This window comes from Mugil cephalus, chromosome 16, assembly GCF_022458985.1.
Source record: "Mugil cephalus isolate CIBA_MC_2020 chromosome 16, CIBA_Mcephalus_1.1, whole genome shotgun sequence".
Lineage (NCBI taxonomy): Eukaryota > Metazoa > Chordata > Actinopteri > Mugiliformes > Mugilidae > Mugil > Mugil cephalus.
This window is the reverse complement of record NC_061785.1, coordinates 12,008,517-12,129,458: the sequence shown is the minus strand read 5'-3', so window position 1 is coordinate 12,129,458 and position 120,942 is coordinate 12,008,517. Positions and strand designations below refer to the sequence as shown.

At 41.5% G+C, this 120,942-nt stretch overlaps 10 protein-coding genes across 17 annotated transcripts; 5 read left to right on the top strand and 5 right to left on the bottom strand.

Annotated features, from left to right (window-relative positions):
• The first annotated feature begins 6,282 nt into the window (after positions 1-6,282).
• Positions 6,283-35,665, top strand: skap1 (src kinase associated phosphoprotein 1). Of its 5 annotated transcripts, none has more exons than XM_047610048.1 (15): positions 6,283-6,368; positions 6,566-6,610; positions 7,427-7,511; positions 7,640-7,747; positions 9,935-10,040; positions 10,557-10,582; positions 10,677-10,784; positions 22,182-22,262; positions 22,388-22,471; positions 22,554-22,678; positions 23,536-23,599; positions 24,864-25,109; positions 27,189-27,242; positions 27,320-27,429; positions 34,785-35,665. In XM_047610048.1, the coding sequence occupies exons 3-15, from the start codon at positions 7,463-7,465 to the stop codon at positions 34,875-34,877; spliced, it is 1,254 nt and encodes a 417-aa protein (XP_047466004.1). In that variant the 5' UTR covers positions 6,283-6,368; positions 6,566-6,610; positions 7,427-7,462; the 3' UTR covers positions 34,878-35,665. The 5 variants fall into 5 exon arrangements, with proteins under 5 accessions (XP_047466004.1, XP_047466005.1, XP_047466003.1 ...); XM_047610049.1 differs by lacking the exon at positions 6,283-6,368 and having other exon boundaries at positions 6,433-6,610; positions 34,785-34,887; positions 34,973-35,665; XM_047610047.1 differs by lacking the exon at positions 6,283-6,368 and having other exon boundaries at positions 6,434-6,610; positions 34,785-34,887; positions 35,219-35,665.
• A 769-nt stretch (positions 35,666-36,434) lies between these two features.
• On the bottom strand, positions 36,435-44,202 carry snx11 (sorting nexin 11). The gene is made up of 7 exons (XM_047609609.1): positions 44,029-44,202; positions 42,980-43,019; positions 42,587-42,673; positions 40,985-41,085; positions 40,334-40,429; positions 40,012-40,236; positions 36,435-39,494 (listed from the first exon to the last, which is right to left on the bottom strand). Exons 2-7 carry the CDS (start codon positions 43,001-43,003, stop codon positions 38,240-38,242), a joined length of 1,788 nt encoding a protein of 595 aa, XP_047465565.1. The 5' UTR covers positions 43,004-43,019; positions 44,029-44,202; the 3' UTR covers positions 36,435-38,239.
• Positions 44,203-46,752: 2,550 nt separating this feature from the next.
• cbx1b (chromobox homolog 1b (HP1 beta homolog Drosophila)) lies at positions 46,753-50,126 on the top strand. Of its 2 annotated transcripts, XM_047608747.1 has the most exons (6): positions 46,753-47,149; positions 47,976-48,057; positions 48,323-48,479; positions 48,564-48,717; positions 49,222-49,316; positions 49,403-50,126. In XM_047608747.1, the coding sequence occupies exons 2-6, from the start codon at positions 48,003-48,005 to the stop codon at positions 49,542-49,544; spliced, it is 603 nt and encodes a 200-aa protein (XP_047464703.1). In that variant the 5' UTR covers positions 46,753-47,149; positions 47,976-48,002; the 3' UTR covers positions 49,545-50,126. The 2 variants fall into 2 exon arrangements, with proteins under 2 accessions (XP_047464703.1, XP_047464704.1); XM_047608748.1 differs by lacking the exon at positions 47,976-48,057 and having other exon boundaries at positions 46,754-47,149.
• A 905-nt stretch (positions 50,127-51,031) lies between these two features.
• nfe2l1b (nfe2 like bZIP transcription factor 1b) lies at positions 51,032-60,460 on the bottom strand. 2 transcript variants are annotated; one of them, XM_047608745.1, is made up of 6 exons: positions 60,269-60,460; positions 58,399-59,214; positions 57,034-57,255; positions 54,956-55,045; positions 54,712-54,870; positions 51,032-54,476 (listed from the first exon to the last, which is right to left on the bottom strand). In XM_047608745.1, the coding sequence occupies exons 2-6, from the start codon at positions 58,954-58,956 to the stop codon at positions 53,100-53,102; spliced, it is 2,406 nt and encodes an 801-aa protein (XP_047464701.1). In that variant the 5' UTR covers positions 58,957-59,214; positions 60,269-60,460; the 3' UTR covers positions 51,032-53,099. The 2 variants fall into 2 exon arrangements, with proteins under 2 accessions (XP_047464701.1, XP_047464702.1); XM_047608746.1 differs by lacking the exon at positions 60,269-60,460 and adding an exon at positions 59,317-60,249.
• A 552-nt stretch (positions 60,461-61,012) lies between these two features.
• Positions 61,013-67,669, bottom strand: cdk5rap3 (CDK5 regulatory subunit associated protein 3). Its single transcript, XM_047608129.1, has 14 exons — positions 67,527-67,669; positions 67,211-67,256; positions 66,906-67,037; positions 66,184-66,284; positions 66,007-66,055; positions 65,634-65,812; positions 65,385-65,521; positions 65,137-65,281; positions 64,705-64,812; positions 63,626-63,707; positions 63,424-63,512; positions 62,504-62,709; positions 61,319-61,490; positions 61,013-61,137 (listed from the first exon to the last, which is right to left on the bottom strand). The coding sequence occupies exons 1-14, from the start codon at positions 67,530-67,532 to the stop codon at positions 61,072-61,074; spliced, it is 1,518 nt and encodes a 505-aa protein (XP_047464085.1). The 5' UTR covers positions 67,533-67,669; the 3' UTR covers positions 61,013-61,071.
• A 1,778-nt stretch (positions 67,670-69,447) lies between these two features.
• Positions 69,448-75,551, top strand: prr15lb (proline rich 15 like b). The gene is made up of 2 exons (XM_047609657.1): positions 69,448-69,647; positions 74,382-75,551. Exon 2 carries the CDS (start codon positions 74,406-74,408, stop codon positions 74,739-74,741), a length of 336 nt encoding a protein of 111 aa, XP_047465613.1. The 5' UTR covers positions 69,448-69,647; positions 74,382-74,405; the 3' UTR covers positions 74,742-75,551.
• A 404-nt stretch (positions 75,552-75,955) lies between these two features.
• pnpo (pyridoxamine 5'-phosphate oxidase) lies at positions 75,956-80,257 on the bottom strand. The gene is made up of 7 exons (XM_047609656.1): positions 79,946-80,257; positions 79,365-79,489; positions 79,194-79,293; positions 78,438-78,491; positions 78,201-78,329; positions 78,055-78,125; positions 75,956-77,370 (listed from the first exon to the last, which is right to left on the bottom strand). The coding sequence occupies exons 1-7, from the start codon at positions 80,135-80,137 to the stop codon at positions 77,205-77,207; spliced, it is 837 nt and encodes a 278-aa protein (XP_047465612.1). The 5' UTR covers positions 80,138-80,257; the 3' UTR covers positions 75,956-77,204.
• A 517-nt stretch (positions 80,258-80,774) lies between these two features.
• mrpl10 (mitochondrial ribosomal protein L10) lies at positions 80,775-83,716 on the top strand. The gene is made up of 5 exons (XM_047610116.1): positions 80,775-80,859; positions 81,069-81,238; positions 81,444-81,608; positions 82,007-82,151; positions 83,182-83,716. The coding sequence occupies exons 1-5, from the start codon at positions 80,820-80,822 to the stop codon at positions 83,424-83,426; spliced, it is 765 nt and encodes a 254-aa protein (XP_047466072.1). The 5' UTR covers positions 80,775-80,819; the 3' UTR covers positions 83,427-83,716.
• A 560-nt stretch (positions 83,717-84,276) lies between these two features.
• Positions 84,277-101,245, top strand: osbpl7 (oxysterol binding protein-like 7). Of its 2 annotated transcripts, XM_047609454.1 has the most exons (23): positions 84,277-84,709; positions 88,735-88,950; positions 89,736-89,879; positions 89,971-90,024; positions 91,142-91,255; positions 91,329-91,481; positions 91,579-91,702; positions 92,453-92,571; positions 92,668-92,757; positions 92,905-92,928; positions 93,968-94,118; positions 94,360-94,466; positions 94,568-94,736; positions 95,038-95,184; positions 95,275-95,411; positions 96,118-96,255; positions 96,786-96,849; positions 96,944-97,022; positions 97,619-97,763; positions 97,856-98,006; positions 98,204-98,330; positions 98,675-98,797; positions 99,488-101,245. In XM_047609454.1, the coding sequence occupies exons 2-23, from the start codon at positions 88,819-88,821 to the stop codon at positions 99,594-99,596; spliced, it is 2,601 nt and encodes an 866-aa protein (XP_047465410.1). In that variant the 5' UTR covers positions 84,277-84,709; positions 88,735-88,818; the 3' UTR covers positions 99,597-101,245. The 2 variants fall into 2 exon arrangements, with proteins under 2 accessions (XP_047465410.1, XP_047465411.1); XM_047609455.1 differs by lacking the exon at positions 92,905-92,928.
• On the bottom strand, positions 101,124-120,379 carry tbx21 (T-box transcription factor 21). The gene is made up of 6 exons (XM_047609456.1): positions 119,531-120,379; positions 108,941-109,095; positions 106,489-106,610; positions 106,181-106,339; positions 105,305-105,366; positions 101,124-104,970 (listed from the first exon to the last, which is right to left on the bottom strand). Exons 1-6 carry the CDS (start codon positions 120,076-120,078, stop codon positions 104,151-104,153), a joined length of 1,866 nt encoding a protein of 621 aa, XP_047465412.1. The 5' UTR covers positions 120,079-120,379; the 3' UTR covers positions 101,124-104,150.
• Positions 120,380-120,942: the final 563 nt, after the last annotated feature.

The window sequence follows — 120,942 nt, the reverse complement described above, 5'->3', positions numbered from 1 at the left end:
TTTTGTGTTGGAGCACTGATGTCACTCAGTGTCATTGTTTGCACTATTTATTTACAGGGTATTTTCCGACAATTGTTGAGATGATTTAGCTTAATAAAGTTTATAAAACGAGAAATGTGCGTTGAGTTTGCTCCCTATGTAAAAAGGAAAAGTTGATAGTCAAACTTTTCATTTGGAGATTTGCAGATTTTCTTCTATCTGTGCAAAAAAAAAAAAATGAAAAAAAAAATGACAATCTATAAAAAAAAGTTTTCTATAAACACGCTTACCTCCCAAGTCCCCTTGCATAATGTGACAAGAGGAATCTTTCACAACACATGGGGTGGCTCCTGGCGACCTCTTCACCTCGAAATACCTCCAGGGGCTCTAAACATGACAACAAACTCCAGGGAGCCAGGTCTCACCCTCGGTTTGTTACCCAAATTCTGCTGGGGTACAGCCGACAGGTTGCCGCGGGACTTGTGTTTTTACACAACACGATTTCCTTTAAAAAATAAATAAATAAATAAATCGCCTCTCCACTTATTCTGGCCTCAACTTTAGCCAAACGCTGGCTGGAACCTGACCACCTAGTTTCCTCTCACGGTAAAAGGGGGGCAGCAGATTCAATATTTGCACTGGGTGTTAGGTTTGCACACACAGTTTCTGCCCCAACAGCACTGGCCTGTTGGTGCCCTTTTCCCCAAAGCTGAGGTTCACACAGAGTTCAGGCACAAATGAATGCGGAGTCAATCTGTCAAGACAGCAGAGTGGCTCGGAGAAGTAAACTCCAGCGCTCTTGTGCTTTTGATTTTTCTTTTCTTTTTTTTTTTTTTTTGCAGGTATTGCTTCTCATATTGAGACTAACGCGGTGGTGGGGCGTTCAGGCCGCGCTCTGGACTCCACGAGCATTAATCCATTACGAAAAACATGTTTTTAGGAAATGGAAATCAGCCGTTATTTGAAATATATCTGCATGAGTACGCGGTCCACTCACAACTATATTAAAAATTAATATTGCTCCGCGAACAGAAGTTACAGTTGAAATACCACACAGCCCATTACTGTAAATTAGAAACGCTCCGAGAGGTTTTTTTGTTGTCGCGCATTTCTTTAGCGGCCAAGAGCTTGAGACTCGGATGAGTCACAAGGCCAAGGACTGGGAAGGCGGCAATCGATATGGTGAATAGTGACAGATTCAACAACAACAAAAAAAAAAAAAAAAAGAGGGGGAGATGGGGGGGTGATGCGGAAAACTAGTGTGGGACTTCATTCCAGAGGTGTGATCCCTGCCATCTCTGTGGGTAATATCTCAGCGCTCCCAGCGGGCTCTCCATCTGGAGGTGTCAGAGTCGGCGCTGCAGCCAACACCATGGAGACAGATGTTCAGCTGGGGGAGAGGAAGAGGATGTTTTTCACCTTTGGATCGGCGTAGCCCTTCTCTGCCTTCTGCTGGGGGAATGTAGGGCAAGGAGAGGAGAGCGGCGCGGGATGGTTAATGTGTTGGAACGGGAGAGAGAGAGAGAGAGAGAGAGACGATCCCATCAAAATCGCACAAACACGAGCATCTCTTAATACGCCCGGCGCAGCCAAAAACTCTTTCCCCTCAGATGTCTCGCGCATCTTTTCGCCGGCCGGCCGGCCCGCCCCGCTCCGCACTCCGTTTGAGGTCAGCCCAGTGCTGTTTGTACCCCATGCGGCTCGCAGTTGTTGCAGGCTCTTTTACAAGTCTATTGCCGGGCTCACTTCCTTGGTTTTCTACCAGTTCCTCTGTCGCATGTCACTCCGCGGGGTCCCGGGGCTTCAAAGGAAAACCAGATACAGTATTCATGGCATAACGGGGGGTTGGTCATCTAAGAGATACCACGGAGGAGTCATTTTTATTGGCAGATGTCAAACACAGCTTTGTAGGTTAACGCCGTTTTTTCTCCGGCAGCAGCGTGTTGGCGAGATGCGGCGGCTCGTGGAGCTGAAGCGCGAGAAAGAGCAGCGTTTCATTTTTGGTTTGTGGACGACGTGATGTATATTTTTAAATGTTACAAATCACGGTTGAGCCACTGTCTTTGATTTTTATGTTCCACCGAGCTTTATTAAGATGGGGGCATTCATTTTCTGTGTGATCAAATAAATATAAGGCCCTAAAAATAGGCAAATTGAAAGAGAGGGGAGGAAAAAAAGGAGCTGCGGCAATTAATTGATCTGCAGGAATTCAATCAGCAATGATTCTGCAGAATGAATAAAATAAAGAGTAATTTTTACAGCAACAACTTCATGCCTGTCTTTGGGTTTCGGGGGCTGCTGGTGCAGACAAAATGCTTTTTGACATTTTCTTTTAGATTAATTGATAATTTCGCAATTTAGGAAATAATCTAACTGATCGTGAACACAAAATAAATGTTTATGATGAGACCTACAAGGCAGAAAGAATACCCAGAATGCCCAGAGGTCAGTGGATTTAAAGCACTAAGATGTCTACTAATATTTTATAATAATGGAAACTTTTAGGACTTGTGAACAAGATGACAACGTGTTTAAAGAAAAGCCACATGTGTGATATTTATATTAATTTAATTTCTCTCTTTCTTTTTTTTCTTCCTGTTATTGTTCACTGAAGCTTTGTGGAGAATCGCTGCCAGGGTATGAATGGCACACTCTGCCTCCTTTGTTGTGGCACTGAGGCTCTTTATAGCCCAGCCTTGGAGATTCTTGACAACCATCCCCCATCCGAGTCAAGCTCTATTGGATCTGGAATCGCCGGCCGACCTGAAGCTCCTGTCTCCTGAGTCCCTCCCCGTGACTGCATCCTTTCCCCACTCCATCAGCATAGTAACTGGGAGAGACAAGTGACTTGGCCAGGGTTAACGTCTTAATACTCCCCGGGATTGCCTCCAGGATCCAAATCGCTACCTCTAATAGTTTTCCTCCTCCGTGTGCCTGTCAGACCGCCATGACTATGTGCCGTAAGAAAAACAAGACTAGCTGAGAGGCGGCGTAACGAAGCAGCGCGATGAAATAATGAGGGGCGGTGAGAGAGAATGCAGCGCCCGCGAAAAGGTCTGTGTGTAAAGATTCAGGCCTGAAGTGACGCTCGCCGCCCGGACTGTGGGGTGCCAGTCGCGCCGCACTTTGCATGGAGAGCCCGCAGCCTTGAAATTAAACCGACTCCTTCCTTTTAGAGGCCGGGGAGGGAAAACCCAGAACTCAATCAGTGTCACGTCACATGGTTCAAAGCGGCCAATTCGATGCTGCCAGGAGGTTGAGAAATGCAAGGTGACAGTTCATTTTACCAGTGACAGTGTGTCGGTCTCGCTTGCTGGTTCCCCAGTCAATTCCCAGCGAGCAGTGAAGGTTGAGTGTTGCTGGAGACAGACAGCAGCTAACCCTCCTCCTCCTCCTCCTCCTCCTTCTTCTTCCTCCTCGCCGCCACCACCGCCGCTCTCTCATCGACCCTGCTCTGCTTTGTATTCCAATTAACTGGACAGAGGGAGAGGCAGCAGTGTGCAGGATCACAAGCGAAGGCAGACACATTCTTCTGGCTTCCTTCCAGTCTCTCAATCCCACTATTATCAATACCGCCGTGCCTCTCCTCTCCCTTCCTTTCCCCTCTCCTCACGGCTTATGACAAGGGCCAGTTGTTCCAGGGGGATAATTCACAGATTCTTCTTTAACAACTGCCTCTAGGGACAATGTCTTAGTAATGAAAAATAGGTCCCTCTCACACATTCATATATCACATGTAATAGAGGCACCCAATCAGTCAGTCGAGTCGACACACCGCTCGCTGTAACTCCTATCCTTAACAGACACCTCAAATAATGCTGAATTAATATTTTGAAATGGCTCATATATCCTAACATAATACAATTTGAATGATTTTCTATTCACTGCTCTCAGGGCTAACATTGATCTGAGCGCATGGCGAGGTAACGCTCCGGGTCCGTCAATGTGAAGCTGACTGAAGGTTGTAGATTTAACACGTTTGCTCTTCAGTCTTTTGTGTCCCCAATCTATCATCGCTTTTTTTTTTTTTTTTTTTTTGTAACTTCACCGCCACCAAGGAACCCCCTACGCTGACATATGTTTGAGCAATGGGTGGGTAGGGAACACAATGAATTCCGAGGAAATCCGAAAAGTAAACTACCTCTTTTTATCTCCTTGAGCAACACAAACATTTACAGCTGACCCTTAAGAATCAGGCCTTTTCTTAATTTGTATCAAGGGCTTCGATGAGCTGTGGCACATCGGTATTAGCGCCACGTTTGAGCACCGACTTTGGATATTTTTCTATTGCAAAAGGTGATTTATTATTTCTTTTGAAGATTATCGACGAAACTTTGCAGCTAAACGTCTCACTTTTGGCCTAAAAATTCACTCCTCAACCAAAGCACTTCCTTTTCTAACATAAAGACAAACAGAGCTTGAAAGACAGGCGCGGGTGCTTCACTATTTACCCTAGTCCCTGCCTATCTGGAGAATGCAATGCGGTGTGTGTGTGTGTGTGCGTTCGCAAGGACAGGATACACACACACACACTAAAAAACACCCTTCATGCCCCGAGGATCCTCCTGACTCTCTCTTCTGGCTCTATCAGATCAGAGAGACCCGCTGTCCCTCCCCACACCGCAATGCAAATGAAAAGGAATGCGCTGATAAAAGGCCAGATCCTAGAGATGAGAGGGCAGAAGGAGGACAGAGGCAGCAAATGCTAAAGGGAGAGGGGGGGGGGGGGAGCCTCTTGGGGAGATGAAGAGGTGGCGGAGGAGTCAGTGTTGGTAGTAGCAGGAGATCATAGCCTTGCTCCCCCTCAGCGCCGTTTGATACAGAGCTTTTGTCGCTCTTTCAGCGGCGCATTGTTGGGTGGTGTAATCCCCGTCGGATTACAAAGGGCTTCCCTTTTCATATGGGACCGGCCCAGCAGGCAGGTGGCTGGGGCTCTGTGGAGCTGTCAAGGGGAGGGAACCTCTTTTCCAGGGGAGGGGACCCCAGTTCCTCTTACCTTCACAGGGGCTTTTTGCTGGGAGGCCAGTCAGGCGCAGGTCAACGTGGGGACAATCCTGACATGGGATTCAACTCACCCTGACCCCTCGGCTTCATGTAGAGATGTGACAGAGGAGAGAGACACCATCAATGGACAGCATTCAAATACTGGAAAAGTTATTAAATGAATAAAATATGATGGTTTATTTGCAGTGTGGAAAATATTTTCTGTCCAGTGTGCACAAATTATCCACTTTTATTTCATAACATTAAAGCCAAAATACTGCATCAAGACATATTTCTGTTAATATTGTGTGTGTGTGTGTGTGTGTGTGCAATGTTGCCCAAGACTTGAAATAATCACCTCCTGATCTCAAACACACATTCCATATTTTAAGAGGCAAGAAAATTCATAACGTCAGTCCGACAACACTTGACTGATTTCCGCTATTATCTGTCGATGTGAGCGGTGTCTGATTGGGCTTAGGTTATTTGATGGCTTTCCCTGTACTGTTTCAGTAATACGGGATCAATAAGACGATAGCGAGACCCACCACTATTTCTATTAGTAATCCTGCTGCTCCCACCACCACCTCCACCACACCGGTTCAGCCCATCCCTGTTCACCCTCTACCGCTAATCTAAACCATTCATCCATGAGCTGTCAGATATAGTGAAGGACTAATTCTGTGACGCTGCATTAATATGTGTTGTCTGAAATATCCTAATTACTTTTTCAGCCTAAAACAAGGACCCATGAAAGTGATTAAAACAGTGAGTGTGAGAATTTATGATTGAATCTATTGAAAATCTGATTTGGTAATGTCAGCTGCATTCCCTAAAACCTTACTAATTAACACAGATTCGCTTGATTTTCATTTCAGAGGAGCATTACACATCCGTATATGTAATATTTTTCTGAGAAACAGACTGCTATAAAGCAATACAACTGGGATTTACAATTACATAACTTCCAAACTAGAGCGTACGTGAAGGCAGCATGTGCACGAACAAATCAAAATATGCAACACTAAAATAAAAATAACACGTAAAATAACACTTAAATCTGCTGCAATTGTCAAGTTAAACGATTTATTATTTCAAGCATATACAAATAACTATAACATAACACAACCATCTCTGATTTACGATTTTACAATTCATTTTGACACGACGAATAATAAGAGCACTTCAACGCAACGCTCGCGCAAAAGTAGGTAAACTTATCTAGAGTGCAAATAACGCAACTTTTAAACTGATTAACGCCTTTATGGTAATTTACGGTGCTAAATATAAAAACGTATGAGGAGAAATGTTATTGAGGTGACACTTTCAGAGCCTCCGAGGCCTCTTAGCTAACCTTAAACAAGAAAACGTTAGTTAGCTAATTAACGTCTCCAACCGCGTGACAGGTAAGTTAGCATAACGTCAAGCTCGCTAAGTTAACGTTAGCCTGATATCAAACTACAAACTTTTGCGTCTCGTCTGAATGTTAAACTAAACTAAAATGGTGAATTACTACTAGCAACTTGGAGGAAACCTACGCTGTTAGCTACGCGGTGTGTGTCATAGCTCCATTGTCATTTCCAACTCACCATGTTGTTTGTAGCTTCACCCTGAAATGAGCGTGGATGACAACACAACAAAAGAGACGGTAAGATATGACCTCGGACATCTAATTACTCAACAAAGTTATTAACTTTCAATAAAAAATACGTTTAAAGGATGAAATAAATACAACAGATTTAACCCTTAGACTTCTTTATTTATTTCTTTTTTTTAAATTTATTTTTATTTTTTTATTTATTTATTTATTTTTTATTTTTTTTTGGGTGGGGGGGTCATGGTGAAAATCAAGATTAATGAATTTACCTCATATGGTCCTTTGCCCTAACGTGGTAAAAAAATAAAATAAATGTAAACATGTATTTAGGCTATTAAACCAAATGCTGATTCAGGCACAACATTAGGACACTTGGTACATAATAAAGCGGTTGCAGTGTCCATGCAGAGGTGGACCTTACAGACCACATTTGACCCTCATTTGACCTGAGATTGTTTCCTTTATCTTCTCTGATTGGCTCTTTAAAATATGTGCTGAAGTGACCATATGTGTTTCCTTGCCTTATAAAGAATTAAGAGCATTTTAGGGTTTGTTCTTGGGGAATAGTGATGCAAAGTATTACTTTGACTACTTTTGAGTCTAGCAAACAAGTTAAAGTTGTAGCTATAAGAATTTTATTTATTTATTTTATTTCTTGAAACCCCTTAAAATAAATCCCTTAATTATCCCTATTATCTTAAAATTTTCAAATAGCTACAAATGCATCAACTAGACCATTTTAGAGACGGAACAATTCACTAAGTATTTGTTTCGGGTGTCTTCTTTGTCGAGTAGCTTTAACCATCAGACACTTGGCATTTTGTAAAATTATATAAATATATATTATATATTATTTGTCTTTCCCAGTAGCTGGACGCATTTCATTTTGGTCCGAGGCTTTTCATGGACACTATGCACTACTGTGGCCCTCGCACGCAGCCATGCCCTGAAGGTATGAATAGCTCTGTTGAACTGAAGAAGCTTCCAAAGGGGAATCCCATTTTGCTGACTAGCTCCTTTTTTTCATAATGTGGTACTTTATTGATCCCCGTGGTGAAATTGTCTGTTTGCTCTGTGCAGTGAGGTCAGGCAGCAGCGAAAAAGATCAGAGACATGGCAGTATATCGGGGAACCAGTGGGGATTCACAGTTTTATTCAACAGTCTGGAGGCGTGCGGCGCATTTAGATGTGAGTTTGAACAGACAGACACACAGACATTACTCACTGAGTGTTTTGAGTTACTAAATTTGCCTGTTTTGGTCGCTCACATGTTCGTCAGCCAACGTACATGAGCGTAGTTTCTGCTCAGGGTGGCTTTGCAGCAGCTTAAATGAAACTGGGAGTTTTTTCCCCCTTGTCACGAACCCTTTATCGGCTTCAAATGAGAAACCAGAGTGCAGAGGAAGTTGTCATCTGTGCACCTGCTCCACCCCATTTTGTGCAAATCTAGATGCATGCACGGAAGTTGGGTGTCAGTTCAAAAGGACACAGGTGGTTGGATGTCGTGCCAGTTGATCTGCGAGTGTGTTTGTGTGGGTGACTGGCAGATATAACAGTATGAAATAAGCTGCATTGTGGAGTCAAAGCCAGATTGTGAAGGGACAGAAAGAAACCGATAATTCAACAAACCAAAGTGTGTCGTGTTGGACAGGTGAAAACCAGGGATGGGGACAGTCCCAGTCGACATCAGGAGACTACTGGATGGTAACATCTTTAACTTTTGTTGTGTATAAATCTTGTTTTGAAACATGCTGTTTTATTTTAAATCCTGTTGATGAAAAATAGCACGACTATGTAAATATAGCGTAAGCCGACAAGCGTATCACACCAAAATATCATTGAAAATGTTTTGTTTTGCGACTGTCGTGGCTGTGACCTGGAAATGACAACCTAAAAATTTCCTTAGTGCCACATTAACACGCGCAAACGTTAATAAAAGAAAAGGTATCGTGTTTCTCAATTGTTGTCATATACTGTAAACCGCTTCCTTTTTTAACATGGTATCACCACGACATTCGCCACATTTGCATGTACTTCCAGTCGGCAAACACTGCCTTTAAAATAGCATTTGCATATGTCAGTACATTTGTGTAATATGGGAGCGAGGACATAAAGCAAATGAATCAGATAAGTGATCTCGACCAACCAGTTTTGCCGTCATCATAAAGTCCTGTTGTAATGTTACTACGACATGAAATCAGGTTTACTGTTCAGTTGTTTATGATGGTAAAAGAAAATATAGATTGTACCTTTCTATAGATTTAAAAAATATAATGTCCATGGATTTCTCTTTCAGAGGCCAAGCTTCTTAAAGACCATCTGTATATTTTCTCAGGAGCACTGTTTAGTGCTTAATATGAACCGATGAGCCACATACAACTGACAATCAACAAATGTCTGATGGTTAAAGCAACACTCAGTTGGTCGGTGATTGGAAGATTTTCCCTCAAAGTTGTTAGAACCAGAAAAAAATGGAGAAGAAAGGATTTAAGCAAATTTGACAAGCTAGATTGTGATGTTTAGATGTCTTCTGTGGTGTTCCCCATCCACAGTGGGCAGTACCTATCAAAAGTGGTGCAAAGAAGGAGAAGACATGAACTGGAGACAGGGTCATGGACGGTCATTGTATGTGGGGAGCGAAGTCTGCCCCGTGTGGTCCGATCTAACAGACGAGATATTGTTGCTTCTCAAACTGCTGAAAACATGAATGCTGACACTAATAGAAAGGAGTCAGAACACACAGTTGATCAGAGTTTGTTTTGTATGTGACTGTCTAGGTCAGTCGAGGTGCCCACTCTGACCCTTGTCCACTGTAGAAAGCTCCTACAATGGACACGTTAGGATCAGATCTAGACCTGGTCTGATGAATTACGTTTCCCTTTACATGTCTTTGGTGGCTGTGTGCATAACTTAGCTAGGAAACACATGCCACCAGCAGGAAGGTTGTCGCCATGGGGTTGAACTTGGTCCGTAGTAATGTACATTTGGTGGTTCGTGTCATAGTCGTGTCAACATAAATGTCACTTACGTCGTAATGAGATCGTCAGTGTTATTCACTTCATCGTTGGGTGGTTTTAATGTTGTAGCTGATCGGTGTGAAACGGAAGGAGAAGCCTTGACCTGTGGCCTGTAAATGACGAACCAGGATCAAGACCAAGATGTTATTAGATGTGCCCCACGTACATAAACACACTGTTGAAATAATCATGGCTGTAGTGTGTGAATACAGTGGAGTGTCACCGTGTTGTGGCACAAACACTTTATCATTATTTGAATTTGTAAAACACTTTATTTATATGCCATGAACTGCAATGTGCTTCAAAATCGTGACTCGTTTAGCTCTATGAATTTACGTCTAGTTTTTATTCCCCTCAGACTGCGAACTGTTCGTGGCGGAGATCCTTCTCGATGAGAACTTAAGTGAAAATGCAGAAGAGACGCGGCAAGTCCTGCTGAATAACTTCAGGGTCGTCCACGCAAGGTAGGATTTTTTCCTTTTTGTTTTAACCTTCATAAGCAGCATTAAATCATGTGCTTTACTGCTGATGTGTCTCAATGTAACTTCACGACACTTATCTAACGCCACACAAAACCCCTAATTGTTGCCGTAATGGCTTTAAAGACAGTTTGCTGAATCACATCTGAATTAACTCATTTACTCTTATTGTGTCACCTTCAGGGCTTCATTCTTGCTCTCATTTATTATTATGAAAAATCTCACAGAATAATCTGCTTTTGACTGGGATACATTCGTTTTAATGTGATTTGACTTCTTAGCAACAGTCCATGACCCTAAAAAGTGAAACTCTTGAAGCGTGATAGTTTACTCCGGAAGCCGGTGTTGTCTGCAGTGCATGATATGAGACATGTCCTTATGCAGAAAACTTGTGGTTTTGTGGTCTCCTCTGCAGGAAACAATTACTGAATAGTACAAGCGGCACAGAGCTGAAAAATAAGGGCATGAGTGAAAAAGAATTTGTGTTTATGTTTTTTACAGAAATCCACAGGAATTCCCCTTAAGAGGTAAGTAAATCACATTGAAAAACACAGAGGAATCCAAGTCTTCTCTTACTTGACACTCATTGACGTTACCTTTATTTATTTTACACAATCTCAGCGGATTTTAGGGACGAAGAAGGCTCAGATGATAACCGCAGTTCCAGTCTTGGTCGTTCAGACGATGCCTCCGTAGCCTCTGACTACCAGGATGATGGAGTTCCTGAGTGTAAGTCAACAATAGTCCCGATTCTGGTGCCCTCTGTGTGAGGGTAATGCAGCGATTAAGTCTCGAAAGGACCTCATTAAAAAAGCACGACGCGATGAATCTAATGGCTTATTACTCACAACAACAACTGAGAAAAAAATAGTAATTAGAGCAGACGATCTATTTTTGTCCACCACAGTGGGTTGAATCTTCGACTGTAGTTAGGTCACGTCTGTGTTATCATTATCAGAACGTGTTTCTGCTGAAAGGCTACAGCGTGCGTCAACAAAGGGTTTAAAAGATTCAGTGTCACAGAAGACGTTGTCTCTGAGAAAACACAATACAGTTTAACTATCCACTGATACACATATACCTCGCTACAGGAAACGCAGGCGGACGTTTTTCCACCGTGTTTTGCTACTCGCCCTCTAAATTTGACAAAAACAGACCACCTCTCTGAAGTTTCCCTCCCCGCTGGCCTCCTACCTTTCTGCCCAGCTCCTGTGACGTCAGTCCTCCCTCTAACCTCCCTCCCAGCCCATGTGCAGGTAGTCTCTCCTGATACTGGTGCTTCGCCGAGACCTGAACGGTGACCTAGAGCTCCCTCCAGTGGCCGATCCTCCATCGGTCTCTGATCCCTGAAGTCTGTGGGAGGCGTGGAGGTGGCCCACACAGAGAGGAGACTCTGTAGCTGCAGGCTAATGCAGTGATTGATTGACCTCGAGCTCCGCTATTCTCTCACAACCGGGTTTGAAATACAACACTGTACCTGAGGGGCCATGTGTGTTCCATCCCTCTCTCCCTTTATCAATCTTTCTTTCTATCTTCCTTTCTCGGACTTTCCTCCCTCCCATTCAGACTTTTTGTATTTCTGACTCTGTATGCCAGCTAATAACCCTTGACGTGACATGCCGCAGGTGGGCATTATCGAGTCTGCTGCCTTAGGTCCCCGTCTCTGCAGTTTTTTTTTTATATATATATATATATTTTTATCTACTTTCATGTGATAAAGCTGGATCCATGCAGAATTTCCCAATAAAAACAAGAAATATTTCCATTGTATCGTAATGCCGGTAGTTAATACCAGCTGGGTGAAATCTGCCACAATCCCCTTATTTGAAAAAGGCTTAATGATCTCTTCTGCCCACGGAGGAGTAACGACCGCCTCTCTCTGCAACTTTGGAAAAACAGAGAAAACAGATCACGGCAGATGGTGAGAAGATGGTCCACGATAAGATGATGAGAATACATTCTTTAAAATTGTTCATTTCAAAATAAATAAGAGGAGCTTTTTTCTTTGGGGGGAAAAAAAAGCTAAATCACAAAACTATAAAAATGCTTAAAAAATTCCCTCCAGGCTATAATGACATGCACAGCTACAAACTGCGGCGTCTGTTACTGTGGAAAGCAATAGTTGTTAACGGCGTGCATTGTCTGCGCTAAATATGAGCCGATTATGCAGCACTACCAGAATCTTTTTTATCCTTGTGTTTGCATTTTGTTTTGAATATCGAGAACTAAATTACTACACTTGGAATAACACGCTTTACTGCAGCGCTGGGTCTTTTATTGCTGGAGGTCTGTGACCATGTTAGCATAGTGAATGGCCTGTGTCCTCACTGAGAGGGCATGCGGAGTTCAGAGTTCATTCTCTGTTCACTGCCAGCTGAAAGATACGGCTCGCACTTCATTGCTCGGCAGTCTGTTTCAAGGGAAAAAGGGAGTGTTTGCAGAAAATAACAACCGCCTAATGAAATCACTGCCATTTTAGGAGGAACACTTGACAATTTGGGGTTTATTTAAATTTTCCTTCATCGCTTTTAATGCAGAAATCAGCAGGATATCTTTTGTTTTGAAAAGAATTTGTGATTTAGAGACTCAACGAGAAGTAAGGAAATGCATTAACGGCATCATTTTATTTGAGCCTACTGTACACAATGGAGACTTTGTGACTCGGAGGATGTATTATCTGTAGTAATCAACCGCCTGCCTTCGCTGCTCTGTGTTCCCTAACCAGAGAGTGAGTGAGTGTGAAGTCGATGGCTGCTTTTACACGCAAGAGGAGCCTGTGCCGTTTGATTAGATGCGGTGGCCTGTTGTCTTCAGCGGACTGGGTGACACCAGATTTGTAATGGCTGACAGGAACAGATGGAGCCTCCATTGTTAGCCCGGGTGTCTGCATGGTAATGTGAACTGAGTTTCACCCGCCGACCGCACCGGTGACCTGACTGCGCCTGCTTTCGTCTGCCGCTTTTAGCGCCCTCCACCACTCTCTACATATCTCCCCCATTGGTACTATTTGGGTCTCACTCACATTTTCGGGATATTTTTCTTTCCACTCCCACCATCACACACTCCTGCCTTGACGATACATTATGCATATGTAAACAAATATAGCGGCAAAATTTCTCCCTCTGGCAAAATCTCCTCGCTCAATCTCACACACATGCCCTCACACACAAACGCAGACCCCAGGAGACAGCTGGAGATGAGGGGTATTTAGCCCTGTCACGCTGTTTGCAGGTCAAGTTTACGAAGTAGAGGCGGCCGGTTTGTTTTTCTGTGATTGGGGGCACTGCTGGGTGCTCGAGGATGTTTGCTGGGAAGCAGCAGCAATGACCGAGCGCTGTGGAAAGAGCTTTGTCTCAAGAAAAGATGGCGCGTTCGATATGACTCCCTGTGCTTCTTTGTGATTGTAATGATTCTATTATGATGTGCCATATAGACTGTATTTACTCAGGTGTGACTCGTGGAAATTTAGATTCAGAGTGTGTGCTACCGTCTGCCTATTAGGATTAATGTTTGTTATGATCTAACGTACATTACATTTAGTTATCTACACCTCCAGGGTTTGTAAGAAGTATCTGTTTACTGCACATTTCTATGGAAATGTCTAGATTTTTTATTCAAAGCAACACATTTGAATAATTGTAGATTAATTTTTTTGGAATCAACAAATTTATTAACCGACTAATGTTTGAGCTCTGAAGGCAGGTGTGTCCTAAAGTGAAGGCAAGTGGGGGAAAAAAAAATGCAGGATCACTGTGGCCCAATTTCCTAAACCAATTACTAGCACTAGAATGCAGTAGGATAACCAGCGTGAAGTTATGTGTTGCTGTCGGCTCTTTCTCATTTTAATACGAGAAGCTAGTGCAGAGTAACAACATTATTACACAGTGCCTGTAAATAGAATATTAAATCTAAATTGTCATTTTGGCTGAAGCTTGAGAAAGCTGTGTAAGTAAAGTGTTTTGTTTTTTGGGGTGCATGCCCAGGTCTCTTGGCAAGCCGAGCAACTGATGCTTCATTAGGGGGTTAATCAGCAATGTTTAATGTGCCAACTGCTCATTGTCTGTGTTTCAAGTCACGGAGAATGAGGAAGAGAAGAAATTACAGACAAATGTTGAAATATAGCTAAATAAATTGCTCCTGAATTCTCCACCTGGACAGTATTTCGCTCGGAGGTTCGTTGACCCGTGGTCGCACTGTCTGCCCACTAACTGAACTTTTGACCCTTGACCTCTTGCTTGGCCAACCTGCGACCTGTCTGCAGTCAGTCCAGAGTCGTGTAACTGACCGGCCTCGCTGTCACAGAACACGCGATCACTCACAAAGTTTCTTTTTGACTTCCTGATGGCCATCTACTGTATGTGTTCGTCAGAATATCTGCCTGGAGATTCATTTTTCACCGCGTTCATCGGTGTATGGATTTTGTGACATTTGGATAGCGGCCGCTCGTTTGCAAGGAAACGAGGAATATGTTAATGACCTCCACTCTTCCTCGCTCTCCTTCACTCTCCTGAGTCGCTCTCCGTCTGTGTGCTTTTCCAGAAACGCATACACACACACACACATTACGAGCCGGGAGAAGGGCTCTGTGCATTGCAGCGACTGCTCGCCATCAGGGTTCAAAAGTTCACACTATTCCCCTAGGGCTACTGTGCTGCTGCAGATGCTGATAGTCTTTTCTTTCTCCCTCTCTCCTGGCCGCCTTTCTTCCCCTCTCTCTCCCTCGCTGTTTACACTATTAATCTTGTACACTCTCTCTCACACACTCACTCACGCTGCCTGGCAAGAGAGCGGCTTGAAGGGGGGATTTGGACGTATTTAACCGAAGGGCATCCATCACTCTCATCTCCGGCTTCACCCCCACCAAAAAGCCACGCCGCGTAGTTTTTGCATCCTCGTGGTTTGTAAGCCCTCTGACGCAGCCTTCCCCTCATTTGCTTTGTTTTATTGTTGCGCCGCATATAATTACACCCCTCCGCTGCCTCTGGTGTAGCTCCATGTTAAAACCCAGGGAAAACAGGCGAAGGTAAATGTGCAGCAGTCCATCTGTAAAGAGGCACATAGGCAGAATGCAAAGTGGGAAACTGGGGCAGGGTGGCTCCTAATCTCCCCCAGAGCTGTCAATGTCACAGACAAATAGTAAAACTATCAGATGCGGCGGGTTCACCCAGAGGTTAGCGTTCCCAGGTACCTCCTGCATTCACTCCCTCTCTTTCTCCCCCTGCCTTGCAAATGAGAATTTGATTTTGCCCTCCACTGGAATCCATTTCTGGAGATGAATGAAGTTTCAATGCCAAGCCCAGGTGGCCCTGCTGATTTCTTAGGGAAATAAATGGAGATGGGAGAGATGTGTTGGCCTGTACACAGACAGTGACACGGCGGCTCCCGATGCCTTTGGGATCCCTCTGTTTAATTGTTGCTGTAATGTAGCACTTTAAGGTCATTAACATGCCCTTGTGGAGTTATTCGAGGATGTTGAGGATGCATCCCTCTTTACACCGGGATCTCCGCACCGTTGAGAGAAGGCACCGCTCTGTGTGTGTGCTGCTGTGGGCTTGTATGCTGTTGGAAGATTTCTTATCTACAATGGTAATTTCTTTTACCATTGATTTATAGCGGCCCAGGCTATAAATTAGCTTGTCTCAAAGAAATCAGTAGCACACACTTCATCGTTAAGGAACTTTGTCCTCTTTGTCATGAAAAATTGTTTTATTTTAAACGAATCTTTTACATGACGAACTTATAAATTCTTCACAGCACTAATTCATTCAATTTGAGTGTCAGCAATTTATTAAATATCAGACTTAGACAAACATTTCAAATGTTGTACCTTTTTTAATGCTTCAATGCTGTAAAACAAATAAAAAATCTTTAGAACATAATTTTAAAATAATATTAAGAAAGCCATTAGTTAATTAAATGATTATTCTCACAAATTAATAATTTTCTTTTACTGCTGTTTTGTCAAAATAATCGTCTTTAAATGACTTCTGCAGCACTTTCTGTCGTAGAGGTTGATTTACCGTTTCCCTCCGAATGCTGCTCCTAAAAACTGACAGTTTTTTTCCCCTCTGGTTTAATTACTAATATTTTTTAAACTAATACAAAAATGAGACAAAGAAAAAAGTTTTAAAAAGTTTGCAAATTATTACAAAAAGTTTAAGCCTTACAATTATTTTCCAATTTGAAAAGCTTATGTTTTTCATTCGTTATATGAAAATAATAATACTGCAGCGTGATCGTAAACCTTTATTACGTTAAATACTTGAATATCACTTACATTATTTATTGCAACAATTTGGAAATAAAGCATATTTTCTCCACCAAAATGGGGAATACATGTTCTTAATTATATTTAAATGTTTTCTTTAATCTTGACTCTGTCTTTTTTACGAAGGACTATATTAAAGATATATTAATATGCCATAAAATAAGAAGAAAATACTGCAGTTATTATTTGCTGGTCTTCTGCAAAGTTTGAGGGTAAAGTAAAATTTAATGGGGGAAAATTCGCCCAAATTAATAATCCTAATTTCATTAATAATTTATGGGTGCAGTTATTTTGATTTATGTGAATGCAATTAACCACAAAACCCTGTAATTTGCTCCTCTGAATTGGTACAAATAAAAATATATTATTTTAAAACACATTTTCCTGTGAGAATTTAGAATTTAGTCCTATTTTCCTCACTCGGGCGTCAGAATATTTTTTTTTTTTTGGTAACACCTGTTGGTCATGGACCTGCTGGTGATTTATGAAACATGTAAAAGAACAATAGTGTTTTATAATTATTTACTGGCATAACATACAACTATAAAATAGGAGAGATTTGTATAGGATGGTAACAGGTGTGAGGTATTTCTCTTAAAGCATACTGCGGCCCCTTTCTAAAATTATACTTCCAGTGTATAAGTGGAAATAACAGAAGCAGTTTTTGTGAGTGTTTTTCCCTCCGGGCTCTAGGATATAACTGTGTTATATCCTATTTTTATCGCAGATATGCAGGCTCCTCTGCGGGCCCAAACTCCTCCATTGTTGGTATTTATATTCTTACTAGTTTTTTTTTTCTTGTCTCTGTCAGTGAAGCAGCTGAAAACCATCCCCAGCGATTAGAGGATCATTGTATCTGCAGTTAAGCATTTGAATAGTGGTAGTAAATCTAGAAAAGGGAAATTCAGGGTCGCTGTAGACACTGCTTATGACTGCCCAGGGGGAAGCCGATGTCACATAGTAAATTTAGCCCCTTAGTGTCTTTACAGTGGACGGTGTGTGATGTTTGAATGTAAGAATTGAGCAGAAGCTAGAATTACTTCATCTGTTCTTGTGTAAAGCCACAGAAATGTATTTATTTTTTTGTATTTATATAAAAGACAAAGTCACATGCTTGAAAAGTGAAACACTTTTTATCTGTGTGTGGTGTTATAGATCCAGTCTATAATTGAAATAAGTGAATATTGAGTATGAGAAAATTTTTAGCAGCTCATTTCAAGTTTTCCTTCTCTTCCATTAAAGGCTTCACTCAGTCGCTTTTATCTCAAGTCGGATTTGTTTGTTTAACCTGATTGACATGCCTGATCAAAAAAAAAAAAAAAAAAAAAAACCTAATCACTTTTGCATAAATTCCCGCTCCCATTAACCATTATTAGACGGTGATACAGGCATCATGCAGCCTGATATAATGCATTGCATGTTTTCTTTGGTTCAAACACATGCATTAGGACGTTCTAAACATGGTTTATGTATCGATGACTGAAGTCCTAATCAAATCAGGGGGAGGGAAGGAGGGCAGAGAAGACATTCTGCCCTTAACCTCAGTGCCTCTCAGTCTCTCTCCTCCTTTCTGACCGCCGCCTCACTGGAGGGACGCTCAGCAAAGGCCTCCTACTGTAATGAGGAAAAATGCATCAATTTAGCCTGGCCTGTGCGCAGATTGAGCGCCGGGTGGGTGAAGGTGCACTGAGTGAATCCTTTTTCCTAATCAAGGACAGTATCGAAGAGGATTGCGGTCTCGTTCGCTCCGTCTGTAGAATCAGCAGCATTCCTCCCCGCAGCCCCCTCAGGGCCGGGGAGCCTCTTTCTGCCTTCTGTTTCACCTCATCAGCAGAGTTCACTCGGGGGTCAGGTCCTGCCCCCTGATGCTGCATTCAATGCAATACCTCTCGCATCGAAAGGCACTGTGAAAGCCCCCGTGCTCAAGGACTAAGCAGAGGAGAAAGAAAACATATGATAACTTTCTGATCTCAATTTCTACCTGTTCTTTGAGGGTGTCACCTCTTAATCCCATTAACAGTGTTGAGAGGTGTTTTACCTCACGGTAACGGATGCATTTTGTGATTTATTAGTAGTATAATGTTTTCCCCTAGCTCTGGATTGAAAAGTTACATAATTATATTTTAATATAAGAGATATCATCAATTGAATAATTTAAATTCTACCAAAAGTAAAATTTTTATTCTTTGTTTGCAGGGAGGTGGATGTTTAAGATGAACACAAGTCCATTCATTGATTGTCAGTTTCAAAGCGAACATGCCATTTGCTCTTCCTTCTATAACAGAATCTATAAAAGCACAGTCGATTATCTTTGTGCTTTGGATCGAACAAAATGAGCAGCTTGTCATTTTCCATCAATTCATGACATTTAGTACAAAGCATTAATCTAAAATCATGAAATAACAGAGGATAATTAAGAATAATTGTAAGTCACAGCCCTAAAGACAACAAATAAAATACACTAGAAATTAAAGGAATCTCAGAAAAATACTGTTTAAGGAAACACGCACGGAAAATATGTGAAAATTAAAACTAAAAATGTATTTAGAATTATTCATATTATTTTATTTTAACTGTTCTACAAATAATTTTGCACATATTTCCATATGAGAGGAAGAAGACACCTTATCCACGTCTCCTGTCTATGTCCAATATGTTACATCACGAACACAGAATTTAAATTTTCCTCACACTCAACTCACACTGATTCTCTCCGCGTACAGAACCAATTTAAGTGTTTTTAGCTGTGGATGCAGGAGCGGTTCAGACAGCACATGTTTCCCTGCAGGGACCCAACCCTGCCAACGCTGTCGCTTCTCTCCACAAAAAAAAAAAAAAGATGCTGAGGGGAGCGCTCATTTTGCTTCGGCGTTTCCATCTTCTGTGGCACCATCAACATCTTTGGTGCATTTTTGTGTTTTCATAACATCTTTGCTGTGTTATGGCCACCGTTAAATCTAATGTAACATATTAGTCCTCCCACCAAACCATTTCCCTTCATTTTGATTCACTCTCTATCCAGCCTTTGATTGACTTTCAGCCTAACTAAAGTGGATTTTAATGAGAGAATACATTAACTCCCTCTGGTCATGCTAACATAAATCAGCCTTTTCTTGCGGGATCAACTGCTGAGCTCATAACACCATGCTGAGAGAGTGTGAATAACCAAATGAGAGATTGCGGCAGTGGCAAACCGCTGGCAGCTCAGATGCATTGTTGTGTATCCCCTCCAAGTTTAACACAAGTTCGCGAAGGCGACAGAGTGGAGCACTTATCAGCACGCAGGTCGGCTCGCTTACGAAAATGTTCCTTTTTGCCAGAATCAATTAAACACATATATCTGTTCAATTTCTATTGATTATTTCCCTCCATTTGGAGACGGGGCGGCTCAGATCTTTTCTCGCTGATGACCACTCACGGCCGTTAGATTCAGTTAGCGCGTAGCGGCTCCTCACCTTGATTTACGAAACACTGGATGAGACTCCAGCATCGCATCTGTCTGCTTCTCTTTGTTGGTAATTGCACTCAGCTAAATAGGTTATGCTGAAATATCAATAAATTGCCATCAAATTAATGTCAATACCAAAGCTGTGGATGGTGCTAATTAAAACGCAAAAGGGATGAAAATGAAGTCATGGCATTGCCCTGAATAATTGATAACGCAATTTATGATTTTTATGAAAGAGTGCCGTCTGTCTGCGATTTTTGATGAGGCCTTAATTAGATGCATTAATGTGTCTCTCTGTGCCTGTGCTCAAACTCAAAACTCAAACACCATGATGGTTTTGGGGTTTTTTAACGCTCTAAATTACACATTTTCAAATAACATTACCCCTGAATATCCACTTAAAATTGGTCCCAAAGAGGTGTTAGTGTGTAATTTCCATTAAAGGAAGCATTGTTAAGTCAGGACCAATCAGATCCTGCTTTTGTTTAGGGTGGGATCAAGGACTTGTGCAAGCAGCACTAAACCAGCGTGGTGCTTTTAGGTTGTGCTGCTACCCTGTGGAAGCATCTAGAACTATTACACCACTTCTGTGTCCGTGTGTATCCGAGATTCGTACAAAAGACAGTTAAGTGAGGTCAAGTCACCTGGCGTTAAAGTGTTAAGAGCGCATGAATGTGTAATGTTTATTGACTCTTGCAGATCAGAGTGATCCTGTGTTGATTTTGCACCTCCTCATCTATTAGCCAGACTCGACCTTTGAGATAAATGAAGAGCGAGGGAAGTAGACAGATGAGGGGATTAGAAGTGGGCCGCAACAGGGAAGCAGGCCCAGAAAAAAAATAGACAGACTGCTGGCGGATAAATGAGGTGGAGGAGCATAATGACCGCTGTTTGTTATGATGTACTGAATCAGGTTCTCTTTGACAAAACAGTCCTTAGCACCTCTGTATTTATAGTGTCACTGGTCAGTCCATCCACAAAGGCAGGCTGATGATATGTGAGCGTGTTAGTGCCGTGAGGTGTCTAGGGCTTTGCTGTGGAATGACCTGCTCATCTGTCACGACCACGGGGCCGAAGCGTTGTGGGGTTATCGGATCTACGCGGTGGTTTGTTCAAGTTACTGGAATATTAGCCAGTAAAAAAACAACAGCTTTATTTTGTAGATCAAACTTACTCACAGATAAGCTTCAAGAGAGCTTCACACTTTGAGTATTCAGCTGAAATCAAGGGTTACTCAGTTTTCTTCTTGCCTCTGTTTTCTATGAATGAGACAGAGGTTCAATGTTGGGGGATGTTTTGTTTAAACCAGAGGAGCCAGTTGTGGGATGACATGTTTGGGTTTTCTCAGCAGTTAAACAGGCCCTTTTTCTGAAAGGGATGGACTCCGGGAATCCCCTCCTCGTCTGAATGGAAGACCAATGCTTGCTGACTATTCAGAGGAAGCAGAGTTTTGTTTTTGACACAAAGAAAAGACAGGTACTCCTGTGGAAACGCATGGCGGAAGATGGCCCTTAAGGCAAACCTGGCTTCGAGTTCCACCTCCATTTTATAAATACTAGAGTGGAGAGTAGGACAGCTAGATTACAGCCGTCCTGTAACAACAACAAAGCCAAGCAAAGACCTTAAACTAGTTCTCTCCCACACAAATAACACAGTAGGACAAATAAGTGAAGCGCATTGTTGATTAGGCCTGTGAAGGTCCTGGTATATTTAACAATGCAAAGCTGAGACAAAACAGATTGAATTGTTTGCTTTCTTCAAGAGGTTTCATCCAAGTAGCTTCTTTAGTCCACTCATGCATATTACTAACAAAAGCCTAAGCCAAAGCTCTTCAAGAAAACACAACAATTCAAGCTGCTCTTGTTTAACTTTAGTATTTTTTTGGATATTGTGCATTAGCTAACATTAATCAACCTAAAGCTCTCAAATTGTGCCACCGTCTTCTCATGTTGAAAAGTTTGACTTTGCAAATTGAAGAGTTGTTGCATCCCCGCAGGAAGGTTGTTCTCATTAAATCGCAATGTGAGCAGATGAATGGACTGCAGCGCTCAGCAGCACTGTAGAAGTATTGATCCCGGTTTCTAAAGCCTAGCGGGGATGTATTTGATCCACGAGGTTGGAGGCTATTCTGATGTGTGTTGGAGTGTGTGTGCATGTGTTTCTTCGGTAACGAGGAAAGTTTGAGTCTCGTTGATTAGGACTAAGTGCTGAAACAGTCAACTGATTAATCAATTAGCTGCTTGTCAGAACATATCTGGCAAAATCCTGGCAAAATAAGTCATTTAGTAAGTAATTTAGTTAGTAATTCTGATTTGAGTTAAGCATCTTAAATGATTTGCTTTGCTTATAAAAGACGTGTCTATAGCTTTTGAACTAAATAAGACATTTCAGTCAATGCTTGTGCTCACAGACTATGGCGACATCCCCCCGGTGGCAGCCCAGGACCTCAGCAACATCCTAAAGCAAGGCAACTTGGAAAAAAAACGAAAAGGTACAAGATGCATAAAAGTCCCTGATGGGTGGATTTCTTTGACTAATTAATTTGTGTCCCATTTTGTATATTTATCCTATGAATTTATAGATATATATACAAATATATGCACTTTTTTTCCTTAGAGCACAGCTTCTTTGGCCCAGAGTGGCAGAAGAGATGGTGCGTCCTCAACAATTCAATATTCTACTACTTTGGGACTGAAAAAGGTTAGTTTGAAAGAAGCATTACAGCTTCATACCGTGCATCGAATCACATAACATCCTATCAATCTGTTCCTCCTCTTTGCAGATAAACAGCAGAAGGGCTCGTTTTATATCAACGATTGCAGCGTCCAGCTGGTGACCAACCTGAGAAAAGACTCAAAGAAAAATTCCTGTTTTGAGATTTCTGCTCCCGGACGACGGGCCTACCAGGTCTGTATTAACAACGAAGCATGATCTATCAATCAATCTGTGTGTATAAGGCACTTTAAAAACAACACAGTTGCCCAAAGTGCTGTATGCAGACATGAGAACGGATAAAACAGGTCAATGAATAAGAAACAAGACGATATTAAATCTAATAATATTAATAATTTACCGTAGTTTAACAGATTGGAAATGATATTAAGTATATTTTCGGCTGTTAAGCTTCCCTCTATTTACAATTCTTGCCACACATTTACACATTATGTGATAATGATAATCGACGTAAAATGAACTGGCAGTTAATGTCTTGTGAATATTAACTGAATGTTATATAAGAAAAATTATAACTTGAACTTATTTAGATATCTGTTACCTTTTTAAACAATTAATAAATTATTTTATTTGACAAAATTGACAAAAGAAGGTGATGAAAGAAATATAGCTAAATTGTGATTATGCTTAAAAATATTGCAAGTATGATGTTATATGTGTGTGTATATATATATATATATATATATAATACTTTTTATATTTTTCATATTTTTTTGTAGTGTTAGTATCAGTCGAGCCTCTGTGGAATTCTATTTAGAAAAACATATTATTAATGAATGGATACTCCATTTTCCCACTCACAATATTTTAGTATGTCTTAATTAAATATTTTAGACACAGATTATTATACATCCCAATCTTTAATAGCTGTTTAATATTTTGCCCCCCCCCCCCACCCCCACCCCCCGCTCCTTATTAGAGAGCCAGGATTAGATTTGATCACTGCCTCAATGATTAAAAATCTGGACACATAAACGCACGCTCAGATGTGATGATAATCGTCGTATTATTGCCACTCTCTCCCTCTTCAGTTCACCGCTAGCAGCCCTCAGGAGGCCAGAGAATGGGTGAACCAAATCAATTTTGTACTTAGAGGTAAGCCGGCGCCCCTTTGTACTTTTTTTCTGGCATCTACTACAAGACTTTTTTTTCCTTGCTTTGTTTATTCTCCCTCCTCTCTGAAGAATAGCTGTTGTTCATTTTAAAGCCCTGTTGTACTGTATAAATAAAATAGACATGCAGTGACTTTTTTAAAGGCAAATAGGTTAATAATGAAATACAGTTAGAGAAGTAAAGATCTCCTGACATTTCTCAATTTTCTCCTCAAGTTTTCTTATGTTTTTCGAGGGACAGAAAGGTCAGAAGTGCGAGGCGGCGCTTCATCATCTCCGACTCACATGAAAACCGCCCGATCTATCACTAACGACGCGGACGAACACACGAGTCCCGAATCTGCCCATTCAACATGTCACCCGCCATGTCATGTAGCTCTAGTTCTCCTCCACCCCCACAGCCACCCCTCCCCTAACCCTCCTACCGAATTCCAACTTACAGGAAATTGATTGGTAGATGTTCTGGTTATCCTCCAGTGACATTGATTTCTGCTTGGCTGCTGGTGTACGGCAGAGGACCTGATACCCTGTGTTGCAGCGGCCAGTCGCCTGCAATGAGACAGCTCCTCCATCTGAGCGAGCAGTCGAGCCTCGTCTACTCTAAAATGGGCTCGGGCCAGGCCACCGATTTGCGGGAAGTAACAGACACTCTGCAGTTTGTCTTACTTCCTCCCAGCACGGTTTTACTCCGAAATACAGTTTGATCCGGAGCATGTAGATTGTTATTTATCGTCTCCGCTTTTGAATTTACTCGAGAACAAGTAACCGACTGTGCTTTTAAGAGCCAAAGCTTTAAGGGATTCGGGGGAAATTATCATCAACAATAATGGCGAAATTATTTATTTATTTATTTATCAAGCAAATGTGCCAGACTTTTTACCACATGTTAGGGTTATTTTTTCTTTTTTATACATCTTTGTAAATAATATTTTTTTCGCGGCGGAATGGAAATTGCCTGTGTTTCACGATTCTTTTACTTACTGAATGCTGCCAACAGTTTATTTCTTAATAAAAATAAGTACGAGCACTAATAGCTAATGAAAAAATGAACTATCCGAAGCTTGAATCCAAGACTTTGTGTTTGTCACTGCTGCTAAATGGCACGTGGCTTAGCCTGCTGTGCAGCGCGGACCCTTTGACCATTCCTCTTACTTTACTCTTTAATGCATGTCTCTGTCTTTTGTGCCACGCTGCGCTCCATCTCGACGCCAACACTGCCTATCGCATTGTTTCTCCTTCCCTCATAGATCTCAGCTCCAACTTCATCCCCGTCGATGATGAGGAGGAGGAGGAAGAAGAGGAGACCTATGATGACATTGGGGCGACGGCTGATGCTTCCCCAGTTCTGTCAGCCAAGGCGCCCCAGAGTGCCAAACGAGGAGTAGTCGGGGTAGGAGGAGGAGGAGGAGGAAGAGCAGGACAGGATTCAGGGGAGGTGGAGGAGGAGGAGGAGGAGGAAGAGGAAGAGGAGGATATCTACGAGGTGCTGCCAGGTATGAGGATGTGGTTACCTTGCATGCAGAGATGCACCGCCACCCACCCGCTCACGCAGATAAATAGACAGGAAGGTGCCACGTACACAAACCATCACACTCAGACAAATAGACGCAGTCGCTCTGACTCACTCACACTCAAACCCTGAGGGATTTTTGAGAACGAGAAATACTTGTGATCTCTCCTAGCCGTGGAATTTCATGTTTGCAGGTACCTCCTCATCGCCACAACACCCAGACTGATCACTCATTTTAAATCAAGCAACACTAATAAGCTTGTCAGCAACAGGGGAGGCTGCTGCAGAGCCACACAGCACAGGAAGGGGAAGATTCACTTACACTGACTCGAGTTGTTCTTCCTCCAGTCTCCCTGCTTATCTCTCCGAACAGTTACGTTGTTGAAATCAGCGAGAGCCGGGTAGTTTCACATGCTCTGTCATACTACGTCCAATTAGCTAATGTTGCCAGGCAACAAATAGCCCACAGTTCAATCCACTAAAGCAGAGTTTTGGCCAAAATTGCCTAGCAACAGCAATTGAGTTGAAAGGAAGTAAAAACTGCATTTCTCCGTGCTTAAAATAGTTCTGGAGCTCCTAATGTCACATCTTTAATCGAAATTAGAGTTTGACTGACGAGACCTCAGTGTATCTGAGATCGCAACAGGAGGGGGTGCAGGCCCATGTGTCAGGGTGGCTACAAGATCCCAAGAAGGACAAAAGGGGTGATCTGATCTTCTCCGGGCCGTCGTCCATCACTCTTTCTATTAAATAAGATACATCAAGATTCTGTTTCACTCAGTGAGTACATTACCTTTGCCAAAATCGCTGGTGAGAGGGAAATCAGTCTTCAAACTGTCACGCCGGCGTTCAAAGCCATCTGGGAAGAGGTACAGACCCTGACCACAGATGGCATATCGAATGACGGGCTCTTTCGTTCACTTTCTCACCCCTTCAATTATCAATCACTCTGTACCTCTCTTTGCTTACTTTTACAGTGATTAGAGACTGTTAAATTATTCAAATTTCTTCCACTGATCAGGATTTTAAAAGACTAGAAAGGCAATGTCTTCCCTCCTCAGTAAATAGAAGTATTCCTGCTCAGTATAATCCCCTTTATTCCTCTTTAACAAATGTTTAAGACTTTATTTATAGTATTCACAAATGATTAAATATCTGAGTTTTAAAGTTAACATTAAGTATGTTGTAATATTTAGAATTTACAAAACTGCACACATTTTTAGGAGAACAAAACTCAACATGGTTGAGTTACAGGGAGAACGCTGAGCGACGGCGCTGATGACTGATTTTATAGACTGGAAAATTAAATCACTTTGATATAGAAACCATTGGCCCATAGCGGTGGCCTCTTGACGGAGTGATGCTCCTCTCTGCTGCATTTGAAGAGTACCGAACAAATGTTAGAACCTCCTCCAAACAAAATTAAAATCTCAGCAGTTTATTTATTTATTTTTTTCTTTTCCGTAATGCCGTGCATATCTGCGTTTGGGAAAAAAAAGGAAAAGGCAGTAGACATCACCCACATATACAGCAGATATAAGAAATGCCATGCACACGACCACAATATGCATGTGGATATACAATATGTGTGTGTCGTCTTTTCTGCTCTTCCTGGAAGCAGAGGTGCAGGTTGCGCTGGGAGGTGGATAGTGTTGCTGGGTTGTGGCATTGCTGTCAGGCTGCTAGTGTTAAGGATGGATGTGGGAGACGGGAGGAGGGCAGGCGTATCACCGTGTCACCTCTCAGACCACCGGGTGCCACGCCCCACAGTCGATTACACGTCCGCATCTGCCTGGCTTAAAGACGGCCTCTTTAACTTTTCCTGCTGGAGATTAATATGAACGAATCCGATCTGCATTCAGTTCAGAGAAATACACATAATGTGGAGATTTGTCAAGCGTTTTCTCGCATTATTTTTTAAATTCTCATTTTCATCATCCAGTTTCTCGTAGCATTACATTGCGATCAGGTCAATTAAATTAAAATGTTTAAGCTGAGTCCTAATATTCCAGGATATTGATTAATGTCCTCTCACACGTATTATTTTGTTTTGTTTGTTTAGAGGAAGATTTCCAAGATTCAACAGATGAAAATGGTGAGAAGGGCATCAAATCAGGTTAGAAACATTTTCAGTTAAATACTCTCAAACATTTCTCTCGTTTTAATCAAATTTGCGCTCTTTATTTTTTCCAGATTGGACATCAGATTACGCCAACTACTACCAGGGTTTATGGGATTGCCCGGCCGATGAGCCCGATGAGCTGGAATTCCAGAGAGGAGATCTTATCTACATCATTAGCAAGGTCAGCATCACCATCAGCAGAAATAAACCTCTCAAATTTCCCTGGAATTCGGTGCTTTCTGGATCCCTCATCCAGTTCGAGGGAGATTGCCGGTCTGCCGTTCACCTCTAATGGAAACCTATTCCTGATTGCACCCTTGACTTGTAGATATAATTACAGGAGCAATTACGGCAGTTTAAGATGAGTAAAACGAGATGTAGACGTGTGAAATGTGTAATTATTCAAGGGTTAAACAACATCAACTCCAGTAATCACCTCATCCTCATTTACTTCCTGAACATGCTGATATCTCCAACATTGAAATTCCTCTGTTAGTGAGCACTTGTATCTCGATGCAGCAGAGAAGCACCAACAGTGGCATTGTCTATTCCCGGGCCACTAGGGTGAAGTGCTATTCGGGCGCTGCGTAATGGTGCTGTTGTTCATTATGGAGCCTCTATCACAGGGGTTAATTGAGTAGGCAGCCATGCGAAGCTCTTCCTTTCTGTTTGACGTAAACTGCAGGTGAAGCCATCCTGCATCTCAGCTCTTTTCCCTCAATCTATTTCCTCGTGTTTTATGGCCATCTTGTAGTTACATGCAGAGTATCTACCAGTGAAACGGCACCCTACTGGAAATCAATGGCTTGTAATTTGGGCACTTTTACTCTGCTCCGTTCAGGGACTGGTTCCCATACTGTTGCCATTGGTCGATTTCAAATTGAATCATCATGTTCTGTGCTGAGGCTAAATTATCTGAAGAGGACAAGCAGAGAGAAGGAAGCTTTTTCTGTTAGAGATTAAGACATTATATGTGAAGTTTCGTGCACATTTAATCAATGAATTTTAATCACTCCTGCTATTTTTATTTTTATAAGTCTCCAGTCAGAAATGGTGTTCTTATATTTCTGATAAATAGAAGCAGGTTTTAGGTTTAGTTAGATAAACGGCGTCGGTTCATGGTGAGTGATTGTGCGCCTCAGGTGAAATATGCTCGTCACAGAAGATGAACTTTTAATTGAGGACTCTTGGCAGTGTCAGATTAATACGATGCCAGCCCCTCTCTGTCTGTGTGTGCTGGTTGATAGTTGGGGAAAATGTCAAAACAGCCATGGCCATTTTTCACATAATAATGACAAAGGCACAGTACTTGCAAAAACAAAGGGGCCTGCCTCTGCTGTGGATCTGCTTCAGAGTGCCTCAGCCCTGCGTGCCGTGTTACTTTTGTCTGTATAGATCAGATTACTGCTTCACTGAGGAGCTTAAAAGCCAAATAAATCCAGATTGGAAGTTGGTTGTTGTATCTCCTAATCTCCGTGACACAGATTACTCTTGTTTTGTCAACCTCTATGCTAAAGTCATAACACAGTGACAGACCACAAGCGAGTATTCTAAGTATCCCGTAATGGACTTGGAGCGAGGGTTGTAAATTATTTAGAGGTAGTCTCCGGACGGCTTTCGAACGTTTGGTTTTCTGTGACGACACGGCTCCACCCGCGTCCTATTTTGCGTCCTAATAGCATCACAATTCCCCCATGAATAGCATTATTTGGATTATAGCCTGTAATCGGCTATTTATTTTAACGAGCCCTTGGGGAGGGCTTCCCTGTGTCTTCCGTACGTGCGCGCCGGCCGAGCCGTTGTTCAGTTTTACGGGGGGATTCCTGAGAACCCTGACCTCGATGAGTGAAATACGGGCCCTTGGCTAGAACTCAAGTCTGTCGCTTAACTGGGGACCCAGACACGTGAAATGACCGTAATAAAACCAGGGCCCATAAATTCTCTTAGAGGGTGGGAGGCCTGGTTGTGTGTGCTGTTATGTCAACACTGACCATAATTACAAGGTAATAAGGACACGCTCTAAGTGCTAAATCAATGGTGCTAACAAACTGTTATTTTTAAAGCAAGGATGTGATTGACTGCTGAAGTGCAGAATGGGATCGCCACAGGCCTGGTGTCATATGGCTGTGAACTGAGGAGAACATGCCGATTGTATAAAAGGCCCTCATCCATCATTATTGATCTCTCACTTACTGTAAAGTGGGGGCATTTTTACTGTATTTGTGTTATTTTTTCCCCTCTTGCGTTGCTGTGTGTGTGTATGTGTGTATGTGTGTGTGCATATTTGTCTATCAACGGCAAAGTAAATAAATTAGGAACCTCACAACTCATATGAATCCCATTACTTTGCGAGAATCAATCTTGTAGCGTTGCCTCTGCTGCCGGTTTCAGTGATGCCTAACTCGCCGTCTGCAGAGCTCCACGGCGATGCTCAGCCCGCTGATACATGAGGTAGAAACACACCGTCAAATCCGTCTTGTGATTTTTGCTCCGGCGTTTCATTTCTGAGAGCTTGCATTTTTCTAATGCGCATTATAGCTTTACACTGACATTTAAGTGATGACAAATACCGGCGATCTCAGTTTTTTTGCAGCATCACACTGTATGATTTTGTTTTAAATGGTGCCGAGGTTTCATACACATTTCCTCACACATAAGGAATATTTGTAGTATTACAAACTCATCACATGAGGCTGGATCTCTTTGATACATCGTTCACTCTGACACGTGTAACACTTGTGTACTTTGTTGGCCCTGCCAAACCGTGAGGTTGTCCTGCATTCTTGCCCTCTAATTTATGTCCCTAGAATCAAAAGACATAGGCTCTACAGGTCAGCTGTCACATTCCTGTATTCCCACAGGCACTCATGGAGAACGGTGGGATGGAGTGGGAAGAGATTTATGACACAAACCCATCCAGGGTCCTTAAAACTCTGGCAAGCGCCACTACCACCTCTCCCTCTTTCCCTCCATCTCCCTGCTCATCCTCGTCCTCCGTCCAACCAAAACCCGGAGAAAGGGAGACGGGCCAGCCAATCCGGTGCGGCTCCCGTAGCTGAGCGTCACCGAGCGTTCGGCCAAAGCGTTCATCTGCTGCTGCTTGGTAGAGGCAATGAGAACATGGACACCACTGACACCTTGTGGTGGTTTTTAGTCATGTAACTGCGACTTCTACAAACAGTGTTGATATAAACCCACATAGATCAACGTTTTGGGATATATCCTCCTCCAATGCTCCGAAATTAAAAACTTGCATATTTAAAATTCTTCTCATACTCACTCGGTGCTACCTGAGGGCTTAATCTGTTCTATTAGTTGGTTTGGCCCACTGCCCACAGGTCGCACCGACTGAATACAGCCGAAGAAAAGGAAAAGTGGGCAAACAATCAGATGGGAAAAGTCAAGCAATAGAGACAAAGAGAGGGGGATCCCTTTATTCTTTTGTGTGAGCCCTGTCCCCCTCTCTTTCTCCTTTTCTCTGTCACACACCCATTTGAAGACCCCTGGCTGCTATTGTAGCCATAGACACCAAGACGCTATAGACATCCTATTTACCACCCATAGTAGCAGGGGGTGAGTCTGGGGTTTGGGGTCATGCAGGAGGCAGCGGTCATCCCCCGGTCAACTACAGTAGGTCATTATTCAGCCCAAGCCAATAGCCCAGAACCGCGTCCGAGCAACCCACCCCCCAATCCATTCTGCTTAATTATTATAAATGAGGGGCGGCGTAAACAGCCATCATTACAGACACTCAGTGGCATACACAAATCCACTTTAAATTGCTATTAAGTTAAGGAGCTATCCGTAATCCCAGGCGTGCATTAGAAAGGAGCGAATAGGTTTTTCTTTTTATTAAATCTCATCGTCCCTGAGATATTTTCAAACGTTCTCATGCTCTGTCATGTTTTCAATTTGAAGCCAATTCGGTGATTTAATTAAAAGCCCACTCGGAAAAAAATGGACACTGAGTAGCCATTTCAATCTCTGGTTATGCAGAGTTATCATCCGTATTTCTACACGGATTTCAACGGGCGCAAGATCTCCCGACACTTTCGGGGATTACTTGTGAAGTGTACCTGCGAGAGCAGCGGGAGAGCTCGCTAACCTGATTGCGGGGTTACGGATTACAGGCCTGCGTCTAGCAGAGGTGTCCATGTTTCTTTATTAAGGTGACCGGTGATGGAAGAACTGCGCAGAGCTGCAGTGGATCCGACCAGACTGTGCGGCGAGAGGAATAAAAACAGGAGGATGCGAGCTGAAAGGCGGCAAGAGGAAAAGATGGGAAGAGAGGAATGAGAGCTAAAGAGGGAGGGGGCTGGAAATGGGGAAGGGAAGGGGAGGGGAGGGGAGGGAGAGATTGTAACACCCAGGCGGCGGGTTCAGCGGCAGGGCAATGAGAGACTTCCTGCGCTCCATCACGCCCAAGGCCTGCCTCAGTCAGCTGGTGGCCGAGGAAAGATGCCTCATGTGTCAGGCTTATTAGCACTCCCCCTAGTTTGTATGCATTTGGGATTGTGTGAGGGTGTGTGTGCTTCATCTGGGGAGAAGGAGATGAGAAAATAGAAAAGGGACGTGCGTGATCTGGATCTGCACAGAATGAATTTTACCCTCTTCTAAAAGATTTGGGTTCACGATGGCGGCGTGACACGACACCTGCCTCACCCTGCCCGTCTCTCAGCCGCATCCGCATCCGCATCCAACCTCGACTCACCTTCTCCCCGCTTCAGGCTCCGCGTAGCTGTCAATCTGTCCTCCGGTCGGGGAACGTGAGCGATGGGCCTATCAGAATGCCACCATTAGCCAGCCCCCTGAGTGGTAAATAAACGATCGCGCCGGTACACTGCAGGTGTTGTCATGGCAACCCACTCTCAGCGCCGGCCCCGCCCATGCCCATTCCCCGTTACTTCGGCAGAGGAGTCACCGGGAGGTCAACGAGTCAACGCGCCGCAGCCGCCACGACACGGCGCTGTTCACCTCCCCCCCCCCACCCCCACCCCACCCCACCCCACCCCCAACACACACACACCTCCTCTTCTCCATCGCCCCCCCTCCCTCCCTCAGCTCCCTCACAGAGTTGATTTTATCTGCAGCCAGGTTGCAGCAAACACCGGCTGTGATATGTGTCACCTCTCACACTGTTCACGGTGCATTCTGGTACGTCTTCTTCATGAGGAAAAAAAAAACCAAGGGGGACACACACACATGATTTTTCTCACCCCGGGGCATCTTCCATTTTAGATGAATAGTTAACAGCTCATCCAGTAACTCACGGCGGCTGCAATGAGCCTCGGAAAAAAAATAAAAAAGACAAAAAAAATGCGGAAACAAACAGAAGGAAGAGGGCGGCGAGGAGCTAGCGTAGTTTTTGTCATTTGGGTAATTTACTCTCCACGCCTTTTTTGGAATGTCCCTATTAGAGCAGGTGTACTCTGGATGAACCCGTTTCAAGTATGAGGAAGATGGACTCTGCACGCCTGACAGACTTCCACCGCCATTGGCGCCCACTCTGTGATGTAGCAGTTGTATTAAAATGGCGGCGCTGATAATCCAAAAGACCTTTCTCGGGGAGAATTTGAGACCGACTGCACAGATGGGCCGCGGAGATAAATAAAACTCTCTGTCACTACGGTTGGTGGAATAGTGCTGCGACGCCCCCAAGGGAGAGAAAAACAGTTTTGCTCCCTCTCTCCGATGCCCCCCCCCCCTCCACCAACCACCATACACACCCCCCCACCCCGTCCGTCTGTCCTCCCCTCTCCTCCTCCTCCTCCTCCTCCTCCTCTGCTCACGTTCTCTGGAATGGGAACCTGAGCCAGCTTTTCGTTACCGGGCTTTTCCCTCTGCTGTCTTATGGGGAGCATAAAAAGACCATTTCAGACTTAAGTTTCCCCTTCGTTACGAGCTCTCACACAGCGAATTGTCAGTTTGTCAGAGAGCCAAGCATACTGAAACATCCCAGTAAGAGCTGTCAGCGAGGTTCATGGGGGAAACCGATGAGGCCTGGGTGGACAATCTGCTTATTGTGGGTACCTGTTTGTGCTGTAAGAACACTTGAGTGCGGCGCTTTATCACCGGCCGAGCGATCTATTCATCCTCGCTGTCCAAACACCGCTCATTAGCTGCAGGTCTCATTCCTCTGGCTGGAGAGAGGTGTCAGGTCCGGATGATTGGCTAAACCTTTGACATAATGCATCTCATTGTGTCACAGCATGCGGAGCGGGAATTCTTCTCACACGTATGTAATATTTTCTTGCGCGCAGTTGAGCGTTTCATCTTCTCGCTGCAGAGACAAACAGTTCACAGGCTGTTGGAGAGATGAGCGGCCAGGCTCCCCGCTCCATCAGGAGGATGACGGCCGGCTGGTGCCTCCTCCGCTGGGCTTTAGCCTCCCTCTGGTCTTTGGCCAAATATTGATCCAGTACAGATCTAGTTAGAGCCCAGCTGCTGTGATCAGATGATCATGAGGTGCTTGATGCGACTCAACGTCCTGAAACGCTTAGCGGAGGAAAGGTTTTCTGATTTCAGCCTGGTTTTGGAGGCGGCAAAGCTTTGGAAACACGTTGTGCTATAGAATATTGTGACTTTAATTTACCACAATGAATTAAATAAATCACTTTAGGTAATTATGTTGCTCGCAGAAACTATTAGAACAGTTTCTCTATTTCAATAAGTAATATTCATTTTAAAGGCCACATTTTTTGCTTTGAAAATACCACTGTACCTAAATTATATTTACACATCTTGTAAGTGAAAATATTTTTTTTCCTTAACTGTGTAAAGTCAGACAATAAACCCCATCATTTAATTATTACCCAAACACTTGGGAACTTTATGTCTCGTTGGCTTATTTTTGTTTTCCGTTCGACTCCTCTATAAAATATATATATATATATATATAAAAACAATTGCTTCATTTAAATATTTAAAACAATTACACTGATTTTCTAAAATTGCTGATTTAGTTTGAGCACCTGACAAAAAAACCTTCAAGGTATTTACTTCATGCAGTTGACACTTTTAATCCGTCTCATCATTTTTACACTGGAACGAAACCTGATCCTGTTTTTCTGCCTTTTTAATCACAGGATAGAAATGAAGCCTCGTTATAATTAGTGTGTGGAACCGGCCCAGCTGTGGTTATGGCTTTTAGAGCAGTCGAAAAAAGCTGTTTTATTTTAGACACTCACCGCCTCGATGGCTTTGTTTATCATTTTCCTTGTTTTTGAATGAAAACCCCTCGAGGCCAACGCACCGAAATGTCTCTTAGAATATTGTACGTGGCTGTTTCCGTGGACAGGATGGAGAATTTATGGCGTTTCCTTTGCTAAAGTTTTAGCCTGATGGTTTTAGTATTTTACTGTCCACTGGAAAGGACTGAGGCCACGAAGAAATTGCAGCTCAAATCATTTGAATAGTTGTTCTTGTGTTAATAATACAGGATAAAAATCTAATAAAAATGTGAGATTGTTGTCTTGTTTAGTTGTTCCCGGACTCCTCAGGGACTTAGCGCTCTTTATTTGTTCATTTCGGATGCAGGAGTACAACATTCACGGCTGGTGGGTCGGCGAGCTGAACGGCTCCGTGGGCATCGTCCCCAAGGACTTCCTGCACCCTGCCTACATCCTCTGAGCTCCTACAGGTACCGAGGCACTCTCTTATCATCACCATTATGGACCATTACTGTGGCCTAATACACAGAAACGGTTCCCCTGGTACTCTTCCAGATTGCGACTGAGGTACGTTGAGTCGTTGACCTGCCATTTATGGCATCTGCTGGCTGGAAGAAGTACTGCGTAAAGCCGCCTGAGCGGGGCGATGGGAGAGGATAAATATATGCAACAAACACATGATTACAGCAGCAGTTGTCCTATTTAGGAAAATGATTCCATAATACTGTTAGAGCCTAAAATGAACACTGAATTATTAATGTTTCTCTGAAAGGCTTTCTTTTTTTTTTCTTTCTTCTACAGCTGCAGACACGTTCAGCCTTGAATTCCATGCACAGATCTGTCAAATAATATATTGCAATTTGAAAAATTATCCCTTTTTATAGCTCAGTTGTTTTAAATCTGCCGCAGTAGTACATATTTACACTATAAACCTCTATAACCACTAAAAAATAGGAAATCTATCGATGTGAAAACTAGGGCTGAAATTATTCTGAGTCAATTGGCAGAAAACTGTTTGCGAGATTTGTCTTTGTTTTCATGTATTTTGATCTTCATTTTAATCTTTTTGAACTTGTATTTAGCATTTTCATATATATATATTTTAAACAGTTTAATAAAAATAATTCAGTTGCATCATTAAAATAATCATATGTTCAGTTCACTGGTTAGAATTAGCAGGATGTGTCTCATAATTTCCTCTGTCATGCACACGTTAAATATTTTCATTAAAAACGTTTTATACTTGTGTTTTTGGTTACAATTGTGTCCTTGTTCATTTTCCGTCACTAGGTGGCAGGATTGCTCTAACATCTTAAAGCCGTGGGCAGCTTTTCTTCCACGTTCAGTATAACAATATACAATGTTCAGTTTATGTTATAGCGTCAGGAAGGTGGTGATTCAGCTGGATGATCATTTTGGAGGAAGTAGTTTGTAAAGCCGTTAAACTAGACTAAATTAAATACAAAAGCGTTTCTGTTATTTAGCCACCGACTAAAACGGGGTGGTCGCAATAAAAGGAACCAACACGACACAGTTTAATAGTGACACAAACCACAGCCTCCAAAGTGAAAACGCAGTTTAATCGACGGCTCACTAACAACACGATTTATTGCCTCGAATGAGACACGTACAAAGAATTTGTCTTTGGTGCAATAAAAATTAATAAACAAGACAACAATATAAAATATACAATGATAAATATAAATTAAAAAAAAAGTCTGTATTTAATTAAAGAAGGAACTATTTTAAATATAGAAAAAAGGAACTGTACAGATGGGAACAAAGTGTTGTGGTGTCAGATTTTGGAACAAATCTGACCAGAAATAACTCGTATCTCAGAGACAGAGAAGTCTCAATAATTTTTAAACACATGCTGAATATCATAACCTTCATGAACGTTTACTACAGAGCTGTTATATTATAGCGCTTTATTTTCGCTAGTGTACTTGATGACAGTTGAGTGTGTGTGTACATCAAAAAAACAGAAAGAAGAGAAAATCAGTGACATGACACAAGAAAAGGGGAAAAATAACTATTTAATTGAAATAAAATAATTTGCATACGTACATGGACACCATTGCTCAAGATGTCAACGTTACCCTTGTGGATCCGAGGTTTTATTCTCAGGGAGGCTTTTTTTTCAGCAGTTAGTAGTCGGTACATTGCAAACCTCCTCCTCAACAATACTCACAGCTTTACCACAAAAAAAACTAAACAAACAAACAAATAAATTCAAGGTGTAATTCAAGGTGAATAAACTCTGGGTCCCTTTTTAAAATGAGTTAGAAGCAGCAGTAGTGTGTGTGTAAACAGTGCTGTCTTACACGGAGAAAGTAATCTTTAATTTAAAATAAATTCAACTTTATTAACTGGGTTAATAAAGAGGCAGCAATAACTATGGGTTCATGGGGGAAAAAAACTAAACACATCACACAAGAGCTTTTTCCCTTATTCTGAAACGGAGCATATCACAGTAAACGTGCAGCAGGATTTTCTGCCGGTGTCGGATTTGTTCAATCATCCAGACACACACTTCTTCTTTCATTCATCCAGTCGTTTGGCGTTTCCTTTTGTTGTGCAAACGTAAAATCCTGCTGATATAAGTCCTTCATACTGTTAAAATATTTGTGGTCCTTCCAATAAGAAACGTGGGCTTTTATTTTAGGGTTCAGCCTAAAAAACTGTTGCTTTATCCCACTTGTTTTAATAGGAAAATGCTACTTAATTTAAATATAAACGTTGAAATATTGTCACATAATAATTGATTAGCCTCCATGTAAACACACCGTGTATAATATTGCGCACATGTGAATTAATTGCTTCCACCGTGCAGCGCGTTAAAAGCCACGACGTTAATCATCCGGTTGCAGCGGCTGCTGTCGACTAATCGGAGCTGTTTCGTTGGCATTAAGGGGCCGGTGCAATAACAGACAGGTGGTTTAAATGTCTGCGCGCCTTCAGTCCAAATATTTACTACTCCGTATAATCCCAGTTGTGTTATTACGGAGTCGTGGAGCAGCAGGTTTAGACCAGCTATGTCTCCGGGTTGTCCCTCAGACAGTCGTTGACTAAAATAATACAGTGATTCTTCTCCAGTTAAAGACTTTAAAGGTGGGCTCACGTTTTGTTTTTTTCCTGACATGAGTGAGAGTGTTTGACATATTAAGTGGAGATCTTCCACCGTCATAGTTGTTTTGGTGCCGAATGCCCTTTTCATCTCTCTGGCCTCCTCTGCAGCTCAGCAGTGAAGCTGTGGGTAACAGATGGTAAATTTGGAAGTACGCACTTTATTTGTCCGGGCGACGTATTTACTTAAGCTCGACTTCCGAAAGCATTTTTGGATGTGAGCCATCTTTTTTCTTTTTTCATAAAAAAAAAAACATGAACTTATTCTGTAATTCGAGTGTCCTAATTTCAACCTAAAATGTTCCAATTATCCAGCAAAATAACAGGAGCAGAAAATATTAATTTTATCGAGACAACCTGAATTAGTCTTTCTGTGAACTTGAGCCCCCTCTGGTGGCCAAGACTGGATTGAAAACAGTGCTGATAATTAATGTTCCTGAGTTTAAATCAAAATATAAATGTTAAAATTAGATTTAAGCCACTTTAAACAGGCATCAACAACACGACTGACAGTGTAAGGTTAAAATGTGATTACAGAGCTTCCCATGTTCTTGACTGATGCAACAAACCGGATCGTCCACATGACTATATAGGGGCAGGTAACTGAAACTCCCATGTACCTTGTGAAATGCGTCTTTGGCTGAGAGCAACTTTCATGATTGAATGTTCGGGTTTGGTGAGGCTGCAGACGTCTAACTAGCACACCTCCACCTCCACATTCTCCTCCGAGGCGTCCAAAGAAGGCGAGGACGGGGCTTCCTGCTGCGTGCATTTACTCTCCACTAACCCGGGCGCACAGCTGATCTCCAAGATGCTGAAGTCGCTGTTCTCTCCGTCGGCTAGAGTCGAGTTAAGGTCTGCAGACAGACCGCTGATGTCGCCCGTGAACTTCAGGTCGCCGTCCTCCCGAAGAGAAACGTCCTCCATTTCCGTCGCGCACCCGTTGAGCTGCAGGTCTAAAACGTTCCCGTTCTGCACTTGTGACCAGTGAGCGTCGTCCTCAGGACACGTCTTCGTGAAGCCGCTGGAGTCCTCTTCCTCCTCGCAGACGCTTTCCTCGTCGCTGACCTTGACGATGCTCTCGTTGGAGGATTGCAGTGAGTGGGTGTCCTCCTCCTCCTCCTCGTCCTCGCTGACTAAATCCTTTTCGTTTTGGTGCGTTTCTTGAAAGGTGACACAGTCACCATTTATCACCTCCGGTTCACCGTTCTCCTCGTGAGCCTCACAGATTTCTGTCTGAAGGGGAAGCTCCTCTTTGCTTCCTGTTTCTTCACTTTCTGTCTTGTCCGAGTTGCCATCTGCAACAACCTGACAAACTTCAGAGGTGATATGATTTTCCAAAGCCTGCTTCTCAGAGCAGATGTCTTCTAACACTTCCTCTCCCTCCTCCTCCTCCTCCTGCTCCTGACGTGTAGCATCGTTCTCTGTAATCTGTTCTTCAGAGTCCTTAAAATCTAAAAGTACTACAGAACTCAAACTCTTTTCAGGCTCAGCGTTTTCTCCATTCGCCTCCTCGGATTCGTCCCGCTGATCAACCACTTCTTGAGTGTCAGGATGAATAACAGTCCTTTCTTCTGCATCAATAGTCAGAACACTTTCCTCCTCCTCCTCCTCCTCCTCACCAGTTGCCCCGTATCCTTCCTCCAATCCCGTTCCCATGGGCGAGTGCACCTCCACCGGAGTCTGTATCTGGCAGTTGTTTTGCTGGGCCTGCTCGGGACTCTCGCCCAGATAAAATGTCGCCTCCGTCGGGCCGAAATCCTCGACGACGGCTTCTAGATGGTTGTTCTGCTCGGAGATCCTTACTGAGGAGTGTTCCTTGTGGGGTATTTCATACGAGCCCTGGTCACAAACCTCCAGTAAACCATCCAAAGGGTCAGAGTCGCCACATGGCAAAAGCTCAGGGCTGAAGGTGTCGTTAGTATGCAGGAAGGGTTGATGAGGAGCTGGGCTGTGGGGTGGAAAAGAGTTTTTTTTTAAAAGAGTTTAAACATGATTTTAGGGTTAAATCTGATAAAGAGGAAACAAGTAGGGTTAATATGTCAATTATATCCATCTTCTAATCTAACTCAGAAACAAAGACTGACCAATGACGGAAACAACTATCAACAAATTACCATCTGTTACCACATCTCGAGCTCATTTATTCACAACTTATATCTATTTAATCTTAACAAATACGGAAACAGTAAAATGATAAGCTGTAACTCTGATGCATGCTATGGTTTTGTTATCTGAGAACTCATGGTTGGCAGCCTTTACGCCAAGCTAAGCTAATCAAGTGTAGTGTCGTATGAGGTTTTATCGTCCAGCTCTCATCAAGCAAGAAAGTGTAAAAGTGAATCTTTCTGTTAATGTTTAGTCAAATTTAAAATAAATGATTGCAAGTAAATAAAATTTAAACACCACAGAGGTGCAGAGGTGAAAGGTTTCGCTGTACGTCAGTAGTGTAGATCAGTCCCTCGTACCTTTCCGTGGACTCGTAAGAAATGGTCAGACTCGGCTCCTTGATGAAGTCGTCCTCCTGAGCCTGAGCCAGTCCCCGATTGGACGAGGCGTAGGTGAGGATGGCGTCCGTCACGGTGTAGGGAGTGTGGCCCTGGACGCAGTCCTGGATGTGTCCAACCGGGAGCTGGGTCTGCAGGAAGAGGTGGAGCTGGCTGTCTGACAGACACACCGTCATGTGCACCACCCTGCCACAAACAAAGGTACAGAACACGACTCGTTTGGTGCGATGGATCGCAAAATTTGTAGCTTAATTGCTGATTCAAAACTTTAACAAGAACTGACTTGTCCAAAAAGGCCTGGAGTCCCGTCCGTCTCTTCTCCAGGAAGTCCTCGTTGGTAAAGGAGAAGAGGGATTTTCCTGGAAGGTCTGGGACTGGTCTGGAAGGATGAAAAAGAGCGAAAAGAGAATATTAAAATGACACAAATTAGAGGATATTTGCTTTTTCAGGTTGTTAAAAATCAAGTTATTACTAACTGTACTCGAGTGCTTTAAATCAGAGTGATTGAAAACATTAAAGCTGTAGGTTGTAAAACTGAAATACCTCATAGACAGAACATCTGATGATCTGGCAGGTTTTTATTTACCATTCCCAGCTCAGGATGCAGGATTTACACATTCACAATAAACTCAGCTTCATGTATTTACATCTTTAAGTGATTATTTCAAGCTTCATTATTAAACTCATTCCTCCTGGTTCTATGTGCATCACTGTGCAGCCAGTGCTATATCACTTTTTTATGTGCGACTTCCTGTGAGTATCTGCATGTTGCACCTTTTACATTATTTCACACCACACAGACATTTTTACTCATGTGACATGTGACATGCAGCTCTCAGACAGACCAACCCTAAAAACCAACCCTGGAATGTTTCCCTTATCATTACTTAAAGAATTAAACACCGGAACAGGACCGACCGACGGACTGACTTACACCAAGCCTGCGTTCTTCTGCAGCTTCTTCCTGAGCCAGACAAACTCACTGTAGCGCCGGCGCACACAGGACGTCTTGGCAGTGAAGGCTTTGCTGTTGGTCTGAGAATGAAAAGAAAAGTAAAACACTGGATCACGGACAATAAACCGCTCCAAACGTGAATTAACCCGCTGCAGAAAATAGTCCCTATCGTACGTGTCTGGACACCATACGAATAAATTAACTAAATGTGTTTTGAGTCTTTGACATTTACTGGTATGAACCGGCTTCATTCATTTCAGGGCAGACGCTGTCACTTGCATGACTCATGTTCCAGCTGTTGCTGAGCTCATGGCAGCGCCGAAGCATTATCACGTGTTACATTTGTTCCAGTGGTGTGTGACACAATCTGGTGACTTTGCGTGACGGACAAACTTCTGACGGGACATAATCAATTGGCGCAGGGTTTAGTTGTGACACTCACATCGTGTCTTTACTTTTCCTCCTTTAACGAAACTCATTTAAAAAAGCCACAACGAATCGACACGTCCATTTTAAATATGCTCACTGGAAAATCCATGTACACAGGTGAAAACTATACTCTCACTCTAGAAGAGTCCTGCACTAAATCCTCCTTTGTCACCGATCAGAAAGGTGGTAATTCAACTGTATGATAATTTGGGTGGATGTAGTTTTTTGAGGCGTAAAACTGGATTGAATTAAAAGCGTTTTTCTGTCAATACAACATGATTTTACATAAATGAATTATATTAGAATGCATTTTTCACTAGTGTACCTAATGAAATGGCAAGTGAGTATAAATGATAAGTATTATTTTAATTTTGATCTGAAGATGCGAATAAATAGATGTTATTTTCTGCGCGTGCTGTCCTTTAGGTGTTTGTTAAAATGCAAACACCAGCTGAAATATTTTAAATGCTTTAAAGGGTTAATGTAACGTTTGTCTTAAATGAGAGGAGATACAGGTGGAGGTGAGGTGAGAGGAAATGCCAGTGAAGCATTGAGATATCCACGGCAAACAAACAAACAAAGATCATGTGGCTTCACCACGTGAAGTCACATGATCTTTCATGAGTCAACACCCACAGGACACATCCGTCCAGGCATGCAGCGGTAATGATGATGCAGCACTCCTTAACAGAGGCTGCTGCAACGACAGCCATGTCGACATTTGCCCCAACAAAATGTACAGAATCTATGTGATCTGTGCTAGAAAAGTACGTTGAATCTGAAGTTGGAGCTGTAGTTTGTGGATTAGTGTCAAAAATGACTGTATCACTTGTATGTAACTGGTGGGAATGCGTGTCAAGTGTGAGAGTGAAGTTAATGTGGGTCATCTGTGATGGTTCTCATCACGCAGGTCAGGGTATATCCAAAAAACAAAGCTGAAACAAGAGCAATCTGATGTGTTTACTTGTCTTAAAGACATTTCATCCGAGTGTTGGATTCCAAACATCTAGTGGGGGGAGTTTAGGGTTTTTATTATTAACATCTGTCGGCCGTTTATACGTGAAACTCAACACTGGAGTGTAATTAGAGGAATGGTTTAGATTAACACGGGGGAAGCTGCAGACGGACACTTATGCAAGCGTTAATACTCACATGTAGAAATATTTTATAATCCACATATGAATTCCAAGAGCCTTCGTTCTGAACGCGGGGATCTTGGACCCGCACTGCAACAAACTCCTGAAGCACGAAAACAGAGAAAAAGAGTGAGAGAGAGAGAAAGAAAAAAGACAGTGTTTCACAAGACGTTTGCATGTCTGTGTTTTGCTGCATCATGTCCTTGACTACAGACTAAGGCACGACACCTCTTCTGCAAAACCTTAAAGTTCCCCAAATGTTTTTTTTTTTTTACCATTTGGGGTAATGTTCTTTGGCATGTAAGTGGAAGTTTACTCATACGGGGAGGTAATTATTATTTAACTTTCACCAAAAGCAGAAGTCAGATGGATGTTGTGGATTGAAACGTGAGAGCGGGAAGTTACTCACATCTTCTTCTTGGTTCTTAATCATCCTATCAAGCGCTGCACTGCAAATGGGAGAGAGATCAATAAGAAGTGGGTTCAGTAGCATCAATCAAAAAGCTCACTTTAAAGTTTCTCTTCTTTAGGCGCCGTCATGAGTGGATGAATCACCTGAAAAGGGAGGCCGGCCAGCTCACACTCAGTGAGTCAGTCCAGTAGAGGTTTCTCTTTATCATTCAGACTATTCTTAAAAATGACGGTTAGTTTATTCAGCCTGGAAACTTCTCCATTTGCAAATGTTTATTCAGGTAGCATACCTCTGCTCCAGAATCAATGTGAAAGCATACCAGCAACCAGGAGCAGGACACAAATTACTCAATGAAATAAATATCTTCTACAATCACTGGCTGCTTTTTGTTATTTATAAAATGACCGAGAGATTTTAATGTGAGCAACGATAATATTCCACGTTAATTTTTTTACAAAATAATGAAGATTAAATAAAGACTGTACAGATACACGTGTTGAAGAAGAAGTCAGACATCGGTCATAAAGAAACTAACTTTCAATACTTTCTTTTTCTACGAGAAGCACTTTCTCTTTTTCTCTTTTCCCTGTGACTGATGCTAAATATAAAGTTTTATTATTAAGGGGTTAAAAATAAGTTGGGCTTCCTTAATGGACTATATAAATCTTACAAATGGAGAGCTACTTTCATCGCTTCGTCCTACTTTTAACTATTATTTCTAGACCTAAACTGGATTTTAAATAATTAGGCTCTGGTGGGTGTTTTCCCTGCTCGTTTCGAACGAACTGAATAACAACCGCAACAACAACACTGCGTGTCTGATTACTGGACATGATGATGCTAACAAAGAAACGACAGCGGTACAAAATAAAACAACATTAACAACTAAACTGAATAAGTATTTTTAAACGTGTACCACCGTCTGAATACTTTTCTTAATGGTTGTTAAGTTGTCCGGCCCGAATGACTACAAGCTCCAACAATCTGGCTAAAAGAAGAAAAAACAAGGAAAGCTTGCGGCTAAACCTTAGCCGACGACTACTTACTTTCACGGAGCGTGTGTTGGCTGCTTTGGTGGTGCCAAGTCGGCTGCACTCGGTCTTCCCTTCCCCGTGGATATTTCTGTTTTATTTGAGAACAAATACCTCACACACAGAGGCTTGTTTTCACGGGCTGCTCCTGGCTCCATTTCGCAAGTCACCAGCGTCAGCGTGGCTACGTCACGTCGTCACGTAACAGCGTGACTGCGTGGAGTGAGCATGCGCGGGGCCTCACGTAAAAAAAAGGGGATGGGCCGTAGAAAAGGTTTAAAGTTACCTTTGCAAGTGTATGAATAAAAAAAAATAAGTATTTACATGAGAACTGTATGTATGCAAGTCTAATGCAAAAATACACACTTTAGTAACACTGTGTAAGAAACAAATAAGAAAAACATAAGACTAATGCTTCTTATAAACTCTGTGATTATCTGATGCCAGTAAACTCATGGAGCCAATTAAAATTCTAAATATGTTTTAGGTATTTTGCCAAGTTATTTACCGCAGTAATGATTAACTGAGGTCCTCCTGACCTCCAATCATAAGTCCGGACTGCGTTTTTTTTAAACGCCTTTTGGATAAACCATGACCTGAGTGACTGAGAAACTCCACAGATATATTGTGTGTTCTTGCACTTTTCACCCTCTTTAGTGCCGAAGACCTTTGCCCCTGGTGTCTGATCACCTTCACAAGAAGCCCAGCAAAACATTTCCATCTCTCTCTGTTTTTCAGAAACATCAGAAAAAAAAGTGTCTTGCTGCCTTTTCCTCCATGCTCTGATAAATCTAAGACGTTGATATATTTCAGATTTCCTTCAGCCTTCAGTATCTTATTTCTTTCTCTTTCCTTTATTAAATATTCTTAGTGTTTCACTGGGTCATTCTTTCCCCTCTTTGTCTATGCTCGCTCAGTTTCTCTGCTTGGCTTTTTGGCATCATGGTGTTATATTACATCTCTCCCTTCAAATCCACCTAAAATATTAAATGGAATAAAATTTTAATCAGAATGATAATCGTATACATGTTATGTAAGACTTACTTTAATCATAAATGAACACCAGTTGCTAGTATAACTCAACAATGTTGAGCACAGTGTGGCTAAACATAGTTTTAACATAGAATAGAATAGAATAGAATAGAATAGAATAGAATAGAATAGAATAGAATAGAATAGAATAGAATAGAATAGAATTCCCTTTATTGTCCTTATACTGTGTACAGCGAGATTAGAGAGCTTCTCCTTTTCAGTACAAAAAACACAACTATATACAAAGGAGGCATTATTTAAAAAGATTTACAAACTAAAGTTAAAATACTAATACTACAAAAATATTTGTATTGTTTTTTTATAGCAGCAGTGGTAACAGTGTAAACATGTGCGTACAGAGATAGAAAACGAAACATTTAGCATTAAAATCAAAAATTAGATAAGATTGTTATTTAGAAGTGTATATATAAGCATTGCCAGCATTCATGTAATCACAATAGAGGGTGGAGAAGGTGTGAAGCGTCGACCTTGTATAAGTATTTCTTGTGAGGAACTGATACATGTTGAGAAAGTAGCAATCAGCTGACTGGACAGATACAGCGTGAGGCATAATGGAGAACATTAAGGAGCTGTTGTGAAGAGATAAAACAGCAGCAAAGGAGGGAATCATGCAGCTGTAAGGAACCAGGGAGCAGACTGGTGAAGGAAGCAGGTGATAGGGAGAGGGAGAGGGAGAGAGTCATATGAATCCCAAGACAGGGAGGATGAGGTAGGAAGGGGTTTTCTCTTTTCTCTCTAGGGCGCTTTTCTAGGGGATTGGAGAACCAGAGTAACTGGGGACCAGAACTGGACCGTCCACCAACGATGGGAGAGTTAAGTCTAAACCACGACTCCTCCCCACCTGTAGTCAATCAATCATATTCATTGTTTTGAAACTATAATAATGCAACAGGTCATCTTTGTTTTTCTTCCTGAGGAATCAACGAACACACTGATGGTGGTGGCAATCCTTAAAACCACACACTGATTTCCAGACTTTGGAGGAGATGTACTTAATAATGTACAAATACAGTGTGAAAACTAACTACTCACCATGAGACCATCAATGAAGAGGACGGCAATGTGGCTAAAACCAAGCCCGCCAAGCCATTATTAGAATGCAATATTTAGGAAATTGGCAAAAAATTATTTAGATGTTATTTTCATGAATTGAAATTTAGGAGTTAGAGGGTGGGATAAGAAGTGACATACAAAAGGGGATTCTTTTTTATGTTTTCAGTTTAATGGCATCTCAATTAATGTCTTATTCATGTGATCAAATAGCTCATAACATAACACATAAGACATTGTTTATTTATGCTACGTATGGGAAATTTCCTTGTCACAGTAGCGCAGCATTAGACACGAATACAGATAAATTATAAAAAATATATATATATACATATATATAAAATTTAAAAGAATACAAAATATACACAAATATAGCACTCTGGAAAATATATACATGAAACTAGAAATAAAAGGACATTCTGTATAAACAGTGTGGAATGAGAATTAAAAATGCTAAAAAAAAAAATCATGATATAATGTAATTGCTAAGATTTTAAAATGTAGACATTGAGGTATTTTGTGCAAGATAAAAAAAAATATTAGTATTTATGCAAGTTCTGAACACACACATTGTTTTCTTAAAAAAAAATAAAAAAAATAAAAATGAATTGTGGGACAGCAACTTCAATCAATTGGGTAGAATAATAAACCGTCTCCCACCTATCGCCTGTATTTATCATGAAGTGAAGGCTATTCCGTTGAATCCGGTGAACCGTTTGCCCTCAAGGCTGCGCCAGTAGATCTGTAAACCATCCACGCGCAGTCTGCGGCGGGCGCGGAACAGCGGCGAGCACATCCAGATGCTTTGTCGTCAGCGATGAGGCCGCGCCGTCGCTGCTCCTATGGACGTTTTCTTCTTCTCCAAGCAAAGGGGCGGAAACGACACGCCGTGGTCTAGCTAGCTTCACTGCATTTTGACAACAAATCAACACAAACCGCGACATCATTACCCAATAACCGCAGCCGCCGCTGTTAGCCGGGTTGTTTTATATCGGTTCGGGTGGAAGTTTGATTCAATAAAAGTAAATCCTCGGTGAGTATTTTTTTTTTTTTTTTTTTTTTTTTTTTATTCTCGCCTCCTCCTACCAAGCATGTTTTCGTTAGCGTCCGATTGTGTTAGCTAGCCTTTAGGCTGATGTGTATATTTTCGCGGAGGATGGAAAACACCTCTGCGCTCGGCGCCTCGTTGGGAGACACGCGTCTCATAACGTGTGGCCGTGGATAATGTTTATAGCGGACACGCATCCCTCTGTTATGCTACCGCGGCTGCTACCGCCAAAGCAACATGGAGGAGACACCAGCGAGCTGCAAACTGCCTCTTTATCGTGCCTCGTCCTTTTCTGCGAGCTAACATTACCAGCAGCCCCTTTTTCACTGTGCACATAGGGGCTATTATTCATTGCAGCACGACAATGTTAATTTAAAATACTTAAATGCATTAGAATTAAAGTTGTCCTTGCATACCTGTGCTACATGCTCCTGTTGTCGAGGCACCGCACAATAACAGGCACCGCCATAAACGTGTCCCCTGCTCCAGCCTCTACTGCTGTACTGTTGTTCGGTCAAATGATGATTTATTAAGGCCTTGTAATGTGCCCCTTTAAGAGATCCCGTGCGTTTATACCATGTGACAAGGCTGGTGGTACGTGGGTGACATTAGGCAATACAGATAAGACTGTGCTCAAGTCCACACCTGAGACAGGACCGACATCAAGTGCTCAAATATTTGTCATTAATCTGCATTGCCTGCCGTTGTCCCCCATGTATCTCTTCACTGAATCCCATTCTCCAATGCTGTTTTCTCCTCTCCGCCGCTTTGACTCCCGCTTGCTTCCAACATGAATCTTGACGTTGACCAGGAACCTGCTGGTCCCCAGGTCTACCTGATGAGTATGAGCCTGACTACAGAGCCCTCTAACGATGGTCCCACTGTTACAGAAGGTTTTAAATCATCATTATTTCCCAAAATAATAACACTCTGTATCTCTCTGTCGTTGTGCGGTAATAAGGTGTGAGTCGGAGAAAGTGGATGTAATAAATGTTTTTTGTCCTGTACTCGGCAGAGCCCTGTCCCAAACAAGTGTGAACGTCTTAAGCTGAATATTAACGCCTGCAGGAAGCAAAGAGCTTTCGGGGCTGTGAAGCCAGGTGCGTGTCCCCGGGAATTGTAACCATGTTGCTATTACACCTGTTTATCGTCTGACAGAGAGCAAAATGACTACGCCCGAGAAGAAGGAGAAGAAGGCGGACGATGTGGCGGAGGAGGAGGAGGAGGAGGAAGAATATGTCGTGGAAAAGGTCCTGAATCGGCGGGTGGTGAAAGGCAGAGTAGAGTATCTTCTCAAGTGGAAAGGCTTCTCTGAGTGAGTGTTCTTGTTTTTGAGAATAGTCTGGCCGACAGGTTTAACTCACAGCTGATCCGTTCAATTAAATACTGGATATTTCAGCGAAGACAACACGTGGGAGCCGGAGGACAACCTGGACTGTCCCGATCTGATCGCCGAGTTCCTGCAGTCCCAGAAATCAGCGCACGACGGGAAGAGGAAGGCGGCCGGAGAGGCAGAAGGAGACGAAAGTAAATCGAAGAAGAAAAAAGACGATGTGAGTCGCAATTCTTCACCTAATCGTAACAATGGGATGGTTCTTAAGTGTTATATGTCGCTCAGCCATAACATTAGGACCACTGACGGGTAAGTCAGGGTGGGATGTAGACAACTGGGTCAGAGCATCTCCTAAACCACAGCTCCTGTGGGGTGCTCCTCGTCTCTGCAGTGGTCAGTACTTGTCAAAAATGTTAGAAGAAAGGAGAAGTAGTAAACTGACAGCTCAGGGAGGGCGTTGACCTGGCCTCTAAATTCCCCAGATTTGGCAAATTCTCCACAAACAAATGTGATCTACGGAGACAACGCGTCTCAGGACTTAATGAATCTGCTGCTTGGTGACAGACACCACAGCTTCAGAGGGCTAGAGGAGTCAATGTCTCGACGGGTTAAGGCTATAAAAAGAAGGGGGACCAAAACCACAGTAGACCGGTGGTCATAATGTTAAGGCTCATATGTGTGTTTTATAGGGGAATTTTTAAGTTGTATGTTGTTTGATCCTCAGACAGAGAAGCTAAGGGGCTTCGCTCGAGGTCTGGATCCAGAAAGGATCATCGGTGCCACAGATTCCACGGGAGAACTCATGTTCCTTATGAAATGGTTCGTGTGGCAGCGTCACGATAATACGCAAAAGGAGGAATCAAAATGTGGAATTAAGTATATGTCTGTTTTGTTTATTTTTACAGGAAAAATTCTGATGAAGCTGACCTGGTGCCGGCGAAAGAGGCGAACGTGAAGTGTCCACAGGTGGTCATCTCCTTCTATGAAGAGAGGCTCACCTGGCACTCGTATCCTGCAGAAGACGAGAAAAAGGACGAGAAAAACTAACAACGGGCAGAGGGGGACACACGGGGGAGAGAGAGAAGCTGTAGTTTTGAACTTCATTGTACTTTCGATGTGGGATTCAGGGAGGGAGGGAGGGGGCGGGCCAGGGGGGCGGAGACAAGCAAGACGCCATTGGACTCATTCGTCTTTAGGTGTAGTATCAGTCATTTGATCCTACTTTTATCTGGATGTAACCTAAATGTATAAATGCTACAGGTTTGCTTGACGAAAAAAAAAAACCAGCTCGACGCAGTGTTAATTTCCCAGTATCCACTCTGCTTTCAGTATCACTGGTGTCACACCTGGCCCAGTGCTCGGTCATCTTGCTATGACATTGTATCAGTGAGGTGATGTTTTTATTTCCGTCGTGTGCCATCTCGTTTTTTTTTTTTTTTGTTTGTTTTGTTTGTTTTTTTTTATCCAGGTAAATCCATCGGTGCTGTTGAGGGCAAAACTGTTCATCTTAGCGGTTTCCTTAGGTGTGCGGCCATGAAGTCCGAATCATTTGGTCACTGGTAATCTTTGTAGTGTTTTTCAGTATGTCTTGCTTGTCGGTTTTGGAGAATAAACCACTTTTTGTTACAACGCTGCGTCGTGTCGCTTTAAATCTGACGGCATCATCACTTCGGGGATTTTTTAATTCATTATTAACCACCCAACTCATTTCTCTGTGAAACAAAAGAAACTATAACCTGGGGTGTGAGGTGATGACTCCAATCGTTTTTTTCTTTCATTGCCAACTTTTGATCAATTATTGATGCTCCACACTGATCAGCCATAACATTACGACCACCGACGGAATAACACTGATTATCTGGTTATTGAGGCTCCCGTCAGTAGGTGGGACATACTAGGCAACGAGTCGACATTTTGTCCCCGAGTCGATGTGTTGGCATAGCATTACGCTCAACCAAACTATCTCATCTGCCACATCATTATCGGTTTCCTACGTAGCGACTCCTAACCAAATTTCCCCTACAAATATCTTGTAGGTGGGGGGAAGTTCAGGTTAACTTTCAGTCGAAGAAGAGGTAATGATAACTAGACAACTGAGTCATAGCATCTCCAGAACTGCAGCTCTTATATAGCAGTTCTTGGTCTACACTGCTCAGTGGTCCAAGGAAGCGGTGAAAGAGGTTAAACAGCTTTTGAGACAAGCTACTGTAGCTGAAACCGCTGAAAACGTTGCTGTTTCTTATAAAAAAAAAGGCGTGACACTGGGTCGGTTTGTTTTGTTTGGGGCTGAGTAGCTGCAGACCAGACAGGGTGTCCATGCTGACATGTGTCCACTGAAGAAAGCTCCTACAATGGACACGAGAGCATCAGAATTGAACCCGAAGACAAATGACAAGAGGGACACCCTTTTGCCGTTTCCTTGGTCTACAAGCGTCCGTATATATCAAAGTACGTGGCGGTTTTAATGTTGTGGCTGGTCAGTTAATTTGTCAACAACTTCTAAAACCAAAGCATTGACAACTAGACCACGCGAGTCACAGGTGAAAATAAAAACACTTTATTAATCAATAAAAACAATTCTTGATTGCCAGCAAATATCTCAGAACAGAAGGAACTACATCCAAACTCAAAGCAGGGGGTGAGACAGTTATGGAGACATTTGACAAACTACATACAGTAAATCAGAACAAACACAAACATGAAAATATTTACATGAGATGGACAGAAAAAATAAAAAGTGCACTAAGTAGTAGCAGTACTAAATAGTTGGGTGTTGCACTGGGTTACACTGAAGTGAATGTTAACCAGAGTTTCATGCCTGAATATCACATTTAATGAGGACACTTCTCCTTTTTTTTGGACACCGTGTTAATGTTCAGCCTTTTGTAAATATTGTAGTCTAACTGCTATTGGAGCGGTAACGACTGACCTATTGTAAAGAGGGCGATAAACACACGCACTGACAGACGTCATTCGGATAGACAAGTAATAGCACTTCTACTTTGAGAACGTCTTCTTTTCCTTCGGTTCTCAAAACCCCTTAAAAGTGAAAGGTTGTGAAATAAAGGCATTCAAATCGAAGTGGCCACATCACTTACTCCACGCATTCCAGTATCCTCTGTCTCTCGTGGCTCACTCCGTTATCAACACACTCACAAAATAAAAAAAAAACACAATATTTAAGCCAACAGCTCGGCTTTACAGCAGTTTAAAAAAAAAAAAAAAAAAAAAAAAAGTCCTCGAGTGGCTTCAGGTGGTTTAAACGTTAAAAGGGATATCGCTACGCCACAGTATCAGGTGACTTCATGTTGATGTTTTAAAGCCGAGGAACTGAACAGGAAAACAAATCAAATAATCAATAAGTTTGATTTGTGACAGCCTGGAGCTGGTTGTAATCATACAGTACTCTTTCGGAGCTCCCGGCCCGTCATCTAAAGTTCCTCTTGTGATCAGCGTCAAGTTTTCAAATCAACTCCGAGGGCGTGGACTCTTACGTAAAGCTGAAGTGGCTTCGACCTATAACCTTGCTTATACTACAGATTATGAACAGTTAATAAGAGCTCCCGCGTTTAAAACCTGCAGCGAAGGAATAGCAACAGACACGGCAAAATGCATACAGCCAAGCCTTTTTAAAGACAAATTACAATGCTATGTATAATTTATAAGGAAGTTGATACATTTTGCGACGCAGTGTGCCTCCTCTCTAGAACCTCGCAGCTGCTCCTCTTGCAGGACTACTTCACCTCCGGGCCCCCCCTTTTTTTAGCGGTTGCCAGCCCCGTGAACTCCTCCCGACTCCTCTCGTCCCCCTCTCGTCCCCTACTTCCACACATCAATCTATTCAGGGCCTCCTCACCTTAGATGCTTACGACAAACTGACACAAAAACGGACGTTTGTCGAACAAACCTGCAGAATTAGAGTGCAGCGTTTGAGCATTTAAGATGTTTTACAGATCACGTGATGTGCACCATACAACCTTCGGTTAGCATGGGTGTTAATGGCATCCTTAAACTTGCTCTAGCCTTTGGTATCTAAACTCTCACAAACAAACGCTGTTCTTTGCTTGAAGATTTGCAACTTAAAAGCCTCAGTGACTATGGGAATCACTTAAATTCTCCATGGTGGGATGTGATCTGATAGTCCTGTAAAACCTTCGGTGCATAGGTACTCCAACCATCCTTGTTGACATTGTTTTTTTTGTTTGTTTTTTTATTTTTTTATTTCCATTTCTCACGACACCAGTCCCTTCTTTTACCCTATAAATCTTCTCCATCCTCAGTGGTTTGGTGCAAAAGGATCAAGAGCAGCTTTTTTTCCCTAAAAGCTCATTTTATGTCCTTTTTATTTCCCTCTTCTCCTCGTCTAAATAATGAAATATCAGTACTCAAACGAAGTGCTACTTCTGCTTCAAAGTAGTTTCCAGGAAAAGAAAATGTAGGAACAGAATGAAAAAGGAGAAACTAATGCAGGAAGAGTAGTCAACAATGCCATTTCTCTACTCACCAGAATCTTCTTAAAGGAAAAAAGGACATCTCTCTTGCATCTGCAGAAATCTTTCTTGATTTAGCAAAGTGATAGAATAAAGAGCAGTTCAGTCCCCCTCACTTCTTTTTGTCTTTTTGTTTTTTCTCTGGTTTACGGTTCTGCTCGGCAGTGGTCACGCCGCGGGGCATGATCAGCACGCTGCCATCTGCACTGTACTGAAGCGAGTACTCATTGGGAGGATAGGGCCGGCCCTCCTCGTCGCGCAGCTGAGTGAACACCTCTTGGTACAGACTCTGCATCTTCTGCTTCATCTGCCGGATGGAGCGGATGAACTCCATCTTTTCCTTCAGCAGACGGGCCTTGTCCCGCCTCAGGTCGTGGACGCCCTGCTCCAGGTTTATGATAGTGTCCAGCTTGCGCTTGCGGCAGTTCTGCGCCGCCATCTTGTTCTTGCCGCGCCTGCGGATGTCGCGGATGAGCGCTAGCTGGGCCTCGCTCAGGTGGTGCTTGGCTAGGAGCTCGTTGAACTCTTCAACGGGCAGATTGATGATCTTTTCGTTGGAGAAGGGAATCTTCATGGCACGGGCTCGGCGCTCGTCGCGGCTTGAGTGCTTGTCGAATAAGTCCTGAGCGGGCTGAAGCTTCGAGCTCTGCTTGTCGCGAACAGTCTTCTTCCCGGTTGAGATGGGGAGCTCTGGGTGCTCGGAGAAGGCGGAGGAAAGCGGCAGGTTGTACGTGTGGTTGTGGCTGATGCTGTCGAGCTGAGGGAGGCTGTGGAACTGAGAGGGGTCCTGGTAGCTCATCCGGCAGAGCTTACTGTACCCGGGCTGGTAGCCTCCGACGGCGCCTTCTTCCGGCTCCGCGGTGGTCACCTCGGAGTCGGTGCTGTAGCCCACCGCTCCTTCCTCAGAGAAAGTGGCAGATGTTGAGGAGGAGGAAGCTGCAGACGAGCAGGATGTCTCGGAGCTACTTGGCGAGGCCGGGCTGTGGCTGGAGTCCAGGGAAAGGCCGGAGTCTGAATCGAGCTCGTCCTCCAGCTGGGACGCTTGCGCCTGGCTGAAGCCCTCCTCCATGGCGAGGTCCAGCAGGCTGATTTCGTCGAGCATGGACTCCTCCAGCAGGGTGCTGAACGGGTCGGGCAAAATGGGCGTGGACGTGATGTTGTTACTGGTGCTGTTTATCGGCGGCGAGAGAAAGATGCCGGTCAGGTTTGTGGTGCCGAACGTGGAGTTGATGTTGGTGGAATTGTTGGAGGAAAGTCTCAGCATGGTGGTTCTCGGGGGGACGCTTACAGAGTCCAGCTGTGGGTTGAAAATCTGGGGGAAGTCTTGGCTGCAGCTGGGGAGGGAGGCCTGGTGGAGGCTGACATCCTGGTTTATTGGCGTTGAGCGAGTAGAAAGTCCAAAGCTTCCAGCAGTGTTTGACTCGGTGGTCGCACTTGTGGTGCTTACACTGCTGGAGTCGGTGTGTTGCGTACTGTTCACTTCCATAGCCTTCCAAAAGAAATAAATATATACAATGAGAAATAAATAGAAATAAACCTTTTAATCAAATTATGAAGCATCTAGTCAAATTATTTCACTCGTTGACACAATAAGGAGCAGAAAATGACTCTAAAATGCCAAAGTTCAATTTATTTTGTTATTCAGAAATGTCTTTGTTTTGAACCTACCTGTAAATAAATATTAGTCTTTTTTTTTTTTTAAAGGTAAAATGAATACGCCTTACTTGTAACTCCATGATGGCCATGATGTCTTGCCACTGCTGCTCCAGGTCTAATTGAGGCTCTTCTGAGGGCAGCTGTGGAGCCAGAGGGAGGCCCTGAGACGTAGAAGGAACTTCCTCATTGGAAACCGATATTTCCGAAGTGACAACTGGGGCTGGAAACTAATTGGGAATATCATTAAACATTAAAATAATTTTTTGATTTCCTCACACCAAGGTCAATACTTTTATTTATATATATTTTTACCTCAGTTTCTTCTCCAAATGGAAACGTAGCCTCCAACAGCCTCAGGCATTCTTGAAGAGACAGTGACGTCTGTGAGCCGAGAGCTGTGAGCTGTGTAAAGACCAACACACACACTTTAAGTTGCGGTTCTCTGTTACGTTTACTTTTCACAAGCAAATCAAGAACATGATGTAGGCCCATTTTTCTTTTTACTCTGCATCATCCTGAAACATCAGCTGCTTGGCATAGATCACCACAGAGAAATCAAACTTACTGGCAGCACCAACTGATCGTAACTTTCTAAAACACACAGACGACCTCGAGTGGGACTTTCTTTTTGATGTTTGATTTAGTGAAACTAAAACAAATTTGAGAAAACCCCTACAATCACCCGGTGACGTTGCTACGAGCGCTGATTTTCCCGTTGAAATTTACCTTGATTTGCACCATCCGAAACTGATTCGTGAAATTCTTTTGGTAGATTTCTTTCTATTACACACAATTTCCTATAGTGTCACAACTGAAAGCTGGTTGGACTTAAAAGGAACAGGGACAGAGAAGAGCTGCACAAAGAAAAGACATAATTAAGTTGTGAATCTATTGGTAATAAAGCAGAGATACCACAGGTCTCTGGAAGCTATGGAAGCTAATATTAGCTTTGTGAAAATAGAGAGTCCACCTCCTTTGTTCAGTGACAGGTTTTGTTTAAAAGATGGCTTCCTTTCTCTTTCAAAACATCTTTCTTCTCTGGCTAAAATGCGTCCGCTGTTGTCCTCAAAACAGTGTTCATTGTCCTTCACATGAGTACCACTTGACCATGAAAAAAGAGGACACCAATCATTTTGATCTGAGCATCTTCATCAAATTACGCGTTCGTCACACAAAGATGTTCTTAATAAAACCTAAACTACAAGTCATTTGGAACTGAAGGAACTGACTTGAATGAAACGTCTTTGAGAAATATCAAACAAGTCCAGTGGACTCTGTTTTCGATTGACTCTATTAAGAGTTCATGAATGGAGCTTTTGTTTTCGCACCACAAACAACAGATCCTTCTTTGAAGCAGCCTTAGACATTTAATTTCAGGTGGTCTCTGGTGGGTGATTTTTTAGTGAACAATGGTTTGACTGTCGGCTTTCAGACCAGAACAAATGAAAGCTTCTAACCGGTTACAGTTAAATCACCTGAATTGAGCAGATTGGGGTGAAAGCCTCGATCCTTCGCATTGTCTTTTTGCTGAACACAGCTGTCATTTTTATTTCTTGTTTAGTTTTTAAGATTTTCAAACCAATGTTGATTCATTTATAAAATATCAAATAGAAAATAAATCAAGGATAAGGTTACAGTTACCCAAAGCGTAACCCTAAACCTCGTCTTCCTGTGAAGTTAATCAATGTATTTAGTCCCGTGCTAAACTTTAATAATCCCACTTGGGGAAACAAACTTCCCTTTGCGGGATTAATAAAGTTGTAGTATTTTGTACTTAATGCGTTCTACTATTTAAGATAAGATAATAATTTATTTAACCACTGTGGGATAAATAAATTATTATCTTATCTTATATAGTAGTTATAGTTTTTCACTAAGTCCAGACTGATAAACGCCTTTTCATGGTCTGACATTAATGAATTATCTGTATCAAGTTACTTGTGCTTGATGAACGTGCATTTGCATGAGTAGATTTCCAAAGAATATGAATATATACATTTAATTGAGGCTTTTGTCTCGTAGAAAAGTAGCCGTTAAGCTGTGATGCTGTAGTTTGATTAAACGACCTTGCGCCGACATCTAACTGCACCATCTTGACATGATTTATTTTGGACCTACCTCATTGAGAGTCACACTCAACAACAAGACGATAATGATATACAACCTGAGCACAGACGAACACAACTTTTCAACCCAATGCAAACGGTGAGAAGAAAATACCTGGAAATTGAATTATAAAACTAATATCCAGCAGACAAATGATGTCTTATCACTAATGTGCAGCTCCTGAGATTTCATTTTCTTTTTTTATGAAGCATAATGAAGTTAAATGTATCACCTTCCACCGGACAAAACAACAGCATGTAACAATGTGTTTAGTCTTATCTAACCTGCTCAGGAATGCTCTCTCCAGTCTCGCCGTCCACTGGCTGAGCCTCTTGTAAGTTTACGCCATTTCTCCAGCTTTCTTGCTCCTCGTTCCCATTTTTGTTCTCTTGTGGGCTGGGCTTCTCCTCCTCGCTCTCCTTTTGACGGTTGCTGTAGTTGAACACTTCTCTTCCTGCACCGAGGTCAATGTCCTGCCGCCATAGGATGTCAATCAAGTCAATGTCCTGGAAAAACATAGAGCAACCATTGAAAAATGGCCCTGTATGCAGATCTAAATCAATGAAGAGAAGAGTGAAAGAATTCAGTACAAAACAATACAACAAGTTTATTAATCCCAGAAGAGGAAGTTTGTTTGCCCCAAGTGGGATTAATAAAGTTTAGCACAGTACACAACACATCGATTATGTTGACAATAAATATTAACTTACATACACACACTTGATAGAACATTAGTATAAGTATAAGAGTCCTGCTAAACACCCCTTTATGAAATTATGATGTTTAGTTTATGTTGAAGCAGCAGAAAACACATAATACGTGTGTCAGTGCAGAACAATACAGTTCAGCCTGCAGCCTCCCAAATGAAAACAGTTGAATCAACAGCTCTCTTTCTGAAACCAGAAACTTCACAAAGAGAAGATTTAGTGTAGGACTGTTAGCGCACCTACTAAACCAGTCACAAGTTTGGACTAGTCATTTTTTTATTTTTTATGTAAGATATTTTCCTTTGATTGCACAGGGTCATTTTGGTGGAAGATCATGTAACCCACATCAGGTGATGTAACCGTGACATAAACACTTTGGTATGGTGGTTACCATGTGATCAGAAAGACGTCTCGGCTTATTACAACCAAATAATGCCTTTGTGTGACCCCCTAACTCCGCTGCATCAAAATGACCCTAGTTGAGGGAGTTATATAGACGTAAAAATGACAAAATACAACAAAAGACGAAATGTTCCTAATATACGACCACGTAAATAAATCGCATTAAGCTTGCACCATTTTAAGGGTCTGTTTCAGATAGAAAACATTCAATATGGCCAGAATCACAGCTGTAATGAATGCGACTCAACTGGTTTGACTAAAAATATAGACACTGATAAGAGACCTGGGGTGTGGACGATAAAAGATACTGGTGTGTAATGATACTGCAGCTCCGTTTACAGTTCTTCATTTTTTCTAATACAATTAACTGCTTTATAACTTTATACAGATTGACGTTATATTTTATAGTATATAGTTTATAACAATAACCACGAATCTAAGATATGGTACGTGTTGTTATGGATGCAGGCACCTGAAGATTTTCTTTCTCACAGATGCTCTCTAGGCTTTCAAAGAAAACAAAAGAAAATGGTTGGGTACCTCTTTGGTGAGGTCGTCATTGCCATCCCTGTTGCCCTGCTCCTGGTTGCCCTCTGGGGCCACAGCTCCCAGGCTGCTGTCCGCTGCGTTCAGGTTGTACGTGGATTCAGGTGTTCCACTTCCTCCCCTCATGGCCGGGGTAGCGTCAGGGTTGTTAACGTCCTCTAGGCCGGCCCCATTGTCCAGGGTGATGCTGGGGCTGGACTGGCTGCTCGCAGACACCACAGTCTCCGAATCGCGGTGCACTAGCCAGGTGTTGAGCTCTGTACAGGGCACGGAGAGGCGATCCAGCTGGCGCACCTGGTTTAACAGCCGTCGAGTCGTGAAGAAATGGTCCAGGTCCACACTCTTTGGATGGATGCCATAGCCGTCCAGCGTGTTGCGCAGGTTGTGAAACTGTGTCTGGGTGTAGGCTGAGCTAGGCCCCAGGATGATCTCTCTCAGTGGGGGCAGCTGATTGCTTAGATAGGTGTCAACGTCCACCCGCACCCCAATGAGACTCAGAAGGATGGTGAACTGAATCAGGCCCTCTGTGAAGTACTTTTTCAGGTAAAGCATTTCTTTACAAAGGAACAAAAGGTGAAAGTAAAAAATAAAAACAAAAACGGGGCCAACAACCTGGGATCAATACTTCTGTACTACCACTAAAAGACAGAGATAGATACATGAACATGAAAACTACTTAAAGGGGGGAAGGGTCTTCAATTGGATTGTGTATGTTTTGAAGGTTCATAAGATCCAAGATGAGGTTCCCACTCTCAGAGTCCAGTCTGTACTCAAAGCTTTGCTCTTCATAAGGTTCTCATCTTCCCAGTCCTGATAAAAGTGAGAAATCACATTTTATTGCTCTATTAACAAACTGTATCAACTCAACATTACAGTTACATGGATTTCAGCCCTAAGACACGCGTATCTTACCTTCCTACATTTGCATTAAGCACAAGTTAATGAGAAAGAGGACTTGCTAGCCCACTGCAACCACTCCATCCTCCCAAGACTAGAGAAGTGATGTCGGCTCGCACCGCGCAATGCCTTCTCATTCTCGGCAATTCAGCAGACCAGAGGTGATGGACACAGAGCTTTAGGCATCACCCCACCCTTGACAGGACAACTACGCCTTGCATGTGCTGCTGAAGGTGAACGGGAGAGTCGAGAAAGCTCGCTGGGCTCGCTAGCACACGCAGCAACGACAGCGTTGGGAGCAGGAAGGCAGGGTCCCTCCTCTCCCTCCTCTCAAACAGCTGCGACTATCTTCGTCCCGGTGACGTTAGCCGTTAGCTACCTTGTGTTTTGAGACCCGGCTACCGCTGCTAAACGTGTATAATGCCCTTGTGGTTCACTTTAAAGTAGCTACAGTACGACGCGTTGCCACATTAGCTAGTAAACATGCATCTCTGTTTACCCTAAAAAGTGACAGGTACCCCTGCTGGTATTTTAGGACTACCTACTTCCGCTGTAGCTAGCATCAAACAATCTCCCTAGCAACAAGTGGGGAGAATATGATTGACAGATTGTTCAGCCATTCACGGAGCTCAGGCGTGGCAACGACACATGACTCCAGCGTCTCTCGGCCAATAGAAACGAGCGTAGGCGGGGCTTAAAGAAAATGCTAAACTACTATTGGAGCTCGAAACCTACGCTGTGCTAGCCTTCTGAGCTAGTTTGTTGCTAACTACCTTAACCATTCACTTAGTTTGAAAAGTAACTTATATTTTAAACGAGACACGGTACTGTATCCAGTCACTCATAAAAAAATAAATGTATTTCTCTGCGTGTCTGCTAAGCTTAGCCTGTGACACAAATCACTACAATACCTGTATCAGCGTAAGCATTAGAAAGTTAATTGAAAACCCTTTGGTTTAATACTTACGCATGAAGATTTTGCAACTGTGCCTTCATGCCCAAAAGTCCACTATCACATAAGGACAGTAATCAAGTTGTTTCATTAAAAGTCCCACTGTGCTGCTCGATATAGCATCCTCCAGCCTTTCCTCATTGAATGGCCCACCATGACTTGCAAAATTGCTAGCTGGCCCGGCTAGCCTAGCTGCGCCGCTTGACACCAAAACACGCTTTCACAGTGCGCATGCGTAGAACATTCTAGTGGCAAGCTTTCATCACCCGACCGAAAATTCCCCTACTGGGAATATTAACACAGATTTAACTCCTCTTTCTAACATATTCAGTGGTAAAACCATGCACTCTTTCATTTAATTTTATTCTAGGAAACCATTATCACATAGTCTGTAATATATGAATAATAAATAGCCCATTTTAAGACATTTAAGTGGGATGAAATTGATAATTTTTGTGTCTATTTATTTGATGTTTATTCTTTGTCTTTTATTAAATAAATGCCACATTCTACATCTATAGCAGTGTTACAATGATAAATAAATAAAGTTTTAGTATTACATACCATACAAACTGAAACTAAAACAAAATGAATTTAATTAATATAGGACCGAAAAAAACAACACTGAGATTATACAGATTTATTTATTCAAGATTATTTATTCATGATAAAAAGCTATGAAAGGTTTGTAAAATGTTAAAAGTTTCTTGTTTTGTCAAGAGTCCCGTGTGAAATGTACAGATCACAAAACAACCATAGTTTTAATTAAATACCGATTTTTATTTTTCCTTGTAGATAGCGACCTTCTGTGAGGCTCTCTAGATAATAACTCCCATCAGGTTGACAGGCCTGTTGTGGTATCGCTTTGAAATATCTGCTTCAATCTGCAAAAAACAAATTATTCGGATAATTAATGAGGAAAGTGTTCTGCACAAACCACTGTATGTTATGTGTAAATAAATAAAGAGTTTCAGTATACGAGGCTTCTTGCAGCCTCCCCATTTGAGTCACCAGGGAAAGTACCAACCCTGTGAACATAAATAAATGGATATAGTAATCTAATACCAGTTTCTGGAGTTCCCGGGTGCGTCCTGCCAGCAGGTCAACTCGAGGCTCCAGTCTGGACTGCTCCTCTAGGGCCTCCTGCCTCTTCTCAGCCATGGTGGCACCTTTCAGCACCAGAATGTCTGCCTGCTTCAGCTTCTGTCTCAGCACCTCCGACACACGTTCGACATACCTAAACGCACACGGTGAAGAATAATGAGGAAAGGGTTTCCACTCACTCCCAAGTCGTATTTCACGAGACATTTTATGCCAAATGAAATGTACTTATAAAAACAATCTGTTAATCCTAAAGGAAGTTTTATGTTCAAGAAAAGAAAGAACACATTTGAAAAGCAGAATTTATGCAACAACAACATTTATCACAACTTTGAATAAAATTATGTCTCATATAAGTACCATAATTTAGTAAACAGTAACTCTAATAGCACCTCCCTCTTTTGTTAATGAGACTTTTTTCTTTTTTCCCCACAAATTATAATTTCTTTAAATAGACATTACGATGAAACCAACGTGTTTTACTAAAGGGATAAATGGAGGCCAGCAACTGTTAATGTTTGAAAAAAAATATTTAAATATATATATATATTTAAACCTGTGTATTGTTTGACTAGCTTGATATTGAACGCAAAATGATAACAATAATGTATATTCATGAATAGCACTAGGTGGAGTTTAATATAGAAATTATATAGTAGGTAGAGGTTCCCTACTATCTCTCATCAGTTTGGGGTCTTTGGCCTGAAAAACGTGAAGACCCCTGATCTAAATGTATCTGACATATTTATCTTAACATATTTTACTCTTAAGGGGATGAATTTATAGAAAATGTCTTTATGAAATGTTTAAAATGCGCGATAAAATGTAAAATTGTATTGAAGGACATAAGTATCCACTCTGTCAGGTACTGATTATACACTCAATCAAATCGTTTAGGAAGGCTTTATGTGGTGATGGACAGAAAAGTAACAGTGACATAGTCATACCTGACACCTGAGCACCTTAAAGCCGAATTTATCGAAAACAAAAAGGTTCAGACCAGTTCGAGGACTATCCAACAACTATCCACGTGATGAGTTTTTTTTTTTTATATAAATACAGCTCTTAAAGAAATCCCAAAAGTGTACTGCCAGACTCATATTCTGATAGAATGAAGTACAGCTAAACTGTGTTAATGGATCGGCATACCGTGGCGAGGCCTGGATCATGAACAGGTGCTGCATTCGAAGAGAGGTGAGCCGACCCACGAGGTCCTGCACCTGAGACAGCATCTCCTGGACGTGTTTGCGGGTTTGGTTTTGGATAACAGAGGGGGCGAGCTGGAACTGGCTCATAGCTACGACGTCTCCTTCCTCTCCCATCTCGCTAATGCGCTGCGTTAAGAACACCTCCATCTGCAGCAACAAATCAAACAGAGTCACACAATCCGGTTCATTCAGAAATAAGACGAAATATAACTGGAAAAAAAGCTCTACGTTTTGCAAAACCTTGGTAATTCTAGTAGTTTCAATTCTAGTAGCTGGACAAACACTAAAATATTAAACCAGCAACAGCTTCTATCGCACTTTATGCAGAAATGAGTCAGACCTGTCCCACCTGCAGCAGGTTTAAAACTGCAGCAGCAACTCATTCTTTTACAGACGTGATCTAAATTATTTGGTACCATTCAGTTTTAAAAAAAGAATTGTTCTTTGTAATCAGTCCAAACTTACAAAAGCAATTAGCACTCATTGTTCTCTTTTATATATTTAATAAAGCAGACACACTGCCTTTATTTTTCCTTTTCTTTTTTTAAATAACACAGCAAATGGATATGGCACGACCTGTACCCTAAATATGACGCATCTGAGACAATCACTGCAATCAAACCGGTTTTCGTAGCTTTTAACTCTTCACAGGCGATAGTTTGAGTCACGCAAATACCATTTTCTTTCTGTAGATACTCAGTCGAATTTAGATTGGGATTCGATTCTTCATTTAGTCTTAATGTGCACGTTTTGGTCACACACTGGAAAGCAACTCCAACACACAAACCAGTATGTTATATTTAAATATTCAGTGGATATGCTGTACAGTCTGACAAGAGTAATCTGACACTGGGCAACTACCTCCATTAGCTCATCGATGAACTGGCTGCGTGACTGAGAGTTTTCCAGTATGCTCAGAGCATCCTCCCCCTTTGCCACGCCCTCGGGACCTGCAGGAAAAAAAAAAACAACTGCCTTTACCAAACAGAAATTTCAACAGCTGAGCATGTGATTTGTTTGGTTGGAAGCATAATTTAAATGAAAAAAAAAAAAAAAAACTTACAGTCTGTTCCTGCATCTACAACTTCAATAACAACGGGAGCTGCTTCGCTGTCACCCCAGTCGATGGCACCTGCATCGGTGTCCTGAAGAGGGAGACAAAAGAGGGGAAGCTGTTTATTCCTCCACAGCTTCCTCAAGACAGACACAAAAACTCTTCACCACCTGTCATTAGTTGCAAAAGCTGTACGTTTCAACAGTTCATTTATTACTTTTAATATTAACTGTATTAAATGTTCAACTATTTCACCGTTTATCATTAATTTTGCTATTTATGCATTAATTTGGCAATTACTACTCAAAGGTTTTAGTTATTTCAAAGATTTCAACACGACATATTGCTGTTGCGCAACAATGCTTAGCTAAATCAGTTAATTACAGATCAATTCGATCTATTTCTTTGTTACTTTTTCTACATTTAGATATCCATTGTTACGAAGCCTGTCAAATTCAACACAAATTCCTCGTAACGTGATTAATGCGTGCGTGAAGAGAAGGGTCTTTTGAACAGCAAGTTCAGCTTCAAAGCTCTGCCAGATGGTTCTCCATTAACAAAAAGGTATTTATGTTTAATGTCAATGTGAGTTATAACCGGAGCACCTCGAGTCTCAAACACCATCGCTAACGCAAGGTTGATATTGAGATCCTGCCGCACCCTCAACCAAGGCAGGATAGTTTGTAATGGCAATGCAGCAGAATATTATAGCATACAGTACCTTTGAGGTTATTCTAGAGAATATTCTGGACAGTTTTGTTCCAAAGGTACATTTAGAAGAGTTTAACAAATGTGCAATTAAATATTTTAACTGACTTCTTAACCGGTTTTCTTTCTAAATTGTTTTTACACGCTTTACATTGTTTTTATTTTAATTTCCATTTTCTCAAATAAACTGGGCTCTTTCACTATATTTCTCTTGAACCCACTGACTCGTACGTACAACGCTGTTCAGTACAAGTGACCCTGATTGGGAAGAAAAGCAGTTTATATAGAAAACAAAGCATCATTTTATTGGTGAAGTCATCAAATACAAATCATAAAAGGTAAAAACAAACTCATGTAAAAGACTCAAAATACTGTCTTACCTCAGAGTTCGGCTCTAGACTGATGCCCCAGTCTATTCCACCCTCAACTGTGATGCCTGAACTCACACCCACGTCATCTGCTCCTTTGTCGAAGTCGCCCCAGTCAATCTGATGATTTTAAAACACAGGCAATGAAAAATATCTCTTGTGACATTTGAAAAGACTAGTCTGACACATGGTGGCACTTGTTGGTTTATCTCAGAATAACACTGATCTGTGACATGAGCACTGACGCCGCCCTGAGGAGCCTTCACACTGAAATCTATCTAAAAACCAGGACAGTTTAATGTAGGAGTTGATTTAAAAAATAATTGTACAACAACAACAAAACATGCCAATGTAGGGAAAACAGAGTCTCCCTTGATGTTAATCAGAACATGTAGTTTCTATTGCATAGCCCTTCATTCATAATATGGAGACAGTGAAACTAACCGTGTCATCTGTGACTGCATCAGGTGGTGCTTCCTCAACAACTGGCCTTTCAACAACTGTGGGGATTTTCCCCGTTCTCCACTCATAAAATGTTGCGTTTCCTCTTTTTTGGGCAAATGTCAGCATGGGCAGGACTGGTTCAGACCTACAAAGAACAACATGTTTGATTTCGAGCGTTTTCCTCTTCATTTAGAACACGTGCACACACAGTTTTATATTCAAGCATGCCATCTCGACTGCGCACTTACCAGTCACATACAAAGTTTGTAAAAGCAGAGTAAAGCTGGATTTGCTCTTCCAACTTTGCTGCGTCCTTCCCGACTTCGTCGAGAACCGCCGGTAAGTCTTTCACCAGAGCCTGAAGCTCTCGAGCCACATTTTCTCCCTGGCAGAGGAAAAGATATCCAATAAAAGTCAGTTCATCAGTCTGTCACTAAAACGCAAAATGCGGAGAGTATGAGTTTATGGCCGTCTTATTTTCCTGGTGATTGTCTTACTCTGATGCCATACTGTTTGCAGGCGGCATAGTATCGTTCCCTCAGGTCTGCAGCTGAGCTCTGGCACTCTGTTTCCCGTCTGCTCAGCTCCTGCTGCATCTGCTGGGCTTTGGCCAGCTGCTTCCTCAGAGCCGGGCCTTCGTAGCTTACATTGCGAATCAGCAAGCTGGCCACCTCCGCTGGAACATGCATTTTTTTTAATTATTGAAGTGTTTTATACATGCATCTATTTAGTTACTTCCACTGGACAATCTTTTCGATTTTCTATGCTACTCATGCAGAGACAACAGCAACAACATCTACGGTTCCCCACTTTGTTCTTGTTCATTTTAAAAGGCTAACTACACAGATATCATTTTAATATTATACTTACCCAAATAGATGTTATCTGCTTCATAAAGGGAGACAATCTCCTGCCAGTCCTGTGACAACAACGAATATTCAAAACTAAAACATTGACCATTTTAGTCATTTCACTACATCTGACAAACAAACTCACAAACTAACTGCCTGCTAGTCAGACAATAGCAGCTTCTTTGAATCCTCTCACCTTCATCCTCTGAGATGAATATCTGCCAAAGATGTTCTTAGAGGAAGCCTCAGTCCCCTTCAGTATCTCCACTATCCTCAAGCAGTGAAAGTAGTGAATGTCTTTCAGAGGAAACAAACGAAACACAACAAAAGATGCCAGTTTATAACTCCTTAAAAAAGAAGATATGTAAGACACTCAGCTTCTGCATTACATAACAAATACTGCCTCAAGACGTCCCCTTTTATCTCAGTGCATATAGTGCAAAACATCTGACTGGGTTAGATGAGCAGATGGTATCATGCATTATATTCCAGTGAACTGTTTGCGTAAAATAAAAAAATAAATAAAAAATGCCAGAGCTAATTTCGAGAAAGTTTTTAGATTTCCAGAAGAGAATGTCCCCAAAAAATACACTGCACTGCAAAACGTACTTTAAAGGCACAAGAATTAAAAAGAGCTATTGTAGATATAAAGAGAAGAGTAACTGTATTATAACAAAATTATTGCAAAATAAAATATGAAAATATTAAAGTAATGGTTTCATTTAAAGGTAACACATTTATATAATTCCAGGAGCCTATGAGGGATTTGGAAACAAAATCTGTCAAATTTTCACCAAAAGTTGCTAATGTTGTTTGTTTGTTGTTGTTGTTTTTTACTCTATTATGTATCTGTGTCTTTTATGTAACAATAACAGATGAGATGCACGATCTGCAGCTGTAACCTGCAGCTGGACCTACAGGAGCCAGAGAGGAGCTGCTTGATCTCCTCGTTCTCCGGCATGTCCTGGATGGCAGCGTTGATCTTCTCCCTGACCGCCTTTACTGTCGTCTGCCATTTCAGATTACAGTGCCGTCGATCCAGCAGCCAGTCTGTAATCACACGTTACGGTTTAATGTCACAAATATGTGAACATTTGTCATCAACTGTTGCAGGCAGCGTGTGACAACAGGACAGTCATTGACAGCTGGTTGTAGTTCTTCAAGTATTAAACATGCACATGCACAGAGACGCATTTATTTCATGTGTGCGTGTTTTGCCTTACCTAAAAGCTTGCTGGTCTGTATGTCGATGGGAAGATTTTTAATGTCCTGTTGAAATGAGACAACAATAAACATTTAAAAAAAAATCCTTTTTGTATTGTAGCAGTAACACGTGCAAGACGAAAAATACTCATTATATTAAGCTTGTAACTTAAACAGACACCATAGAGAATTGTCAGCTAACAAGAGTAGACACACACTGTTTTCTTTGGGAAAGTGTTTCAGATAACTGGACTTTGAGTGATAGCTAGTTAGCATTAGCTCGCAGACTCGTTCGTTATTAAAAACCCGAGACAGAGGAAGTGTGTTTCGGCTTACCTCCATTGTTTTTACACCTTTTTAAACGCGTTTCCAATGTCTTCACGGCGTCATTATACCGTTATTTAAAAGGTTTATATGAAGAATTGCTGTCACCATCCGGATTGCACTGTTTATGACACGTTAAGAGAAGCGGAGCCAATAGAATGAGGCGATGTTACGTACGCGGAAACCACCGACCAATGACGTGCCGCTATGCTGATGCTTGTCGCTGATTGGTTTGCGCTTTGGCTTCTGATTGGTGTAGTTATTAAATTAGCCACCAGAGGGCGGTGTCTTCACTTAACTGCGCCACACTGTCAACTTCTAGGCGCCATTGACTGTAGGTAGGCGCCCCTTGAATGTTTCCTCTTTTATTGCTTTACAGATGGAATCATGGACAAAATAGCTTTTTATAAAAGTAATAATAATAGTAAAAATGCTTTTATTTTTTAAATTGAATGTAAGAAGATGATTGAAGATGAAGATGAAGATGAAAATGTAAGTTATTACATTAGTATGGAAAGACATTAGTGCCATGTCAAAAACATACAAACAAACAAAAAAAAAATGGATCAGTATCACGTTGTAATGCAATTTATTTCTATTTAAAACGTCATCATTAATTTTTGTCAAGTTGTAGAGGTTAGCATGTCACGAGATAAGCTTGTCTCAACCAAGCAACATTTTTAATGTATGACTTTATAATGAGTTTACTAAAGAATAGGATATAACAAAGAGACAAGTTGTTTGCCATGGTACTTTGTCTCAAAATGTGCAAGTGTGTGTTGGTGTAGGTTTCATTTACCAATGCTTTTTAATCATTTTATTTCTTTAACAATGTGGCTTTCATTCCTATACTCAGCATTTTCTAAGGAATCTAAACCGTGTGTTATCCATGCAGTTGGTCACTGTGAGTCCACTTGCACCCGAGGTCACCTCATCCACCAAAATAGTAAAAAAGTACTGAAGAAAATCAAATTAAGAACTTGCAACTTGATTTTTATTGTAAATTTTGCATCATTTTTCCAAAAACCCCTGAAGACACCAGTCCAGTCTTCACTCATGCACATACCAAGGAGGAGTTCAGTCTACATGACAACTTCCTTGCGGTGAGTTATAAATCACTTGTGATTTGTTTGCATAATGTTTATGAACGATAACAATAATTAACCATTTCAGTTTTGCATTTCGCAAGCGGTTTGCTGTTGTTGCTGGTCAGGGAAGGGCTTGTTTATCAGTTTTACACAAAACAAAGGGCCTGTCCATGGTTTCTTAAAGCAGATGCCACCATCACAAACTTTTAAAATAAAAAAAAAAAACTACATGCGTCATATGTAAGTGATGCTGTTAAAATAAATAAATAAATACGGGAGCGTATGACTTAAAATGTGGTGAAGTGAGGGTACAATACTTTCCACCACTGCACGTCACATGCCAGTATAATTTGGTGACACACACCCTTCTCGGCATCCTGTAAATTCTAAAACTGCGCAGAAATGAAAATACAGCTGTTAAATATTTTCACGCCGCGTCCCTCCGGTGACCTAGTTTCAAGTCATTTGAATGGCGACCAAACTTGCAAAGTGAGCGTCCATTGACTCTCTGTGATTTTTACACAAGCCATGCAAAACAGCCCCTTTCTCCCCGCGTCTCTCCCCTTACATAACAGCAAAGAGGAAGATTTCTCACACAAAGGCCACTTTATCCCGTGTCCAAATTCCGCATTAAAACAATAAAGGCTGATAGAGGAGGTTTTATTTACAGTTTGGAAAGCTGCTCACCTCTCAAGTTCACATTAACCCTGATACCTGTAATCTTGATATGGACTGGCTTCTCACAAGATCACATGGCTGCAACATTTGCTCAGTCGTGCACTTAGTGGGCGGGCTCTAGTGTGTGTGTGTGTGTGTGTGTGTGTTTGAGGAGGGTGTGTGCTAGAGTGGAGTATAGAGGGACAAGGTAAGAGACAGGGAGGGAGATGCTACACCTGTACACCTGAGGAGCAGAACACAAATTCAGACAACAACAAACAAAAAAAAAAAAAATACTAAGAGGAGGTGAAGAGTTTGTAAGCATGGCGGGACAGTTTCACATGTGAGAGAATCTCCTCGTATCTGCAGCGACGTCCCCGTCATCAAGGTAAGAAAAACAAGTGCATCCGAAAGCCGCTTTAAGTCTTGAATAAACTGCTGCGCAAAGTGTTGGGGTTTTACCTTAGCAACAAAATCCACATTTGCTTTTATTTTTTTCATTAAGGTGCAACAAGTCAGATTTTGTCAGGATTAAATTAAAGTCTGGGGCTTTTTTTCCGTTGCTGTCATTGGTTTTCACACAGTCCAACAACCTCAATTAAGATGTTTATGCAGCAAACTGGAAAACACTGTGGTAGTCGATTTAAGGGTGAGGTAAAATCTCCTGTGGATAAATGCCAAGCATGTTTTTTTTCAAAATGGCAGAATTTCATGACGTCGTCTATTTTGGAGGTTTCGAGAGACACAAACATTAGAGGACACGGACTTGGGCAGGTGAAGTAAAAGTTGAACGACGAAATTCGATGATTTCTCCGTGTCAGAGGTCAGCATTTGCTGCTTACATAAGAGCACTGTCTGAATAATCATAAAAATGTTGTAATCTCTGAGACAATCATTCACCCGGCCAGCAGGACATCAAACCGAAATAAAGTCGCTCTCACGTGATGGCACTTTAGCAGCTGACACTGGTTGTGTTGTGTTTGAACTGGTAAAACCCTCTGATGGGGAGAATGATCACAGAGTGAGTCACGAACTGAACGTTCCTGGACTTTGCAACTGAACTGAACTTTTAAAAGATAGCCAGCCTTGAGCTTAAAATGCCCGACGATAACGCAAATTCAGACACTTTGCCTGATGCTAGTCGGTCTCATCGTGAACATCAGACAAAGAACCCCCCCCCCCCCCCCCCCGAAGCCTCGTCGACCCCTTCAACTTTGCTGTCACGGGTGAACAGTGCGTCTGGCACGGGGGCTGAAACCCGAGAGTCTAATGAACCTTCAGCTCAATTATGAAGGCAGCGGAGTCCTCGGTGCCCTTGGAGGCTCCTTTCTGTGCAGCTCAAACATTGCGTTGCTGAAAGCCTTCCGCAGCTGGTTAGTGATTTCCAAACGTGGCCACAGCGTTCCCTTCCCTGCTGTGATCTCTGAGGCTTTGCCGAACGGTGGCGGCAGCAGAATACATGGTAACTTATTAAAAAAAAAAGAACCACGGAGGGCCTCCTTTGTGTCAACACGAGCTTTTGTCTCAAAGGTCACATCTAAGTCAAACACGGCAATCTGAAGGAAATATGTGTGCATATTGTACTGTTATGATCCCGCGCAGCGTGGTGTGAAAGTGCTGCTCGGTTCTGCAGAAACTGCTTGATGGAATGTCAACAGTGCTATGCAAATGTTGTGTAAATGTTTGCAATGGGGCCGTCTTTCTCCTTTAAGACAATTAATGCATCCACGCCTCCAAATGTTGGTTTGAGAACAACAGGAAACGTTTTTAGGTTAAGCGCTTAGAATTTAAATAGAGGAAGAAAAAAGTGAGATGACCGCTGCTCATAAACAAATTTCCCAGTCTGAAAACATCTGAGTGTCTGCGCACAAACTGGTCAGAAATGAGCAACACTGAGTCCAGGACAATAAACCTGCAGGATCTAAAGTTCAAATCATTTTCACATCTTGTCCCACTCCACGTCTCCAAAGTTAATGCTACGTATTTGTGCCAGGTCCCTTTCATCACATGTTTCAGATAAGACCAAGATGAGAGTTTCTGCAAAGGGCAGGGACTCTTTATTTGCATAGGTGCCACATGATGAATTGACCACACCAAAGGACGATTCGCTTCCTGTCAGCCCTCATAAAACAAGTACCGTGGCCTTCAGTGAAACTCGTAAAATACGCTTTACGACCTTCATTTCATCCATTTTACCTTTGCAGTTTGAGGTCTGAGACATATTTAAGCTCGGATATAATTAATACGAACATGTCAGAAAAAAGTCATTGCTCAAGTCGTCCAATGAAAAGTGAATTTTATGTATAATCCGGTACAGGTTCTACATTAAGTATAAAGGTGGGGCAAACACTAAAAATTATTAGCTTACTGATTAACAAAACTTATCCTTAGCCTAATGACATAATTGCCTTACTGTTACAATATCAATAAAAATGCCAATGTGCTTATCAAAAATTGTAGGTTTTTTTACTTGTTTTCCAAAAAAGTTTAAATATGACATAGACAATTATGCTATTAGGCTAATAGGTTAATGTTATGATCTCTTTGTTGCTTGCAACGTCAAATCTGTATCACAATGTAAGTAAAATTTAAGTTAAATAAAAGCACTTATACCTGATAACTGATGGTCAAACCATCGCTGGTTAAATCTGCCGCAAATTCAGCTTAAACCTTTTAAACATTTCTCAAAGTTTTGAGGTTAAAATCAATTTTCTACTTTACAGTTTTGATATTTTCACTTTCTGTTTTGCATATATTATTAAAATTCCTTTTCACAGAGTGTGAAAGTTCACCCTTGAAGATTTATTTTTTTTTTTTTTGGCAGTGCGCGTGTGTGTGTGGACGCATAATCCAGCGAGGGGTTTTCCAGTACTGATGTCTAGTCTTTAATAATTATAAAGTCATAGTTAAATATTGCCATCAAACCCCCGTAGGGCTGAGTTTACCATTAAAATATTTTGTTTTATATGACCAGCAGTCCAAACCCTGTAAAATTAATGATTGATATTCAGCTTACTGTGGCGAGGCAGCAAACTTCCGTGTTTGAGGGCATAAAATATTAATACTTCAACTTCAAATTAACTGCAGATTAATTTTCTCTCAGTCTAATGAGCAACTACTAAACTCCAAGTTGCAGCACTGGTCAGAAAAGCACCAGTAAAGAGTCACATTTTATTTCTGCCGAACCAGATTTGCACCTTGGAGCTTAAATAACAATTATGTCGTAAAGCCTGTTTTAAAAGCCAATTCGCCACGCTCTCTAGCCTTATTAAAATAAAGGCCTGTTACGTTTCACTGACAGATATGACCTTTAACTTCTAGATATTCGTCACCTTAACAGTAATTTAAAAAGAGAAACCAAGTCTCCTGTGAGGCGATTTAAGTCAGATGTTTCGGTGTATTCAAAACCAGTCTAAGTCAGTGATAAGGAATTTATTTTACTGGTATGATCACCACGTTGTTGCTGTTGTTCATCGGTCAAAAGCCTTTTTTTTTTTTTTTTTGGCTTCATATCAGATCACATGAGAGTGACACGGGATCTCGTACAGGCGATCATTAATTTATCAGCCGGGAGCAGAGTGTCAGGTGTTACCTTCCCGTTAGGTTACACATTCTAATCACGAAGATGAGCCACGGGGGAAAGAAAAAAGAAAAAAACACAGTCGCTGTCTGCTTTCTAAGAACTGGTCTCCACAGAATACAGTGTTATTTGTCTTTTTGAAAAGCAAAGACAGGGCGACGGCGCGGTAAAAGGTCCAGAATGAAGTCAGACTAACAGCAGAAATCGTGTGTAAAAGATAAGTTTACACCTTCTAATACTTAAACAATGAACATTTAGGGTTATGTGAGATCTTAAATTATTATTTGTTCACTTTTATTCCACTGTTTTAGTTGCCATCATCAGTTTTTTTAAAAAAAAAAAAAACAAGTTTAAAATGCACATGTTTTACTTTACTTGTAATATTTTCTATGTTCAGTGTGTTACCGTTTCTTTTACTTAGGTAAAAAAAAAATATTTCTCAGACTTGGCTTAAGGGCTGCAACATAAAGTGGAGACACAAAAGCACAAAATATAAAGCAAAAAGATGACAGGTGAGACATGGTGTGTGTCTGCAGTTGAAAGGTTGAGTCTTCGTTCAGGCCTCTTTTGCCATGACTTTATCCACACCTCCTCAGGTGAGGCAGACTGGGGTGATTAAATACATGCTCTAGAGAAGGATATGTGCAGAGGGACCTAACACCTACCTCCTCAAAAGAGTTCCTCTAGGAGCCTTAGAAATTAACAATGGCCCTCTGCAGCCTCGTCAGTCTTCAGATACACGCAAGAATTTATGTCCTACGTATGGGGATTACACTAAATTGCTACCCTGAAAGTTACAATATTAACCAAAAGGAGTCCCAACAAAGTGAACTGCGGCCGCCACAGGCAAATGCTCGCGTGCAAGTTACGAAATTTCCAAATACAGTGAGGCTTACAGAAGTGAAAGTGGAAAGCTACAACCGCAACTGTTAATGGTGGAGCGGCGTCACATAAAGTTTCTGCCTTCGCCCAGCTTTAAAATGAACAAGACATTTAGACAGCAAAGTCTAAATACAAAAACATGTGGATTTATACGAAGGGAATAAATGGATAATCACACTAACTTACAGCTGATAGATGATGTCTTGCAGGTGCCTGAATGTTTCAAGTGAGGTTCAAAAACACACCTGCAGTTACACTTTATTACCACAGGTGTCGCCAAAGGCAACTAAAAGGAGGATTTTTGTTTGCTATACTAAGGAACTAAATGACAAATACGTTATAAATAACTTTAATGTGCGAATGGCCTTCCAACGCATTACACTCAGACAGATAACTAGATTATGCAACTCTTCCCAGATTCAATTCTAATCAGTGCATCATTATATAAAGCCCAATCGAATTATATGATTGACCTGGTAGATGTTTGCCAGAGCATATAGTGGGAGTGGCTCCAGACCAACTTTGTGCCAGAAAATAAATTTGTCCTGGCTTCCAACTACGTTGGAAGAACGAGTATTGACCAATGTTTTCTGTTCAATAAATTTTTAATTTTCTATCAGACGTGGTTGTTGTTGTAACCGTGTCTTCTGGGCCCTGCAGGTTAGTCCCGTCTCCGTTGGTGCCATGGCTGACGCAAGCTGGTGGAAGCTGACATTTTCCCGCAAGACGAAGTCTCAGTCTAAGGTTCTGTATGAAATCCCAGCGGAGTACATCACCAACACTGGGAACAAAGACCACCCGGGCGGGAATGCCCCTCCTGACCACGCGGACAGCCAGTTCAACGCCAGGCTGGAGAAGATTGTGGATAAATCAGCCACCAAAGGCCGCCATGTCAAGGTCTCCAACTCTGGCCGTTTTAAGGAGAAGAAGAAGGTTCGCTCCACGCTGGCCGAGAACCCGAATCTGTTCACAGAGCACAACCTGAGCGAGAAGAACCATAAAAAGAAGACTGACAAATAGCACGAAGAGTGAGAGATACTTGATCACCAATGTGTCATATGTCAGTGTCACACTTCTAAAAGCTTCGAATCGGGCTGAAATATGCACGAACACCACCACGTGGCACCGCATGTGCGTTCCCCTGCACCACTCCCCGGTAGATGCTGCACCTTCGGACTCATGCCTAAATAAACAAACTGCTATCAGCAAACAACCTTTACACCCCCACAGATCAGAGCAGGGTCTTTTTTATCTTCTGATTTTTGAAGGTTTTGATTCCAAAACCTGGCTCATCATCAGCTTTCTTGCGCTCTCGTTGTTGTTTTGTATCTTCAAAAAAATGATCACTGACGTGAAGGAAACCTCATGATTGAAACGCAACATTACTGTAATTAGTTTTTATTTTTATTGTAGAGTTATTTCCCATTTTTTTATGTGTTGCACAATCAGTACTTACGCAAAGAAATGTTTTATTGCATTTTTATGGCAAAATAGGCAAACGGACTTGATTTGACTTTAATTTCTGAAACATTGTGGTGAAGAGTGCAGGGGGACATTTTAAAATGAAGGAATTTTATTGTTTTCGGGAACAGAATATCACTGCTAACCGCATTTATTCTGAAAGAAAGACAGCACACTTGTCCAGCAAAGTATGGATTATACACATGTGACAACTTTATTTATATATTTTGGTTAAAAGTGTTTGTCTTTTTTTTTTTTTTTTCTATGGATCAAATATCAGTTTATCAAAGATTTTGTGTATTAACATGTCCAAACCCTTTTCGGGGCCATTTCATGTGACTAGTAGTAATAAAAAGTGTTTATAAATTCTTTTCTGTAAGTTTCTTTTTGTTTTTATTAAACATTAAGCTGTTTGTGTGAAAGATTTCTGTACGTGACGGATTCTGCAGACAGGACCGGTGGCTGGTTTAGGCTTACTGATCTTAGTCATTCTTTCGGGTTAGTGAACAGTTTGTTATTTCAGCTGAACTCATGTTTCCCGGTTTTTGTTGACATGGCGATAGTAAGAGGACACCGATACCTGACACCCAGCAGGGAGCTCCTTCTTTTAATTACACACTGTTCCTCCTGTCAGTCCAAACACGCTACCCGCACATATCTTCCAGTCATTCATAAAAAATCCTCGAATCAGCTTTGTGTGTGAATATATTTTCTCTTTTGAGTGACGAACAGTGGTGCTACTGACATCTGCTGGACAAACATGCACACAGTCCTCAAGTACAAATTAAACTTTATTAGTTTCTCTTTTCCAGAGTTTATTCAAACACAGAAGCACACACAACATGGCACGATTTACATCATTGGCTCTTTTAATCTCATTATTAAAAGGCAGTCACTTTCACAGCTACAATAAATTCATATTTAATTTGGCCAATATGAATTCATTCTGAGGTCGCATATTTCACCTTTAATTCCCAAGAAACAAACTTCAATTTGACTGTAAATTCATGGGAATTCATCTTTTAGAATCAATAAAAGCAATAATTCCCAGTTATTGTTGACTATTTTGCGACTGAAAGTAACATTGACTGGAATTTCCCCATTTTTCTCCTGAAAAGTGTAAAAGTGAAACAACATGACAGACGTAAAACTCCATTTTCCACTACTACAATCTGTTCATATTGAATACAAGTCAGCTGACCATTTTACAATAAATACTAGTTTCATGGAAAAATATTTAAGTATTTATTAAGAACACCAGTGCAGTTTTCTGTATGTATGTATTCTGCCTTTATATTATCCAGTTTTTGTGGACGTGCTTGGAATCATTTATGCACTATAATGCTATATTGTATCTATTTAACACCTTTGTGATAGTGTCAGCAAAAATAGGATACTGTATTAAAACTAGACCCCTCACCAATAATTCGCAGCTGTCTAGGTGTAACTAATAAAGTGGCCAGTGAATATACTTATTATTATTATTAAATTGATCCCTACTGTTAAGGCATTTTTTTCTATCAAACCAAGATACTCAATACAACAAACTAAACTTCTCCATCTCAGTTTTCCATGTTATTAGTATATTACAGACAATTTTCTTGGTATTTATCAGGAAATTACAGACCAGCAAAACATTAAAGAAAAAGAGAATGAAATCCTACTTTTCAACTAATAAGACAGTTTCTGGATCCTACACGTGACCAATGACAACAACCAACGTTACACTGTCAATCATTGTTGGACAGGGTCAGGTGGAGTTTGCACTCTTTGCATTTTTATAACCTGTGGAAAATGTAAAGCTGCACAGTAGAGTCAAGTTCTGGTTCAGTTCAGACAACGCATCGGCTTATTGATAAATCCTACACAGAGTAGCCATCTAACAAACACCAAATGGTTCAAGTCAACACATTTAGATGTTGTTTCAAGTGAGGTAAAGTTTTTGTTTTTTAATTAATGAATTTTTAAATCATATTCTAGATAAAGTTTCTCTTCACATGACACAGTGTGTGGACGTACACCTCATGGAGACAGTCGCTGGTACACCCAGCCTCCCTCTGCAGCGTGCTGAAACTGTCCCGGCTCGGACTCCCCGTCCTTGGGCTTGGTGAAGACGATGCGGTCATGAAGTCTGTTGGTCTGACCCTGCCAGAACTCAATCAAATAAGGCTTGACGATGTAGCCGCCCCTGTTAGTAGTTAGGAAAAAAAAAAAGGCGTAAATACGCAGCTGCGGTCCAAGACGTCAGGTAGCTTAGTTTAGCATACAGTCAGGAAATGGTAGGAAACAGTTAGCCTGGCTGTGCAGTTCTGCTAAGCTACTGCATTTACTGTGTTCACCAGAAATATGAACAGACCCAACTCTTGGGGTATTCATGAATTTATAACTGGAAATACTGATATTCCTAACATCTTTGAGTTATGCCTTTAAACCATTAGCTGTTAGCCCCTTGACTTGTAGACGTCTGAAGCTGCCAAACATTTTGTGTACAAAATGTCATAATCCCATGCAGCAAGATCTGTGTAATATGTTGATGTTATCCTATCAGTCAGCTAGCTTAGCTTAGCATAAAGACTGGAAATTTTAGGATACAGTTGGACTGACTGTTCTGTTTGATTGTGTTTAATTTGATGTAGTTAGTAATCTTCCTACTGTGCAAACCTCAGTTAACTACAAATGTTACGCTAACTTAAGCTAATAAGCTAAAAAGGTACATTTTTATTCCTCAATACAGAATATACAGTATATTTTACAGATATGAGGGTGGTAACAATCTTCTCATCTAACTTTGTGGATGAAAGTAAATAATAAACAACATGTCTTGAACTTTAGCAACAATTTAAAAGTTGATTTAACATAATGTGATGCTTACCAGTAATCAGGCATAGGCACGTCGGTGTCCTTGTACTTCTCTTCCAGTTCTGCATTTTTCTGCCTTAGATACTAAAAGAAAGGGTTTAAATTGAGCCTTCAACATTTTATGCATTACCTATAACACGGTATAGCTTTGGTTCTTACATTTCTGTCAGGAACAGGAGTGCTTTGTCGGCTCACGACAGCCCCAATCTGGCTGCTCTTTGGCCGGGAGTGGAAGTAGTCGCAGGAGCTCTGGTAGGGTATCCGCTCCACAGAGCCTTCAATACGGATCTGTCCATTAAATTCAGACAAACATTCATTACACAATACAAATAATTATTAACGGTAAGATGAAAAATAATGCAAGATATAAGAATAAGGGCATGAAAGTTGCCGCACCTGTCTGTTAAGGGGTTCCCAGTAGAAGACCAAGCACGCATACGGATTGGTCTCCTGAAACAAGAAACTGATCAGAGTGGTCGATAATCGAAGAGTAACAATAGTAGTAACATATAAATGATCTTCTTTTGTCAAACTAATAATGTGCTGTTCTATTCAGTTTATATTCCTAGAATTTATCCAAATATGCTTATACGATTATTGATTTGTTTCATTTGTTTCTGATTTGTCAGTTCACCACTTGATTAAATGAGACATTCTTTCGGGTAAAATCTAAACTGGAAATAAATCCTTTTCAGAGAAAAAAAAAAGGAACATAAATACACATTGCAGACTAAGTAAAACTAAAATTACAACATCAGCTGAAAAATCTTCAAGATTTAAAAAAATAAATCAATCTCTGTTGCTCAACCCAAGACTCATTGAGATAAACACATTAAATACAAGATATTTAACTTGAAGACGTTTACTATTTAGTCCAAAATATACATATTTCGACTTTTACTAGGAAATGTGATTGTTCACAGTTTTGTAGGCTGGTCACTGCTTCATTGTTTTGGTTAAGACTCTCCAAAAAGGCAAAACTGCTACAGGGGACCTTCGTGACTTTTAAAATACCAACTCATTCTAAAAAAGCAAAAGAAAAATAATAATAATAATAATAAAGGAAAGTAAAATATAGTGTTTTCAGTGAGTTGTACATGATATAATGTGATTTGGAGTGACAGATATTTACTAGGGCTGATGATTACTAACCAGCTCCGAACCCTTTCTGCTCTCGTAGTTTGTGAAGAATCGGAAACCTTCGTTGCTGTAACCTTTCAGGAGAACCATCCGAGCCGACGGACGCCCATCCCTGAACAGAGGCGCAGAGATGAGATCAGACACAAATTCACACTTTTCGCCTCAGGTGGTGGCGCTACCTACTTGGTGGCAGTGGCGATGCACATGGCGTTGGCCTCTCCGATCTCAGGACACTTGGTGGCTTCGTCGAACCAGTTTCCAAACTGCTTGATGGGGTCCAGAGACGCGAGCTGGCTCTCCTCAAAGCACTGTGAACAAAAAACAAACATACATTTAGACATTAACAATGATCTTTTTTATATCATATACACTGATCAACCAACACCACCACTACTTATTGTCATTTCTAACGGTCTTAAACTATTCTCTTCAGGCCATTTTGGAAGATCTTTGGATAATGTGCAAGAACTCAACATTTTCACAGCTTGTTTGTTTCACTTCAGTGCAAATTGGTTGGTATAAATGACAACACAGGGGAGAAAATGACTCCATGGCAATGCAATTCTTTAAGCCCTGCAAGTAGCTTTCCACAGCTGCATCACAAATAGTGTAGACAGGTTAGATTAAAACAGTAAACGTTGCAGTATTTAAACATCTAACTTAAATACCACCACGACCTTGCAGTATCGCAGCATGGATTTAGGTTCAGGACCCACTATATTAATTCTTGTCCAGGTAATTCTTCTGCTTTGAATGCCTCTCACCTCCTCATCTCCTTTGTACTTCTTCCTCATGTTACTCAGGTCCATGATCGCGCTGTCACTCGTGGATTTTCTTCTGCACACGTTCAGAGCAAAAACGCTTTGTCGCCCCACTGACAGAGTAGCACGAGATGGGGGATTTCTACCAAATACACAGAAATGTCTCAATAAATCCACACTGAGTATGCGCCTCATGCTGTCAAACCCATGGTCAAATCGACACTGACGTCAGGACGCAACCTCCCCTTACGTAAAAAGTTATGCAAACGTGAATTTTTTTGGACTAAGTAGACGTAGAACACAACTTTAAAATATTTTACAGTCATTTTTCCCACGCCTATAGTTCTGGCAATTAATACATTTGAGGTTATGTGTACTTGTAAAAGGATTTAAAGGCAAAATCCAAGACGCGGTGACGCCGATGAGAAAAAAAAAACACGTCGTTACGCTATGCTGCGTTCAAGAGATACATTTAAAAGTAGTAGCTGAGTGAGAAAAGCGTTTATTCTCGCAAAATACCTAATTTAAATACATTTATAAGTTCTCTAAAAATATGTCATATTTATTTGTCTCTTGATCAAAACTAATTATTTCAACGCACTTAACGTGGCTGGGCCGTCAACACATTAATTAAAACCTGACATTAAACACTGGTCCAACCACTGTGGCTATTCAGAAAATATGGAGTGGTCCTATGTATAACAATCCAGCTATCACTTATTTTGTGAATACTGAAAATAAACTGATAAAAATTTGTTTCTAGAAATTACTTTCTCAGTCCTTGATGTCTTTGGTAGTGATTTTCCTTTTATTCAGATGGCGTTGAATGTAGCTTAACCTGATGTCGTCACTTCCTGAATCACGTTTCTAGGCAAAGATGTCGGCGACCTTGTGTTTAAAATATCTACCGAAACAGGGTAATGTAGCTTCTGTACATCAATTTCTTGAATGAATCGACACTCTAGCGGGTCACTAAGTTGTAAGCTTTCCAAAACTAGCCACTGTTGGCTGCATTCGCAGTTATTTGGTTAAACTTGTAATCAGAAGTGTGTTTCAGCTAGCCTACGTTAGCTTAGCAGCCCGTCATCATTCACAGGCGATATTTAACAGTCCTTGTGTTTTTCAGGATGGCTGCCCCTGACACAGAGTGTTCGGCACATGGCCAAGTCTGTGACCCGCCACAGAAGACCCATGCACTTCATCAAACAGAAACTCTTGGCTGTTACACAGTACATCCCTCCACCACGGACCGCTCCTCCAGGCGCTTATCCACCCGAAGACAAACGTGTTGAAGAGGTAACACACAACACTCATCCCTGTAACATATTGTAAAATTACTAATTTACTCCTGTAAATATGTGACAATGTATAAAATCAGACACCAGATCAACTTCGTCCAACTAAGTAGACAGAGATTGCAAATTTTACTCTTGTGGCTAAGGTTAAAAAACACAGGTTGGAGGCTTTTCTGTAAGACTCTGTCTTCTCTTTTTTTTGTCAGGATAATGGTTTGACATTACTGAAGAAGAAGGATTTAAAGAATGTGTTCCAGAATTGCAAAATGATCGCTGTGCTCCAGGACAACAACAGCAAAGTTGAGGACATGATAATCCTCAAACACAAACTTTATAAACACAACATCAGTGTCAAGTTCTTCCCCAACCAGGTAAAATGAATGGGGTCCCATGTGTTTATTTGTTGTTCATTGTGCATACTCTATGTTCATCTTTTCTAAGTGGAAATATCAGACACTTTTTGTAGACTTGTGGAAAGCTTGGTGTTTAAAGCCTCAGATGGGAAAATAACCTTTAAGACGTTGTTTCATGTGACCCAAATTCATGCTTTAAAGTTCAGCCGTCAACAGATATTACAAGGGATTTAATCTTTTAAATCCCTGATTTGCTGCCCCTGTTAATAATAAATAACAATAAATAACAAATACATGACTTCTGCAGCTTTTGCGGAGATGATACATTTTAACTTGCACATTTCTTCAAAACACACCTTCTTGCACACGTCTATTTTTAAGATTGTCATTTAGTGTCCCACTGTTCATGTTTCCAGGTGGTCCGCTCGTTCCTGAGTGACACGGTTTACAGTAACATGATTCCTTTGTTCATCGGTCCAACGGTTCTGTTTGTTAGTAAAGAGCCAAAGGTGAGGGAGATGCTGATGGCGCTGAGGTCCAGCCCACACATGACGCTCCTAGGTATGTTCATTATCTGATTACAAGTTTGAAATGCAAGTTAGATCAAACATTTATTTTACGGTTTAGTTTGTTTTTCTGAAAGCACTGATACAATAATCATTGTTGTTATTGTTTATTTATTTTATTTTATTGATCTATTTTTTTTTTTTAATTTATTTAAGCAAGATGTGAGATGACCTCAGCCTTTCTTGCCGTAGTTCTCTAATGTTGTTTTGGTGTGTTTGGGCCTTTAGTGTAGAAGAGCTCATAAAACTGCAGAAAATGCTTCTCACAATCTTGTAAGAGTTTTGGCTCGTCCGTCTGTTTTGTCAAACGTCTGCTTCATCAGGATCTGAGGCGTTTGCTCTTCCCTTATTAACATTTTCATCAATTAACATGAGATAAGAAGTCATCGCCAGTATCTTATTCAAAACATCGTGGTGCCACTCGTATTACACATCACCATTTACTGGAAGGAATTAAATCATGCGAAAATATTTGAATGATAAACAATCTGGGAATTATTCTCATGAAAATAAATGTTCAGTCATCATCATCATATCATGTTATATCTGGCTCCAAAGCACGATGTCTTAACATAATTTCTGTTATTCAACACTGAACATATTTCCAAAGACTTTGTATTTTTTAAATTTTGTTTTGGTTTCTCCTTATTTACCTCTTTCAAGTTTTAAATGTTCTAAAAATCAAGCGTGCCTCTCAAAAGTAGATTTTCTTACATCTTTTTAATGCAATCAACCCATTAGCATAGCAAACTTTTTAAAAGTGCATTTAATTTAAAAACTATTGTTCAACAAAATATGCAATTAAAAATTAACTGACTTATTAAAAATGTGATTGTTTCAGCTCATGAAAGCGAAATAAAACCACACTTATTATCAGAAAAAGAAAACAAAAACAAAAAATATCTAACATGGCGGTCTCCTGGATCTAATAGAGCGTCTTTAATATCAGCAGCCTCTCATTTGATATTCCTTGACGCCACTACATTCGACAGTCGAAGCCACTAAACTGCAACGTGTCTCAACAGGCGCCTGCGTAGACAACACGCTGCTGAGCGCACAGGGAGTTGTGAGCTACTCCAAGCTGCCGTCAATGACCGTCATCCAGGGCGAGGTGGTCAGCGGCCTCACGCTGATGACCTCCCGCACGGCCTCCATGCTGCAGCACCACCCGGCCCACCTGTCCGCCCTGCTCCAGCAGCACATCAAACAGCAGAGCCCGGATGACGACGCCACCACAGAGGGAGAACCTAAAGCAGAACAGGCCACGTAGAGCTGGGGAGGAAATGACCAAGACTGTTGCTTTGAGTGTTCACTACTGAGTGGAAGGATGAGCAGCTGTAGACGGATGCATGCGTTTATTTCGTACCAGAATTGCTGGCAGAGTGAAGCGGTTAAACTGGTGCTAAATTCAGCGGCATCATAGTGTTAGCGTAAGACTTGACTGGTTTTACTGGGCCTCAGCTCCATGGTGGAATAACGGAATGGACAATCCTGCAAAACTGTCGGTGTCACCATTTCTTTAAGGATATGGTCATAAATTATTAAATGACATTAACTCTGTGTTGCTCACTCTTTTTTTTTTTACTGACATTTTATGACATTTTTTCAGGTTTATGGTGGCTAATCTACGGTTTGCTGCTAAGATAATTTCATCATCTATTTGAGAAGTATGCAAAACTCACTTCATTCAAGTCCAAGTGAGTGTACGCAGTCTTACAGTAACAGTGTTGTTGTGATTTAAGTGGCATCATTAAAAAAAAAAAAAAAAAAACACACCAGCCAAAATGTACTTAAGTGGTCACAGATCCTGATAGTTAATCTGCAGATTACAGCATGGTAATCTGGCTCTGTTGCTCTATTATGGCCTGTTTTTGTGTGAGAGAGAGGGACATTACTGTCAACACCACGCTACAGCACTGGATTTACATCACAATAAAAGAATAAACTTAGATCTTTATTACTAAACAAGCAGCTGCAGCCCACTAAGTGGCATCCGCAAATAGGCATGATGGTGAATAAAGGGTAAATTATGACCTGCAGTGAATGATCCGCAAATAAAAAACAATCACTAATGTTCTTTACATTTAAAAGCCATTCAAATACGCTTTAGTGCGTTTTGATAAGTCCCTCAAAATCTGTATACTTTGCTTTGAGCTTCAAAACGAGTAAACCGGGTGTGCAAAGAGGAGCCCGCCGAGATTTACCCTCCACTACATCCCTGCGAGACGCACAGCGTAATTCCAGCTAATGCGGATAATGTCCAGGACACACTGCGCACGGTGCGCGCCGCCGCCCGACGCGCAGACCTCCTTGGATTTGCCACCGACGGAGAAAGAAGGAGAGGGCACGGCCGCTGAGATTGTGTAGTCAGAATTAGTGATTACCTGTGTGTACAACATGTAGCTTGACTCCTTTTCTACCCTCGATATGAAAGTGTTTTCTCAACCGGAACGGTGATTAATCGGAGGTTGCTAAAGGCTAAATGAGACTTTAGTTGGATTAATCAGACGCAGAGGACGGTGGCGAGTGATGAGAGTCAGAGGGAAGGTTCAGGTAAGAGTTTTACACATTCAGTAAAGGCAAATAATGTAAAAGTTTGGAAAACACTGGGTTAGATAACTATTTTGCACGTAACGCACCATGGCTATAAGTTTAGACGTTCAAAAGATAAATAGTTTGGCTCAAATGCTCTAAACTTTAATGTGTAACGATGCAGTTTAATCTTAGTGTGTTTTAAATCAGTGAAATCAGCCTGGATGAATTTAACGGACTCTTGCCACCAAAATGTGTCACTGCTGTTGGATTACATAAAAACAAAAACGAACAAAAAAAAACCCATCTCATTTGTAAATAATACTTCTAAGTCTGTTTAAGGTGTTTTAAAGTGTTCTACCCTGGCTGACCTGTTCTGTATCTAAAACTGAAAACACCTTCAGTGTAAAGAATATCTGTCACAATCTGTGCATGCTAACGCCATCATCTGGCTTTAGGCTGTGTTCAGCTTCGCTCGGTTCTTCACAGTTTCCATCATCCGCTCCGGTTTTAAAGCTGTGCATATGTTGTCTCATATATATATCTGTGTGGGAAGTGCTTAATTTCCAAAACAGTTTGAGGAAACTTTAAGCCGCCATCCAGAGAAATCACAGTGATTATGACATGCGGAATACATGTTCCCTCTTGACTAAGCGAGCTCAGAAACCTGCAAATCCTTTCATCCTGTTTCCACCACATGCTTTCATTCCTGAGGTCAGTTACTCTCATCCTCTCCGGCCCTTACGTAACAGCGAGGCGGTCTGCCTCTGGACAGATTTAGACAGATAACAGTTTGAATGCGACAAAAAACACAGATGTTGCATCCCGGGGGAAATCCTATATCCCCCACGTTTCACACTCAGAACATGCTGCAATGCACAAAGGACTCAGGGAGCTGTTTTAATGTCAGTAAAACTAGAGGCACGATAGAGAGTTATGTTCTCACATCTTCACAGTCATTCTGCAGACTCTAATAGATTCAGACTAATGTGGTAAATATCTGAATATGGCTATAAGCTTCTATTCTTGAGTCAATAATGATGTAAACACAACAGCTTCATCCTAATATAATAGCCCTGCACTGAATCCTCCTTCATGACTGTTATAAAGTTCAGTTTCTATTGAAACAGCATTTTTGGAGGACGTCGTCTGTGGTGCTGTTAAACAGGATTAAATTAAAAGTGTTACTTTTATTCAGCCTAAATGTAGTTTAATCAACAGCTTGCTCAGTTACTTTGAACAAATGCTGAATACCAGAACCATCATGAACATACGACTTATTTTAGACTGCGTTCATTCTCACTAGTGTTCCCAATGAAAGTGTTTTTCCAGCAAATAAACTACATTGTCTCACAAATTGAATCAATCATCGGTTTTAATTTGTAAAAAGAGGATTTTTAGTATGTGTTCCCTTTAACTGCAAAACACTTTTGCCTTTTAAACATTACATCCTGGCAGCTTAAAAAGTACAATCGTGAGACGAGTTTACATTTCCCCCACTGCTGCCTTGTTGTGATCATTCTGCGCTGTTAATAGTCAGTCAGTGCTCTCCAGCCGCTCCACGTCCAAGTTGCTCAGAGCAGCTAAAAACATCTCTCGAAAAACCAATTAAGCAGAGGTTAATCCTCTACTTGCTGGCCGCACTGACCACAGTGCCACATACGAGACTGGATTATCGGCAGGGCCAATGGTCAAGGGCTCTGAAACCACTGCGGTCATCCAGATTCAGCAATTAGTCGCAAAGTGTTAAATAAGGTGAGTCCTCCTTTAATTAAGCTAAATATCTGGGTGTCTTTTGTTTTAAGACCTTTAATCTAGGGTCAGTGAGGTGGTGAGAGGGGGCCCACGGTTTGCTCTGAGACTTGAGAATCTGGCCGCGGTCACATACAGTAGCTGTAGCATACACCACGCAAAACATAGTATTTCATGAGATGATGACACTCTGATCTGAAGGCATTGTCCCTATTAGGAATATTTACACTACAGCTGCAACTAACCGTAATCATCCTGATCACTTAATCTGTAATTTACTAGTAATTTGTTGTATTAAAGCAAAGAAAGCGATGTTTTAAATCCTGTATTTGTCTGAACACCAGTTCAAAATCAGAATGTTTAGTTTACTTTGCTTAAGATGTAGATGTCTAAGGATTTACATATAAACACCAACTATTTACATGTGAAACTAATTACTACCATCCATCACTACATAAAGTTCATCACTTTTTCTTTTCACTATTTTTTATTACTGGACTCTTCCAGAATTGTAGAAGCAATATCGTGGACTGTCATGCAGATAATTAAATGTTACTCTGTGTTTATACTTGATGATACAAGTGCCCCTTAAATTTAAGCCTTTAATTGTTGTTCTGTGATGTTTTCATGACAAGTTATTCAGCAATGAATAGAAGTTTGTAGAATAAGGTGTAAATAGGCCTAAACAGCGGCTGTAGGAAGCTCTAATTCATTTAGATATTTAGATTTTAGATATCACCAACTCTTCTTGTAACTGAGTGTCATATCTTACAAAAATGAGCTGTATTTATTGCAGAGCATCATATCAGTCTTAATGTTTTTCCTGCTCGTGTTCAAAAGCTCAAAGATTTCCAGATTATTTATTGACAGAGAAAGCACACGTCTGCGTTAGGCTGTTGCTTTGAATTCTGTATAAATCATTGTGGATCCTCACATGAACCGTCTGAAACTGTTTGTTTTGTGTTCAGTCTGACTCTAAGACCCAGAGCGATCTAGGAAACACGGCTCGTATCCAGGTTATATCTACATCACGGGCTTGAACTCACCTGTGTTAAGTAACTGGATTACACAGAGCCCTCTCCATTTAGTCTGTTCACACTTTCAATCTGGTTTCTAACTCATGGAGCTCTCATGAGTCCTTCCACGGCTCTTTTTGAGGGGACGTTGGATTTCGAGGAACGTTAAACATCGACAATATGTGGTGAAAGAAACCGTTTATTTACTTTAAATTAATGTTTTTTGTTGTTGTTTTGTTTTGTTTTATTTGGTTTTGTTTTTTGCTTTTTTGTTCTGCAAAATCCATGACTTAGTTTGTGGCATTTCTGCTTTTATGCGATACTATACAACAAGAAACAGACAAGAACTGAGGAGGTATGAGAGGAAAATAAATAAGAATAAATCAAGAATAAAGAAATCATTTTTCAACATCTGAATACAAGATTGAATGTTTAATGGTTAAAAAAAAATAAATAAATAGCAAAAAAAAAAGTGAAAGTAGATATTTAAATGTGATTATTTTATGCATATTTTATGCTTCTCTTTAGTTTATGACACTATAAACTGAATATTACCACTGGAGCTTCAGCAGAAGATGGAGTTTTGGCCAGCTATTGTTAATTGTACTTATTTTTTTCTCTCTAAGGGTGTTTTTTATGTGTTTATGTGTGCCTTTAAGCCAGGGGTCTCTGCAAAATTTCGTTATGTTCTCATAATGACAATAAGGACTCTTGATTCTTGATTAGGTTTTGTTCTGGACTTTTATCTAATCAAACAATTTTATGATGAAAACTTGTCCTTAACACGAGCAGACTTTGTTGTTTCATTATCTGGTTAACCTATGATTAAAATCAGTGCAACAAATGATTCACAACACATGCATATGAATGGTTAAAACAGAATAATACGATTCCCTAAACTTAATGCACCATCTGCAATTAAAGCAACGACTCTCATCTCATTTAAAGCTGATAAATTGTTGTAAATCTTTACTGATGGTACCTGGTAATCAGTGCGTAGCTTTTGTTCTGATTTGTTTTTGTTGCATTAAATTTATTAGCGTTTAGATGTTTCAGTTCAATAACATCAGGGTGTAATGGCTAATTTTTATAAAACTGTCAATAACTTTTTTTTTTTAATTTCAATAGTCTCCGAAGTTTATTTTTCGCAAACTCTATAGTTGATAAGACATTTTTTATACAGTGAAGTGTTGAAGTGTTTGTATTCTTGAAATACATCCAGGGAGCTGATGTCCTTGTTTGCGCCGTGTATCCATACTCTAATTACTGTGATTACAGGGGGCTTTTGGCAGATTGCAGCGGGTATTTCTCATCAAAAATCCGATCACAGTGGGGAGGCGAGTCTGAAGTCTTCACTGTGAAATGGACTCACATGGACCGTCCCTCAACCGCAGCCAATCGCTGGCGAGTGGCCTAGAAAAGACTTCACCGACGTGGACCAAGCCAGCCCACTCTCGGAGCAGCAGCACTCTGTCATCTCGCCACTCCAGACAGGTGAGTCACAGGTCAGTCGGTCCATGACGCAGACTTGCTGAACAAGGTGATTACAGTGTATGAACATGATCCCCTTCTTACTGTATAAGTGCTAGCTCCAAAAACAGTGAGAATTCAGATAAGTTTTCAGTTTCCACGGGTCATTATACTGCATGCTTGGAAATAATATGTGATGTAGATGCCATGGCCTGTGTTGTACAAAAGGTTTTCAGAGCTTTCTTAAACGCTCTTGAATGCTGCAGTTGTAATTGTTAAATATAAGAAGAAGAATGTATTTAGGCTATTATTTCTCAGTTTAAACAGATGACGACACCAACAACAAGAGGGATTCAGTTTTGACTTTGCAGTAATAGTTATAATAACAGTCCTTGCTTGGAAACCAGTCCAACTTTCTCTGCCTACCCATTTTTTTGCAACTGAAAACCAGTCTAGACTCAGCCTCTTCGTTGGGAACTGATTATGCCCCAGGAGAGATCTGCTACAACGTATTAGTGTATTCGCTTGTTACCGACTAATAGTTAGCTGATGATTGCAGGCAAGGCTACTTTTTCCACTGTGTTAGATGAAACATGCCTCATAATTAAACCCAAATGACATATTAGAATAAAATATTATCTGATATTATCTGATAACAGAGCTGTTTTCTCTATCATGTTCCCTAGAAGCCAAAATTACACATGACTCATTGACTTAAGTCGTATTTTAGTGAAATGAGGTATTTGAAACTATTTTGTAAGTTTTATTTCCATCTGTCCAAACTTTTTTACTGCTCAATCTCTCCATAGATTATCAAAGACTGGGAAGTGATTGAGGACCTTCAGACAGACATGCAGGCGGGTGGTGACAATCTTCAGGACATGACCACTCCGGGGATCTGTGAAGGATATCTTCTCAAGAGGAGGAAGTGGCCTCTGAAAGGTTGGCACAAGGTGAGAGCTGACTGCTTTCAGTTTTAACGCTGTTCAAAATGTTTTGAAGTTTTTTTTTAATACTTAAAAAGCTGCTTCGTCTGCTTTTCAGCGATACTTTGTCTTGGAAGCTGGAATCCTACGCTACTCCAAACACCAACAAGATGTGAGTGAACGTAAAGGCTCTAAGGAGACGAAGACTGAATGTGACAGTAAATGTAGAAAAACGTAACCTCCTCAGAACCTGCGTCCTCATATGGGGACATCAAGTTTTAGGTTTTATTGCAGGTTATTCTGCTTCATTTAAACCCATTGTCCTCGTTAGTGGACACTTTAGTCTGCCATCTAGTGGTAGCAAAGAGTCAACTCACTAGGGAGGGCGCTTCACTGGATTCGTTCTACAGATGATCACAGGACATAAGTGGCCGAGGAACAAAATCCCATCAGATTCTACGGTTAAAACTTATTTATTTACGTTAATCAATGTTTGATATGACCCGCATATTTTATCAATAGCAACAAGCTGCAACCTCACTAAATAGCAAGTCCTCGTTTGAGGACGCTGGGACTTCATTGTTCACAATTCTGTTTTGTTTTTGTTTTTTCCTGAGGTATAAATATACAGTTTTATATTTTGCCACACACTGGTGGCTTTATTATAATATGAATTAAATAATTCCAGCGTCCACATATGAAGACATTGTTTTTTCAAAAATTTCTTCTTCCTGTTCAAAGATAATGCTTAGTTTTTGTAAGTCTTAGGTCCTACTGATCCCAAATACCTTGGAGAAATTAAAAATGCACACCAGACAAAAGCTGTTTTGCTTTTGAGAAAAAGCTGCTACTGTAGTTTAGTTTTCCTAGTCTGCAATAGTTCTCACACAAACCAGCCTTACAGAGAGGTAATAAATGTGTTGAATCTCATATCAAGGCAGAAATATCAGTTTGTCTCAGCTAGACTGTTTTCCATTTAGGATTCATGACCAAACTCTACTCAGATACGTGATATGAGACATTTTTGGTAAATTGTTTTATTGCAGTTTTTCACTTTTCATTCTATTTAAATGGTGTGGTTGCTTTTGGATTATGTGTTTTGTCTATCCATTGTGAATTTTAAATATGCTGTTGAGCTAACCTGCATGGCTAGCTTTGTATCATTTTGAAATGTTAGCATGGATCAGAGTGCAGTCCTCCCAGAAAATGTACATATGTAGTAAATACACAAAATTAACATTTTTTATGACACTTTTCGGAAACACTCAAAGCTAATTTTTCCTCTACAGGTCTCCAGGGGACGAGTCCAGGGCTCGCTGGACATTAGTCTTGCTGTAATGTCAATAAACAAGAAGTCAAATCGCATTGACTTGGATGCAGGCGACATTCTCTATCATATGAAGGTAAACATAGTTATTTAATGCTGCTCCTTTGTTAAAAAATAGTGTAAAAAGACAAATCTGTTTTCTCCTGAAGGCGAAGAGCCACGAACTCTTCTACATCTGGGTAACAAAGCTACAAGCGCACCGCCTGTTCAAGAAAAATGAGGCAGCCCATGCCCACACTGGCTTCCCCCAGACTTTGTCTCACTCACCAGCTGCTGGAGAATCTCAGAGAAATGGAGATTTGGTGACTATCAAACTAAATCAGACCTGGTGCCCTAGCATTAACAGGTGACTTGGGGGTGAGTCTTAACAGCACCTCGTTTTGTCCTTCATGTCGCCAGAGCTCCACGGGGATGGCAGATTTGGCTGGGGCATCAGGGGTGCTGCCCTCAGCTAACACCGCAGTGAACAGTAAGGTGTCTGCCTGGCTGCAGCAAAGCCACAACCCAGACACCTGTGTTCAAGGTATTTATTATTTATTTCTTTATAAATAAGTAATACGGATATAGGCTTCTAGAAAGGCAGTACTGAATAAAGAGCTTGGTTTTCGGATCGCATGTTACCTTACTGCTATGAGACACGTATTACCACTTACACAAGCACACAAGTTGTATGGATATAATTTTATTAAAGTTTCTGTTACACATCAAATTATAAAACTCTATTCCCCATTACAGTTGTGTTGGGGGTTATGTATGCACCATGATTTAATAATCTTTGTATAATTTGACTGAAATACTAAATTGGTGGAAAATGACAGACTCTTTTGTCTCTTTCAAATTTTTATGTCTCATGTATTAATGGTTAAGAAAAAATTAGCTGTCACGGTTGACGGAGCTAATTATGTGTAGGAATACAGCTAATTAACTTTTTATTACAGATTAATCTGGTGATCATTTCCTTACAACAACAACAACATATATTTGTATTCATTTATAATACATATTACATACATTTGGAAAAGGGTGTATTAAAACTCGATAAATGTCTTTTTTGTTTTGCTCAGTCCAGTGAAATCACAGTGAAAATCTGTCTTTCCTAGAATTTAGTCATCCTCGCTATTATTTAAAAATTATTTAAAATGTCTTTAAAATTAACTACTTAATGTGTTGTTTTTTATCATAAGTGCACCTGCAGTCGCAGTGTAATTCTTAGGAACCGGGATTAGTTGTAGACAATAGCTGACAGAACATACCTCTGTGTGTTTTCTTCTAGAGTTGAACCGTTGTCATTTGGACCTTTCTGAGCTAAACCGCTTAATCCAGAGGCTACAGGCGCTGGAGGTCGGCCAGGCTTTCTCTAACGGAGAACTGCAGCGCATCATCAGCATACAGGTACATACGGACTGATGGCTGTTTGTACAGCTGCAGAAAAATCACATAAAAACAATATACATCTTATAAAAATAATATATATATTTTCTGGAGCAGAATCTCTCACTGGAGAAGCCCAAGAAGCCAAAGTCGGGGAAGATTTGGGGCCACTCCCGCACACTGTCCAGAGTGGAGGCCCTGGGAATGGTAAGAATGGTCTGTTACTTACTAAATACGTGTGTGACAACATTTCAAATGTTATTTTCTTAAGCATGTTTTGGTCGAATTAAATGCTGGCAACCTAGAACCTGTTGGGTTTAAGTATATGACATGGGGCCTTTCTCTAATCCAAAGCCTATTCGTGGGATTACTAAATCGGTGAGTCGACAATCAGCAAAGACAAACTGAAAATTCCTCACTGTTGTCCATTTACACCCTGCAGCAGACTGCCTTCCTGACAGCGAACTGTGACTGTGAATAAATGCCACGAAAACACACGTTTCTCTTTTCAGGTGTAAAGGACGTTAATTGCATTTGTGGTGTGATGTTTTTCTGTGTTTTTCTGTGTACTCTTACCTGGTGTTTCAACAACTAAAACACATCTATCTGATCTGTAGAGCGAGTAAATCCATAGATCGATCAAACAAACCTGCTTTTAGTTTAGATTCTGCTGTAGTATTTGATCCCATCCCACAGCAGTGTTGATTGTCTGTCTGTCAGAGTTCTGCAGCTGGGATGGTTTCCTTTCTGCCCAAACAAACATGCACTTGATTTAGCCATCAAGGGATCATGTTTTAAGTCCCTGAAAGAACGGAAAACCTGCAGCACTCTAGTACTAGAAGTTCAGGATTGAGCCACCCTAATTGCAAATAAGTCCCTGATTAGATTACTGTAATTATATAGATTATACATCTAGTTTTGCATCACCTCCCTCTCAGTGTTGAGTTTAATTTGCAGGGAAAGCACAGGTGGAACTAATACTAACATCAGCAATGACTTAGTTCTATTTGGGACAACTGAATTAAAAATATCATCATGAAATAATTACAGTTTGCACGAGGAAGCGTCCAATTATCCTTCGCCCCAGTGCATTTTTACAGTGCAGTTGAATTAGTTACACCTGTGCTCGACAGATCCTGGATAGACTGACACGCAGACCAAAGACTGGCTGTAAGAAAGACCTCATGAGGACGTTTTCATGTTGGACAGTATGCATTTACAGTCTGAAACACCCCCGCGTACTATAATAATCCCTCCAGATTCCTGGCGCCTGAAACCTTCCGCGCTGGATAACTTAACACAACTGTAGCATCTGCATGCGATCTGACAGATAACAAGCGAACAGTTAAATTCACCAGCGACTCAACCGCCACCCCCCTTCCCCCCACCCCTCCATCCCCTCCTGTTCACCTCACAGCTGTCCTCCAGTCACCTGAACACCTCGTCCCACCTCGGTGCATCAGTCCCCTCCATCCCCGACTACGTCTACTCTCAGCTGTCTCCTCCCACTGTCACGTCGCCCGAGGGCAAGAAAATCCAGCAGGACATCTGCGCCATGTCACTACGAGGTCAGGAAAACACACACAGGTCAAAGAAGTTCATTTTGAAGTAAATATGTGGAAAATGTAAGTGGAGGCTGCAGATCTGGTGGTTAAGAAGTTTTCTTTTAATTGCATTTCGTCTTAATTTAGCCTGTAATTAGACTTTTACTCCTCACTAACTCTGTATTTCTTCTTGTAATTATACTTTTTTATTCAAAGACACGAGCAGCTTTAAATTCTAATTTCCCATCTTCTTCTTCTCTTTCAGTGCTCGCCTCCCTGAAATCAGTGCATGAGACTCTATCTCAGGAGAGACAGAAACTGCAGGAGGTCTTGGAAACCAACAACATCCACCAGTCCAACACATTAGCTGATGTAAGAATAATGCCAGACCTCATTTCCCCACGGGATTTTGTTTTTGATGTCTAATGACTGGTCGTCTTTGTTCTTCCCCGTTCCTCCTCCTCCGTCATCAGCCTGCGGCGGTGAGGCACCCGTCCCACGGGCCTCCTTCGGTTGCAGACTCTGCTGCGGAGTATTTTGACGCCAGCGATGACATCCTCTGTGGCAGCTCCTCTGAGGTGTCTGACGAGTCGGGACTTAGCGATGGAAGCACAACCAACTCAGAGCCAGAGGAAGGACATGGTAGGTTCATCCGCACCAGTCTTTGTCTTTTCTTTTACCCGTAACTGTCAGCACATCGAGGTAACAAACATGGTTAGAAATGTTGATGCTCCTTTGGTGACCCTTTGTTTAAATTTATTATCAGGTCACAATTTAAATTCAGGTTCTTTGATTGATGACCAAATGCATTTAAACGTGCACTAAAGGAAAACGCTGGACAAATATCTCAGTTATCATGGTCATTGTAAGCATGGAGATATAGAGATATATTTCCAGTCTCGGCTGTCAGCTTCATTGATATTATTTCTCACCAACATTACAGCATCGGCGACGAGGAAGTACCGTGCCAGCATTTCACGAACTCCAAACAGCGCTGTCCCCAAGTCCACGGGGCGCCGAACAAAACTTCCTGCTCACTGTCCCGATAACAGCCACGTGGGCCTCATGGCTATCCTCTACAACAACATAGGCAAGAACCGATTATTGAAGCCACACAGAACTAGAAACAAAACAATGGCAGTTTTCTGAGGCCTCGTGTGTGTGTGGCATCTCTCCTTAGGTAAAGACTTGGCTCGCGTGTCCATGCCGGCTGCTCTCAACGAGCCTGTCAACCTGCTGCAGCGGCTGTGTGAAGAGCTGGAGTACAGCGAGCTGCTGGATACGGCCAGCAACACACCAGACCCCTACCAGAGAATGGCAAGTTACTTTTTCAGACTTTTTTCCAGACTACACACACATGTTGTTACTCATTAGTTTTAATTAACAAGGAAGCTTATATGATATGAAAACCCCGATTGTCAGATTTGAGGTATAGTTAAAGGTGGGTAGGACCAAAATGCAGGACACACACAGAAAAGAAACTGCATTATGTGCCAAAAGTCAGTTGAATGGAACAGTATACAGGAAATCCAAAATAAAGTCAAACTAAAGAGGAGGAGGGCTTCCATTTTCATAAAGGATAAAGGATATAGGAAGGATATAAAGGATAAAGGAAATGAAAACACAGGCAGGAAGTGAAGCAATACACAAAACACCTACAAATACTTTAAAAATAAAAATGACAACGGCCATAAGCACAAATAGCTCCAGATCTACACACTTACTGCCTCTGGACTGAGTTACTGTATACAAGAAAAGTTAGTTTAAAAACTGTGAGATCCAAGTACATGAGTAAGGAGACTCATAAGTGGACTTGTAAGAGAAGTTGTGTGCACTTGCTCTGCTGGATTTTAAAAAGGCAGAGAGATAAAGATAAATATATAGGCTATACCATCTGCAGTCCTCTTTGCTGTTTACATGATGTGCTTCTATAAACTAACTAAATAATTAAATAAAAGCAGTTGATATTGAGAAAAAAAGAAGAAGATTTCAGTTTGAATGTTGTTGATTTTATCTCTTGCAGGTGTACATTGCTGCCTTCGCCATCTCTGGTTACTCCACTGCAGCGTTCAGAAACCGCTACAAGCCCTTCAACCCGGTGCTGGGGGAGACCTACGAGTGCGTCAGGGAGGACAGAGGTTTCCGCCTCATCAGTGAGCAGGTATCTCATTCAAGTTGGGCAATAATAACAGTCCTTCAACAAAACTCTTGATTACTCAAACAGATCGCAGATGTACTTTGTAAGGCATGATGGTTTAAGTATGTCTGTGAAGATTCTCAGTCATCCAGGTCATGGTATGTCCCAAAAAATAGCTGACACAATGATGTCTGCATGAGATGTTTCATCCAAGTAGCATCCTCAGTTCTCAAAGACTGGATGGGGAGTCGGATTTTAAATATTATATATAATATCTTTCTTAAAGAAACTATACTAAGTCTAGTTGCCATGGTTTCAGCTTGATTGTTGGCTATTATTGTGGCAGCAACTTGTTATGAAGTGATTCACTGATGCTGCAGCTTGTAATGTTTTACACAGCCTGATGAGGCAGTGCAACCACTAGTATTGAAAATATTAAAAATAATATGTGTGTTTCATTCAGTTGTAGTTTTACTGTTTCTCTTCTCTGGGCATCTTGTCTCTTTGTTAAAGTCGATTTATGTATAATTTTGCGTCTGTTTGTACTTTCATAGGTCTGCCACCATCCGCCCATCTCTGCCTGCCATGCGGACTCAGAAAACTTCTCGTTTTGGCAAGGTGAAAACTCTCTTTGATGCTAGTTTAGTGTCATAATCACAGCTGTACATGTATGATGCAGTGTCATCAACGCTTTGTTTATATCTCCCAACAGACCAAAGATGGAAAAATAAATTCTGGGGGAAGTCACTGGAGATCCTGCCAACAGGAATGGTGAATGTGACTCTTCCCAGGTAAAAAAAATTGCACAGATGCAGAAAATTATATTTTACAAGAGGTTTAGCTAGATGCTAATGTCTTCTCTTGCTGATATTGACTGACTGAGCTCCTAAAGATAATGTACAGTGAGAGTGTCCTTATATTCATATTGCAAAATTACTTGTGTTGATATTAGAAGAGTGAACTGAATTTAAGACAGCTAAAATTTCCGGTTTGACTTATTTGTACCAGTTATGAGCTGGTACCTACACCGGGAAGCCAATTCAAACATGCTATGAGGCTTTAGCGTAAGTGAACCGTCCTCAAAAAAACAAAAAAAGGTGTCAAAAAACATGTGCTGTTGGTTAGCGTTTTGAGAATAGTTCACCGCCTATTATTGGCAATTGTTGGCATCTAAGCTAACTTAAACATTGACTACTCAACATGTAGTAGTAGGTGAGCCTGAATAATGCAAAGTTTATGTAAATAGCTTCCACAACAATTGAAAAATAACAACTTTAAATTGATTGTTTTTGCATAAATTGTTACAACTACAAATATTTCAGTGAAATCAAGACACAAATCTGAGGAGCTAAATGTTTAATACGCTGAATCTTGATGTTTGGTCCAGGTATGGAGACCACTACGAGTGGAACAAAGTAGTCACCTGCATCCATAATGTGCTCAGCCAGCAGCGATATCTGGAGCACTACGGAGAGGTGACCATCCGAAACCTCGCAAGCAGTGTCTGCACTTGCAAGATAACTTTCGTCAAGGTGAACAGAATGACTTCCTGCACCACTCGGCCCTTTTGTCTTCTGTCGTTTCTTGTCAGCTGGTTTCATTGCCATGTTTTCCTCTGCTGTAGTCTCGCTATTGGGGCTCAGACACGATCAAGAACGAGGTGCAGGGCACGGTGCTGGACCAGAGTGGGAGCGTCATTCACCGGTTCGGTGGTCTGTGGCACGAGGGCATCTTCTGTGACACACTGCCGACTCCAAAATGTATCTGGAAGCCAAGTGAGTTCCACAGACACACGTCACTGTTTTTAGTCGTCTCAGCCACGTGTCGACATTCACAGAAATTCTGCTTTAGAGGTGGGAAGTTAAACGGAAGTAAAATGATTAAGCGCTCCTGCTGCCAAATGACTAGCCAGCTTAAATCCAAGAGTCACGTTTGCGCAGCAGCTCACCTGAGAGGTTTCCGTTGCCCACAGATCCCCAGCCTAAGGATCACCAGCTGTACTACGGCTTCTCCACCTTCGCCATGGAGCTGAATGAACTCACCCCTGACCTGAAGACTCTCCTGCCTCCTACAGACACCCGCCTGCGCCCAGACCAAAGGTGAGAAGTCTTCAGATGCTCTAAAACATAGGTCTTCAAGAGGGAGTCTGTGACCCCTAGGGGTCTGTGAGGGTACTGCAGGTGTGTTGCAAAATCTTTGATTGTTTAGACATTTTTATATATTTTTTTAGTTTTACCCCACAAATTTAAATTTCTTTAACTACACATTAATATGAATCCAACACATTATAGTAAAGGGATAAATAGGTAGGGGGTTCCTACTTAATGTCTCCATCAGTTTGGGGGTCCTTGGCCTGAAAAACGCTGAAGACTGCTGCTCTAAAAGACACAGACCTACGAGCAGATCATTGCAGTCATTCATTCATTGCTCGAACCTCTTTCAGAATGCTCGAGGAGGGAAAAGTGGAGGAAGCAGACAAAAAGAAAGACATTTTAGAGGAATTCCAGAGGGAGCGGAGAAAAGAGCTCTCCAAAAGGGGCGAAGAGCATGTTCCCCGATTTTTCAAGTAAGTGTGTTAAAAATCCTGCTCACAGAAGGATAGTTCCAAACTGTGTCAGCAATAATAATTTTGTTACAACACATGCACGTCATAAACTTCTTGCTTTATAATTACTAATGTTAATACTGTTACACTTTAACCTTAACGTTTGGTTGCATGGACTGTATGTCTGCATATATTGTGTCATAGGTCTTCAACAGGGAGTCTGCGACCCCTAGGGGGTCTGCAGAGGTACTGCAGGGGGGTAAAATCTTCGGTTGATAAGGCATTTTTTTGTATATATTTAAATTATCCCCCACAAATTTAAATTTCTGTAAATACACATTAACATGAATCAAACATATTTTAGTAATGGGATAAATGTAGGCAGAAGAGGTCATCTTTCAGTCAGCTCTTCACTCATTCAGCGATACAGGAGCTGTCTCAACAACGCACAGTTTCACACATAGCATCACAGTAGTACAGATGACTGGACTACAGTGCACAATCTAAGCCTCCTGTACACAGTAGGACCCGCCCCTATTGCTGCTGAGCCAGTCACGAGGCCGCATATTACACTGAGTCATGTTCCCCTGCATACAGTTTGCATAGACCAAAGTTTTCCCACAGTATCAATAACTTTTTTTTTTATTGTTTTCTTACCACGGTGAGTTATAAAGTTTGTGAATGATTACTCCTCTTCTTCTTTTTCTTCAGGAAAGCCAGAGACTCCTGTGGACGGGATGTTTGGTTGACGAATGGGACTTACTGGGGGCTCAGAGAGAATCCAGGCTTTGCTAACACTGACAACACGATTCTGTGGTGACGAGATGGCAGCGACGTGCAGACGAAACCACACGAGAGAAAGAGCGAGAGAAAGAGATTGAAAAATATCAGCCGTGGATATTTTGAACAGCATACATGACCCGCTCCGAGAGAGAGTGGCGATAGTGCTGCTCATCGCTCTCTTTTTTGTGCATGCCCGTGACTGGCTCATGGGAAACCTGTCATGAGTTAACCAGCAAACGTAGAAAGAACTTCACATTTTCTAATGCTTTTATTTATCTTTTTTTTTTTTTTAGATTACTTCTATATATATATATATATATATGCATTTATATATATTTTTGTGAATTTTACACATTTCTGTTCAACATGTGGCACAGACTCTGAATACTAAAACTTGAAATAGTCAAATTACTTGAAATCCGTCAGAATTGTATTTTTCTGGCAGGTTATTAACATCGGGAATGGGCAGCAAAGATTATAGCCTTAAAGCAGCTATTATCTCCATCAAAAAAAAACAAAAAACAAAAAAAAACAGGGATGAACCTGCGCAGATTTATCAGCTAAAACTGCTTTTCGTGCTCCATCTGTTTCTATCGTTGAGCTGTCCGGCCTACAACGTATCGCTTCATTCTCACTGTGTTGTTTTCGGTGAAAAATCTCTCACCAGCGACTTTACACTTCACCTGCTCGGCTCCACACTACGGAGACACACAGTCACCAGCGAGCTGTTGAACCCAGTGGAGCATTTAGCCGCTAAAGAGACAGATATTTTCCCCCAGGAGTTGGTGGAAACCAAAAATAGAGTTACACCAGAGCAAAGATTCCACTTACGTTCATGCACAAACATGAGTTTTTGTGATTGATAATATTTCTTTGCAACTTCTTATTGTGCTAATAAGATACAACTTGCTTACAACAACGCTAAATTAAAAACAAATGTGAGGATATACTGTATCTATTTGGGGTCAAACATGGTGGTAAACTTCTATTAGGTCAAACCTGTGTTAAAGCAAACTACCATGAAGCCCTCTCTCACACTAATTCAACCTTCGCTTTATATTTATTACATTTACCATAAACATTAACATACTTTAACCATATAAAGGTGCACAACTGACGAAGATGCTGAGGATGTTACCGCCTACCTAACAAAGGATGTTTCATTGATCAAGTTTTGCAACAGTATTTGTCTTAAAACTTTGATCACTGCTAATATTAAAAGTCTGGCAGCGTAGCATCGTCAGAAAACTGTTTATTTTATGTTTTTTTTATTTGATTTTTTTTTTTTTTTTTTGATCTATTAAAATAAAGTTAACTATAGGCACACAATTAACTTTAACATATTATATTGTATTTTTATGTCAAAATAGTAAAATGAGCATCCAGCTGGTTGGAAACATGTGCATACTGTATTTATACAGTACATTAAACTCTCATCACAACTCCAGTGTTATTTATTTATTTATTTATTTATTTTATTGGTGTGGAAAACAGACCTGAAGCCTTTCAGAAAGCTTCAGTAGTTCAACTTCCCGTTAAATAAAAACAGCACATCAGAGCAGTCGGGATTTGCCAAGTGTATGCTTTAATTTCAGGAATAAAAAAAAACAAAACAAAAAAAAAAACAAAAGTTCAATGCACAGTTTTGCACCCTGTAATAAATAACAGCTTCTGATTTCCCCCTCCTGAAATCTTCATTCTTTTTTATTTTTTATTTTTTTCTGCATTGCAATGTCTTTAAGCTCTTAATGAAAAGGACCCTTCGATATAAACAGTGCACAAGGATCACACACAACATGCTTGTGGCTTGAGCTGTCTGATCTCCCTTGTTCGCTCCTCTGTTTCCACACTACATGGTAAAATCTCTGGAGATATGCAGTCTTATTCTCTCACCACGGGAAAGGAAAGTGTGTGTTCAGGGGAAACACAGACTCGCGGGGAAATGGAGGTGAATGAGGTTTGACATCGGGGTAGCAAGGAGTGAAATTCATTGTAATGAGCTGAGATATCCAGCAGGGGGCGTTCCTGAGATATCTGGTTTCTTTTTTTTTCTTTTCTCTTTTTTCTGCGTCCATTCTTGTGAGCCCTTGCACTCCTTCAGATGCAATGTCACTCCAGTGTGTCACACAAACCACAGTACATAGAATAAATAACCAACATCGCCCACAGACCAGCGCTCACATAAAAAAACTTTTAGCCGTTTCTACAATGCCGTCATTAAACTAATTTAGGTTCTATTAATTGCACTTGAAACATGAATTGCCCATCACGCAGCCCCATGAAATTAGAATCGTCACCCTTTTCTCTGACATATATATATAATTTAAAAGTTTAATAAATAAGGTAACATTAATATCAGAGAGCCTGGTTAGCTTTTAGCAATGCTATGCTAGATGTTAGCAGTATGTTCAGTGCTATTTGATTTTTTTCTCTTTTTATATGCTTTTGTTTTTACATGTCTTAATTTTTGATTTCACCAAATTACACATTCCACATTCCTTAACAATGGTCAAACAGTAATATATATTCGTGACAAATACGCAGACGTGTGCGTTTTGACCTCGTGCACATTGCAGCTCAACGGCTTTTCAACATTTAAGCATTTCAGGAGTTCAGAACTGAATCAACACATGTAATTTCACCCCTCTCTCTCTCTCTCTTTCTCCCTCTCTCCGTAAAGACTAACTGGCCTGCTTGTCGCCCCCAGCGTTGTCTGGGACCATTAGCGCACCTGGTGGGGAATGAAGAGCGGGTCTCTGATCGGCGCCGACTGGAGCCTCACTCTTCATTTCTGTCACCTGGCTGGGAGCCGGGCCTCTGTCAGGCACTGTCACCACATGATAGACCAGAGGACTAAGGGGGAAATTCGGAGTGTCTGTCTGGTCACTTTGTGCTTCCTGTTTATTGTGATCCGAAGGTGACAGTGACCTGTCTGTTTACCTGCAGCTATTCACAGTGACCCACTTTTAACACGTCTGCAGGACCCGTGCTCTGCTCCTACTGTATGGCATTAAAGTATAATAAATTAGGGCATCTCATCAGTCTTATCCATCCACAAATTTGTTCTCCAGTTTGCACAGGTTAGAATGTGTCACTGTTCTGTTAATGTAATCTCACTTCTCTTTGCCAACACTTTTCCAGTTACATTGGCTGTCTGCGCTGCTATTGATCGTGAGCTTTGTTTGTTTATGGTAATAGGAGCGTTTCCAAATCGAGTGATTGTAACAGAGGGGTGGGTTTCAGCTGAAATACTCCCTCTGATCAAACCAGAGTGAGAAGCCAGCCTTTTTTTTTTTTTTTACGTTTGCAGCCAAGAAGCACATCCCTGCTAAATCTTTAATTCATGTATTTAAATTTGAAAAATGACAGAAAGAGTCACACTTAAATGGAGAAAAGTTCCCAATGTTTGAGGCAGCACTGGCAACATTTCTTTTTTGGATTTTTGGATTTCTTAATCCACCGTCCTTCGCACTACCGACTCTTCCTTTGGCCTGCCATCTTAAAGACAGGGAATAGCAGGTTTTTTACAAATTGGAATCACAATAAAGGCCTTTTCCGAATGCGTATCCACCATCTTCATGCTTTAAATCTGCTGCTACGCTTGTTCTGAACTGATACACATTCAGAAATCAAGTTGTAGTCAGCTTGCTAGCATGTTTGACAAAGAAAAGTAACATTTGAGAGGCTGCAACCAACACATCTTGAAAAGGTTTTGCTTCATTATCAATCCCGACTATTATTAGTTTTTGCAGAGCTGAGTTCATCCCTGTTTCCTTCAAACATGTGAGATGTGTTGTCTCCAGTTGTGCTATTTCTGCCGATTCACTTAACGCACACGTATACACACAAATGGTCGTCCCAGCGTTGTTGAAACAGATTATCCTCACTTCAGAACATGTGCTCGCTAAGCTGACTTAACCCCCTGACACCAGTAATTGGGAGCCCACGATGCCCTTCTAGACCACTAGTGGGAGCTGAACTAAGCGTATTCGGGTCATGTTTGGTCAGCCTATGGTGTAAATTCTGCTCTGGATCATCAGGGGAAATGAATGTGAGCGCATAGCGCGCGCGGACAGTTGAGGGTGAGAAGGGAGAGACAGACATAGACAAGACAGAGCAAAGGAGACAGAGAGAGTGTTTGATGCAGAAAGAACAGACAATCCCTGCAGGCGTCTGTCAGCAAGCAGATATGCAGATCTTTTATTTTTTTTCAAATCTCCAGATGTTTCAAAGGCTAAAGTCACAGGTCTGCGCGTCTGTTTGGTGTTTATGTGACTCGAGGGCAGAGTCCCAGTCACATCCATTTGTGTTCATTGCTACCTTTAACTTTGAAAGTTCCTCCTGTTCTCATCTGACACTTTTGAGAGGGGACTTTATAGAGCGACTGGCCACACTGTGTGTGGACTCTGGTGAGGTGACATGAAAAGAGGTTGCATGTTTTGTCATGTGGTTTTGGTATTTGTCTGCAGCAAAAAACCGAGGCTGTTCCAGCCCTTCATTATGACCTGACTGGACAGGCTGGTGTCCATGAGGGTGGAGTGGGAAGGTGTTGGGAGAAACTGTTTTGCGGCTGTGGCGATGTGTGAGATCTTCAGTGGGGGTAGTAGCCATAGTAGTCTGCATCGCTGTTGCTGTCTTTTTCACAGACCTCTCCGCCGCGCGGAGGCGGGGAGTTTTCGGTGCTGGACGTGTAGGGGGATACCCTCCTCTTCTTGCTGTCGCCAATGCCGCCCTCGAACAGGCCCGAGTCGGCCGAGTCTGCTGATTTCACCGAGGGCGGTTCCAGCCAGTGGTCCTCGGTCACCACTCCCACAGTGTCTTTGGGCTTATCCTGCAGCAGCGGCGGCTGCAGGGACTCGAGGAGCGTGGGGGGGTGCAGCCTGGGGTTGCCGGGTGACGTTGAAGATGATGAGGAGGAAGAGGAGGAAGATATGGGCCTAAACCAGCCCAGACTGGGGCCCGGTTTACTGGGGTGAGTGAGGTACTGCGGAGTGGGCCGGGTGGTGCTCCAGCCCGCCGGGGTGGCCCCTGATACAGATACACTAGTAGATGCGAAAGGATGGTCTGGGTAGTAGCTGAGGGCATGGTGAGCAGACGTTTGCAGTGGGAAGGGCTTGTAGAAACCGTTTCCGGAGAAGTCCCCGTCGTAGGACGAGGAGAAGTCGAGGCGATTTTGGGCCACACCCTGCTGCTGCGGCAGGAACCAGCGGCCGTGGGGGCCGGCGCTGGAAGACGGATCTTTGTGCTGCTGACCCATGCCTATAGGGTCGCGGCCGTAGAAGCGGCTCTGGGGCAGGGGGCTCATGTACTGTTCAGAGAGGTAGCTTTGGGGGTAGCAGCTCCCCGGTAGCAGCTGCTGGCTCTCTGTAGGGGAGGGGGTGAGGCGATCAGAGTCGGGAGGTGCGTAGAGCCTAGACAGGAGGTAAGAGGAGGGGAAGAGAAGAGAGTGTGAGAAGGAGAGGAAAAAAAGAAGGTGTTATTTCCTGCCCAAACCTCAAACAACTATCAAACATTTCACAGCCCCTCACACCCTTTCATTGCAGCATGCTTCAGCAGCAGAGCAGTAATTGCATCTATTTCAATATTAAAAAGGGTGACATGAGCACTCACAGACATTTAAGTACAAGCGGTGAACCAGCTCTCACTATTCTTGGTGAGCAAATGCAAAGTTCACGCAAAGATAGCTTCCTTACCACCTATAAGTCGTTTCTCTTTTCAAATGCGCTTATTTTGTAAATTACTTACGTGTCATAATTGTCACGGAAACCTTTAGCGAAGGGATTATGGTCTATTTTCAGCTGAGTGATCTGTGGAGGGAATAAGAGAAAACCAGTAAGAGAACGTAGGCAAAGGAAAAACAGGGGGTGAGCAATCGCTTACCAGACAGAGAGGAGGGCACCGACTAATAATTAATGAGGCAATTTCTTCTCTTATTGGAAAGAGTTCCTCCTCAGAACCAGAAAGTGTGTGGGCACACGCGCATTATCTGAGTGAGTGTATCTCGACTTGGCTCAGAGTGATTCTTGCACAATATATTTGAACAGCTGTCGAAGATATAGAGTAGACAGGCGATACTGGGGAGGAGTTAGCTACTGCGGTCAGGTCAGCTGAGGTGACTCTTACCAGGGCTGGCATGTAGAGTAGGAACGTGAATTAATGTGCATGCATTTTTGATGTATGCATAACTCAGAGTATATATAGTGTGCAGTTAAACACGACCCTGACATCATCAAATGGTCCAACAGAGGTTTTAAGAGGTGGAATTACGGCCCCCGAGCCTGGTGTTGCCACATTCGGTTGTCATCAGAATATAAGTCTGGAGCATTTCAACTTGTACAGGAAAGAAACGCCTGCACTCAACCGGGTAGTCTTAAAACCGTTTTGTTGATTGAAGCATAATCAGTTCCCAACGTAGTGACTCCAGACCAAATATTCTGCCTCAAAAATCTTGTGGTTCTGGGAAGTTAGTCTAGCTTCCAGGCTAACTACAGCACCCGAATCACTCTTCTTCTTCCCACGAATCATTGTACGTAAGTAAAAAACACACGTCTGTACTTGTGTCAGGAAACCAGGTGGTTGGCCACGATTTGCAGCAAATTTCTTGCGGTTATCATGACTTACGTCTGCGTTCTGATAAGCAGTGACGGCGATGAACTGGGTCTCCGGGAAGATGAAGGTCTGAGCTTTGGAGGAGAGGAAGGGATCCTCCGAGCCGTCCTCCTTCACCTCCACGATGTGAAGGCGAGGTTGGTACTTGTGGAGCGACTGGAGGACTATCATCTTTTTGATTAAAAAAAAAAAAGAATAACAAATTAGATGCTTATTTCACTTTGCTACAGGATCATCACCAATTTATTTGCACAGATTTCAAAGGAGTGTTTTTGTTAGGCATTGCATGCACACACAAATAACAGGTAAATGGATAGTACCTGCGCCACATTGTTGGTGCTGCCCTTGTTGTTGGTGAGCTTGAGCTTGCTGAAAGACACTTCTTGTCTCATCCAATGAGCTCCGGTGTTGGGAGAGTCGGGGTGCATGTACATCCTGTTCCCTGCGTGCACCAAAGTAAACCATGAGTCACATTTATCACTCTGAATCATCCACCTTAGAGCTGCTGATCTAAAATAGACTCCCTAAAACTGCTGTTATTTGCTATTTCACACACTTAAATGAGCAAAACTGTCAAGATCAACTTGCAAATATAAATGTTAGAGGTGAAACCGCTGTGTATAAAACCTTGAATAGGGAGTTGTCAGCACCAGATGAAGAGATGCAGACGTCACTAGCCCACAAACAAACCAAAAAAAATGTAAATGCTAATTTGGTTTGATAAGTGGGAAGGTGAAAAGCTAGTTGACGCACCACAGTTCCTCTGAACCTCATCAACACAAAAAGAGATGTTTTCACTCCTTAATGCACGGCAGGATACAATCACAGCACCAATATTTTTCACAGTGTTACCACAATGACCTGCTAACCTTATATGTGCACACCACATAAGTGAAATATTAAATCTAATTGAGTGAAGTTGTTTCACCACAGTTTCCACAACTGTAGTCACCTTTCCACAACACCTGGCAGATGTGTTAAAACACCTTACAGTTTCTCTCATTTATATAATTGTGGTTTGTCTATCATCAATCACACATAAAATGTAACTTAGGCAGACTTGCTATTTCTCTCTTATGTTGTCTTTTTTTTTCCCTGAGGTGTGAACGACAAGAACAAAAGGTGGAGGAGAGGAAATGGTTCTTCTGCTCTGCTCTGTGAACCTTGTGCGCTCCTTGTGTTTCCCAAGTTCTTGTCTTGGTCCTTGTTTTTTGGGGGGGGATTTGTGTTCTCCCTGTGTCTGCGTGGGTGCTCTGGTTTCCTCCCACCTCCAGAGACATGCTCGTTAGGCTGATTGGCCCTAAATTGTGTGAGTGTGAGTGCAAACGGTTGTTCATGTTGGCCCCCGCGACTCTAGTGAGTATAAGCGGTACTAGAAGATGATAGTAGAAGATGAGATGAGAGATGAGATAGAGAAATTGCTCATGGCCTAATATAACAACGATGCTAATATTTACAAGCGTTTACCAAAGCCAGTTGCTAATGACATTTTTTGCTCCTGACTTATCTAATACTTCCATATGTGTTTTGTATTTTTTTTTTTGAGACATTATATTGGTTTTGGAATCAAGAAGTTCTCAGATGAACATGTTGCTGCTAATATTTTAGGCAGAGGGTTTGATACAGGTAATACAGCTAAAAATAACACCGACTGAAGTGAATGTGCTAATTCTAGTAGATGTATTCGGTTGAACTTGAACATGTTTTATAATTAAACTGAAGCTATAATTTAAGAGTCCAAATGTCCACAAAATCTTCTCACTCTAGGGTTGCATCATGATGCATGTCTCCTCTGCCTCACTGTCTGCATGTAGGTTTGCATCAATATTTGCTAAATAAACCACTTCCTCGCAATCTTCCATTCTTTCTTGCACGCACTGAGCTGAGGGTCTGTCTCCTCCTCCACAGATTGACCAGAGTTTGTGATCATTTCTCAATATGAGTCAGGAAACCTCAGAGATAAATATGAGGTTTCAGGTTGCTTTAAAATTTGATGGCTACTTTTTTTGTTGTTTTTTTTTGTCTCAAATGAGCCACACTTCAAAACTAATTACTAAAGCTTTAAAATACTTATAATGGACTAAATGTTCAAAACTTGTCGTGTCGTGGAGGTATAAAGCAGCATAAACTGAAATGAATCAGTTAAATTACATATACCTTAAAGTCGTACCTTCCACTATTGCTACAATATACACCAATCAGGCATAACATTATGACCAGTGACTAATATTGTGTAGGCGTCCCTTGTGCCTCCAAAACTGTTGTGACTAATCAGAGAATGGACATGAGCCTTGTTGTTGTGAGTGGGGGCCTTTGGGTCCGATGGGTTGAGAGGAGGGGGCCTCTGTGGATCAGACCTCGGTGGATACTTGATCAGTTTGGGATCTAGTGAATATGGAGGCCAGATCAACACCTTGTGTTGTTTTTCACGTTTTTTGAGTTGTTTCTAAACTGTTTGCGTGTCTGTGTCAGGCTGCATCCTGCTGGGGATGGCTGATGCCATCAAGCAGTGTCATTGCTATGGGGCGGGGGTGTCTGGTGGGTGGTACGTGTCTAAGTAACATGAATTCCAGTTCTGAAAGTTTCCCAGCAAAACACTGTATTTTTACAAAACGTTCAGTTATTTATTTAATTTATTTCTCCTTTCGGTGGTTTTAATTTTGTGGCCGATTGATGTATGCTTCCTAATCTGTATGGTAATTTGTCCTTTTCTAAAACCCATGTTGCAGTAATAGAACCGTACTGTATGATGTGTTTTCGTTTGAAACATACCTGGCATGTTACCCTCGGCTTTCCCACACTGGACCCACTTGCCGCCCTGGTACCTCCAGTGGTGCTGATCAGCCAGAACCACGTCCACGTAGACGTTATAGTGGGCAGACGGATCCAGAACGCTGATGTTGAAGCTCAGAAAGGGAAACATCCTCCTGGATGAACACAGGACAAAACACACATGATCATGCGGAGCTGTTTACATGACATTTAAATGTGTCAACAACATGTTTTGTTTTAAATATACCCCCCAAAAAATGTCCGGGTATAAATTTAATTAGATAACATTATTTTATCCTTTGAAATCTGATCAGTACTCAAAGTGTTTATGCACCTTTTGAGGAAACAAGAAGTACGACTGTTATCAGGGTGACGCGATCTACTGAAATTTTGCAATATTTTATTAGCATAAACCACCATGAATGAATGCAGGGACTTTTTTGCCTGAGAGCACATGCAAATAAAACACAAAATCCTTAAAACAGTTAAAAAAAAACTATGGCAGAAATGCATGCTGGGAAGTGTGCTTATGCATTGACAAATCTTTGAGAATTTAATGAGTTAATTGAAGGTATAGCAGCTCATTTAAGTCAAAATTTTTGTTAAAATTGGGTTCAAATTTATGATGAGTTGATTCTTCTAAATACCTGCAAGATGAAGCAATGAAGTCATGACATTTAATTTCTTGCTGATTGCACAGTTAATTTATACGCCTCTTCTTCAACCGTCACTGTGGAAAAACAGCCAAGTATGACTTCTTACTTCCAACGCTCAACGTTGTATATTTATATAGACTTGTTCCTGAAGTGCCTTGTGAAAATCCTACAATACCAATGACGGACAAGCAGCTTTACACGAGCTCTTTGAGGATGACGGTATGTATGTGCTGTAAGTAAGGCAGGGAGGTGATATCGGGTTGAATGTCAAGGCTACAAGACTTTCTGTTTCTTCAGCAGCGGAAGAATCAGAGTAGGAGTAATGGATGAGAGGTGGAGGGGACGGCTGACTCTGTCGGTGAATATTTAATGCTGCTGTTAATAAAAGATGCCTCAGAAGATGCTCTTGATTGCTGGGGCTTTACTTGCTGAACTTATTTTGATCACTGAGGGATTCAGTGAGACGAGGTAACCGGGAGGTCAGGGTGTCCCGTGGCTCCGCGGTCCAAGGAAGGAGAGGGCGAAGCTGGGTTAAACCCAGAGAAAGACACACAGTAAAATAAGACACCAAATTCACAAAGCTACAAACAGACTTGACAGAGATGCAGACCCTGTATACACTAAACATCCAGGGTGCTTCGGGGTTGGAAACCCTGCTGAGCCATTCACTTTACATTATAGAGCACAAAGCAACACTAAATGCATGAATGTTGTAATCCTTCTGAGGAAATACGTTGCATATGTATCACCTTGTTTACGGCCTTTCCCTCACTTCTTATCATACGGTGGCACTAAGATGTGTCATCTTTCAGTGGTTGCACTGATTCAAGAGATTCTACTGATATACTGGCATACTCTCGTGCCAGAGAGCCAGAAGCCTTTATGCAGAACTTATTATAATGACGTACGGTAAGCAATATATTAGTAATGTCAATAATCATATTTAAATTAAACAATTGGCCTCGCTGAGTTACCTCACTGAGGAATTGAAATTTAGAATTCCCTCTTAGGTTACAATAAATATTTTCACCAAATTTTAGGGTAATCTATTAAATATGCATTAAGATATGTTTCTAAAAACATATCATCATATAAACAGTAATTGAGTTGGTGGTGGCATTTCTGGGAAACTCAGGGGATTCCCAAAGTCTGTAACATTCATCCCCAGCGTGCAATCAATGTTTCTACCAAATTTTAAGCCAATCCATTAAATATGTATTGAGGTATTTCAATAAGTGAATACAGCCACTGAAATGGTGGTGTTACTAAAGGGAAAGGCATGGGCTCATCCTCTGGGTACAATGAATTTTATCACAATTCATCAAATATGTTTATTTAAATATATCACTAAAAGGGGACCATGAAGGGTCTCTCCAAAATCAGGCAGTTATTGAGAAAATTCAGACTGAATCTAGGTGGTGGACCAGCTGACCTACCGCCGGTCCCGCAGGCACACATTACAATCCCTAGAGCCATGATGCTAGCCAGGCTAAAGAAAAGCTACTGCTAAAGCTCACAAATTACTCACAAATGGTTCAGATTGAATCATGCTAGCTGCTACCCTCTACTTTCAGCCTCTATACTAAGCTACGCTAGCTAGGCTATGTCAAGAAAGTGAACTAGTGTTCTCCCAAAAAACACACAGAGGCCACCTTGTCAGAAGAATTCCTTCATGTGATTCTCTTTCTCAGTCTATGCTTGTTTACAAACCTACGATGTACTCTGGGACCATATGAAGTTGCCAGAATGTGGCTGGTGTAAATAAATCAGGGCAGCATGTTTGACATTTGGCCCAGCTGTTTTAGCCCCTGAGGCTATGGAGCATTTGTAATGAGTGATGGGTAACTCCCGCTGCCCTCCATCCCTTTGACTTGTCCAACATGGAGAGTATTTTTAAACAACATGTGCTGCCTGAGGTGGCTTTGCACCGCTACTCTATAGTATTGAAATGAATTTGGCTCTTCATTAGAAATTAACTTAAAAGAGATGTACGGAAGTGATCACTGTGTACATGAAGTGCAGGGCTTAGATTAGTCATTGTCCGGAAACACCCTTTCCGGAAACACTTGCTTTGCGGGTGGAACAAATTGATAAAATTTATTGTTTGAAGTGAAGTTAATGCTATATGTTGCTGGGTTCTTTAGAGAAACTACAAAACCCCGTCAACCCTGGATGGAAATTCATCTAATTTAAATTCAGTGTCCGCCCTGAAGCAGCTGGGTCATTTAGCAGTGTTAAAAGAAGTCAGGTGTGTAAAGAGACAATGAGTTTGGGGCTACTGTTAGCATGCTACAGTGACACCTGCAGGGCTTGACATTGCTGTTGAGGATAATTATGAGCACATTGCCCTGAGTCTGTGTACACGCACAGCAAAAAGAGGTTGTTACATGTATTGCATTTGCACACAATAAATTCAGAAAGTATGAGAGATAATTCATAACATTGGTTTAGGGTTATTATTTGATCAGATCCTGATCCTGATCCTGATTTAAATAAAAATCTTCTCTTTGTTCATGAAATCCCATAATGTAAATGGAAGTGGAGTGAAATGGAGTGAAATGGAGTGAGTACTAATCTACCCCCCAACAATCCAACAATACCCAGCTACAGCGCCCCCTAAGGGTCACCAAAAGCATTTTTGTACTCATTGCCAGGTGACAGTAAAGTTACCTGGCAATTCGCACAACATTCGCAAACCCCTCTGACTGATATGAACCAGCCATACAATGTCAGTTTAGGGAAAATCTGTGCAGATACAGGGGGTCCGCTACCCCTAGGGGGTCTGCAGAGGAACTGCAAGAAGGGTTGCAAAATCTTTGGTTGATTAGACATTTATATATATATATATTTTTTAATTTTCCTCCACAATTTAAATTTTTTATATACACATTAACCTGAATCCAACATGGAGTCAGAAGACGTTACCGCCTCCCTTGTGTTGCACATGTTTGAAATAAAAAATAAATAATATTATAATATGTAGCTTAATACTGAATGCAAATTCAGTATTCAAAATATTTCATACTTATAAATAGCACTGGGTTGAGTTTAATATAGAACATATATGGTAGGTTGGGGGTCCCTACTTAATTTCTCCATCAGTTTGTGGGTGCTTGGCCTGAAAAATGCTTTGTTATATGTGTTCACTGTTTGTTCTTGAGCACAGCTCAGCTGCTACAACCTGCTTTAGCAGCAACCACGATCAGGTAAACCAGATTTGGTTACCTCTCTGCCTGCACTGGTGCAGACTTGTGCCTGGGCACCTATAGGCACAACCAGGAGTGATCTGCTCCTGTCTAAACAACAGCTCAGTCTTTATTGATTAAAGTAAAATAAGAACCCTAACTTTGACCCTTAGAAGGCCCCCTACACTACACTACACTAATCATTTACAGTCTTTTCATAATTAATTCATGCCATTGGGTTTCTGTGTTCCTATAATCTACTCTCTGTCTCTTCTGATCACCTGATCTCCCCCTCCCCCCTCCCCTCTTCCTCATCTGTTTCAGGTCTGCTCATCAGGCAACCCGTTGAAGTTGATTGCAACCTCGTGAGCTTGTGGTTACAACATGGGAAGTCGTGTACCCAAAATGCTTGCCGTTCAAGTGGTAACGTCAGCCATAAGCTGCTGGTAAACTGCTGGCATCAAGAAGCCACCGAGTCAAACAGTTGTCGAGAAGCTAACAACCAGGTAAATGAATGTAGGACAAAAGTTTTTTAGTTTCTGAGTATCATTTTGCATAGCAAATTTATAAAAGTACAAATAAATACTACAACATTTCGAATATCAGAGTGAGAGTGGGCTCCTGCTGCTCGTACAACTAATATGCTCATCAGTTTGTGCTGCAGGTTTCTAGTTTTAAGTAGTTGTTTTGTTAAACCTACCTTTTCCTTTTCAAAGATAACTTTTTACTTTATTCAACTTGCCTTTTGTGTCACGTTCTTGGGTCCTGATCTCTGACACTCATGTTTTATCAATCCTAAATATTATCTTAATTGTAAAAATATTATCTTAATTGTACTGTTTTTAAAGCCCGCGGGAGCCTACTTCTTTTTAATTTAATTTTTTTTAACTTTATTTAAAAAAAAAAAAAAACTTAATCTTTCCATTTTTATTCCTTGCATCAAAACGTCTCCTGACTTAACCTTTCAGAGAGCGTATGTGAAGAAGCATTCATATGGTCCAGTGCGTGCTGTTGTGCTCTTTATCCTTGCAGGCCGTCGCACACTCTTCTTACCCTTCACTGGTAAGACAAAACCACACACTGAACAGTCCCAGTTGGGTCTTTCTGGCTACACTGCGAGTCCAGTTTAACAATCAATCATAGTTCTCGGTGAAACACTATCATGGCAGCGGCCCTTTAGTGGCTCGCAAAGAACAGGTGAAAGGGCTCTTCTTCCACTGCAGCGTTTAATACGAGTGAAAACAGAAACTTGGCTGTTCAGCATATGAATAGAACAACCTACACTGCGAGAGTAGATAACAGATGAATAGTTATCGTTTTTGCTCTATACTGATATTGTCAATTCACTTATAGTGAGGCCTTTTATAGGAAATCAGAACTCGGCGAGGGGGGAAACCAAAGAAAACACAACACAGAGGGGTATTTGCATGTGGGGGTGGCTCGTAGGCTTCATGTACAGAGTTCACTGAGAGAAGATGAGGAACACATGTTCGCGTGCAGATATTTTCAGTGTGGCGGTGGTGTTGTGGTAACAAAAGGTACAGTAGCTAAACTGCCTTTTTACTACAGTGTTTCACATACAAGTTTTAATTTTAACGCGACAGACAGAGCCGCTGCAAAAACAACTGTTGTCTGAAACTTCTGAAACCGCCTTTGGAGTAGGCTGAGGGGCACATACATGAATGTGCTGCGGAGGCCACGGGGAATCAAAGCTGCCACTACAAGATAAATTCCCTAACCAACCAGCCAGCGTAGGGTTCTATTTCACAGAAACTTAAGTAACAACAAATGTCTGGTTCTCCCTCAGCGTGATCCAGGTGTGTTTGCACATGAGGACTCATAGCTGAAGTCTGTTTTAGACAAAAAAAAATAACATGGAGACAGATGAGTGTGGTGGAGCAGCCAGTAATACAGAGACAGTGACATTTAAAAAAAAAAAAAAAAAAAAAAAAAATCAAACTAAACTCCACATGGATGTTGGGGGCTGGCGGTAGGCGGAGGACGCGGAAGGGGGAAGCGGAGGTCGGAGGACGGGGGGAAAAAGGAAAGAGCAGAGGGTGGAGTGGAGGGAGGATGTGAAGGGTGGAAGGTTTGTCCTGGGGATGAGTTGCAGTAGCTTAAGAGGGACCGGGTATTCACCGGGGAGAGGACTTTTCTACATGAACGCACCCGCTGATTCATCCAGACAGGAGTTCAGGTCCAGTTTTTGTCACTGTGCATACGCTTGATCATCTGTGACGAAAACATGCCAGTCTACAGCTGCTGCCGGACACAAGCACTCTTTAACACGCAGACACTCCTGGTTGACTTACTGCGCAGAATCCAGTCACTAAGGTGCAGAAATTTCCACTTTGGAGGGCAGTGTGTCACCTGATCCGATTGATTTTTATGCTGGAGAAAGGGCAAGGTTGTTGGTTTCTTTTTGTCAACGCAACAGCCAATTGGAAAGACCAAAACCAATAACAAGGTGGTTCTTCAACACATCCAACTTCCTGTCTGCGACAGTGACGTCTCAAGGGCCTAATTTCCTACAGTGAATATGTAATGCTGGACGGAGTAAAAGTAATGGGGTAATTGCGCGGCTCATTGATGCGTTTTAATCGTTTTGGACAACAACTAAGTGCTACGCCGCAGAGATTAACTGCGCCAAACCTTTGTTTCTGTGTGATCTGACGCCAACGAGTGAAAGAACAAACATACAGGTAAGGTAGTCACAACACCTCAACGCCTCTTTATTTCCAGCGAGAAACAACAACGTTTAGGCCGGCAGGAATGGTCCTGCGGTTCAACGTGCGGTGCACTTCACCACCCAACTTATTAAAGGAGTTTATGTGCACGGTAAGAGGAAGTGCTCGTGTAGCTATCTGAAAATATTGGCACTAGATGTTTCTGCGAAAAGCTGCATATGAACATAAACAGCTGAACAGGAAGTGACAGGTCATACCGTCAAAACCTTGAAATAGTCCCACTTCTGCTTTCAGGCGGAGAGAGAGAGAGAGAGAGAGAAAAGAATGAATGCACATGACTTCCAAACATTCCCCCGTGAAGAGGTATCCGCAAGCGCGAGGGATAAAATGACGAAAAATAAATAAAATCTGCTGTTTCCTGCGATTTGCACGTTTAATGTATTAAAACGTGAGGATCTTTACCAACTCTGACTTCCTTGGTGATGTGATGCATTGTTTTTTTTCAAAATATGACAAACCTTCTTTAAAGAGAGATCTGTTTTTTGACAAAAATTCAACTAACCTACTGGCTGTAGTTCTTTAAAAAAAAAAATTAAAAAAAAATAAATCCTACATTTCATTTTGACAGTGTGCTTAAAAACAGGAGTGCCACCAAATGTTTGGCATGCACGGCGGCGTGTTGGTTAGCACCAAGTTCTTTTATCTGCTTTGCACTTGCTCTTTAGAAACGTATCGGGAACTAAATATAAATCAAAGGAATATTTCCTCTCTACAGAACTACCAGACATCATCAGACTGATGCATGTTTGGAGTCAGTGGAGCAGAGAGAGCAGATGAGCATGATTCCTCTGAGTCTGACGTTTAGCTCTGCATTATTTCCCTAAAAGGTGTTTTTGTGGTACGATCTCAGTCCTTTCTCCTTCCTAGAACACGCAGAACTTTGGTCATCTTGTTTGTGAGTTGCTCGCCATCTTTAAAGCTCCCGAAGCGTTTAAACTGTTGTTTGAGCTGCATGCCAACGCAAAAGGCCAAATGCGACTTCTGCGCATCTACGCTAAAATTTAGCAATTTCCCTCTAAGTTTATGTGCTTCTTGGAAACCATTGAAGGGAAAGGTTCGCTGGCTTGACTCATATCTGAACAGACACCACAGGTGAAGGATACATTGGCCAGACAATTGAACGCAGAGAAAATAATCGCTTTCTCTTTTCAGCTTTAGTCACTTGCCTTTTTTGAAACCGTAGAAAACCCCATTATTTGTCATCTAAACTCCCAATCTTTGCCTTCATTAATTTGCTTACACGCTGGTTACATCGTTTCGCGAACGTTGCCTTAAAACGGGCACCAAACGTAGGCCGAGGAGAGCCTGAAATGGCAACAAGTGAGGTGATCTGAATTTAGCTCATGAGAAGTGTAGATGAATTCGCCCTCCCCTTTTGCTACACACCGTGAAAATGTGTCTAGATTTCAAAGCCCAGGTGTGGTACACGAGCAAGCTTCTGAGAGATCTGTCAGGTTGTACACCCAGCGTCTAGTGGAGACTGAAGAAAGCGAGAAAAAAAGAGAATCTAGTCTTTTACTTCCTGCACTTCAAAGCTGCCTCACCTACTCGGCGTGGCCATCTAAAGCCTCAGCAGTGTTTGACCCTTCTCTCTACATTTCTCTAGAGTTTCTTTCACCCTTTCTCCTATAGATGCCAGTTTTTTTTGATTAACATTGCAGGCCCTCGGACTCCACTCTAAAAATCATAGCAAAATTATTGTGGAAGCCTGAACCCAGGATGAAAATTTAAGAAGGATACCGCTTCTGATATTGAAAGGAAACATCCTTTATTTTTAGTGTTCCTCTGCTCAACTTCGCCAACTTTTTTTTTTTGTTGTTGTTGTTTTGCTTCAAAAAGTCTTTGGCCTTCTCCCTCCTAACGCTTGCTGTTCCGCGGCTCTACTCATAGGAGATATAAGATAAAAGTAAAAGGGAAAGAACAGTTTCATCACCAAGATTTGAAATTTTCGTAATATGAGGTCTGTGGTTTCTGTGCAACATGAAAATATGCTTTTTGTCACTTGTGGAAGGATTACACCTCCGCACAGGGTTCACCGAGCCTTTTATTTTTTTTGTGTGCAATGTTTGTTCACAAAAAGTCTAGCGAGTATCCCTTTGCTCTGAGGCCCATCGAATTTAACATCATAATTAATTACATGGTGACAGAGAGATGAAGACTGACAGGGACGGCTAGGTCAAATGACAGAAAGCGCACGCACTTGGGTAAAAATACGAAACACGATAAGAAAACTCAAAAAATGGGCGAAGGTTAAATTTTTTAACAAAATCTGAAGAATGAGGACAGACATTTGTGGTGGTATTTTGTTCACATATAACAAATGCATCTTAAAAAATCATCTTAAGAAGAACTTCTGACTTTCAAAAAAGAAACTGAGCTGCACTCAAAATAGTCCCTTCAGTAAGTCATCCAGAAAGTGTAGAGAAACCATACAGGTCAAAGGGGACTGCTGCAAGAAGGTAACTTGCTGCTTTGAAACTGAAATTCTTCTAAAGCTACTACACTGTTATTCTTCCTGCCTTAAAAAAACAGGGTAATAGATAAAATCAACAAGAACACGTGTATGATGTGAAGATATATATATATATATATTAGATTTATTTTATTTATTTATTTTTTTAAAGTCATTTAAATGAACTTGTAGGTCTTCAGCAGGTCTAGCCCAGTTGTAAATATCAATGTCCTATTATGTGACAGCGCATTTGTTCCCTGTGCACAGATCCGAGCCATGAGAAACCCATGGCCTGAAACCTTCTGTCAAACACAAGTGTCGCGTATTAGTGAATTAATGCTCATCGACATGACTGCGTCTTAATGCTCGGTGACCTATCGGAGGGGCCCGGCAGCGCCGTCTCTTCCTCTGCAGGTCAGGAGCTCTGTGCTCCGCTGAGAGAGCTGCATGCTCCTGAGACGCATTCACATGCTCAGTTTTTTTGTTTGTTGGTTTGGTTTGTTTTCTTTTAATCGCAGTTTCGGTATTATCATTAAAAAAAAGACAGCACAGTATCGTGTTGAGTTTTAATTATCCTAAAGTGCCTCTGTAGGTGGCATCCTCTCTGTCTGAGCAGACATGCAGAACAGTTTCATTCACTCCTACTGAGTTTTGTGAAACCCGTTAAATATTAAATTCCCCAAAAGGGAATTGGTATTTCTAGATTTTGATGGACGAAACACGGGATGTGTTCAAAAAACAAACAAACAAACAAAAAAAAACAAAACAAACAAAAAAAAAAATTAATCCGCATTTTGGCAAAGTGGTGCCTCCACTGAGAATGGAAATAACAATAACGCGCCTGCTTTTCAGTGTAGTGGAGGACATTTTTGTTGTTGAGTGACTGCTGTGAAATGAAGAAATCCCTGTGACTTAAAAAGTCAAGCAGCCTGCAGCTGCATCGGCTCCACTTTCTTGGCTACTTTTTGAATCGGTTAAAAAGCTTTAAAGTCGCAGTTAAATACGTAAAATTGAATATTGTAATTCTTCTCTTACCAGTTTAAATTATTTGTGTGCATTTAGGTAATTTCTAGTAATTCCTAGCATTTAAAGGTGCTTTGATTATGACTAGTTTTGTGCAGAACAGCGTTTAAAAGATTACATTCAATATATATACTATGCTACACCCAAAGTTATTATTTGTCATTTTCTGTTAACTACAACTCGAAAGCTTCCAACAACGCCTGTCACCTGACCAGTGAGATGGAGGTGGCACCTGCAAAGTTCTGTACTGTAGAAAAAGACGAGCCAAGTACGACCCCTAGATTATGATCACCACAGGTTATTTAATTCCCAGTAAGAAGCCTTTTAAGTTAAATTGTGGGGGGTTGCTGTGGTGAAGTGGTGCCTCTCATCGTAAAGTTAAGAGTGAATGAGTAAATTAGAAAGTACTAAAAGGGCAGCGGTGGCAAATTTGCAATTTCCTTCAACCCCTTTTTTTTCTCAACTCTTGTTTTTTTTCTGTTATGAGTGCGTAAATAAAGGATTCTGGGGTTGCCTGTTGGACTTACCTCCCCTGTTTGGTGATTATCATCTCGGTTTGGAACTTGTGGAACTTGGCCCATAGCGGGTAGTTATTGAGCAGAGCCTGAGTCTTCCCGCACACCTGTAGCCCAGGTAAAGGGTAGAGAGGTGGCCGCTGGTAGCCGTGCTGAAAGCTCGCGGGGTAATTCTCCGCAGAAGGAGTGTAGACGTCTTTCCCGCCCGCATGAAACCCGTCTCCAGACGCGGGGATGTAACCCTGCCCTGCTGCGCTCCTTGGCGGAGACCGCACGCTGCCGTACGGGCAGCTGCTGAGGGTCTGTGCGTAAAACCTGCTCGGCTGCGCTGCGTACCCTCCCACCGCCTGGTCGGAGTGGTACGGCAGACCCAGGGCGTCCTGTCCGCTCTGTACAGAGTCCGGGTAGTAGAACCTCGTGTCCTGAATGCCCATTTTAAACTCGGCTAGATCCTTGCCGCCGCGGTGGAGGTGACTGCTGATGTCGACGCTCTTTCCGAAAGTTTGCGTTTCAGTCCCATTCAACATGCTGAGGTAGAGGTTGCCACCTATGCCGCCCATTTGCAGCCCCTCTCCCGGGCTGTGTCAAATGTCATAAGTTTGCGCGCAGGCGTCCAGTTGAATAAAATCATGTACAATTTAAAAAAATAAATAAATAAAACTCACAAAACTGCTAAGCGTGGACTCTTCTTTATCACCTATGACTCAAAGCGCTCTGACATGTTCTGAATTCAGTGTCTCCGTCGCTCAGAGAAATAGAAACATCCCTCAGACGCTCTTATTACACAGCTTATCTATGAACTTTTTTTTAATGGCCCGAGCAGGTGATTGTCTTGTCTTTTTTGACGTGTGGAGTCGCTGCAGTGACTGGAACACATGCTCGATTTTCTAACCTATGATATATAGCCTACATTTTGTCAGTGGTCATATTTTGGAGGTGTGTCTGATGCAGGGGTTGGACCTGATAGGCTCCAGATATGAAAGAACCATCCCCTCATTAGAGACTGCACACAAAATTACACTAGGACTTGCCATTTGGAATTAAAAGGACTTTATTGTATAAGAACGTCTTTAAAACATGGACACGGGATGAATTATTTAACATAACTCCACAGGAAATAACTCTACATCTGATCTAAATCTTTTGGGGATATTATTTGCGTTTTTATTAAAAATTAATATGTACACACATTAACACACACGTTAATCATTAATATAAGTATTAATTGCCCTATAGGCTTAAATAAATGTTTTTGATGACGTTAAGGACAAACAGCGATTCTAATCTGGGATTTAACACAAATGATCATTAATTAACTAAGACACTAAATTTACCTTTAAGCTTTCTGCAGCCAGATTTGTACAAATCCCCATTAACTGTGCGTGATATCCATCACATTTTAGCGATAAAACCGAATATTCGGT

Bases quoted from the DNA above. Each gene is read 5' to 3' on its own strand.
- prr15lb (XM_047609657.1), top strand. From the start codon at position 74,406: ATGGCTGACGCAAGCTGGTGGAAGCTGACATTTTCCCGCAAGACGAAG.
- osbpl7 (XM_047609454.1), top strand. From the start codon at position 88,819: ATGGACTCACATGGACCGTCCCTCAACCGCAGCCAATCGCTGGCGAGT. The intron at 91,256-91,328 runs GTAAACATAGTT...TTTCTCCTGAAG, and splicing joins ACATTCTCTATCATATGAAG to GCGAAGAGCCACGAACTCTT. The intron at 98,331-98,674 runs GTGAGAAGTCTT...AACCTCTTTCAG, and splicing joins CGCCTGCGCCCAGACCAAAG to AATGCTCGAGGAGGGAAAAG.
- snx11 (XM_047609609.1), bottom strand. From the start codon at position 43,003: ATGATTAAGAACCAAGAAGAAGAT. The intron at 42,674-42,979 runs GTGAGTAACTTC...TTCGTGCTTCAG, and splicing joins TTAAGAACCAAGAAGAAGAT to GAGTTTGTTGCAGTGCGGGT. The intron at 39,495-40,011 runs GTACGAGGGACT...TCCACCCCACAG, and splicing joins TCTTACGAGTCCACGGAAAG to CCCAGCTCCTCATCAACCCT.
- mrpl10 (XM_047610116.1), top strand. From the start codon at position 80,820: ATGTCGGCGACCTTGTGTTTAAAATATCTACCGAAACAGG. The intron at 81,239-81,443 runs GTAACACACAAC...TTTTTTTGTCAG, and splicing joins AAGACAAACGTGTTGAAGAG to GATAATGGTTTGACATTACT. The intron at 82,152-83,181 runs GTATGTTCATTA...GTGTCTCAACAG, and splicing joins CCCACACATGACGCTCCTAG to GCGCCTGCGTAGACAACACG.
- nfe2l1b (XM_047608745.1), bottom strand. From the start codon at position 58,956: ATGCTTTACCTGAAAAAGTACTTCACAGAGGGCCTGATTCAGTTCACC. The intron at 57,256-58,398 runs GTACCCAACCAT...ATGTTTTTCCAG, and splicing joins ATGACGACCTCACCAAAGAG to GACATTGACTTGATTGACAT. The intron at 55,046-57,033 runs GTTAGATAAGAC...GTCTTTACACAG, and splicing joins GAGAGAGCATTCCTGAGCAG to CTCACAGCTCTCGGCTCACA.
- skap1 (XM_047610048.1), top strand. From the start codon at position 7,463: ATGGACACTATGCACTACTGTGGCCCTCGCACGCAGCCATGCCCTGAA. The intron at 7,748-9,934 runs GTGAGTTTGAAC...TATTCCCCTCAG, and splicing joins GGCGTGCGGCGCATTTAGAT to ACTGCGAACTGTTCGTGGCG. The intron at 10,785-22,181 runs GTAAGTCAACAA...TTGTGCTCACAG, and splicing joins GGATGATGGAGTTCCTGAGT to ACTATGGCGACATCCCCCCG.
- tbx21 (XM_047609456.1), bottom strand. From the start codon at position 120,078: ATGGGCGGCATAGGTGGCAACCTCTACCTCAGCATGTTGAATGGGACT. The intron at 106,611-108,940 runs GTATGTTTCAAA...TGGTGCACGCAG, and splicing joins AGCCGAGGGTAACATGCCAG to GGAACAGGATGTACATGCAC. The intron at 104,971-105,304 runs GTAAGTAATTTA...CCTCCTGTCTAG, and splicing joins TTCCGTGACAATTATGACAC to GCTCTACGCACCTCCCGACT.
- cdk5rap3 (XM_047608129.1), bottom strand. The intron at 66,285-66,905 runs GTAGGTCCAGCT...TTCCTCTGAAAG, and splicing joins GCAGCTCCTCTCTGGCTCCT to ACATTCACTACTTTCACTGC. The intron at 63,513-63,625 runs GTAAGTTTTTTT...TTTTTCCTGCAG, and splicing joins TGTAGATGCAGGAACAGACT to GTCCCGAGGGCGTGGCAAAG.
- pnpo (XM_047609656.1), bottom strand. From the start codon at position 80,137: ATGAGGCGCATACTCAGTGTGGATTTATTGAGACATTTCTGTGTATTT. The intron at 79,490-79,945 runs GTGAGAGGCATT...TTTTGTTCACAG, and splicing joins AGTACAAAGGAGATGAGGAG to TGCTTTGAGGAGAGCCAGCT. The intron at 78,126-78,200 runs GTAAGAACCAAA...CCTTTCTTTTAG, and splicing joins CTCCTGTTCCTGACAGAAAT to TATCTAAGGCAGAAAAATGC.
- cbx1b (XM_047608747.1), top strand. From the start codon at position 48,003: ATGAGTATGAGCCTGACTACAGAGCCCTCTAACGATGGTCCCACTGTT. The intron at 48,058-48,322 runs GTTTTAAATCAT...ATCGTCTGACAG, and splicing joins TGGTCCCACTGTTACAGAAG to AGAGCAAAATGACTACGCCC. The intron at 48,480-48,563 runs GTGAGTGTTCTT...TGGATATTTCAG, and splicing joins AAGTGGAAAGGCTTCTCTGA to CGAAGACAACACGTGGGAGC.